The following is a 144,179-nucleotide window of genomic DNA, read 5'->3' on the forward strand; positions in this document are numbered from 1 at the left end:
GTGACATGATGGTAGCCTAATATGTTTTAAAGTCTTTTTAGGCATTTTAAAGGGTACAAATGTCTCTTTTGTGTATTTTCTTAGAGGCAATACACAGTAGAACAAATTTACTACATTTGTTTGTTTTCGGTGTAGATTGTTGTTGGTTGAGGTGTTTTAGATTATAGGTGTTAGGAAGGTATGAAAACAGCACCTTGGAAATTTTAAAGAAAAGTTCACCTTGCCTCATGCACACTGGATGTTATATTAACGTTATAAAAATGGCAGTAGCTGTGCAGGGATTTTTTCAATGTTTTTTAATGTTTTTGCAGTAACTTTTTAAGCGTTTTTCATCGTTAGCGTTTTTTATTTTTATTTTTTTGCAATGGATCAAAAAACATTAAAAAATGCTGGTGAACCACGTTTTTGAGCTTTTATTGGCTTTTATCCGCGTTTTTAGGTGTTTTTTGACGTTAGAGCAATTTTACAGCTGAAAAACGCCTCTCAAAACCCACTAGTTTTGGGTTTTTTTTCCAGCCAAATAACGCCGAGCCGAAAACTGTTGATAACAGCCTATGCGTGCATGGACACATAGGATAACATGCTGGAGAGTTTATTGACTGTAGAAAAAAACCTCTGAAGCCAAAAAAAAACATCCATAAACGTCCAGTCTGCATGAGGCCTTATAGAAAAAAATAAATAAATGCCCATATTTTTGCAGAAAACATGTGCACATATTTTTTCCTGCAGGAGCCTCAAAAGCATTGCACCTGTGATTAATAGATGCCATTAAAACTACAAGTCAGTCTGCTGGGGTGAAATTTAGTACTGTGTTTATTCCTTCACAGTAATCTGTGTACGACGTGACTGTGTGTGTGGAGCAATGCACATCCGTGCAGTTTTTTGTGCCCGATATCACAGGGAGGGGGAGATTGGAGGGAGAGGAGGCAGAAGCTAGCACATGTTACAGGTTCTACCCATATTTAGGGCGGACCATGTAACATGTTCCAAAGGTGAACTTAGCCTTTAACAGTACACACAAAGGTGTATTTGGTTTATATTACTATTATTTAATGTTTCTTAACATGCAACAGTAAAATACATTAACAATGAAGGAACAAGGTTTTAAATATATTGAAGTCTACTAAAGAGTTTGGAATCTTCACTAAATAAATTATGTGAATATTTGCTTCAGTTATCCAGTCATGTGAAGGGTAAATTCCTGTTCACTTTGAATACCCAATCCTGTGTGTAAACAGGAATTTGCTTATCACATGACTGAATAATTAAAGTGAATTTAATGTATTGAGGAAAGATTCTCAATTTATTTACGCCTTATTGCGTATTATCTCTTTACATTTTTCAAGTTACTATTTAGACTCATTTTCAGACTATTCAGACACATTTTTTTTCTCTAGCAAAATTTAAAAAAAAAAAAAAAAAAAAATGAAAGACTGATCATGATCACACATAATGTGATAAAATCCAAAAATGTCAAAAAAAAGATAAGTGTTTTTCCTACCTTTTTGAGGGAATTACTATTTGCATTTTTTGTGCATTTTGTTGTTATTTTAAGTTTTCAAAAATAAAATTAAAAAAAGAGCCTAAATATCAGCTTTTGCACTTGGTAAATGCTTGTGTCATCGTCTTTTTTTTGCTATCGTCTAAAAAAAAAAAAAAAAAAAAAGCACCAATATACACCAAATATATGAGAAAAAAAAGAAAAGACACAAAATATTATTATTTTTTTGTATATTAATATTTTAAAAAGATTAAGGTGAATATTTGTAAAGCTGTGAAAGTAACTTTCAGCCAACATGCACTGATAAACCGATCACTGTCTTTTTTAACACAGGAACCAGGAAGATTCACCTGCACTCAAAGTTCAACGATATATTATTACAAGGAACATTGCTAATTATTATATAATTGTTTTATTGCTCTAATCAATGTCCTAAAGCCGTGTCTTTAAAGTAAAGCTAAAGGTAAAACTTTTTTAAATGTTATGGATAGAGTGGAGAAGGATTAGAACTCTTGTTCATTTTTATTGCTGTCTGTGTCCCCGTTAAGGAGATTCTCCCTCTCTATTTGTCCTGTTTACCCTTATTATTGAAAGTGAAAGTAAAAGAAAATCCCGAATTTTAGGTTGTTGCCAGAAAAGTAATAGATAGGAAACCTTCCAATGGGGAAACCAGTTCTGGTGACCTTGGGATCCCTAAGAATTTCCTTAATTTGCAGGAATTTCTTCTCACTTCCTGTTTGGCTATGGGACATAAAGTGAAGGGAATTCTCTGCAATGTAACACAGATGGTGAAAAAAAAAAATCTGATAAGGATTATAACCCTCCCTTGCTCTATTCAAATAAAAAAAAAAAAAAAAGAAAAAGAAAAAAATGTTTGCCTTTAGTTCTACTTTAAATTGTAACTCCACTTTTGTTCTGAAAAGAAACATCACCTCTGGGTGATCTATGTACATTACAAGGATTTTAACAAACGTTGTTGCAGATTTCTACTTCTTTTTATTCTGAAGAAATCCCTGTGTGTTTGTCTGTATCCATGTGGGAAAGTGAGTCTAATGGGAGTGGTTTCATAAATATCAATAGGCTGTGCACCTGCAAAGCTCTAATGAGGAAAATAGCTGGGCCTGCATCCCTTTAGATGTGATTTCCTCATGAGAGTATCTCACCAAAAATGACATTATTGTTGCAGGTCATGCCTGAAATCGGACGTATCTTAGTGCAGACTTCTGTGAAAATTGGTGAACCAATCACACAAGCAGGATATTATGTTTCTGGGGGGCGTTCTGTACACATTCTGTGTACAGAACACCTCCAGGTACCCATATTGCATTGCATTTTCAGAAAATGACAGAGCTGCAGATTGAAAAGGAAAGGTAAATTTCAATAACATTCAATTACAATATGACTTGTGTTGTAATTTTATACACTATATTATGTTTTCTTTATTTGCTATTTTTTCCCCACGAAAGTGGAGTTACCCTTTAAGTTCTCAAAAAAACATCACTGATGATAATGTTAATGCCAAGGTGTACACAAACGCAGGACCTATATGACCAGTGTCATTAACCACACATTGGTTGGATAACTAACAACATAATATATAAAAATGGCACTACACTAAAACTGATAAATGGCCCTGGGGATCTACCTCAGTGGTTCTCAACCTTGTCCTCAACAGGCCATGTTTTGGGAATTTCTCTTAGATAAAATAGCTGTCCGAAATACCAAGCCATTGACTCTGATTTAAAGCACCCGTGCAAAATAAAGGAAAACCTGAAAACATGGGATGTTGGGGGTACTTGAGGACAGGGTTGAGAACCACTGATCTACCCCAATCAGAAAAAATACAATACCATGAATCCACTCACACGAGGAAGAAATAAACTGCCCAGAAACACACCAGATAACCCTGAGATGTTATGTTGGGCTACCGTATCCCCAAGTTAGAACTGTGTTAGCACCTAGATATTGATGCATCTCACTTTCTGTTGCATCTATAAACAGGAAGTGAAAATAAATCTCGCAATGGAACTTAAATGGCAAAAACATGAAACAAAACTTGAGTTTGAACTATTTCCTATTCAAAATGGAAAAAAAATGGCTTTAAATACATTTTATTGTTGGTGCATGATCAATGATCATGACCTAAAACAATGAAAAAAAAAATGTAAATGACAATTTTTTTTACAAGCATGGTCAATGGATCAGTCTTTCCTAGCTTGACCTGCTGATCACATTTCTATTGTATACAAGCATTAGGAATGTGATTGGAATGCCTTCACCTTAAAGTGATATTAAAGGTTTGGCTTTTTTTTAATAACAAACATGTCATACTTACCTGCTCTGTGCAAAGGTTTTGCACAGAGTAGCCCCGAACCTCTTCTTCTTGGGTCCGCTGCCAGCTCTCCTGGCTCCCCTCTCTTAACCAGTGCCCCCAATAGCAAGCCGCTTGCTATGGAGGTACTGGTGCATGCTCGCTCCTGAGCCCCAATCTATGCATCCATAAAGCCACATAGAGCCATGGCTTGCTCCCGCCTCCCACACTCTCCTCATTGTTTTGCTGGCTGTGATTGACAGCAGTGGGAGCCAATGGCTCCCACTGCTGTGTCTCAGCCAAATGAGGAGAAAGAGCCCCGGGACAGGCTCCCATGCACATCGCTAGATCAAGAGGGGGCTCAGGTGAGTTTTGGGGAGGGGGGCTGTGGGGGAGCAGCACACAGCATAGATTGCATGAAGGTAAAAAAATCTTCAGCCTTTACAACCATTTTAACTAACTGATCCCATGCATATTGTATACAAGCAATAAGCATTTTTGTACGTAAACACAATAGCATACCCATTGTTTACCAACTATTATTTCATAATTTCTTGTTAGGTACATCTTTGTCAGATGATTATAATAGAAAATGTATTTTCTACTTTGGCCGTTTTGTTCTATATAAGTTCTTTCATTTTGAATATAAAGCTGTTTCTGTTATGCCCCGTACACACGATAGGATTTTCCGACGGAAAATGTTCTATGGGAGCTTGTTGTCGGAAATTCTGTAGGCTCCATCGAACATTTTCCATCTGAATTTCCGTCACACAAAATTTGAGATCTGGATCTCAAATTTTCCGACAACAAAATCCGTTGTCCTAAATTCCGATCGTGTGTACACAATTCCGACGCACAAAGTTCCACGTATGCTCAGAATCAAGCAGAAGAGCCGCACTGGCTGTTGAACTTCATTTTTCTCGGCTCGTTGTACGTGTTGTACGTCACCGCGTTCTTGACGTTCGGAATTTCCAACAAGATTTGTGTGACCGTGTGTATGCAAGACAAGTTTGAGCCAACATCCTTCGGAAAAAAAACATGGATTTTGTTGTCAGAAAATACTATCGTGTGTACAGGACATAAGACATGGCAGCACAGGTTGAAGTGGTGATTGCTGTTATAAGTATTCTCATTTAAAGTATTTAGAAAAGTGAACTTCAGAAGTTTATCATGCATTACTTGTTTTGGAAGGACATTGATTTAGAAGGAACATAGGGGTTGATTTACTAAAGACAAATCCACTTTGCACTACAAGTGCACTTGGAAGTTCAGTCGCTGTAGATCTGAGGGGGAGATCGAAATGAGGGGAAGCTCTGCTCATTTTTATCATCACATCATGTGCAAGCAAATATGCTGTTTTTTAATTTTCCTTGCATGACCCCCTCAGATCTACAGTGACTGCACTTCCAAGTGCACTTGTAGTGCAAAGTGCATTTGCCTTTAGTAAACAACCCCCATTGTCTAAATAACCAGAAAAGTAGCAAAAGCAATTTATTACAGAGTGATAATAGTAAAAGAAAAAAATAATTTAAATTCTGATTACATTTGTGATAAAATCAAAAGTTCCCTTTAAATATTAAATATACACAATGCAAGTTCTGATTTCAGCATCATCCACTTGTAAATAATAAAACTTCAGGTATTTTACGAATCACTAACAATGTGCTGCTCACTGCCCCACTTTTCTGGCAGACTGTGAACCATTGCCAGAAAGTTCAAATGTCACTTTGAAATACATTCCAGAAAAGCTGCTGCTTACAATCCCAGCTTTTCTTTTGCAGCAGAAAGTAGGTAAGATATTCTGCAATCACTTCAGGTTCTGCAAAAACTACATTGTTATAGTTATGTTCACATATAAAAAGTGAAGAATATCATATCAAAACAGTGAAGGGAAAAAAACACTTTCTACCTTAAAACCATGGGCTTCTTTTTTTTCTGTACATTTAGCTCACTCAGAAAGCTCTAGGGAAAAAAGAAGACTTAATAAAAATAGTTGGTACTGGTAAATAAATTAGTTGGTCTACTGTATGTATGTTCATGAGTAGGTTGTGTTTTTTTTGTAGAGTGGGGAAGGCTTACATTTTTTTGTTAATTTTTTATCTCACCCTGGTTCCTTGTTGGGGAGATCTACACTATCACCCTGTTCTGGTGCTAAAAAGAAATGAGAAAAGCAGTTGTCTCCAGGACAGGAAAGCATACATATATTTTGGGACTGGCAAATAAATTAGTTGGTCTGCTTTATGTATGGTCATGTGCAGGCACGGACTGGCCATAGGGCACACCGGGCATTTGCCCGGTGGGCCAGGGGGGCATCGGGCCGCATGTCTGTGGCTGTGAGTGACATGCTGTGACAGGGCCGGCCACAGATTCTGACGTGCAGGGCCGTCCGCGGATGCTTCGCATATGCTGGGTGGTGGTGGGAGGAGCAGAAAGAGTCTCTTTGTTCCCCTCCAACCAAGCCGTTCTATGGCAACCTAGGCCGCCGCTGAAAGTCCCTGTTTCTGCATACGCAGCCACCGGGCACCTGGCAACCAGGATGCCAGGAGAGGAAGAGGAACAGAGAAGCCAAGGCTGAGGCTTTATGCACTACTACCTGCAGTATATGCAGCCGCAAAACCTGCTGGCTTTCATGTGCGGGAGGCGGGCCTTAGATCTTATATGGAAAGCATTGAGGCTGGTGTATGCCCACCTCCTTTCCTGTCAGTGAAGGGGTCGGATCTGATGCTCCTGATTAGATGCTCCAGGCCAGAAAGCGTTCCTTCAGCTAATGGTAATTAGAATTTGTTTTTCCCTTGGTAACTGCAGTCTGATTAAACAGTGTCTACCCACCTGCTGTCTCTGGGCACTCCTCTCCCTCAGCAGCCATGTGCCTGGCTAAGAGTGCTTTCACACTGCTAGTGCCTGGGCGTCAGTGGTAAAGCGGCGCTATTTTTAGCTACACTTTACCGTCGTTTTAGCAGCGCTATTCGGCCACTAGCGGGGCAATTATAACCCCCACTAGCGCCCGAAAAAGGGTTAAATCCGCCCACAAAATGCCGCTGCAGTGGCGCTTTGGCGGCGCTGCCCATTGATTTCAATGGGCGCCGTAAAGAAGCTGCTGGCAGGACTTTTTGTGACGCCCTGTCAGCGCAGCACCTCAGTCTGAAAGCACTCAGGCTTTCACACTGGGATTGCAGCTGAGGCTTTTTTCAAGTGCTTTACAGGCGCTATTTTTAGCTCTAAAGCGCCTGAAAAACACCCCCAGTGTAAAAGGGTACTAAAGCTGAAGGGGAGACCATTCCACCCAGAAAAATTGACTGTGGATGAAATATTTAACAGGCTTTAGAAGCACTACTAAAAGTATTACTCAAAAAGCCAGTTATAAAGGAATACTCCTTTATAACTGGCTTTGTAATGTTTTATAACCGGCTCTGTGAGAAATGCTTTACAACTGGCTTTGCAGTACTAAAAAAGCCAGTTATAAAGCATTACTTGCAGAGCCAGTTAAAATCATTACAGAGCCATTTATAAAGGAGTTTTGCTTAATAACTGGCTCTGTGAGTAAAGCTTAGTGCACACATGCCAAATGTCTGCCGACATTCGGCCCATGTGTACAGCATCCGGTAAGACAGAAGCCAGCCATTCAGCCCGGGTTCTGTCAAAGGCTCCTGACCAAAAACAGTCTGCCGACTGGCTTCTGACCAGCATTCTTAGTCAATGGCTGAGAGTGCTGACCGGAGTGCTCTGGTGGGGGGCTGTCCCCCTGTCAGAACACAATATCTCAGCAGGGAGATTGCTGTACTAACATCAGATTGTTAGTACAATGGCTCTGACCTGAGCTGTCAGTTTAGCAGTGTGTACAAGGCTTCATGCTTTATAACTGGCTTTTCAGTATTCACAAAGCCGGTTACTAAGCATTACTCGCAGAGCCAGTTACAAAGGAGTTCTGCTTAATAACTGGCTTTGGAAGTATTACATTATATATGGCTTTGTGAGTCATGCTTTATAACTGGCTATGTAACCACAAAGTTTCAAAAGGGAACTGCACTTTATAACAGGGTTTGGTAACTTGTTTTCTAAAGTAGTAGCTCTCAACCCCTGTTCTAAGTCTACGTTCACACATGTGCTTAGGCACAATGCAAATGGCCGATTCCTACTTCTGTTTTTGAAACCTGCGAGTGGTTGCCTTTTGTGTGTTCTGAAAGTGCAGGAATCAGGGCTGATCTGAGATGTGAAGGTGCAGGAATTTGGGCTGATCTGGGGTGTGAAGGTGCCAAGGTCAGTTGATTTCTTACTATTATTCAAGTGGTTTACAGCACTTATTCATAAAGATTTATTTTTGTGTGAAGTTGACTTTTTTAATTTTTTTTATTTATGTATTGGGCACTCTCAATTTCTTTAAAAAAAAATTTCGGCACACTATGCCCAAAAGGTTGCCCCTGGATTAGAGCAACCCTCATCTTGTGCTGCTTCATACTATTTTCAGGACTTTACCATCAAAACCTGAGTTAAAGTATGACAAAAAACAGCATTGTATGGCAGCTCTAATCTAAATTGGCCCCAATCTGTCAGATTAAGCTAAAACAGGTACTGTAATCGAATCCACACATCCTGGAACCCCAATATCCCATCATCAACCGCCCCCGCAAACACAAGCACACACACATACCCCTCCTCTTTGGCTGCTCAGTCTCAAGTGCCCGGGCCTATTTTTTGTCCCAGTCTGGGCCTGGTCATGTGTTGTTTGCTTAAAGCTTGGACAAAAACTTTTTAAAAGTTTTGCATTAAGTACATTTTGCCCAGCCTGCTGATCCAGTGCCTGCTGCCCAGCCTGCTGATCCAGTGCAACTAAGTATCTTTTATAGACTCCTTCAGCTATGGCTGGTTGGAGCATCCGGAGGTTGCTCCTTAGATCCTGGAGCCCTTGTTCCTAGACCCTGATCCCTTCCCTGCAACCTGATTCCTTCCCACCTGCTCTCTGCATCTCCTGTTACCATCTCCCTGTCCTGCCTTGCTCCCAGCTCCCTCTGCTTGATCTCCTGTGTTTGACTCTGGCTCGGTACGATTACGCTTTGCATTCTGCACTTGTATATATTTAATTTAGGCAGTTGTTTATTGTGTGTCGCTGTTTTTTTGATTTGCTGGTTTGTTTTACACAGTTTGCTATATTGGAGGTGTGTTTACTGTTGTGTTATTCACGTATATTTTAATAAATTGTATTATTTTACACTCTACTTGTGCCTGGTATTCTCTGTTCACCCATTTCTGGTCACACCGGTTACTGACACCCAGATATTTCCTCTTGAGGAATAAGTATGCGGTACATTAGAACCCCATCTAACTTATTTCTTAAAAAAAATGTGAAATGTAATCAAACACACATCATGACAAAGTCCTTTATTGCAAAAAATATAAACAATGTCTCAAATTGCAATTGCAGCTTCAATCACATCATCTAGTTATGTAGCTCCATGGTCAATCATGATGACCTGCTGCCCGACAATGTTTCCCCACTGCCATGGAAACCCGCTGCATGACAGCATTGCCCAACCACACTAGCACTGCTATAACAGATTCCAATCTTCTGTTTGTAAACAAACTGGCGGGGGGACCCTGAGTCAATGTCAATATGGTCATAATTATATTTTGTCAATATAAAACCCAGAATGGTTTGTTTACAAACACCAAGCGAACGGGAACCTGTTATTGGCAGTATTAACACTATTGCAACAGTTAGCAGTTTTTGGGCCAGCTGTTTTTAGGCCAGCAGTTTTTAGGCCAGATGGACATCTGTCATTTGACAGCAGTATTAGTACTGCCACACTGGTGCTAAAGCTAGCATTACAGACACGCTACAGCCGTGCTACCACTCCACTGATGCCACTTTTGTGCTTTTCCTTTATAACAATGAAAAAAAAACCTGTGTAGAACTTTATCCAGGTATGTAATCAATTAAATCATCCAGGATCCATGGCTAGTTTGTTTACAAACAGAAGCCTACAGGGGATCTGTTATTTAGTGGTGGTAGTGCTACCACCACTAAATGACAGATCCCCATCTGGGTTTTGTTTGTAAAAAAACAGCTGGGGATTGGCATGGGCAAACTGGCAAATCCACTGAATTGTGTATAGGCTGGGTTTGGTTTCCGAATGGCAATGATGGGAAGATTTCCTATAATGTGCAGAGATTGCACTTTAAACCTACACTAATTATGCTCAATTTCTTGTGTGTTCATATAACGTTGCCATACTTCATAATTAGGATGGTGTGGTGACACCACAATTCTTTATTTCAAATCTACAGCTTTTGCTGTCAGCTTCCTGCAATAATTTAATTTGTTATGATATCAGGGCAGAAATGGATATTCATGTCCAGCTGGTTATTTTGATACCACAAAAAAATTGAACTGTAAAAATAAAATAGCAGCTTGTATATGGCTACCCCAACTGTGTGTATGTGATATAGTGGTTTTCATAAGTATTCTATAAATATTGTTGTTGTTATATAAAGTTTGGCTTATTTAAGTAATCAGTCGTAAGAGATCATGTTGTCAAGCAGTATTAAGCAGATCAGTACAAACCACAAAGTACATTACAAGTTTTCATTATAAGTTTGCTCTGCATGCTGTATTGCTATTGTATTTCCAACTGCTTTTACTAATGGCTTATCTTGCTATCTGGCAGGGTTGGAAGAGAGCATTTGGGACACACTAGCTTAATTAAAAGAAAATAAAGCCTTACTAGACAATAAAAATGTATTTGGTTTCATAAATATACTAACCATGCCTGATGTAATGAGTTGACTGGATTCATTTGGAAAGGAATGATTAAATGCTGCTCTGAAAATTTACATTTTAAAAATATAGTTTTAATGGTATGCAGGTTCAAGCTTTGACATTTGTGAACTTTTAAAAATAAACAAATATTGAATGAATATACTGTAAATTTAAATGTTTTATAGATGTCATATGGCAATAGATTGCTGCCTACGGTTGGAGGAGATGCATGCTCCTGGCACAGGATTAAATAAAGCATGGACATAATCAGAGACCAGCATCATAATCTAGGAAAACAATGAGGTGGAAGTCAGCCAAAAGTTGGAATTTTTTAACCTAGTGAGAAATCCAAAACTAGACAACAATGGCACACAAAGAAAGGTAGCACAACTACAAACACGTAGCAATGGCTAATGGTTAGTAATCACTATGGGCTGTCCCTTGTCTGAGCACACACTGTTGTGCAATTGCCACTACTAGGTTGCATCTCTCGTTGATGACCCAACTACATAGTTGCCAACAGTCCCGATTTTCCCGGGACAATCCCGATTTTGGGACCCTCGTCCCGATCGGAGGCTGTCCCGAATCGGGATTTGCCCAGGGAAATTCGGGAATGTTTGCATTTTACTTATATTTTATTTTTTGGCAACAGGCTTCAGTAAAATGGTGGCCGGTCCCACCACCGCCGCTAGAATGCTCCCCCTTGTGTTCAGTAGTGAGAAGAAGGGGGCTTGATCTGTGCAGCCAATGAATCGGCTTCTCCTCTCGCACGGATCGGCCCCTCCCCTCTCCACTGAACACACAGCGCCGGCTGCCGCTGTAGTGGACATGTGCTGGGGCCTGGGGGGCATTATGGGAGGGGGGTCTGCACTGAGGGGGTCTGCTGAGGGCTTCTGCACTGATGGAGGGGGGTCTGCATTGACGGAGGGGGGTCTGCACTGAGGTGGTCTGCACTGATGGGGGGTCTGCACTGAGGGGGTCTGCATTGATGGAGTGGTGTCTGCACTGAGGTGATCTGCACTGATGGGGGGTCTGCACTGAGGTGGTCTGCATTAATGGAGGGGGGTCTGCACTGAGGGGGTCTGCACTGATGGAGGGGGGTCTGCACTGAGGGGGTCTGCACTGAGGGGGCACTGAGGGGGTCTGCACTGAGGGGGTCTGCACTACGGGGGTTTGCACTGATGGAGGGGGGTCTGCACTGAGGAGGTCTGCACTGATGGAGGGGGGTCTGCACTGAGGGGGTCTGCACTGATGGAGGGGGTCTGCACTGAGTGGGTCTGCACTGATTGAGGGGGTCTGCACTGAGGGGGTCTGCACTGAGGGGGTCTACACTGATGGAGGGGGGTCTGCACTGAGGGGGTCTATACTGACTCTGCTGGGGGCACCTGATGCAAGGACAGACTCTGCTAGGGCACCTGATGCAAGGACGGACTTTGCTAGGGGCACCTGATGCAAGGATGGACTCTGCTGGTGGCACCTGATGCAAGGATGGACTCTGCTTGTGGCAGGTGACACGCTCAGGGATCCCACTGATTCTGCATTATGGTGAGTTGAATGATTTAATTTTATATTACAATGTAATAATAAAAATAATGCGCTTCAATCATCCTGACACCATAACAATCATGGTGCCGGGATGATTGAAGCATTAACACCAGGTGTTTGGAGTATCTTTATCTGCTGATTGTTAAACTTTCTAGAATACTCATATTTCTATTGTTGTGTAGGATCTGGGGCTGCTGTCCCGTCATTCCTCTCTCCCCCTTTCCCTCTCCATCCCTCATTCATCTCAGACTCTAACCACACACTCTTTGAGCCACGCCCATTTAAGCCACGCCCACTATTTCACGTAAACCACACCCATTTTTCGCCACAGCGCGCTTACCGCAGTTTAATTATTAATTTATAAGCCACGCCTACAAACGAATGCCCCACCCCCTAATTATTGTATGGCTCCGCCTACAGCCAAAACAGTGTCACACATATTTTTTTTGCAATGTTGGCAACTATGCAACTAATTGTGGGAAAAAAATCAGTCACAGAATTGCCTATTCTTAGTATGATGTTTGCTATGAACACAGCTTTAAATAACATACAGGCAGTCCCCGGGTTACAAACAATGACAAAGAGACAAACAGATAGAGCAACGAGAGATATGGGACTCTTGTTGCTCTGTTTGTCTCTTTGTCATTTTTGTTTCTACTCTGCCCTCTATTTCCCACCTGTTTCCTCCGTTTTTCCCTTGGGGACTATGGAGAATTTTATGTTTTGAATTATGTACTATATATATTGATATGTATTGATAAATGTTTTTAATGATGGGGAGTGTGCGTGTGTGTATGTGTGATAAACGCGTGCATATGCCTGTCAAGGCATGGTGGATGATGGGATACACAGACTTGTTTTAATCAAATAGGGTGATTACAATGCTTTTATAATGTCTGTTCTTGAGTGTAACACTACTATATGTGATACATGCAAATATGTGTGTGGTTTTTCTATGGCTTGTTGTAGGTTTTCTTTTCTCTTGGTTTTTATGTGTATCATATACAACAGGAAGTATGCAAATCAATAATTAGTGTCACCTGCCACACAATTAGGTGGGGCTTTATAAGAATATCTATGCTGCTCTGTCTGTGTAATGATTAAGCGCACTTGGAGTGTGTGAAATGCATGTACCAGCTTTCTGTCTTTTGTCAACACTTGGGATGTTCTGAATAAATAAGAATTTTGATCCAGTACGGAGTGCGGCCATTTCTTCTATTACAGGCTCGTCTGAAGTTTGCTAATGGACATCTGAATGATTCAGAGGAGAAATGGGTGAAAGTGTTGTGGTCAGATGAGACCAAAATCCAGCTCTTGGCATCAACTTAACTCGCCGTGTTTGGAGGAGGAGGAATGCTGCCGATGACCTCAAGAACACCATCCCCACCGTCAAACATGGAAGTGGACACATTATGCTTTGGGGGGGTTTATGCTAAGGGGACAAGACAAATTCACCACATCAAAGGGATGATAGACGGGGCCATGTACCATCAAATATTGGGTGAGATCCTCCTTCCCTCAGCCAGGGCATTGAAAATGGGTAGTGGATGGGTATTCCAGCATGACAATGACCCAAAGCACGTAGCCAAGGCAACAAAGGAGTGGCTCAAGAAGAAGCATATTAAGGTACTGGAGTGGCCTAGCTCATCTCCAGACTTTAATCCCATAGAAAATATGTGGAGGGAGCTGAAGGTTCGAGTTACCAAACGTCAGCCTGGAAACCTTAATGACTTGGAGAGGATCTGCAAAGAGGAGTGGGACAAAATCCCTCCTGAGATGTATACAGGAAACGTCTGACCTCTGTGATTGCCAACAAGAGTTTTGCCACCAAGTACTAAGTCATGTTTTGCGAAGGAGTCAATTACTTATTTCACTCATTAAAATGCAAATCAATTTATAACTTTTTTGAAATGCGTTTTTCTAAATATTTTTGTTGTTATTCTGTTTCTCACTGTTAAAAAAACCTACCATTAAAATTATAGACTGATCATTTCTTTGTCAGTGGGCAAACAGTACAAAATCAGCAGGGGATCAAACACTTCTTTCCCTCACTGTACAACATAAGGATAGGGTATATGATATATGGATGCATGCACACGCATGGAAGATACAGAGGTGCATTTTTAGATTTCACATTAATGTTGGGTATTAGGATTGTCTGTATCCTTCATAAATCATGAAAGGAAAACCTAGCATTCTGAAAGAATTCATAGGGCTTTCAATTACTATATTATTTTGCATGTACTCATCCTTGGACTAGCAAAAAGAACAACAAGGTGCTCCAAACTAGGTGTAGCAGTATGACCATAAAGGGGTTTATTCAAAACAGCAAATGTCTGCTCACATAACGAAAAACATCAACAAGCATGTATGGAAAAGGTGTCCAGAGTCACTGTGGGTGCCCCGAAGTGAGCCACAGCGGGTTTGCCATTCTCCCAGCAGGATGGATGTCAGCCAGCATTGAACACACTCAGAGCCCAGGCTGGACTTGATGTCAGGACATGTCAAGTGATGCATTTCCAAGCTTCTGCCTTTTCCTCAGACCTGATTGGCTGGCATAACTGTCAGTCTTTTATAAGCTGACTAGGAGACGAGCCAAGGTGACAGTGCATAAAAATACAAGCCTGATATAAAGAAACTAACGTGTGTATAGAAATTGATTCTAATTGCAGTAACACTCCATTGCTTATTACCATGTAAATACAAAAAGCTAATTTTTTGCTATAGCATTAACTTTATAAAAATTAAAATTAAAAGACATTTAGAAATAAAAGTAAGATTCATTTAAAAAAAGTATATTTGAAAAACATTGGAAAACATCAAACAAAGTCTTGCGAGCCACCATGCAAAGATCCAAATGATAACTAGAGGTAATTAAAGGACAGCTGCTAACATATATCATGTCCCATATGCTCGTGCCAAGCAAAAATTTAAACCAATATAATGCTGCGCTATCCAGATATAATCAAGTGGTTATCTTACTTAATCCTAATATTACTACCTTCAGTTAAATAGTGATGGTGAGATATCTGCATTCCTATGTAATTAATCAAGCAAATATAATAATGCAATCTTAAGCGATTAAAAGTTGCTTAGAAATTAGAAATTGCAGCCTTGTGCGATACTCCTAATGATAACCTGTGTACCAAACACACCTCTATATACACATGTTACATTCATATGCAATAGAAAATTTGCAACCCTATGCGATAATTACGACAAAATGCAATAATTGCAGTGACACCTTGTAATTTGCATAAATCTATATAAAAGTGCATCAATATACAATAATCAATATAAAATAAAGTGAACCCTGTTTAACCTCTTGTTGTCCACTCTATAGCCGAATGACGGCCACAGTGCAGACCTGAATTTCTGGGAGGCCGTCACATGACGGCCTCCCCTGTGTACGCGCCCCTGTGATCATCGAGTCACCGAGATTCGGGTGATCACAGATCCGAGTAAGGGGTCGATCCCGGACCCTTACCACGTGATCAGCTGTCAGCCAATGATAGCTGATCCCATGATCTAAACAAAAGCTCTGTAATAGTTTTTTTTTTCTCCTCACGCTGACAGTGTAAGGAGAAAAAAAAGCCAATCACCGGCTTATCTGCGAGGGACATCGGTCCCAAAGAGGAAGAGGAAGGCCATTCTGCCTCATCTGTGCCACCAGTACCCCCTGCCAGTGCCACCTGCCATTGCCAGCTGCCAGTGCCCACCAGTGCCACCTATGAATGCCCATGAGTGCCACCTATCAATGCCCACAAGTGCCAACTATGAATGCCCACCAGTGGTGCCAATCAGTGCCACCTAGCAGTGCTTACCTATCAGTGTAACCAACCAGTGCCCATTATTGCCACCCATCAGTGCGCATCACTGCCACCCATCAGTGCCCATCACTGCCACCTATTGGTGCCCATCACTGCCGCCTCATCAGCGTACATCAATGAAGGAGAAAAATTACTTGTTTTGCAAAATTTTATAACAAAATATAAAAAAAACATTTTTTTTTAAATTCGGTCTTTTTAATTTTTTTTAACAAAAAATAAAAACCGCAGAGGTGATCAAATACCACCAAAAGAAAGCTCTATTTGTGGGAAAAAAATTAAATAAGTTTCATTTGGGTACAGTGTTGTATGACCGCACAATTGTCATTCAAAATGCATCAGCGCTGAAAGCTGAAAATTGGTCTGGACAGGAGGAGGGTTTAAGTGCCTAGTAAGCAAGTGGTTAAAGTGCTCTTGAGCCAGACATATATCGCATTAATGTGTGTACACAAAATCGCAACATAAAGTCCATTCATAACGCCTCCATCTTTCTGGTTCTTATTGTAGATGATAAAACAGAAGATAAAACAGTAGAGTGCTCGTGTCCACTCTTGTGCTCCCCCTTTGGTGTATGCGCTCACCTTAGAGCATGTGACCTTGCACCTAAGCTCGGTCAAAACAAGCTTTTAAACCACCTCTGGGTTTATGGTCAGCATTCAGATCCTTGGATGGTTGCTTGCAACAATATTCATATGGAAAACAGACTCATGGAAAACAGATGCAATTATCGCATGGGGTTGCAAATGTTCTATTGTATATGAGTGTAACATTTGTATATAGAGGTGTGTATGGTACACAGGTTATCATTAGGAGTATCGCAAAATACTGCAATTCCTAATCGTTTATGATTGCAACTTTTAATTGCATAAGATTGCATTATTATGCTTGCTTGATTAACTACATAGGAATGTAAATATCTCACCATCACTATTTAACTAAAGGTAGTAATATTAGGATTAAGTAAGATAACCACTTGATTATATCTGGGTAGCACAGCATTATATTGATTTAAAACATCAGAGATGCCAATAATTATATATGGGAAAAAATCATGAGAACTAAACAATAGAATTTTTAATTTTTTTTAAATGAAGGCGGTAGGAGTCTCATTATGATGTTACAATTGGGGCCCCATCATATATAGGAAAGAGCAGAATGACTGATATAAAAATTAAAGGGAAAGGGCAGTGACAATAGTAGCATAATCTGTGAAAGTTATAAGGTTGTAAAGCCTTTTCCCTGGGAATGTCTATGTTTGAGGCACCTTGTTGTTCCTTTTGCTTATCTTTCAGAAAGTTGCTTCACTCTAAAGGGAGCTGCCACGAGTGTTGTTATAGTAGTCCATGGACTATATGAACTTTTACAAGTGACACAGTAAGGACTGTTTCACATTGTTATTTGATGATCCTGGTGTGTATTTGGACCTTTTTTAACACTATTCCCCTTCTGTTTTTTCATCCTTGGACTACACTTTCTGCTAAAGAACCAACAGTTGTTTGTCCTGAAATAAATAATATTTAAGTATTTGTACAATCATGCATATGTTTGTGATAACAGTGTTGTGGTGTAAACAGGGCACATAGAGAACAATTGTTTTTTTTTTTTGTTTGTTTCCTTGCAAAACGCATGCAGGCTGACATCTCTGCACCATGGTGTGAACAAGGCCTAAATGCTGGCAAGAGTATCATCAACAGCTGTGCTGTGTGATCTTATAGAAGACATAATAAGAATTAGAACTCCAATACCAACCTGGATGTAGCCAGACTACAGTGCAGCCAAAAGTGTAGTGTTTTTGGACTAGGGTGCTCAGTTACATTGCAAATAGGCACACACAATTTTCCAGAAAGCCTCCTATATTTTAATGTTTAGCATAGTTTTACTCAAAATGACTCTGTCACCAAAAAGTAAAAAAAAAAAAGCAACCTGAGAGGCGCATGCATGGCGCTCTGTAAGATGGACTCCTAACCACAGAGCTCCGTCCTACTCTGTTCGTCTGGCGCTCCCAGCAGCGAGTGGCATCACCCTAGAGAAGCCAGTATGGGACCGGGACATCCAGGAAGCCCGCGGTGAACGTTAAATGCCGGTGGGGTCAGCTAAATGTGGTTTACAGGCACAATTTGAAGCTCGCACAGGAGTGGCCGTGGAATCCAAGATAGTAACGGACCATCTGCTACATGACGCAGCTCACACAGGGATCCCTGTTTCATTTCCTTGGTGGGACTCACTGCAAGAGGAGGTATGTGGAGGGACCCCCATTATCACATCAATCGGGGCCCGACATCACCAGCTACCACTGTGTCTCTCCTGAATCAGACGCTAGATGACATACTAATGTCCCCCTCAGCTGCGGCCTCACCTAGGCCCAATGTGACTTATCAGGATATGAGGCTTCACACCTCACAACCCCATGATATCTCCCTCATGTTCACTAGATTCGCAGAGATGCTGGACAGAGACCCAGCTCAGACTGCAGCCAGAATTATTTCTGACATTAGAGCTTTTGGGCTCTTGTATTGAGACCATTGAAAACAGAGCAGACGCCACAATAAACCGGGTTACCCCGTACACTGATTGTATACAAGATTTACATAGAAGAGGCCATGGCCAAAATTGATGACCTTGAAAACAGGTCGATTTTAGAATCAGAGGACTGCTTAAGACCATCACGGATATACTGGAAGCAGTGCACTCCCTCATTAAGAGCCTTATTCCAGACGTCTGAGCCCACAGAATGGAGCTTGACCGGGCCCACAGGGTCCTGGGCTCCCCCCCGACCTGAAGCACTGCCTCGTGGCATTGTGGTTACGCCCCACTACTATAAGGTTAAAGAGGAAGATATGAAGAGGGCACGCTCCACTCCACAAATCCAAATTATGGGTCATCCAATCCAAATCTTTGCTGTTATCTCCCAATACAGGATTCGGAGAAGGTGAGCACTTAAACCCCTTCTGACAGTGCTGACGCAAAAGAACATCAAATATTGGTGGCTTTTCCCCTTCAGCCTGAAGTTCGAGTGCAACGGCAAGCCCTTCAGATTTTCTACATTTCAGGAAGGAGAGAACCTTCTACAGAAACTGGGCATAATTTCCAGAGATCCACCTTCTCCAATGCAGTCCTCAACCTCAAACCTGACCAAATGACCACACCCGTCTAGACCACTCACCTCTCTATGGCAGAAGCCTAAAACCAAAAAAGCCAAAGAAGGAATACCCCCTGATCTGGAGGACTTCTTCACGTACCTATTTTCCTGCCCATTTTTGGGACTGGGTCAATTCGGCCCTCTTGGCATTAATGCCCTCCTGGACTTACAAACCCAAATCCTGTTTCACCACTTGAACAAGCCTGTCTCCCACAACTTATCACACTGCTTATATACTATCTGGTTACAACTAGCCCCTCTATCCGTATTCTTGTATATCGGACACAGAATCCCTCAAGGCCCTCCTGGATCTACTTAAGCCTCGGACCAATAACCATGGGGCAACGTCCCCTTTATATAATTTTGGCTTTCCAGGAAGCTGTGGACTATTTACATTTTTAGACCCGGTTTTCCCTTAGTCTTGTATGCTGTCAACACAAATTCCCAGGGGGCACTTACAGTCCTTGTTCCCCCTAACAGTAACCAGGCAGTAGTTTAGCTATTAGAACCCCATAACCATAGTACTCTGGCGCTCCCTCTGTTTCCACCCCACATCCTTCCCTGAAAGCCTGAGTTCCCTATCCCCCCTTAGAGGGATCAACCCCATCCCAGTAGCATCTTCTCTCCTGAACCCCCAGTAGTTGTCATGCCTGCCTACCTTAGCTTGACCTTCATTGAATGTTCATATGTTACAGTTGTTGAGGGTGATGCAGTTTTTTTGGGTGATGAAGTTTTTTGCAATACATAGGGGAGTGCTGTGGTACTATTGCACCTCCTCCTGTACTCAGAGCTACAGAGTTTTCTCTCTCCTAGTAAGGATATCCCCCACTGGTTGGGGGGTACCAATTTTGTATCTCAGGGTATGGTGGACATACTCCACCCCTACCCTGGGTGCTCTCTCTTATTCTTTCTCTCACTTGTCTTCTATCTGTTTCTATTGTTTTGTACTAACTTTACCTTTATCTTAGTGACGTGTGTGATCTCATGCCTCTGCAGGATCCTGGAAGACACTACAATGGACTTCCCCACACTCCCGGACTCTGGCTTCTCCACCAGGTGGAAGGTAGGTGATTGGGGATCATTGGCACTACCTCCTAGATTGTTCCATGGCTGACCTTACCACACCTAGACCCTCCCTGTGCATTGCATCACATAATGTTCAAGGGATTAACTCACCTGCTAAATGCCGGAAAATCCTCCAGTACTATCATGACCAAAAAATAGACATACTGCTTCTTCAAGAAATACACTTTCCGAAATCTTATTCCCCCTCCTTCAGTCACCCTAAATTTCCCCGGTTTTACGTGGCGAATTCTGACAACAAAACTAAAGGAGTAGCCTTATTTTTCTCCTGCAATACCCAGAATGTAAAGACCCAGAAGGTAGATTCCTACTTGTTAAAGGTCTCATTGACAACCAACTCTACTCTCTTGTATCATACTATGCACCAAATAGGGGGCAATCTAAATTTTTCAAGCCCTTTTTCATACTCTGAACCCACTTACTGAAATTCTGGTCATCTACGGAGGTGACTGTAATACTGCTTTTGACGCAGGGTTACATAAAACCCACCCTCCGGGCAGGGACCGCATCCCTCCCACCAGGCAGAGCCTTAATGTGGCTAGGCAAATTTACCACCAGAGGCTGGTTGATATTTGGAAGGAAATGAACCGAAATGGACGCGATTACACACACTTTTCTAGCCCCCACAATAACTTTGCTAGAATAGATCACTTCTTTCTTTTGTCAAACCATACCCTGCTAGTGACTAAAGCCCTCATTAAAGACTCCACCTAGTTGGACCACTCCTTTCTCCTCCTAAAAATAGGCAGACCAACAGAACAACGGAAGGGGTACAACTGGAGACTTAACGCCTCAATTCTTAGCAACCCTACCCATGTATGTGAAATTGAGAAAGACATACAGGAATATTTTCTATTGAATGATGTAAATAACATTTCCCCAATCACACTATAGGCCTCTATTAAGGGAAAACTTATCCAAATGACCTTGAGGCTACGTATATCTTGCAAAGTAGATATTGACCGGTTAGGGAAGGAATTCTCACTTTTAAGCAAACAACACAAACATAAGCCTTCACCAGGCTCTAGCGTAAAGACTAGAAACAGCGTGTACAGCCTTAAACCTAGCTTTCACTGCCATAGCCGAAAAAAGCTTGCGCCAGGAGGGTGGCCGGTTTCACCACCATAAAGATAAGATGGGCTCCTTGCTGGCCAATAGGCTGACCTCTAAAATAAGGTCTCATACCTTACCTAAAATTAAACTCCGCAATGGTTCTCTTTCAGAAAACTCCCAGAAAATCATGGAAGCTTTTCATGACTTCTACCGAACCCTGTATAGTAGGGAAGGGAAAGATTCCTCACCTAGCTCAATTGACTCCTTTCTTGGTTCACTAAATTTCCCTAAGATCAGGGACCATCACAGGAATGATTTAGAGTCACCAATCTCGGCAAAAGATGTTTCACAAGTCATTAAAGATGTCAAAAACAACTCAGCCCCCCAACCCTGATGGATTCTCAATCCCTTATTATAAACACTTCTCCTCCATACTAACTCCCTATTTGGCTCGATTTTTCAACCAACTTCACGCAGGAGCACAACTTGATAAGGCATTAAACTCTGCTTTTATCACAGTGATCCCCAAACCTGGCAAGGACCCTAGTTCTACTGCTAATTATCGCCCTATCTCATTAATAAGTAATAACCACAAAATTTTTATGAAAATTATGGCAGACAGAATATCCAATTTTATCAGTCTTTACATCCACAAGGGTCAGGTTGGCTTTATACCTGGGAGACAAGGCCCAGAACAGATCAGGAGGGCAATTGACATAGTATCGCTTCTGGGGTCTGGATGGGACAAGGGCCCACCTCAAACTGGGTTTTTGTTATCTTTAGACCTCATGAAGGCATTTGATTCCATCTCCTGGTCTTATCTGGTACCAATTTTGCAAAGATGAGGCTTTGGTCAAAACTTTATGAACGTAATAGGGGCCCTCTACTCCAATCCGGAAGCAAAAATAAAACTGCAGGGATATTACTTTGAATCCTTCCCAATCCACAATGGTACAAGGCAGGGGTGTCCCTTGTTCCCACTGATTTTTGCTATTGTCATTGAGACCTTGGCCATCGCCATTAGAGACAACCTTGATATACATGAGGTGAGATGCGGCCAACAAACCCATAAATGCACACTTTTTTGCTGATGATATCTTTAACTTTTTCTCTTTGTGGCAATAGAGTCACATTAAAAATGGATACTCAAAAAGGCATGCTCCTGATAAATTAAATTTAGCATTTAAACAGACTCTGAGACTCAGGTGTTGAATGGCTCCAGTTCTCCTCCTGACATTCATATTCTGCTCTTCCACCTAAATCTCTATAATTGCAGGGATTACCTTCTGGATGATGCTGATTTTTGAACCTGCATAATTACATTTTCTGTTTTGGAGCAATGGTTTCATCTCTCTAAAGGAAAGTTTAGCCCCAGCCACACTCATAGACAGATGAGAGGATGCAGTACAGCATCACATGTCAAAAAGTTGTAATTCCACCAAAAGACCAACCAAGACTGCGTTTTTTTATGATTCTGACAGCAAGTACTAAGGATTAAATTAACTCAAATTATGGTGAAATAAATTGATTCTCTAAATGCATTAGTAGTCCACTGTTAATTTTACTTGTCGACTCAAATTTTGTATCTGGTTGTCAGTTATTTCTGAAGATCTGGACCATCTGGAAGTAGTTACGTGCACTATTATGAACACAAATACACCTTCAATTTCCTGAAAATGCCCCATGGAGTCCAATTGTTTATGCACCTCACTTGCAAAAAGATGATTATTTATTGTGGCTTTATGGATTATTAGCATACACTGTTGAGTTCTTATGCTACAGTGCAGACTACATCTGATACCACTTGATACTTGATACTTGATTTTAGTAACTTTTTGCTTTTGGACTATTTAAAAATAGGATTTACAGCTGGTGTGGTCAAGAACATGCCACCATGCAATGATCCGGATAAGATTAAAACATATTACTAATGGTAATTCTGTCCCCAGCCCCCTTTCCAATCATTAAATGTTAAATTACTCATATATATATATATATATATATATATATATATATATATATATATATATATAATGTTCTGCATATACAACAGGGAATAAACACAGTGGATGCAGACTACTGATCAGCACATTTTTCATTGATGTTTCAAAGTTTAATGCAATATATAGTAATCAAGCTTTAATACTAATATTGGAATTCAATATTCAATCAGTTGCATTCGGAAATGTGTGAGCTTGGAATGATTATTTCGACAAAAATGAAAGCATTCCCCAGGAATTTAATAGGCGACAAAGGTCTAATCTCCAACCTTGCATTTTTAACTAGTTGGAAAACATTTTATAATCTGTTGAAAGATTCCTTGGAGCAAAAGAAAAATGTTCAAATCTGCCAAACATATTTTTAGTAAGAATCGGAGTTTTGCTAAATATCAAATCAATCCTGTCAATTTATGATTGCCTAGATGGGAAAGAAAATATCCAAAATACTCACCTGTCAACCTAAATATTAATCATCTGTCTTCACACACACAAACTCAGTGCTGAGCATAGCTTTAGGTTTGTTTATTGCTAATTTAATTTTTTATTCTGCAGACACTGTATTTATTATAAATCAATATGTTTCTGTACATTTCACTTTTATGTGTGCACATTGTTTGAAGCTCCAATGCAATAGTCCCAACGCACACGTACCTGAACAAACAGCTGTATCTTAAATTTAGTGCTGAAATGACCAAGGGCTGGAACCAACTGCAATCATGAGAAGGAACCAGCACACCAGGATCTCCAAAATTGGGTCCAAAATTTTAATCACATAGTATCAAAAAAATAAATAGAAGCAACGTTTCAGAGCCACTCAGGACCGCCTCATCAGGCATGTGGCCCCGAAACGTTGCTTCTATTTATTTTTTGATACTATGTGATTAAAATTTTGCACCCAATTTTGGTGATCCTGGTGTGCTGGTGACACTTCCTTCTCATTGTTTGAAGCTGAGACATTTATCTGTACTATTGCTTTGCTGCCTTAACAGGGTCTTAGTTTGTTAGTGTCATCTGGCCAATCAGGGAATTGCTGCATGGATAGAAACAAAGTCAGTTAGTTGGTACCTGCAGTACCACTTCTAAATATACTGTGGGGATGGAAAGTATTCAGACCCCCTTAAATTTTTCACTCTTTGTTATATTGCAGCCATTTGCTAAAATCATTTAAGTTCCTTTTTTTTTCCTCATTAATGTACACACAGCACCCCACATTGACAGAGAAGCACAGAATTATTGACATTTTTGCAGATTTATTAAAAAAGAAAAACTGAAATACCACATGGTCCTAAGTATTCAGACCCTTTGCTCAGTATTTAGTAGAAGCACCCTTTTGATCTAATACAGCCATGAGTCTTTTTGGGAAAGATGCAACAAGTTTTTCACACCTGGATTTGGGGATCCTCTGCCATTCCTCCTTGCAGATCCTCTCCAGTTCTGTCAGATTGGATGATAAACGTTGGTGGACAGCCATTTTTAGGTCTCTCCAGAGATGCTCAATTGGGTTTAAGTCAGGGCTCTGGCTGGACCATTCAAGAACAGTCACGGAGTTGTTGTGAAGCCACTCCTTTGTTATTTTAGCTGTGTGCTTAGGGTCATTGTCTTGTTGGAGGGTAAACCTTCGGCCCAGTCTGAGGTCCTGAGCACTCTGGAGAAGGTTTTCATCCAGGATATCCCTGTACTTGGCCGCATTCATCTTTCCCTCAATTGCAACCAGTTGTCCTGTCTCTGCATCTGAAAAACACCCCCACAGCATTATGCTGCCACCACCATGCTTCACTGTTGGGACTGTATTGGACAGGTGATGAGTAGTGCCTGGTTTTCTCCACACATACTGCTTAGAATTAAGGCCAAAAAGTTCTATCTTGGTCTCATCAGACCAGAGAATCTTATTTCTCACCATCTTGGAGTCCTTCAGGTGTTTTTAGCAAACTCCATGCAGGCTTTCATGTGTCTTGCACTGAGGAGAGGCTTCCGTCGGGCCACTCTGCCATACAGCCCCGACTGGTAGAGGGCTGCAGTGATGGTTGACTGTCTACAATTTTCTCCCATCTCCCGATGCATCTCTGGAGCTCAGCCACAGTGATTTTTGGGTTCTTCTTTACCTCTCTCACCAAGGCTCTTCTCCCCCAATAGCTCAGTTTGGCTGGACGGCTAGCTCTAGGAAGGGTTCTGGTCGTCCCAAACGTCTTCCATTTAAGGATTATGGAGGCCACTGTGCTCTTACGAACCTTGCAGCAGAATTTTTTTTGTAACCTTGGCCAGATCTGTGCCTTGCCACAGTTCTGTCTCTGAGGTCTTCAGGCAGTTCCTTTGACCTCATGATTCTCATTTGCTCTGACATGCACTGTGAGCTGTAAGGTCTTATATAGAAAGGTGTGTGGCTTTCCTAATCAAGTCCAATCAGTATAATCAAACACAGCTGGACTCAATGAAGGTGTAGAACCATTTCAATGATGATCAGAAGAAATGGACAGCTCCTAAGTTAAATATATGAGTGTCACAGCAAAGGGTCTGAATACTTAGGACCATGTGATATTTCAGTTTTTCTTTTTTAATAAATCTGCAAAAATGTCAACAATTCTGTGTTTTTCTGTCAATATGGGGTGCTGTGTGTACATTCATGAGGAAAAAAAATGAACTTAAATGATTTTAGCAAATGGCTGCAATATAACAAAGAGTGCAAAATTTAAGGGGGTCTGAATACTTTCCGTCCCCACTGTATGTGTAATGGTTTGCATCAAGAAAGGAAAGTCAGGTAAGTATACAATTTTTCATTTTCCTGACACAAAGTATGACAGCATACATGAATGGGATGTAGCATGCCCACAAAACCTATAAGGGAGGGCCATGCCGAAGCGTTTGAATCAACATATCATTAGATTAGTGTAGAACTGAAGTCAATTCCCCTGCTTCCACTGTTGCTTGATTGACTTTGCAATAGGCAAAAAATGGTTTGTATTATATGAACCTGGTTTGTTCATCTAGAAAGTACCTGCAGCAAAGCCTCAAGGCTTTATGACACCACTGAGGTACCAGTGCCTAACGCAAGCATTAGTTCACAACACAGATCAGTTCAGTCCAGCACATGGATGGCTCCACTATAAATGCAACACAAAAAGGTCCCTTATCTATACTGTGTATAGATCAGGACAGCTACTCTGAGGCTTATACAATATGGCAGTGCAAAGACCGACAATTTTATCCTGTAAAATTCTGGACGTCTCTGAATTTTGCCCATGAGCATACCACTCATCTGATAAAGTGAGCTCCGCACTAGATTGATGAATTTATCTTCCTTCTATAAGCCCCTTAGGCTACTCTGACCCGAGATAATGCTAGTGTCTTAGCGGACAGTGAAAGTCTTCTTCTTCTGATACAGCCAGGCCTGAAGAGGCCACTGTCTGACCTTCTAGAGAAGGACCACTTCCATGTATTTATTCCACATAGAGTCCATTACTCCAGCTTGTGGTGACGCTGACATTTTAATTTGGACATGCTGGAAGGGTGATGTCTTGACCCAGAAGCAAAGATGCAGACCCTTGTCTGGTGCTGGTGAAGAAGAAACCAGAGCCATTTTGTTTGATTATGATAGCAATAAGGTAGTTTACTGCTTGATGTTTGGATCTCTGAAAGAAGTATCAAATACATGATATCCTTAAGAAATACTACTTTAGTGTCACTGAACCTATTGAGGTAGTCTTGTTCGGAAGAATGACCCTAGTTGCAGTTGGGAGCAGAGGATTCATCCTGTAATTCTGCAAGATTTTCCACATTCTAGTATACCTAGAGTTTGCCGCAGGTTCCGCCGGCTTTCATAAGGTTTCAAATAATGAAGGTGAGATCCCGCAATGAACCTTTCTAACTTGGTCTCCCAGTTGCTAGATGTAACGTGACTGAATTTGGATACACTTGGCTTTGCTGTGTAAGGTCTGAGATCTCAGGAAGAATAAAATAGGAGGAACTTGGGCCAAAGACTGTACTTTGAGGACACCATGGCCTGTAAGGCCACCAGATCATTGCCATTATCCCAGCTGTATGACTACAGATCCTGGTTGAACTAGACAGACTTGTGTCCTTTTTCAACCTGCCCAACCATGCACTAAGATTCTGATGAGGAGCTTAGAGATCACGAGTCTGGTGGCTATACAGGCTAACCTGCTGACCGAGCTGGATGTTAGTAGATCCACTGCTTCTACTTCTGGGAAGCTCCTCTTGCAGGATTGACTTCCATTCCTGACCATTGAGTTTACTGCCAAGTTGAGATTCATTGAACCGCTTGTTGGTCTAGGGACTCACCCTTGACATCCAAGGCTTCGTATTTTACCGTATCTGACAGGAAGTTCAGGGATACCAGAACACAGAGCGATGAGATGAGACAGGTTTTACCATTGGCAAACCTGAATAGGAGATTACCTATAGCCGTCCGTTTGGAGCATACCTGAGACCTCCTAGGCTGTGTTGGCCAAACGACTTCCCCAGTTGGGAAATACTGTACCCCTGCTGTTAGACACTTCGTCCTCCACTGGCCTATGTCATTGACTTGAGCTAGGAGGTCACCGAGGTGAATAGACTTTAATGATTGTTACATCTGGAAGTTTATGAAAGTTGATAAGATTAACTATCCTTTGCCACCATCAACGGGACTAGTCTCATATGTGGGGTAATCTTCCCTGGAATAGGAAGCAAAATCTTTCATTACCTTAGAAGGCCAGTTTATGATGTTCTCAATCTTCTTGACCGTTTGAGACCATGGGATACAAACAGATGGGATAGAGCTAGGACTTGCCTCCACATAAGTCCTAATACTGTCACCCTCCTTGTGGGCAACTCTACAGTATTCTCCTGAATGTCTAAAATGTCATTATTATAATGAGATTAATTGGCCTTACCTCTGAATCAGGGTTTGCCAGGACCTGGAGGATGTTGAGCCACCCGCATCTGTTGTCCACATAAGGCACCTGAAGCCCTTGCTTCTGCAAGATGGCCACTACTGGAAACAATGTTCTGGAAAATGTGGAAAGGTCAATGGTTGCTGAATGAGCCCAAAGTAAAATTCTCAGAAGCCTGGGTGTACCAAAGTGCGCATGTACACATAAGCTACATCTAGAGAATCTGTAGCTGTTTTATCTGATAGTTTGAGTGATTGTTCTCAATGACTCCATATGACATTTTGGATCTTTATCCTATGTTAGATATCTTGCCTGAATCTGCTTACCGACTGACAACAATGGACCAATTGTTCCTGTTGGACCAAGATTTGGTAACATTTGTTTGAGCCTTGATTGCTCTAAAGAACCATAGTGGGAATTAGAGGAGTTGGAAGAGTGGGAAGAAATTCTATTGACTTCCTTACTGCACAAAGTACAACTCGCCAGCACCTGGAATCTTCTGTTGTTGTCCCAAGGTTTTGTTGCAGACAGATCACAACACAAAGACAAGTGCTGCACAGGCTCCACTGATCCTGAGTCTCCTGACCAAATTTGCATTAAATGTCTGCAATATAACACCTACTGTGCACATTTGAGTGAAAAGGAACTTTGCTGCTCCTCGAGAGGAACAGACTTGAGCTTAGGCGATTAAAGACGATTGTGGATCTCCCAATCTTTTCTCTAGCTCTTCTCGGGCCCATCACCAACTCTTTATTCTGGGCCTAGGTGACTAGCCTAAGGGATTAGTCCCTGATCTGGACATCGCTGATTCCATCTTAAATCAATTCCAATCGATTTAGAAGAGGTATACGCCATCGGTGGGTTAAGCCATAGGGCTTGACTAACCCCACAGAATAGTAGGAGGAACAGCCTGCTGGTTGTACTGCCTCACTGCCTCACTGGTCACTCTAATTTCACTCATGGACCAAACACCACAGAGGCATATTACTGGCTAAGTTTGCCCTCAACTTGTCTTCTGAGAACCAAATAGCCTTGGCTACTGAAGTGAACTCCAACACAGGCCATACCATACTCCTTAATGGTAGTATAAATCTTCATTTCCAAATCTATATTGCTGTTTCCATGTCTCTGCGAAGGCTATCGCATCATCCGCTGGCAGACTGGCACTTCTGGCAGGTCTGATGAAGATTACTTGGCTTGGCCAACTGCCTCTGCAGTAAGAGTTGGGCTTTACAGAGGGGATCTTGCATCCTCTGCTAGCATGAAGACACATCTGGCCAATCTGTTGACCGCTCTTTGGCCTGCTGTTTTTTGAGGCAGGAGGTACCCTTTAAACAGACTCAGCTGTTTTATTAGCTTAGTACCTGAGCCTTAGCGACTAGATATCCACCCAGTCAGTTTTCACTTGAGTGAACACATGTGCTGTTGTGTTTTACTTAGCCTGATATGCAACTTGGCATAGCATCTTGGCGTTCACGTCAGCTAACCACACTCCCCATTCTGCCCAGGATGGTCCTTATTATGATTTCTTTTAGCTACAGTGGGCCAGAAGTTACCCCAATATCATCTCGCTGCTCCCTGTCGACTGAAGGCCGCATCCAGCCACAGGAAGCAGACAAGGAGCCATCTTGGAAGGGGGCAGCCCTGACAACAAAAAAAACTTCCAGCATCTTTTCAAGGGAAACCAACATATCCAAAGCCAAACTAACAAAATGTGTGTGTGTGGGGCCACTCACCAGGGAGGAGAGACTGGATCAGTCCCAACTAACCACAAGACATAACTGTTTTACCTGCATCCAGAGACCAGTATCCCAGCCCCCCAGTATCTGGACCTGGGGGGGTCTCCCTCATATGGAAGTTTTACAACCGAACAGAGGGGCTTCGTCACAGGAAAGAGGCTGAACCTGTACGGCTGGCCACATAAATCTGGCAAGGTGAGGGCAAAAATAAAAATCTTCATTGATTCACAGTTATAACCAGTTGATCATTTGAGGAAAAAAAGAGAATGCCGCCTAAGGGGAGGTGGGGAGGTGACTTGTTTAACCACCTCAATACAGTGCACTTACACCCCCTTCCTGCCCAGACCAATTTTCAGCTTTCAGCGCTCTCACACTTTGAATGACAATTACTCAGTCGTGCAACACTGTACCCATATGAAATTTGCGTCCTTTTTTTCACAAAAATAGAGCTTTCTTTTGGTGGTATTTAATCACTAGTGGGTTTTTTATTTTTTGCGCTATAAATAAAAAAGACCGTACATTTTGTGAAAAAAATGCCTTTTTCTTTGTTTCTGTCATAAAATTTTGCAAATTAGTAATTTTTCTTCATAAATTTTGGCCAGAATTTATACTGCTACATAGCTTTGGTAAAAATAATCCAAATTAGTGTAAATTATTTGATCTTTGTGAAAGTTATAGAGTCTACAAACTATGGTGCCAATCACTGAAAATTGATCACATCTGATCACACAGATGTAGTGATGGTCTATCTCATTTCTTGGTACACTAACAAGTCAGAAAAGTACAAATACCCCCTAAATGACCCCTTTTTAGAAAGTAGACATTCCAAGGTATTAAGTAAGTAGCATGGTGATTTTTTTTTAAGTTGTAATTTTTTCCCACAATTCTTTGCAAAATGAAGATTTTTTTTTTTTTTTTTTACAAAATTGTCATATTAACAGGTTATTTCTCTCTCAGAGCATATGCATACAACAAATTACACCCCAAAATACATTCTGCTACTCTTCCTGAGTATGGCGATACCACATGTGTGAGACTTTTACACAGCCTGGCCACATACAAAGGCCGAACATTGAAGTAGCATCTTCATGCGTTCTACGAGCCTAAATGACACATCTCATTTCTCAACCACCATTTACACTTTTGAAGGCCCTGGAGCACCAGGACAATAGAATTGCCCCCAAACTGACCCCATTTTGGAAAGCAAACACCCCAACGTATAATCTATGAGGCATAATGAGTCTTTTGAACGGTTTGTTTTTTTCCAGAAGTTTTTGGAAAATGTGGAAAAAAATGAAAACACATTTTTTTTTACACAAAGTTGTCCATTTATCAGATATTTCCAACACATAGCATGTACGTAGCAAAGATGACACCCCAAAATACATTATGCTACTCCTCCTGAGTATGGCGATACCACATGTGTGAGACTTTTACACAGCCTGGCCACATACAAAGGCCCAACATTGAAGTAGCATCTCCATGCGTTCTACTAGCATAAATGTCACATCTCAGTTCTCAACCACCTATTACACTTTTGAAGGCCCTGGAGCACCAGGACAATGGAATTGCTCCCAAAATGACCCCATTTTGGAAAGCAAACACCCCAACGTATAATCTATGAGGCATAATGAGTCTTTTGAACGGTTCATTTTTTTCCAGAAGTTTTTGGAAAATGTGGAAAAAAATGAAAACGCATTTTTTTTTACACAAAGTTGTCCATTTATCAGATATTTCCAACACATAGCATGTACGTAGCAAAGATGACACCCCAAAATACATTCTGCTACTCCTCCTGAGTATGGCGATACCACATGTGTGAGACTTTTACACAGTCTGGCCACATACAAAGGCCCAACATTGAAGTAGCATCTCCATGCGTTCTACGAGCATAAATGACACATCTCAGTTCTCAACCACCTATTACACTTTTGAAGGCCCTGGAGCACCAGGACAATGGAATTGCCCCCAAAATGACCCCATTTTGGAAAGCAAACACCCCAACGTATAATCTATGAGGCATAATGAGTCTTTTGAACAGTTCATTTTTTTCCAGAAGTTTTTGGAAAATGTGGGAAAAAATGAAAACGCATTTTTTTTTACACAAAGTTGTCCATTTATCAGATATTTCCAACACATAGCATGTACGTAGCAAAGATGACACCCCAAAATACATTCTGCTACTCCTCCTGAGTATAGCGATACCACATGTGTGAGACTTTTACACAGCGTAGCCACATACAAAGGCCCAACATTGAAGTAGCACCATCAGGCGATCTACGAGCAAAAATGACACATCTCATTTCTCAACCACCTATTGCATTTTTGAAGGCCCTGGAGCACCAGGACAATGGAATTGCCCCCAAAATGACCCCATTTTGGAAAGCAAACACCCCAACGTATAATCTATGAGGCATAATGAGTCTTTTGAATGGTTCTTTTTTTTCCAGAAGTTTTTGGAAAATGTGGAAAAAAATGAAAACGCATTTTTTTTTTACACAAAGTTGTCCATTTATCAGATATTTCCAACACATAGCATGTACGTAGCAAAGATGACACCCCAAAATACATTCTGCTACTCCTCCTGAGTATAGCGATACCACATGTGTGAGACTTTTACACAGCGTGGCCACATACAAAGGCCCAACATTGAAGTAGCACCATCAGGCGATCTACGAGCATAAATGACACATCTCATTTCTCAACCACCTATTGCATTTTTGAAGGCCCTGGAGCACCAGGACAATGGAATTGCCCCCAAAATGACCCCATTTTGGAAAGCAAACACCCCAACGTATAATCTGTGAGGCATAATGAGTCTTTTGAACGGTTCATTTTTTTCCAGAAGTTTTTGGAAAATGTGGGAAAAAATGAAAACGCATTTTTTTTTTTTACACAAAGTTGTCCATTTATCAGATATTTCCAACACATAGCATGTACGTAGCAAAGATGACACCCCAAAATACATTCTGCTACTCCTCCTGAGTATAGTGATACCACATGTGTGAGACTTTTACACAGCGTGGCCACATACAAAGGCCCAACATTGAAGTAGAACCATTAGGCGATCTACGAGCATAAATGACACATCTCATTTCTCAACCACCTATTGCATTTTTGAAGGCCCTGGAGCACCAGGACAATGGAATTGCCCCCAAAATGACCCCATTTTGGAAAGCAAACACCCCAACGTATAATCTATGAGGCATAATGAGTCTTTTGAATGGTTCTTTTTTTTCCAGAAGTTTTTGGAAAATGTGGAAAAAAATGAAAACACATTTTTTTTTACACAAAGTTGTCTATTTATCAGATATTTCCAACACATAGCATGTACGTAGCAAAGATGACAACCCAAAATACATTCTGCTACTCCTCCTGAGTATAGCGATACCACATGTGTGAGACTTTTACACAGCATGGCCACATACAAAGGCCCAACATTGAAGTAGCACCATCAGGCGATCTACGAGCATAAATGACACATCTCATTTCTCAACCACCTATTGCATTTTTGAAGGCCCTGGAGCATCAGGACAATGGAATTGCACCCAAAATGACCCCAATTTTGGAAAGCAAACACCCCAACGTATAATCTATGAGGCATAATGAGTCTTTTGAACGGTTCATTTTTTTCCAAAAGTTTTTGGAAAATGTGAAAAAAAATGAAAACGCATTTTTTTTTTACACAAAGTTGTCCATTTATCAGATATTTCCAACACATAGCATGTACGTAGCAAAGATGACACCCCAAAATACATTCTGCTACTCCTCCTGAGTATGGCGATACCACATGTGTGAGACTTTTACACAGCCTGGCCACATACAGAGGCCCAACATCAAAGTAGCACCATCAGGCGTTCTAGGAGCATAAATGACATATATAATTTCCTGGCAACCTATCATTTTTGAAAACCCTTCATATTTCTAACACATAGCATGCACATACCAAGAATTACAATCCAAAATAAATTCTATTGCAGAAAGGGTAAAAAAAAAGCATTACCTGTGCTTTTAGTAGTATCCACAGAGGAGAGCACTGGTCCAGGCAGCAGGCAGGGAGGTGCTTAGCGACAGCAATATTAACTCTCCAGGCAGCAGGCAGGAATATTGTCTATAGTCGGCACAGCACAGTCCATAGAAATTGTCCAGGCAGAGACAGCCAGCACAGCCATAATATTAGTCCTGGTACACTGTTAACTGCAGACACTCATTATTGTACCGCGACAGGCATGGGCATGGTGGAAGTAAGTCAGCAGCAGGCTGAGGGCCACAATCAGGTAAGACCTGTGCACAGGGGCACAGGGGTAGAGGCTTCGACCCACCCAAATCTCTATGAAGCCTCCGGACTCCAGACCCTAATTCCGAAACCCGGAGAAAACAAAAATAATTGTTTTCTCCAACCGGAAATACAATTCTGGAGCCCCTCACATATGTGAGACCCCTGTGTACTACAGTAGCAGGGCAACAGATCAGTCCAAGCGGTAGGCAAAAGCATAGTCCATAAAACAGGCCAGGGTCGGTTCACATGTAAGCAGTCCAAGCGGTAGGCAGTAGAGTAGTTGATAAAACAGGCCAGGGTCAGTTCACGTGGAGGCAGTCCAAACGGTAGGCAGAGGCATAGTCACAAAACAGGCCAGGGTCAGTTCACATGAAAGCAGTCCAAACGGTAGGCAGAGGCATAGTCAAAAAACAGGCCAGGGTCAGTTCACATGGAAGGCAGTGGCATGGTTATTTGGGAAAGAATGGAAAATGGTCAGCACAGATGATGAAAATGGGGAAATGGTTAAAAATATGGGCTAATAGTTTATGGATGTGTGATAAATTTGGAAGCATTCACCAATGCAAAGGCCAGGTTGGGCGGGACACTGGGGACAATGGTAGCTGGTATCTCTTCTAAATCCTCTTTTGGTGCACACGTGACATTTTTTTTGCCGTCTTCGGCCTGCTTCAGATGGTGGAATGCTGAAGAGGAAGTGGCGCTCATGGAGTCGGCAAACAGCCTTAGAGCGAAGGTCTTCTTGGGGGGGTCTTTGGTGATAGATGAGGGACGTGGCAACTTCTTCTATGAATTTTAGGAAGGGGGCGGGGCTTTCAATGGATTTGGTGTAGACTACATAGGAATTGTAAATGGCCAAATGGATGAGATAAATTGCTACCTTCTTATACCAGAATCGGGACCTCCTGATTGACAAATAGGGCTGAATCATTTGATCGTTAAAATCTACCCCCCCCATGTAGAGATTATAATCTTGGACACATGTTGGCTTTTCAATGGGACCTTGTCTTCTTTGTACCACAATTGCAGTGTCTTCATGGATGGTGGACATCATGTGCACGTCCCTCTTATCCTTCCACCTCAAGGCCAGCACTTCGTTGCATCTCAATGATGCTCTTTCCCCCCTTCGCAGCTTTTTGTTCACTAAAGATTGTGGGAAGCCCTTTCTATTTTTTCTGGAGGTTCCACAGGCCAGGGTTTTTGCGATGTATAAGTGTTTGAAAAGGGGCAGGCTGGTGTAAAAGTTGTCAACGTAAATGTGATATCCTTTGTTTAGAAGTGGGTATGCCAGGTCCCATACAATCTTTCCAGTTGTGCCCATGTAGGCCGGGCACTCAGGGGGCTGGAGCTGGGAATCTTTTCCTTCATATATGCGGAATGCATACAAATATCCCGTGGCTCTCTCACATAGCTTGTATAACTTTACTCCGTATCTGGCCCTTTTGCTAGGAATATACTGCTTTATTCCTAGCCGGCCTGAAAAGGGTACCAGGGACTCATCGACGCAAATTTTCTGATCGGGGACATAGAGTTCTGCAAATTGTTGAGAAAAGAAATTTATCAGTGGGCAAATCTTGTATAACTTGTCGTAATTTGGATGATTGTGGGGAGGGCACTGGGTGTTGTCGCTGAAGTGAAGAAAGCGCATTATCATCTTGTATCGGGACCTGGACATTAGGGCAGAATAAATGGGCATATTGTGGATGGGGTGGGTGGACCAATAGGCATGTCCTTCATTTTTTTTTGTAATCCCCATGTTTAGGGTGAGGCCCATAAACATTTTGAACTCCTCCAAATTCAGATCTCTCCACTCAAAAGGACGGGGATAGGATGATTGGGGGTTGTTGGCAATATATTGCTGGGCATACAAATTTGTCTGGTCCACAATAAATTGCAGCATAGTGTCGGGCAAAAACATATGAAAGAAATCAATCTCTGAGAAATTTTGGGTGTTGGTCTGCACACCTGGCAGTGCTGTGAACGGGGGAATAATTGGCGATGCCGAGTTGGAAGGCAGCCATATTGGGTTGGCAAGACCATCTGGCATGTATGTAGAGGCCCTGGCTCTTGGGGGGTGTGACACTCCAGTAGTTGGATTGGAATTTCCTGTGCTGGTACTCAGGCGTGATGTGGCAGGACTGGTACTGGGTCTGGGCATTTGTTCCTGGGGCCTATCGCCAGCGGCAGCGCTGGTACTGGGCAATTGTTCCCAGGGCCTAACGCTGGTGGCAGCGCTGGTACTGGGCCTGGGAATTTGTTCCTGGGGCCTATTGGTGGTGGCAGCGCTGGTACTGGGCATTTGTTCCCGGGGCCTAACGCTGGCGGCAGCGCTGGTACTGGGCCTGGGAATTTGTTCCTGGGGTCTATTGGTGGTGGCAGCGCTGGTACTGCGCCTGGGAATATAATCCTGGTTTCCAGAGTGCCGTGCCCTTTTGGGAGGGACCCATTCTTCCTCCGAATCATTTGTCGATTCACTATTTGGTTCAAATGCTGAACTTGAATCAGAATCCAAATTGGAATCTGATGAGAACTCCCCGTTGCTCTCGTCGGTCATGGAGAGGATCTGGAACGCCTCCTCACTGCTGTATACTCTTTTGGACATGACGCGGTGTGACAGGTGGCAGGTGACGGTCACTGATGGGCTGTGCGATAGGTGGCAGCTGACGTTCACTGATCGGTGATGACGGTGTGACAGGCGATGGTCACTGATTAGTGACAGGCCACGGACACTTTCTGGTGATGGGTGACGGTCACTAAAAGGTGACAGGTGATCGGTGATGGCTGACGGTCACTGATGGGTGACAGGTGATGGGTAACGGGTGATGGCTGGCGGTCACTGATGGGTGACGGGTGATGGCTGGCGGTCACTGATGGGTGACGGCTGGCGGTCACTGATGGGTGACGGGTGACGGCTGGCGGTCACTGATGGGTGACGGGTGATGGCTGACGGGTGACAGGTGCACCGCTGATGGTCACTGATTTGTGACGGGTGACAGGAGCACCGCTGGCGGTCACTGATGGGTGATGGGTGACGGCTGGTGGTCACTGATGGGTGACGGCTGGCGGTCACTGATGGGTGACGGGTGATGGCTGGCGGTCACTGATGGGTGATGGGTGATGGCTGACGGGTGACAGGTGCACCGCTGATGGTCACGGATTTGTGACGGGTGACAGGAGCACCGCTGGCGGTCACTGATGGGTGACGGGTGATGGCTGGTGGTCACTGATGGGTGACGGCTGGCGGTCACTGATGGGTGACGGGTGACGGCTGGCGGTCACTGATGGGTGACGGGTGATGGCTGGCGGTCACTGATGGGTGACGGGTGATGGCTGACGGGTGACAGGTGCACCGCTGATGGTCACTGATTTGTGACGGGTGACAGGAGCACCGCTGACGGTCACTGATGGCAGTCCCTTATGTGACAGGTGCACTTTATTGGGTGACACTGGTGACTGTTGGGTGACAGATGACAATTGGGGGGGGCGATGGGACAGGTGTGGTGTTGGTGCAGACACTACAGAACACAGATCGGTAACTCACTGCTTCTGGCTCTTCTCTCCTCACACTGGAAACGGTGTGTGAGGAGAGAAGAGCTGGTAACAGCTAGTTACCGCTCTGTGTTTACATTTATGATCGGCTGTGAATGGATCACAGCCGATCACGTGGGTAAACAGCCAGCCAATGGCTGTTTACCGGCGTCGGTGACGAGTAGTGTTCCCTGGAACACTCCGTCACCGACGTGCACGCGCAGCGCGCTCGCGATCGCGCGCGTGCGCCGTGCACAATGGGGTGGACCTATCTGTGATCGGCCGTGACTTCATCACGGCCGATCACGTGGTAAACAGCCATGTCCAATGGCTGTTCACCCCCCACGGTGGCGAGCGGTGTCTCCGTGACACGCCGCCACCGAAGGAACAGGGATGCGCGCGCACGATCGCGCGCATTCCCTGTTTAAATGGGAGGACGTCATATGACGCCCTCCCGCAACGAGAGCCGCGCCGCCTGCCCGTCAATTGACGGCCGGCGGTCAGGAGGCGGTTAAATATAGTATAACCAGTCCTGATTGGGTGAGGGGCAGAGCCTATCCCATTCATATATGCTGTCATGCTTTGTGTCGGGAAAATATATTCACAATTCTTATGCAGGTGAAAAATCCAGTACCAAGTTCAACTCTTAGCTGATAGACAGATTGGTTTTTCAACATTTATTTTAGCAAAATAATAAAGAAAACCCTCAGGTCAGGAATTGCTTGTTTTAAAGCTCTGTTAAAGTGGCTCTAAAGCCAGAAGATTTTTTTGCCTTTGCCTTGCATTAAGGAAAAAAATCTTTCACTAGTCTCCACCCCTCCCCCAGCCTCCTCAACTACTTACCTGAATGCTGGATTGAACCAGCACTGTGTCCATCTACAACATTGCTGGTTCTCCTCCCCCCCACAGGCTCACTCCCTTCTCATAGGCTCTCAGAGTCAATCAAATTATTTGAGGAAGGAGAAGGGTGGGGCCTAGCCATGATGTGTGTCCAGAAGAGAAGAGGAGGAGCGGGGGTACACAGAAAAGGAGGTTTGGAGCTGCTCTGTGCAATATCTTTACACAGAGCAGATAAGTATATTATGTCTGTTATTTAAAAAAAAAAAAAAAAAAAAATATATATATATATATATATATATATATATATATATAGAAGAAAATCCGAAAGGTTGCTGCACTTAATAAATCTTTGTTGCTTTATTTCATCAAGTCTTGAAGGAAGTTTACAAAGCAGGCATAATCATTCCAGACAAAGTAATACAGATATGAATGGATTTTATTAAGAAATCACTTTGAAAAACATTCCCCTAGCATTTCTAGCTGTGGCTATCTTAAGTAAGGACATATGATTCATGTAGCATTTACTTTCTGGAATCCATCTGCCCTTAGCTTAGGCATGCCCTCAGCTAAGCTTAGGCAGGAGGGTGTGCTTAGCGGAGCAAGCCCTCTCTTCTCTTCTCCAGATGAAAGAAAAAAGTGCACTGAAGACTTTAAAGATGTATGACATACGTCTGACCCAGGCTAGAACCCGGGAAACAGTTGAAGAAATGTAAAAAACAAAACAAAAACAAAAAAGTAAATATAATATACAGTACTTTCCTATCTATGTACTAATGCAAGTAGCACAAGTATTAAAAATAATTAATATTGATTGAGAGAGTTTAGTTCCACTTTAAGAATATGTAAATAGTTTTATGTTCATAGCCTGGGCATAGATGCACTTTAGATGTATGAAAAACATATTGGAAAAATTACAAACAGACATTACACTGTGAATTACTTTTGACAGTTATTAGGTAAAGGTAATTATTATTTGGATAGCTACAACATGTAAAGGTAAACAATGTAGTAATCTATCAAATTTTAATTAGCAGTTTTTGTCATTAACTAATTTATGATGTTGTATGAAAAATGACATATCTCTGTGTCACTCTGATCCACTTGGGAAATCAGGATTTAGCCATCAAGTAGCTCTTTTAGCATGCTATAGATAATAATGTGTATAGCATGCTCACATAACAAGTGTGTACTGTAGATACAGGATTTTTGTTATCACAGAAAAATTCTCCGTTTTAGCTTAGTACAATTATCATTTAATCACTGGTTGGTCAAACCAATAATATAGGACTGAGCTATCTCATTTAAAGGACCATGTTGTGAAACATGATGTTCTTAAAGCTGTAGATAAATATGGAGAAATATATCAATAAAGAAATGTGAAAAAAAAAGACTTCATATAATAAATGCTGCTGTCACATGTATTAATCTCATACTGTTATCAGAATACAATATTTTTTTTTGCAAGCAATCCTTTAAAGGAAATATGTCATAAAAGAAATATTAGGGTTGCCGTTGCTGCCCTAAAAATACTAGATTTTCCAGATCAGTGACTCAGAAGTACAAAAGCCAGACACAGTCACACAAACAGCATTTTCAAAAGAAGGCCAACTGTGGTAGCCCCACATTTACCATAAATCTAGCAGCCAGACAAAAATCATAGCATGCATAACATTAATAAAATACCATTTTTAGCATGCATCTATCAAAGAGCATCTTTTCCTTGTTAGAAGAACTTAGGAATGGTGAAACATATAATCCTTATAATAAATGTCAGTAGCTGCCCCTACATTGAGTGTCATTGTTAATCCTTCTAGTTGTTATACCTCCAGTCATTCCAGCATCAACTTTATAGTGGAGAGCCATAGAGGGTGAAGGAAACATACATCCAGATAAAGAGCCAATAATGAGACTTAGAAACATTTTTATTTAAGTGTTCTTGCATAGCAAGACCACTTACTGTTATCTGACATATATATTATTAAGTGTTCTTGCATAGCAAGACCACTTACTGTTATCTCACATATATATTATTAAGTGTTCTTGCATAGCAAGACCACTTACTGTTATCTCACATATATATTATTCTTATTATTATAGCCAAATTTACCACCCTAACTCCTCCCACAGTTTTTACACTACATAGACAAGTAATATACCGAAACGTGCGGATTGTTCCCGAATGGTGTGCTATTACTTTGTGGAACGTTTCGCCGAATGGTTCACGAAATATCGTCGTTTTTGCGGCGAAATTGGTCCCATAGGAATGAATGGGGAAACTAGAGTGGGAGATGTCAAAAGCTGGAAAATCAGAACATGATTTCTAAACTGCCGCCACTCCCTCATTTTCAAGCCCACCTACACAAATCTTATATCAAAACGTTCAGCTATCCCTGCTGCCACTAAACATGTCCACGGCTAAGCCATAGTCCTGATAGTTTTCACAATATGACCATTTGTTTGCAACTCACGCCGTCCATTGACATTCATTGAAACTACACTCTAGCCCCCTCCAAATTTGAAGGGCAATTTCTAAACTGCGACTGTGCCTTCATTTTTAATATTTCAGAGACATACTATGTATCAAAATCTAGGTCTGGGTCTTGTGATTCTCACAATATAAAGATCTTCGCTGTAGGATGTATAGTTTTTAAAATACGGCCATTTGTTTAGAGGTCATTTCAGGAAATTTTAGCCATTAATCAGAGTGTACTGTTAGTGTTTGTTTTGTTGCCATGGTTACCAAAGCTTCTGTTATACACAGGGGGGAAGGTGGCTGGAGCATCTCAGCTGATTACAGAGCCCGAGGGAGGGGACAGACACACCATGTACTGATTTATAATAGAGGAATATGATGGGGCAGTTTTGATGGGGTAATTCTGATGGGGCAGTTTTGATGAAGTAGTATTTGGGAAGCATAAACAGGGCATGAGCGTTGCTAGGAAACAGTGGTTGTAAACACAAGATGCTGAGACACTCCAAATGCATGTGACTTCATCTGCTAGACTTGATAATGCTTGTAGACTCCTCCCACAGTTTTCACACTACAGAGACAAATAATATACCGAAACGAGCGGATTGTTCCCGATTGGTGTGTTATTACTTTGTGGAATGTTTTGCCGAATGGTCCACGAAATGACGTTTTTGCGGCGAAATTGGTCCCATAGGAATGAATGGCGAAATGTTCAAAACTAGAGTGGGAAGTGACAAAAGCTGACAACCCCATGATCAGCCAAAACATTATGACCACCCCATGATCAGCCAAAACATTATGACCGCACCATGTAAAAAAAAAATATTTTTGAAAAAAAAAAATAATTTTTGAAAAAAAAAAAAATCATTTTTGAAAAAAAAAAAAATATTTTTGAAAAAAAAAAATATTTTTGAAAAAAAAAAAATTATTTTTGAGAAAAAAAAATATTTTTGAAAAAAAAATTACTTTAAAAAAAAAATATTTTTGAAAAAAAAATATATTTGAAAAAAAAAATATTTTTGAAAAAAAAAAATTATTTTTGAAAAAAAAAAATTATTTTTGAAAAAAAAATTACTTTAAAAAAAATAATAATTTCGAAAAAAAAATTATTTTTGAAATAAAAAAAATCATTTTTGAAAAAAAAAATTACCTTTGAAAAAAAAAATTACTTTTGAAAAAAAAATCATTTTTGAAGAAAAAAAAATCATTTTTGATTAAAAAAAATTCATTTTTGAAAAAAAAAATTACTTTTGAAAAAAATGTTCAGCTCTTTCAGCGAATGATGGAACTTTTTTACTACTATTTATACTTTTTAAAATATTAAGCTTTTTAACACTTTTCACAGTTACTCAAGCCACTCCACCCCACCCAGTTACTCCGCCCACTCCAGTTGTAGAGGCAAGAACACTTTTCACAATTTCCCCAGAAATTGTACCTTTTCTAGTTCTTATTATTATAGCCAAATTTACCACCCTAACTCCTCCCACAGTTTTTACACTACAGAGACAAGTAATATACCGAAACGAGCGGATTGTTCCCGATTGGTGTGTTATTACTTTGTGCAACGTTTCACCGAATGGTTCACGAAATATCGTAGTTTTTTGCGGCAATATTGGTCCCATAGGAATGAATTGCGAAATGTTCAATGTCATTTAATTGGTGTCCTATTACCTTGTGGAACTTTGTGAAAAGCTGAAAAATACCAGTGTGAATCCGGCCTCAATGTCATTTAATTGGTGTGCTATTACTTTGTGGAACGTTTCGCCGAATGGTTCACGAAATATCGTCGTTTTTGCGGTGAAATTGGTCCCATAGGAATGAATGGTGAAATGTTCAAAACTAGAGCGGGAGGTGACAAAAGCTGACAACCCCATGATCAGCTGAAACATTATGACCGCCCCAGGAAAAAAAAAATATTTTTGAAAAAAAAAAAAATATTTTTGAAAAAAAAAAAAATATTTTTGAAAAAAAAATTACTTTAAAAAAAAAATTATTTCGAAAAAAAAATTATTTTTGAATAAAAAAAATTCATTTTTGAAAAAAAAAAAATTACTTTTTGAAAAAAAAAAATTACTTTTGAAAAAAATGTTCAGCTCTTTCAGCTAATGATGGAACTTTTTTACTACTATTTATACTTTTTAAAATATTAAGCTTTTTAACACTTTTCACAGTTACTCAAGCCACTCCACCCTACCCAGTTACTCCGCCCACTCCAGTTGTAGAGGCAAGAACACTTTCACAATTTCCCCAGAAATTGTAGCTTTTCTAGTTCTTATTATTATAGCCAAATTTACCACCCTAACTCCTCCCACAGTTTTTACACTACATAGACAAGTAATATACCGAAACGTGCGGATTGTTCCCGAATGGTGTGCTATTACTTTGTGGAACGTTTCGCCGAATGGTTCACGAAATATCGTCGTTTTTGCGGCGAAATTGGTCCCATAGGAATGAATGGGGAAACTAGAGTGGGAGATGACAAAAGCTGGAAAATCAGAACATGATTTCTAAACTGCCGCCACTCCCTCATTTTCAAGCCCACCTACACAAATCTTATATCAAAACGTTCAGCTATCCCTGCTGCCACTAAACATGTCCACGGCTAAGCCATAGTCCTGATAGTTTTCACAATATGACCATTTGTTTGCAACTCACGCCGTCCATTGACATTCATTGAAACTACACTCTAGCCCCCTCCAAATTTGAAGGGCAATTTCTAAACTGCGACTGTGCCTTCATTTTTAATATTTCAGAGACATACTATACATCAAAATCTAGGTCTGGGTCTTGTGATTCTCACAATATAAAGATCTTCGCTGTAGGATGTATAGTTTTTAAAATACGGCCATTTGTTTAGAGGTCATTTCAGGAAATTTTAGCCATTAATCAGAGTGTACTGTTAGTGTTTGTTTTATTGCCATGGTTACCAAAGCTTCTGTTATACACAGGGGGGGAGGTGGCTGGAGCATCTCAGCTGATTACAGAGCCCGGGGGAGGGGACAGACACACCATGTACTGATTTATAATAGAGGAATATGATGGGGCAGTTTTGATGGGGTAATTCTGATGGGGCAGTTTTGATGAAGCAGTATTTGGGAAGCATAAACAGGGCATGAGCGTTGCTAGGAAACAGTGGTTGTAAACACAAGATGCTGAGACACTCCAAATGCATGTGACTTCATCTGCTAGACTTGATAATGCTTGTAGACTCCTCCCACAGTTTTCACACTACAGAGACAAATAATATACCGAAACGAGCGGATTGTTCCCGATTGGTGTGTTATCACTTTGTGGAATGTTTTGCCGAATGGTCCACGAAATGACGTTTTTGCGGCGAAATTGGTCCCATAGGAATGAATGGCGAAATGTTCAAAACTAGAGTGGGAAGTGACAAAAGCTGACAACCCCATGATCAGCCAAAACATTATGACCACCCCATGATCAGCCAAAACATTATGACCGCCCCATGTAAAAAAAAAAATATTTTTGAAAAAAAAAAGTAATTTTTGAAAAAAGTAAAAAAATAATTTTTGAAAAAAAAAAAATCATTTTTGAAAAAAAAAAATATATATTTTTGAAAAAAAAAATATTTTTGAAAAAAAAATTACTGTTAAAAAAAAAATTATTTTTGAAAAAAAAATATATTTGAAAAAAAAAAATATTTTTGAAAAAAAAAAAATTATTTTTGAAAAAAAAATTACTTTAAAAAAAATAATAATTTCGAAAAAAAAAATATTTTTGAAATAAAAAAATTCATTTTTGAAAAAAAAAATTACCTTTGAAAAAAAAAATTACTTTTGAAAAAAAAAATCATTTTTGAAGAAAAAAAAATCATTTTTGATTAAAAAAAATTCATTTTTGAAAAAAAAAATTACTTTTGAAAAAAATGTTCAGCTCTTTCAGCGAATGATGGAACTTTTTTACTACTATTTATACTTTTTACAATATTAAGCTTTTTAACACTTTTCACAGTTACTCAAGCCACTCCACCCCACCCAGTTACTCCGCCCACTCCAGTTGTCGAGGCAAGAACACTTTCACAATTTCCCCAGAAATTGTACCTTTTCTAGTTTTTATTGTTCTGTTTTTTGGGTTTTTTTTTTTCATTAGCTTTGTTGACTGACTATAGATCTATGTTTGTCCCAAGCATGTTTGAAGCCATTTACTGTTGAATGTCTCATTACCTCTGCTGGTAGTTTATTCCAAGCATCAACTACCCATTCAGTAAAATAATACTTTTCCTGGAGAAGTCTTGTTTATCTGAGGTAAACATATCATATATTTTTCTGGTTGCAGCTGGCATCATGCTTCTGCCTCTGATCTTTGTAATCAGGGTCTTATTTGTCTAGATCAGTGCTCTCCAAAGTGCAGCCCGGGGCCCAGATGTGGCGCTTTTCCTGCTTTTATCTGGCGTTGGGGCACTATTTCATCCACTGATACCAACAATGGGGCACAATTCCTCCCAGTGACACCTACGATGGGGCACATTTCCTCCCAATGACACCTATGATGGGGCACGATATATCCCAATGACGCCAATGGTGGTGCACCATTACTCCCACTGAAAAAAAAATGGGACATTATTTTTTCCCACTGACATCGGGACCTTTTCTTCTCCCAATAGCCATAGTCTGGCCCCCCTAAAGTCTGAAGGACAGTAAACTGCCCCTTCCTTTAGAAAGTTTGGAGACCCCTGGTATAAATGAACATAGTTGACATTACCATGTTTCCCCTAGACAGAGTAAGAAGCAGAATGTGATTTTTCAGATCAATGAATGATGGGCAGGAGGGTGACAACAGGACCACCCAGAGTTTAAATTTCTGCCAGTTCTTCACTCTGTAACCTGCTGCTGCAACCAAAGGCTTCTATGTCAAGCAAGTATCGGTTATCCCCTCAAAGATACTCAACCATCCACCATTTCGCCCTTATCAGGACACTTCCATTTCTGACAAATACCAATAACTTAGGAAGGGAACAAGTGACTGCTTTAACCTTGCATTTCTGAATTTGTAGTGATCAAATTCAACATTTTCTTTGTCAAATTTGTTTATTGAAGTTTAACAAATTACACAAACAGGTTCAGATACAATAGCAGAATAATAGCATCTCGAGTGATATTTTAAGATGTTAGCTCCAAAATATAACTTACAATGGTGTATATAACATGACCTAGTTCCAGGTCTATTACCTCAAAAGATAATTCCCAATAATATTCGAGTGTGGCTAATACCTAGTGTGAATAAGAAAAAATATAACTAAACCTTGAATTGTCAATTAGCAGAGAATATTGGGAGTATAAACCTAAAAAAAGTATCAAGGTGTTACCTAAATTTGAAACATAAGGGAGCTTATGGTAATAGTGTTATAAAACAAAAGAATATACAGTAAATATAAATTCTGCTACCTTAACCAAGAGAGAAGAAAGATGGAAGAGAATACTGGGGAGGGATAAAAGAGAGAGAAATAGAAAGAAAGTTAAGTATAGAAAAAGAGAAAAAGGGGAAATGGAGAAGAAAAAGAAGAATCCCCGGGGTAATGTGAGACTCCAATAGCTAGATATGCACATAAAGAATGAGCGCATAAAGAGAGGTTACCAAGGCATTAACAAAGATTCATCAAAATTGGAAGGCAAGTAGTGTGTCACCCAAGGGCACTATATTTTCTCAAAGTTGTACATATGGCCCCACTTTCATTGGATGGGTAAAGCTACTTTATAGTGAACCAAGAGCAAAAATTAAAATCAACAATGAACATTCAGATGTGTTTCAGTTGGAGAGAGGGACGAGACAGGGTTGCCCCCTGTCTCCCCTATTGTTTGCCCTTGCAATGAAACCCCTTGCTATTATGAGTAGATCAAGGTCAGATATACAGGGGTTTCGGCACCAGTCAGTAGACGACAGGATAGCATTGTTTGCAGATGACGTCCTGTTTTTCCTAGGGGATGTTGAAACCTCACTAAACACAGTGATACAAATGGTGAGTGAGTTCGGGTCCATTTCATTTTAGTTATCAATTGGGACAAGTCGGCTTTATTACCAATTGACCCACTTGGCGACCAGATACTACCAGGAACCTCCCATTTGAAAGTAGTGGCCAAGCTGAAATATTTGGGCGTCTGGATTTCGACCGATATAAACCAGTATGTTATCAATAACTTAGCCACATTGCTATCGAAATTAAAACAAAAGGGAGATAACTGGTGCCAATTTCCCCTATCTGTTGCAGGTCGTTGTAACCTAATAAAGATTATATGGCTACACAATTTTCCAATCTGGATAGGTCAAAAGTGGTTTAAGAGAATAGAAACCCTTTTTAGGGAACTAATTTGGAAAAAGGGTCAGTCTAGGATTAGCTTGCAATTACCGATTAAAAAAGAAGGTATGGTGATCCCGCACCCTAGACTATACTTTTTGTCATCCCAGCTGCAACATCTTGCGGGTTGCGGAACCCTAGGGGATGGGAATTCCAGTAATAAAATGATGATAATGGGGGCCCCACACAATACACTAGTGGAGGAATTAGAAGCAGACTCCTTCATCCATAGACACCCAACTATAAAACTAATTAGTTAAGTATGGCAGGTAACAAAGGCATTAATGGGGTATAAAGAGGTAATAGAATATACCCCTTTATGGTATAACAAAAACTTGACCGAGATGAAGAGTATAGAGAGACCCAGAGAATGGGAAAGGCAAAATATCAGCCGTTTAATTCAGTTATATGCGGGTAACCACGTGAAGTCATTTCTAGACTTAAGACGGGAATTTAACATATCAAATCAAGCGTTCTATACATTCTTGCAGATTAGGCATGCTATTCAAGCACAGTTTAGGTCTCAGTTAATTATATGAACCCAGATCCCCGTACTCCTAAAGATAATTAATCCAGTTTCAACTAAGGGCCTAATTTCTAAGCTGTATGCTAGTCTGGGAGATAGAACTATAAGTGGAGTGAGACCTCTTAAGAGTAGAGAGGGGTGGGAGAGAGACATAGGGCCAATAACTATAGAACAGTGGGACAAGATATTAGAACAAGGCCCCTTGGTCTCGATCTCCCATTCGCAGATTGTCTCGCCTTTGTTCCTAATCCACAGAGTTTATTATACCCCACAAAAAATGTTTAAACTTGGATGGAAACAAAATGACGGGTGTCCCAGGTGTAAAGCGACAGGAGACCTTATTCCCATGATGTGGAGGTGTCCAAAGCTTTTTAGATATTGGGTGGAGATAACTGATAAGATAAATAAAATCTTTGGGAGCTCACTGGAACCTGAGGCCAAGACATGCTTATTAGGGAGCTTAGAGGAAGATAGTCTTGTCCGGTACCACTGAAGTAGTGTTAAGATGCCTGTTCCAAGCAAGAAAATTAAATGCACAGAAATGGCAGGCACAGACTCCCCCGAGAGTGGAGATCTGGATGGAAAGCATTAACTCATTGGTTTGGAGTGAGAGAGCGACATATGTTAGACAAAATAATCTTAAAAAGTTTGAGAGAATGTGAAGACCTTGGTTGGAGGGGATGAGGTGCCCCGTGAAGGGGGAAGGGGGGAGCTGAGGAGAATTCACCTCCGTTTACTACCATGTCCTCGCCTTCCCCTCTTTTCTCTTCCCTCTGAGGCTTCTCTTCTAGGCTCTCTATTTTCCTATAAAGTGGACCCTCTCAATCTCTTCATCTATATATGATGTGTGGTATGGGTGTGGGATTAGGTTGAGAGGGAGGGAGGGTGGGAGATTATATAAAATTAATAATGTTTTTTATTCTGTGAAATAATAAGTTAATTTAAGATGTTATATGCTCTGAACTTTTGTATGAAAAATAATAATAAAAAGCATTAAATTAAAAAAAAAAAAAGTTGTACATTTAATCATAGCTTGATTGATTCTATGTTTGGCTTCAGCTAACAGCAGCATTGGGGATTTCCAAGCTTTGGCAATAGTTTGTTTCCTGGCTGTAGGCTCAGGAAGGCTCAGTCCTTCCTTCTCTGAGCTGGCCGCTCAGCTGTCAGTTAATTGCCAGCTCCTATCTCTCCACAGTGACTCACCTGTTGATTTTCTGCTCTTCAGTCCTGCTTACTTAAGCCGTCCAGCCCAGATGATCTCTGCCTTCACCTGGTCAACATCACAGAGAATCCTTCTGACTCCAGATCCTGCTTGCTGTTCACTACGCTGATTCCTGGCTTCCTTACTTTCTGGCTTGCCTTACTATCCGTTCCGGTTACCGAACTTTGGATATGTTTTGACTACGTTTGTTCTATTTACTTTTATAATTAAACAAGTGTGATTTAACTGTACTTCTGTCTCGGTCTGATTCATGGTTTCTAACTGAATTCACATATCAGCATGCAGCTGCTCACAGCAGGAGTCCAGTGCCTCCTCGTTCACTGTTTCAAGTCCGTTTTCAGCCCAAATTTTTGGCTGAATTCAGACCTGAAAGGGACCAAAAGCCGCACAGGGCTCCTGTGCAAATCGTGTGTGAACAATCTCCTGCTGTGCAAACTGGATGCGGGGAAACCGCATCCAATTTGCACTAGTGTGAACCCAGCCTGAAGTGGTAACGGAAGAGATTAGCCAGTTTTTTAATTTAAAAGTGCAATCAAAGGATCACGAGAGATAGACACTTCAAAAACTTTTTGACTACTGGACATTCTCACCAAATATGAAAATGTAATGCAGGATCAGTACAGCCTTGAAAGCAGCAAGAGGAGTAATTGGGGGCAGGTTTCGCAATCCTGGCAGGGACCAAGTACCAGTGTGTGAGCCCTTTATAGTTTGTCTCCAAAGCTACTGTATTTTGCAAAGATGATTTGGTTGTATTCCAAATCTCATTCCAGTCAGCTGTTTCCAACTTGAGCCCAAAATCAAACTCCCATTTAACTACGTATGAGGGTGGGCCAGTGTTAGGTTAAGTAATGAGATGGGCATAGAAAATCAAAACAAGTCCTTTTGCATGAGGATCACGTTTGCATAAATCTTAAATCTTCAAAGTGTTACAATTTGTTAAGTTCAACTCCACCTTGGATAAAAGGCATAAAAAAGTATTTTATCTGGAGATATTGGAATAGTTCAGAATTAGGAAGTCCATGACTTTTACATAATTCGGACAAAGCTTTAAAGGATAAGTATTTGGTTTGCACCTGTTCTAATGATCCTGCTGCGTTATACCCTCTGCAATACGCAAGAATATATCAAGCCAACTAAGGAGAAAAAGATACCCTAAAAGGGATATACAGAAGAATATTAATGGCAGTAAATGCCACTTGGAGTATGTTCTGTTCAACTTGGTCTATACCAGCTTTGGTACTACACCCCTTCATTAGCAGATGCAAAAATGAGCACCAAATCTTCTGCTGGGTATGCCCAGTAGGAAAGGAATGTGTGATAAAATCCCTAGTGGATCAGAAGTGTGAATCAAAAGGCAGGTGATATGAACTTCCAATTTTGGTATTGATGTGCTCATGTGCTACAACCTCTGCATAAAATAAGTGTCTATCTTATACGCCCTATGTGCTTCTATAACCATTTTGGGTGAAAAATTTAAAACATGAAAAATGGAAAATATATGAATGCAATATAAACAAGTTATCGATTTTCCATGTGTTACACCCTCTGCCAGGTGTTGTGCAGAGAGTAAAAAATATATATATAAATGTAAAAGTTGATGATTGTTACAATAAATAAAAAGTAATGACCCAAATAAACCAGTGATATAAAAGTGGGATGTATTACACCCCCTTGAAGGTGATAAACAAAGCTAAATTTGTTTACCTAAATGCATTATTTTCACCAAAGAATGCATGCAGTGTGTTAAACCCGACGGGTTCAAACTTTATTCTGGTGATGATCATAAAACATTAGGGTATAAATGCAAATTTCATGTGACAATAACTCTATAAATACAATATAACACAAATAAAGTGACTTGTGCTCAAAAAAGTGTCCAGTGCTTTTTGTTGAATAATCTCTGAAATCTTCTTATTTGGGTAACAACCGGTGTTAGTGATCCTTATCCTTGCTCCTAATGTGAATACACTCACCGGATAGCCTCACCCCCCCAGGGGTACTGTGCGTTCACAGTGTCTGCCACTGTGTAGCAATTCCTGCAGCCCCTGGTCCGTGCTTGTAGTATTAATGATGTTTTTATTTGTTCCCTTTGATGTCGTCCATGTATGTTGTTGTATGCAGAGATCCAGCTTCTGTCTCAAACCATTAATGAGTCTGAGAAACATTAGGTCCAGGGTAGGGCTCAAGTCTTCAAGATGTTAGTGTTGTGCTGTGTTGTTCTTCTGTACTGTACAAATGCCCTTCACTGACAAGCTCTTGGTCTCTGCAGCCGCCTTGCTGGGCCTAAAAGACATGTAGACATGTAGACCCTTGATGGTGGAGGATTCTTGTGGAGAACTGGATGCAGTGCGTCAACGAGGACCACGTCCGGTCACCTGGGACCAGGTGACAGATGCACTCTGTAGGAGTCAGAAGTGCACTGCTAAGGTAGTGGACCCTAGGACTGACTGCTGCGGATTGAACCCTGGAAGGTTCAGGAAGCAGGTCTACAGGATAACTAACATGGATCCCAGTGGGAGCTAGAGCATAGATTCCCCAGGACGCTGAGTCTAAGAGCCAGCGGGTGTTCACCAGAGCCTCTAGTGGTGAGGATGGACTGCACTGCAGTCTGGCTCCTGGTCGCGGCCCCCAGGGTCTCACAGCTCACGCTCACTGTAGACTACAGGAGAAGAGGAAGGAGGCAGCAGGCTGGAATGACAGGGAAGTAAGGAGTAAGCCAAAGGTCAGGGCGACTAGCAGACAAGGATAAACATAACAAGCGGACAGGGAGATTCGAGAACAGGCCAAAGTCGGTAACAGGAATCAGACGTAGGAAACACAGCAAGTACACACGGAGGCTAACACACAATGGTTGATCAGCCCTGCTGGCTTGCAGTGCACAGGTTAATATAGGGTTCCCTGATAGGGCCTGGGGTGGGGCCATGCTTAGAGGAGAGGTTATAAAGCCAGTCAGATGAGAGGCAGCTGGTCTTTAGAGATGAACACATGGAGACAGGTAAGCTGACAGAGAAAACTCTATTGCATAACCATGACAGACCATTAGAAGCCGATGACCATTTCGTGTGATGTAAGTCCTGTAGAGGGCTTTGCAGATCTTCTGATGTTCGACAGGTGTATTTTTTAGTTTAATAGGTGAAGTGTATAGAAAAAGGGGAATCCCCATTGATAAGATATCTGATGTTGCTGAAGAACTTGAAGGAGGGGCTTTAGTGCACTTCGTTTAGCAAATGTAATTGGGGAGAGATTAGCAAAAAGTTGGTAGGAATGACCTTGAAAAATGAGAGAATCTTTTCCCTGTGCAGCAGCTAAGAGTTGCACTGCTCTTTAGTGCAAAAAAAATGGAATTTTGCGATTATACAAAATTCAACATTTTCAACAATCCTATTACACTTTAATATGTATGTATTACATTTCTGTAACTGCACAGAACACATCTGCCAGATCTGACACAGAACTGTCTGAAATGCTTCAAACTATAAAAAAGCATTCCTCAGCTTATCGATTGGATTCTGTGCATTACAAGATATAAATATACTTAGTAACATTATAAAAAAAAAAATCTGCTTCCTCCCTCTCAGGTTCCATACTCACCTTCACCTAAAAAAAATGCTACTACATATTTTTCATGTATGACTGAGTTTTTTCAAAGCCTTGTGAGGACAAATATAATAACATTGCTAAGCCATTATCTGACAATTGGATTTATTTGTCTTTTATTACAGCACACACTCTCTCCCTGTATGCATTTGCAAGAAGTGATTTTTCCTTAGTCTTGATATAAAATATTTAATGTGCACATGATGCCTCCACACTAAATATTTTATTGCTGACAGAGTATGTAAACCAAGGTTGAGCCACTTTTACTTTAAAAGCTCCTGTTTGCAGGGGAGTAAAATATGCACATTATGTAAATCTATTTACATAAAATATGCACATTATGTAAAAAACAATTTAAATATTGATAATAAAAAATATATTATGATTATGGAGATGATATCTATATGTATGCCATAATTAGGAAACCCTGTAGATTTTTAAGCTTGTCATATTGAGCTGTGATAAAAAGATTAAGTACCCATTGACAATTTTTGGCCAGATCGGGTAACAGTCTTATGTTTTTGAGGGGCTGTAGATAGGCTCAGCCAGTGACTGTCAGGGGAAAAGGGATAAGTGAATCTGTCCAGGTTTATATGAAAAATATTCAAATATAAAAAAATTGTATCATAAATATAAAAGATCTTCAGAAATGCAAATGTACAGTAATAGTCCAAAAAAGCTTCCATCCTGCTCCTCTAAAACATGATATCCAAATAATTTAGGGTTGTTGGCCAGCAAGTAAAATATAGAACAAAAATTACATAAAAGGTATCTTAAAATGAATAAACAAGACCCTCAAGAAAATAACCTAACCATAACCACAGCAGGCTGTATATCATATCAGTATACGGCCTACCTTATCATGACCTATGATGTTCAAGACATCATATCTAAAAACTGACAGCCGTATCTGACAAAATAGGAGGAATGTAAAAGAATGAAAAACTTATCCTTTAACTATTGTTAATGAAAGAGTTCACATCTCTCCATATTAAGCTTCACATCATACTCGCTGTTAAGCCCACGAGAGAAGAAAATTTGCAGGTTATGAATGCATCATATTTTTCTGTGAACCTAAGCTAAATTTAGGGTCTCCTCTCTGACATCTATGTCCCCCATTCAGTGTATTCCACTTAGGGTACAGGTCAGGCTAGAAGTCCATCCTGCCTCCTTGTAATCTGCAGAACAAGGAAGAAAAAATCTGTCAACATTTTATCATAACAATGATCCTACTGGTACTGTGGGCATCCCTGCCTATTAGATTATTGAAAAGATCAGATATAATTTAACTGATTTCTGACATAGACTGTATGTTGGGAATACAGTGCTTTAATACATGTTTTACCTAAGACCTACGTGGGAGAGGGTTGCATGTATGAAACTCCAGTTGACTCTATCAAGTCTTGAGATATCAATAAGAGTGGTGTATTAGAGGTGTGGGCATAATGTATCACACAGAGCACTTTAGTTTATCTTGCAAAATACTAGTTAATTATTGGACATTCCACTGTGTATGCCACATTGGCAGGCAATGTCGGCAGGCCTGAGGATTTTTGCTCTGCCCTTTCAGCCCTCACTGGAGCACTTGGCTGTGGAGGAGGTGGGAGCGGCTGGTTCATGTTCTTTGTGGCTCCCTGAGAGGCTGAGTCAGCTGCCGGTCCAGGCATCTGGATGGATCACGACATTAAGTTAGAGATCTCTCCAGAGCCTGGAACGGCTGAGTGATGACTTTAGCCCACTGTTGACTGAAAACAGGTCACTGGAGTGCAGAACAAAGTGCACTCCTGTTACCCACAGGAGAAGTAGGAACAAAAGAGCTTTGGCTCTACTTCTTCTTTAACCATATTTTTTAAATTGTATTAAGTTGACTCTTTACAATTTTAAGTTGGTGCACAGTATTTTGGACCTGGTTGTGCTTGGAGACATTTCAAGTTTTCTGATTTCCATCATAAGTAAATCTAGCTCTGAAATAAGGTATTTATTTTTCTGGATGTCTAGCTTTATGGCATATCTCCCAAAACAGTAAGTGTATTAAAGTCTGGAGTTGTGTTGGAGGAAAAAGGGTAGATCTTGCTTGATTTGTGATATTTGTATATTTGGTCCTAAATCAAGGATTCATTAACCACTTGCTACCCAGGCCAATTCTGACACTTCTACATATAAAAATCAATCATTTGTTTGCTAGAAAATTACTAAGAACCCCCAAACATTATATATATTTTTTTTTAGCAGAGACCCTAGGGCAGTGATTGCGAACCTTGGCACCCCAGATGTTTTGGAACTACATTTCCCATGATGCTCAACTACACTGCAGGGTGCATGAGCATCATGGGAAATGTAGTTTCAAAACATCTGGGGTGCCAAGGTTCGCCATCACTGCCCTAGGGAATAAAATGGTGGTCATTGCAACTTTTTATCTCTCAAGATATTTGTGCAGTAATTTTTCAAACGTGTTTTTTTTGTGTTTCATGCATTAAAAAAAAAACACTAAAGTTAGCCCAATTTTTTTGCATAATATGAAAGATGATGGTACCAAACATTGGTACTTAAAAATTCCTATAGGCGATGCTTTAAACATTTTTACAGGTTAGCTGTAGAGTTACAGAGGAGGTCTAGTGCTAGGATTATTTCTCTCACTCTAACGTTCATGGCAATACCTCACAAAATTGTGTATATGGGCTGTCACACTAAAAAAAAAAGTCAGTTAAAAAAAGTACGAAATTTGCTATGAGTAGATTAACAATCAAAGTCAGAGGGGGGGGGGGGTGTGGTGCTGCGCTAACCAGAGGGGTCTTATATTATAGGGATAGGTAGTATTTCCTAGTATCCATAGATCCCGAGGTATTCAATAGTAAAAAACGTCAGAAAATCGCATGAATTGGAATAGAGAGTATGTATAGATGTAGTGACTCAAAATTGATTATGTATAAATAGATCCAATCGGTGATAAAAATATAATAATAAACACTGGTGCATATATTAATTAAAAATTATATAAAAACCAATATTACATATGTTAAAAATGTTTAGAAATTCAATATAGCCAAAGTGCTCGTGCTCTTGTGCCTTAAATCTAAAGATCAAACTCATACATATGCTCAAGTGCAAAATGAGACAATAAAATAAAAAACAAAAACTAACAAGTCATATATCAAGTGAAAACAAACAAAAAACGAATGAAGCAAACAAGAAAAAAAAGGAAGAAATGGTCACCTGATCCTTATGTTGCGACCCGTGCGACAGTGCAAGTATAATGTGAATGATCACGTGAGTGAATAAACCCACTTTGATAATTAGTGTCCAGAGTAAATTAATAATAAAAGTGTCCAAAGAAATAAATAGTGTTCAAAAGCCAGTGCTTAAACGCAATACTCCAATGACAGTGGGGTGTTGCTATGCAGATCAGACACTCTATGTCTTCTTCATGCAGCATGCACTAGTGTAGATAATGGCCCCTTACCTAGCGGTGCTAGGTCAACCGCATTTAAGTTGTTAACTCTCGAGGTCCTGGGTCTCTCCTGTGTCTCTGTGTCCAGACTTGCTGACTCTACAGGATCCTATTGGGGGCTGGGATATGTCTAGTTGTGGTCCTAACTGGGGTCCTGGGACAGTGCGGCTCCTAGCTCCTCCTCCACATCATGTCTCCATTGTATGTAAGATATAGGATAAAGTACCCAGATAGTGAAGAATGTTTTTATAGGTCGCTTTATTCACATAAACCATGTACAGAGTACTCACATTAGCAGTTGTTCTCATAAAGCATGGTATCCTACGAGCAGCGAGCTCGCAATGCATTCAGCAAGGAAGGTAAAACGAAACAAGCCTATTCCGTCCCTACGCGTGACGTCACTTGATCACGTGACTTCTTCAGGGGATAAACGAAATAGGCTGATGTTAGTCTTAAATAGTCTCTCCCATAGGAATAGATTGGCGGCCATTTTCTTGTAGCCGCGCCGGCCATCATTAGGTTACCCATGTGCGCGGCCATTTTCTTGGTTGGTAACAGGTATGACAAATGTATTCAGTGGGAGGAGACCGAATTGTTGATATGTTTCCATGGTGATGGAGCGGGACGTCCTTATCTCGTTTGTGTATCTTTCAGAGGTGGTTGTTACACTACGCCAGACTCTGAGAAGATGAAAACCGTTGGCATGTAGTTTAAATGAAAGGCTAATCGTGGGTTCTGATTCTGTGTAGCGATGTAAATGAGACATATATAAAATCTTTATTATAAATATTAACTTTAAAAGAAAAAAGAAGAACACTCAGGTTCTTAGTATAAGAAACTTATGTAAGACTCCAGGGGTATATTAATTGGTAAAAGAGGACCAGTTCCTTCTATATAAAATCTGTATGCATAAAAAGGGGGTGTTAATTGGTTAGCTACTTCACAAGGAGGTGATGGAATAGGCTTATTTCCCCTATCCTGTAAACAACACACTAGGGTAAGTAGGGGGGGGGGGAGGGGGAAATAGGGGGAACCAAGGGAAAGGAAGGAGGGGAGGGGAGGGGGGGGGAATTATGGGGATCATCCAGGGGAATATACATCAAAATCCAGAGTATATGTATTAAATGGGAGGAGATTGTGATGCACACTACTCATTGGGAATCGCATAAAAAGTCACATTAAAAATCACTTAAAAAAAGTTGCATTAAAAAATCGCATTAAAAGTCACTGAAAAAAATCATATTAAAAATCACTTAAAAAGCAGTTTAAATCAAACTCTATGTTTAAACCTCTCGGGGCAAAGGTGTCTAAGGTATATATCCATTTGGATTCTAGTTGACTGAGGGTTCTTACTTTGTGACTTCCCCGCCAGTGTTTTATATACGGTTCAATTCCCCAAAATTTTAGTTGTGTGGGGTCTTTGTTATGGCACAGCAGGAAGTGTTTGGAAACACTGTGTTTATCATACCCCTTCAGGATGTTATTCACATGTTCCTTAATCCTGACTTTGAGAGGTCTTTTGGTGCGGCCTATGTATTGTAGGCCGCAACTGCATTCTAGAGCGTATACTGCTCCCTCTGTGTTGCAGCAAATGAACTCTTTAATCTCCTTTGTCTCTCCAGTGCTATTTGATGCAAAATGGAGTTTCTTTTCGTTAGGGCGCTTAGTTCTTAAGCACGCGAAACACCTTTTGCAGGGGAAGAAACCATTGCGTGTAAAGAAGGAGATCGTTTTCTTGGGAGGGTCAATAACGTTTTTTACGATTTTGTCTTTCAAGGTGGGTGCTTTTTTGTATATGAATCTGGGCTTGTGGGGAAGTTTATCTTGCAGGTCTTTATCGGCTAGAAGTATATGCCAGTGTTTCCTGATAATTTTCTCTATTCTTTTGTGTTGAACGTTAAAATCCAAAATTAATGGTACTGGCATGGATTCCGTTTCTTTCTTAGTTTTATCTCTGATAAGTTCATTCCGGTCCATATTTTTTACTTCCAATATCTTCTTCTTTATAAATTGCTGGTCGTATCCTTTGTTGGTGAATTTCTGTGCAATGTGCTCTGCCTGTTCCAAGTAGGTATTTAAGTGGGTACAGTTTCGTCTGACTCTCATAAGTTGGCCTTTGGGGACGTTGAACAGCCAATTCCTATGGTGGCAGCTATCTTTCGGGAGATAGCTGTTTCTGTCCACTGTTTTAAAATGCGTCTTCGATGATAATTTGCCGTGTTCCTGTGTAATGTCTAGGTCTAGAAATGTTACCTTTTTTTCGCTAATTTCCCAGGATAACCTGATATTTCGGTCATTGATGTTTAGATTTTCCAAGAATCTGGTGAGTTGGTCTGCTTGGCCTTTCCAAAGTATAACGATATCATCAATATACCTCTTATAAATGGTTAGTTCAGTGGGTCTGTTCTTCAAAACATTTTGCTCCTCCCACTGGGCCATGAAGAGGCCTGCCACACTTGGGGCGAACTTAGCCCCCATGGCTACTCCTGTTCGTTGGTGGTAATAATTTTTGTTGTACCAGAAGTAGTTATTCTTAAGACAAAAGTCTAGACATTTCACTAGAAACTTTCTTTGGACGCAGGGTAATTCGGTGTATAATCTAAGGCCCCATTTTGTGGCTTCACATGCTTGGTGGTGTGATATCACTGTATATAAGGAAGAGACATCTGCCGTGGCTAGGATCCATGGTCCTTCTTCTTTAGGAATTTCTTCTAATATTTGTAGCATCTGCTTCGTATCTCTAAGGTATGCCTCTGTTTTCTGGACCGCTGGTTGTAGGAATACATCGATATATTGTCCAATCCTTGATGTTAAAGAATCTATGCCGTTTACAATGGGCCTTGGTGGTGGATCCGTCTTATTTTTATGTATTTTCGGCAGCGAGTATATGATTGGAGTTCGGCAGGAGTCCGGTATCAGGTAGCGGGCTTCCTTTTTATTTAGTATGTTTTTCTTGATTCCCAGGCACACCACCTTTTCTAATGCCTTCCTGCACTTGAACATTGGATTACTTAGCAGTCTACTGTAGGTCGTCTCATCTTCCAGCATCTTAGTCATGCTCATGTGATATTGCTCTTTGGATAAAATCACGATTCCCCCTCCTTTGTCAGCTGGTCTTATGACTAGATCTTTCCTTCTTGTTAATTTCTTAATACCGCTTTTTATATGGTTTGGTTCTTCTTTCTTTTTGATTTTTAAAACTTTAATATCATCTAAAACAACTTGTTTAAAAACTTCAGTGTACTTGTTGTTTTTTACAGGTGGATTAAAAACAGATTTATTACGTAGTGTGCTGTGTACAATCTCTTCATCATAGGGTGCCGTATATCTGGGCCTTACTGGATTTCCTGCCATGTACTTGGCAATATTCAGTTTTCTCACGAACTTTTGGATTCCCAAATAAGTTTGGAATTTGTCCATATTTTTGTAGGGTGCATATTTTAATCCTTTGTCCAGAACCCCTATTTCTTCATGCGTCAGGGTCTGGCCACTCAAATTAAATATACCTTCTCCTTTTATACTCTTCTTCTTTTGCTCTCTCTTTCCAGATCGCTTTCCTCTCTTCTTTCGTCGCTTCTTCTCTGGCTTCTGTTTTCGTCTAAATGTCTCTGGGGAGGGTTCTCCCGGCCTCTGTCTAAAAAAGGCCTGCTATGGTCAGGATTTACATTTTGTGGGGGGTATTGTCTATATTGGTTGTTTCTCTCTTCCCCTTGATCGGTTAGAGGAGCATAATAATTGTAGGTGGATATCGGACTTCGTTCGCGGTCCTGATATTCTCTTTGTTGGGGTCCTCTTCTGTCTCTCTGTTGGTAATCTTGGCCCGGGCTTCTACCCCTTGGTCCATGGTAGTCGTATGGCACAAACCGCCATATGACCAAAGGGACCAAAGAGGATACATACAAGACTACAGAGAACACAGGAGGCCATACGAATACAGGGAAAACAGAGGATCAGGATACGACTACCATGGACCAAGGGGTAGAAGTGAAATGTCTAGACTTTTGTCTTAAGAATAACTACTTCTGGTACAACAAAAATTATTACCACCAACGAACAGGAGTAGCCATGGGGGCTAAGTTCGCCCCAAGTGTGGCAGGCCTCTTCATGGCCCAGTGGGAGGAGCAAAATGTTTTGAAGAACAGACCCACTGAACTAACCATTTATAAGAGGTATATTGATGATATCGTTATACTTTGGAAAGGCCAAGCAGACCAACTCACCAGATTCTTGGAAAATCTAAACATTAATGACCGAAATATCAGGTTATCCTGGGAAATTAGCGAAAAAAAGGTAACATTTCTAGACCTAGACATTACACAGGAACACGGCAAATTATCATCGAAGACGCATTTTAAAACAGTGGACAGAAACAGCTATCTCCCGAAAGATAGCTGCCACCATAGGAATTGGCTGTTCAACGTCCCCAAAGGCCAACTTATGAGAGTCAGACGAAACTGTACCCACTTAAATACCTACTTGGAACAGGCAGAGCACATTGCACAGAAATTCACCAACAAAGGATACGACCAGCAATTTATAAAGAAGAAGATATTGGAAGTAAAAAATATGGACCGGAATGAACTTATCAGAGATAAAACTAAGAAAGAAACGGAATCCATGCCAGTACCATTAATTTTGGATTTTAATGTTCAACACAAAAGAATAGAGAAAATTATCAGGAAACACTGGCATATACTTCTAGCCGATAAAGACCTGCAAGATAAACTTCCCCACAAGCCCAGATTCATATACAAAAAAGCACCCACCTTGAAAGACAAAATCTTAAAAAACGTTATTGACCCTCCCAAGAAAACGATCTCCTTCTTTACACGCAATGGTTTCTTCCCCTGCAAAAGGTGTTTCGCGTGCTTAAGAACTAAGCGCCCTAACGAAAAGAAACTCCATTTTGCATCAAATAGCACTGGAGAGACATACGAGATTAACCGCTTGGCATCCGCGCTATAGCCGAATGACGGCTACAGCGCGGACCTACATTCCCGGGAGGACGTCATATGACGTCCTCCCCTGTGCACGCTCCCTGCGCGCGCCCTGCAGGGCGCGCGCCGGGCGCGTTGTGATCACCGAGTCACTGAGACTCGGCTGATCACCGATCTGTGTAAGGGGCCGGTCCCGGCCCCTTACCATGTGATCAGCTGTCAGCCAATGACAGCTGATCACATGATGTAAACAAAAGATCGGTAATCGGTTTTTTTTTTTACTCACGCTGACAGCGCGAGTAGAAAAAAAAGCCGATCACCGGATCGGATGTGAGGGACATCGGTCCCCAAGTGGAAGAGGCACATCTGCCTCATCAGTGCCCAATAAAAGTGCCACCTAATAGTGCCCACAGTGCCACCTAATAGTGCCCACAGTGCCACCTAACAGTGCCCACAGTGCCACCTAACAGTGCCCACAAGTACCACCTATCAGTGCCCACAAGTACCACCTATCAGTGCCCACAAGTACCACCTATCAATGCCCACCTGTAGTGCCAATCAGTGCCACCTGCCAGTGCTGCCCATCACTGCCACCCATCAGTGCCCATCACTGCCACCCATCAGTGCCCATTACTGCCGCCTATCAGTGCCCATCACTGCCGCCTCATCAGCGTACATCAATGAAGGAGAAAAATTACCCGTTTAAAATTTTTTAAAACAAAATATAAAAAAATAAACTTTTTTTTTAAAAAAAATTCAGTTTTTTACATTTTTTTAATAAAAAGTAAAAACCGCAGAGGTGATCAAATACCACCAAAAGAAAGCTCTATTTGTGGTGAAAAAATGATAAAAATTTCATTTGGGTACAGTGTTGTATGACCGCGCAATTGTCATTCAAAGTGCGTCAGCGCCGAAAGCTGAAAATTGGTCTGGATAGGAGGGGGGTTTAAGTGCCCGGTAAGCAAGTGGTTAAAGAGTTCATTTGCTGCAACACAGAGGGAGCAGTATACGCTCTAGAATGCAGTTGCGGCCTACAATACATAGGCCGCACCAAAAGACCCCTCAAAGTCAGGATTAAGGAACATGTGAATAACATCCTGAAGGGGTATGATAAACACAGTGTTTCCAAACACTTCCTGCTGTGCCATAACAAAGACCCCACACAACTAAAATTTTGGGGAATTGAACCGTATATAAAACACTGGCGGGGAAGTCACAAAGTAAGAACCCTCAGTCAACTAGAATCCAAATGGATATATACCTTAGACACCTTTGCCCCGAGAGGTTTAAACATAGAGTTTGATTTAAACTGCTTTTTAAGTGATTTTTAATATAATTTTTTTCAGTGACTTTTAATGCGATTTTTTAATGCAACTTTTTTTAAGTGATTTTTAATGTGACTTTTTATGCGATTCCCAATGAGTAGTGTGCATCACAATCTCCTCCCATTTAATACATATACTCTGGATTTTGATGTATATTCCCCTGGATGATCCCCATAATTCCCCCCCCCTCCCCTCCCCTCCTTCCTTTCCCTTGGTTCCCCCTATTCCCCCCCCCCCCTACTTACCCTAGTGTGTTGTTTACAGGATAGGGGAAATAAGCCTATTCCATCACCTCCTTGTGAAGTAGCTAACCAATTAACACCCCCTTTTTATGCATACAGATTTTATATAGAAGGAACTGGTCCTCTTTTACCAATTAATATACCCCTGGAGTCTTACATAAGTTTTTTATACTAAGAACCTGAGTGTTCTTCTTTTTTCTTTTAAAGTTAATATTTATAATAAAGATTTTATATATGTCTCATTTACATCGCTACACAGAATCAGAACCCACGATTAGCCTTTCATTTAAACTACATGCCAACGGTTTTCATCTTCTCAGAGTCTGGCGTAGTGTAACAACCACCTCTGAAAGATACACAAACAAGATAAGGACGTCCCGCTCCATCACCATGGAAACATATCAACAATTCGGTCTCCTCCCACTGAATACATTTGTCATACCTGTTACCAACCAAGAAAATGGCCGCGCACATGGGTAACCTAATGATGGCCGGCGCGGCTACAAGAAAATGGCCGCCAATCTATTCCTATGGGAGAGACTATTTAAGACTAACATCAGCCTATTTCGTTTATCCCCTGAAGAAGTCACGTGATCAAGTGACGTCACGCGTAGGGACGGAATAGGCTTGTTTCGTTTTACCTTCCTTGCTGAATGCATTGCGAGCTCGCTGCTTGTAGGATACCATGCTTTATGAGAACAACTGCTAATGTGAGTACTCTGTACATGGTTTATGTGAATAAAGCGACCTATAAAAACATTCTTCACTATCTGGGTACTTTATCCTATATCTTACATACAATGGAGACATGATGTGGAGGAGGAGCTAGGAGCCGCACTGTCCCAGGACCCCAGTTAGGACCACAACTAGACATATCCCAGCCCCCAATAGGATCCTGTAGAGTCAGCAAGTCTGGACACAGAGACACAGGAGAGACCCAGGACCTCGAGAGTTAACAACTTAAATGCGGTTGACCTAGCACCGCTAGGTAAGGGGCCATTATCTACACTAGTGCATGCTGCATGAAGAAGACATAGAGTGTCTGATCTGCATAGCAACACCCCACTGTCATTGGAGTATTGCGTTTAAGCACTGGCTTTTGAACACTATTTATTTCTTTGGACACTTTTATTATTAATTTACTCTGGACACTAATTATCAAAGTGGGTTTATTCACTCACGTGATCATTCACATTATACTTGCACTGTCGCACGGGTCGCAACATAAGGATCAGGCGACCATTTCTTCCTTTTTTTTCTTGTTTGCTTCACTCGTTTTTTGTTTGTTTTCACTTGATATATGACTTGTTAGTTTTTGTTTTTTATTTTATTGTCTCATTTTGCACTTGAGCATATGTATGAGTTTGATCTTTAGATTTAAGGCACAAGAGCACGAGCACTTTGGCTATATTGAATTTCTAAACATTTTTAACATATGTAATATTGGTTTTTATATAATTTTTAATTAATATATGCACCAGTGTTTATTATTATATTTTTATCACCGATTGGATCTATTTATACATAATCAATTTTGAGTCACTACATCTATACATACTCTCTATTCCAATTCATGCGATTTTCTGACGTTTTTTACTATTGAATACCTCGGGATCTATGGATACTAGGAAATACTACCTATCCCTATAATATAAGACCCCTCTGGTTAGCGCAGCACCACACCCCCCCCTCTCTCTTTATACCATTTTTTTGGGCTGGTGTTTGAGCCCTTGTTTTCGGTGCATGCAGCTGTCCAGTAAGAGAAGTTGCATATAGGTTATAAAATCGATTAGACCCATTTCCCTAACTGGTAGCGCAGGAATAACCCCCGTTTTTACTTAACAATCAAAGTCAGGTTTGGTTTTACACTTAGTGGGAGCTCCAGAGGAAAGGTAAAATAAACAAATAAGTTATGGTAAACTCTGGGATTGGTTTACTGAAACAGGAGGTTGCAAAATCTGGTGCAGCTGGTAGCCAGTTAGCTTCAAACTTCAGCTTGTTTATTTAGGCTTTGATGAAAAAAAAAAAACTGGAGGCTGAATGGTTTCTATGCAGAGCTGAACCAAATTTTGAACTCTACTGTTTTAGTAAATCCACCCAATGCATGCATGCATAGGATAGTAGTTGAGGGTTATACATTCATCTTGATCAGGAAGAGGTTGTTGTTCCTCGGATGTTCTGTGATGGTAGAGAACTGGGTTATATATCCTGTGTATACAATTTGAATTACTGTATATTATCTTTCTTTCTTTCTTTCTTTCTTTCTTTCTTTCTTTCTTTCTTTCTTTCTTTCTTTCTTTCTTTCTTTCTTTCTTTCTTTCTTTCTTTCTTTTCTTCCTTTCCCATTACCCAGTCAGAGGTAACCAAATTAACAAAGCTACAGTATGGAACAACTGGTTTAATTTGTATGACGATAGTTCAATAGCTTTCAGGTACTGTATTTATATCACTAATCTGTGCAACAAACAACATTCATCAAACTTCTATAATGTTACAAGTTGATTAATGGTCTGCAAGAAGCAATCCATAATAAGTTTGGGAAAACCTTGGACGCAAATGCACGAATAACCAATAAAATATATTTTAAGGCTCTTGAAACATCATTCACCCTTCTGCCTCCTGTATTTGATTTTATGTAATCACAGCTTGCTGCTTTTACTAACTCATTTCTCAAAAAACAGATCAGAGAATGTGACTGAAAAATACTGCTTTGTTGCCCCTTTGGAACACTAATGAGGAACAACTGGTTTGAAATTAGAACTGCTGGGCAGGGCATGCTTGATTTCTTTGAAAAACATGGTGGCAAACTGTGGTCTTGAAGCCATGGATCCTTCTTTTAGTTTTTGTCAGGAACACTTTTGATAAAATTTGTTTTGCTTTCCCCATGAGCGTATGGTTTTCCTCTGAAAATCTAAGAAAAGATCTGTTGATAGTTGTACTCTGAAGGCATCAAAATGACTGCAGTAGAGATGACTGTAGATTGTAAACTATTCTGCATCAATGTAAAGGCTGAATTTGGAGAGATGTAGACTGTACTGGAGTTAGACAAATGGCAACTAGAAGTTTTCACTGGTTAAGAATACTTTAAAGTGTATGTAAACCCCACCAATAAACTTTGTATTTTCTCCCCCTTTTGGTTTCTGTCATATAATACCTGTTGATCCTGCCAGAAATCCGGTGAGCTTGTGTTTTTATGTGTCCTCTGACTCTGCTGCACTGAAATCTCAAGCGATGTTATCAGCCCAGTTCACCTCTGAGTACTACTGGACACTCCTCTATGTTATAGGGGGTAAAGAAAGGAAGATAAATATGAACCTGGGGTACAGTTCGTTTAAGCAAGGAAAGAGGAGAAAAAAGGATAAGTGCACTTTCTTTTAAAATGCACTTATCATTTTAAAAGAAATGATGACTGGGCATTCTATTTTTTTTTTCTTTGTAAGGAAAGGAAGCATCATTTGGTTATGTTCCCTTTTAATACAATATCTCTTTTTTACATTTGACTGAGTTTTTCTTGAAAAAAAATATTGAATTAAAGATTAAATAAACCTCACCAGATGAAGAACAATCAGGTCTATTCAATAATGCAAAGAGCAAATCTACAGTGCAGCAATGCATAGCAACCAATCATCTTTCATCGATCTCACAAAACTGTGCTTCTGGGTGGACTATTGTTCTTTGAACATCATCTTTGCAGTTTACAGATCCTTGTGGAATAAGTACATTTAGCAGAACTCAGAAGTGTAGCCTAATCAACAACTAAAGTAGAGACTTTCTTTTTGTTCTTTAGCAGATGAGCATATTTCAGGAAACTGAAATATTTCTCTGTCATAATTATACATTCATAACAAGGTTACATCTGTAATTATCCTGGATCAGGAACATTATTTGCAAGAAGCTTTCTCTCAATTATCTGAATGCAAATATTATGAGAAGTTAAAATCTGATCCAACTTAAAGTTTAATTAATACGTAAGGATGTTTAGTAGATTAGAAAATAGAATTTGGTTTATAGCACACTGAAGATCCAGCAATGGCAACCTTTTGTTCTTTCATTAAGCCCTGACTTCACAAAACTTCACAAAACCACCTGTGTTTTTTTGAGCCTCACAGCATGTTCTCCTTCAAATGATACTGGTGAGGGTTTTTATTCCTTTTCTCTTCTTAATCTTTACAATAAACAAAAATGTTTTCACAATCTGCAATAACCCTTCTTTAAGGACTTATGGTCATTAAAAAGGCAAAACTGGGCCCTGTCTAAAGTTTGACTTTTTTTTTGTTCTAGATTGAAAGTGGCATAGGGTTATAATTGTTGACTTTTTTTTGCTTGCTGAATTTTCCCTGGGACGATATCTCCTCATTGCCTGTCCTGGTAAATAAACTAGAGATCAGGATGTAAGGATGTTCCCTCAGCAGGAACACAGACAGCACTAAATGCCTGGCAAAGTTATTAACTCCCCTATAGCCTACGCATAAACTTCTGGCTAGATTTATTTTTAAACTGTATCATGTTTTAAGAATACACTCCCTTTATAAGTGCATACCTGTAAATCACTTCTGTAGAGTTTGGACAGTCTGACTGTCAGAGAAAGCCTCTCAACACAAAATTTACCTTTTTAACATTGATCTAATTTCAAAAGGTTTTCATCAATACAGTAACTATACCCAAAGCACCCCATGTAGCTGCTATGGGACCTGGAGGTGAAAGTGGCACCATAAGACCCCTTTCACACTGGGGTGCTTTGCAGGCGCTTTAGCGCTAAAAATAGCGGATGCAAAGCGCCCTGAAAGAGCCGCTGCTGTCTCTCCAATGTGAAAGCCCTGAGGGCTTTCACACTGGAGCGGTGCGCTGGCAGGATGCTAAAAAAAGTCCTGCTAGAAGCATCTTTGGAGCGGTGAAGGAGCGATGTATACACCGCTCCTAAACTGCTCCTGCCCATTGAAATCAATGGGGCAGCGCGGCTATACCGCTTTGCGGTTGTTTTAACCCTATCTTGGCCACTAGCGGGGGTAAAAGCGCCCCACTGGCGGCCGAATAGCGCCTCAAAATTGATGGTAAAGTGCCGCTAAAAATAACGGCGCTTTACTGCCGGCGCACCCACCGCCCCAGTGTGAAAAGGACCTTAGGAGAGCTCTTGAGTTGTTTAAACATAGAAAATCTGAGTACATGTAGCACAGATCCAGAACTATATCACTGTTACATTTCCATTAAAGATGAGTTCATGTTAGCGAAATGTACAGGGATTTAATAGAATAAGTTGTAGGCGGAATGATAAGAGAGGCAGTAACTTTAACTCACAGTTTACTAATCAGGTGCAAAGTTACAAATAATAAAAGCTGCACAAACATGGACTCTTCACAGCAATGTCTCTGTGGCTCAATAGGGTAACATGTGGCTGCATAGCATAGTCTCCATTCGACTATATATAGCAGTAGAAAGTCTAACTGAGAATCAATACTTCAGTAAAACAGTTAAGAATGCAGACAGCTACTTGAGATAATCCTCATAAACAACATCTCTTTCAGTTTAGCCCAGATCAGGTAACACAAAGGCGCTACTAAAGTGCTTTGTCAGCAATTAGGAGAGGGTGTCCACAGTAGCTGGTTCTTTCAGAGAATCTGCTTGCTGTAAGCTCCATTACTTGCTCAGCTATTTCTACTTCATTAGGCATGGCCTATCTGAGCTCCTAAGGAAGATAATATGAGGAACTTATCTGCCCCAGGTATATCCAGAATTACAGGGAAATGTGGAATATTGAGTTAGGGGGCTAAGCATCATAAGTAACTGAGAAATCGAGGACTCTTCAGGATCAGCATTGCTATAGTCATAGCTCTCCCTTTACAAGCTGTGCAGTAAGGAACATTTGTTTAGCTGTCTTAACAGTGTAGTTTTATTGTTCTCAGAGTTTCTGGTGATCCTGATCAGACCTAAAATTAACTCTGTATGCCTAACACAGTATTCTTCAGGCTGTAAAAATCCTAGAGTGTCTCCTCATCTAAAAATTGATAATACAGTTGAGACTAGTTGAAAAATGCCACTATGTTAAGAATTTTGTTATAGGTTTGTAGAGTAATTGTGTGCAGGAGTGCTAATAAGTATGTAATAATGTGAAATATTGAAATTTTGTGATGGTTATTATTGCTTCTACAACTCTTTTTTAACTTTTTACTGACTACAAGATTGCTTCTTTCAGTACTTGCTTGCTGTAGCAATGGAGGGGGGGTCCAAGGACTTAGAATTTACATTTAGGAAGGTAGTGGGTAAGCAGATTAAGATTAATGTATTCATTTGCCTATCTCCTTTATTATAACATGAGATATTATAGGTTCCCATACCACCATTCAAACTCTACTTAAGCCGTTCCAGTTTCGCTATAGGTAACGGTATTCCTCCCTCAACTTCACTAATTTGATTAGAGCTACTATTTAAGAAAATGCATTGTGCTAGATCTGATAGGTGGTAGATATTCCATCCAACCAAAGACACCCCGGGTTGGAACAATGCTACATCTAATAGAAACCGTGGTAATAATAGTAAAGAAATATGGGGGATGGGGGGGAATGTTCACTATTGTTTATTAAGTTACTATGTTCCTTGTACGTTGATTTATTCACTTACTGTACTGTCTTTTCGTGCAAGGGTATAAGCCCAATTTGATGTCATCTTAAATGTACTGTTGAGATTATATGGTTAACGCCTTTGTTTATTCTTGAAAACTTAATAAAGTTCTTTGAAAAACAAAAACAAAAATGATCTACATTTAGACTCAGAGATATGATTTAAAAAAAACTAGAAAGCTATAGAAGACAGAGAAGATAACAGGTCTTACCTTGTGTCCAGACATTGCTATCCCTCACCACATGCTAGATGTCAGGAGTATTGATAATTCTGAAAGCGCAACACTATGGAACACACTATCAGATATTAGATGGCTGTATACATTTTTATATGCCAAAAAAATATTACTCCGAGCTCAATCTTTTGGAACACATCAAGAGGGAATGTTTTCAGAAGTTGAAATCCAAGTCTTAGAAGAAGTCCCTAAACTTACAGCTCAAAGCCAAGGAGGTCAATCTGGAAAACTTGCTGATGTCTGATATGTGTTCTAAACAAGTGAAACTCCTTTAACATCAATTTGCTGGCTACTACATGCTTCACTTACTTGTCTAAGTTAAAGAAATAAGTGACTAAAAAGGAAAATGTAATAGACGGTGAAGCACAGCCACATTCTATAACATTTTAAAACTAGAAATGTAGCGTTAGCACTGAAAATAACTTGAAGATGCCTGATCCTGCAAACTCTAGCCTTTAAAAGAGAAGTATGGACTTTTAAAACATTTTTTAATCATACTTACCTGCGTGGATGCAGCATCGATCTGATGCTGCATCTGTCCCCCGTCGGCTCTAACACTGAGAACCGAGAGATCTAACACCACTGATCGCTCAGTTCTCAGGGCTCACTGAGCAGGGAGCTCTTCAGTCACTGGCTCTCTGCTCTGCCCCCTCCTTGCTTACTGGAGCATTGGGCTGTGGAGGGGGCATGAGTGGCCAGCTCAGGCTCTCATCAGCTCGCTGAGAGGCTGAGCCAGGTGCCGGTCCAGGCATGTCTGCGGATACCGACTTCAGTGTTGCGATCTTGACCAGCTCTGTGACGTCAGCCGACAGCAGGCTTCAGCCCGTTGTCAGATGAAAATGGGTCACAGGAGTGCAGAATGAACTGTACTGTACTTTTTCTTTAAAATTTACAGAACATGATTCAATTTCACATGCTATGAAATTAGCCTTTATAGTTACTTTTTCTTCTGTGACAAGCAAACATTGTTCCACATAAGGATCCTCATTTCAACATACAAATTTTATCTTCTCCTTCATATCACCTGCCCAAGCATAGCCACAACTATTAGTTCCTGCTCTCTCGAAAATATTTTTTTTAAAAGCTCTTTTAGATAGATATACTTTATTGTCATTGTATACATACAACAAAAAATTTCCTGGTAATCTTAACAGCAGCAATAAAACATTTCTCAACAAAACCACACATACATACTCTTAGCACATGCCCATATATCTATTTAACCAGTTGCTGACCGCCGCACGCTGATGTGCGTCGGCACAATGGCACGGGCAGGCATAAGGGCTTACCTGTACGTCCCTGCCTGCCCGCGGGCGGGGGGTCCGATGGCCCCCCGGTGCCAGCGGCGGTCGGATTAGCTCCAGGAGTGATCCGTGCTGAGGGGGAGGCCACTGATTCATGGTCACCCCCTCACGATCGCTCCTGGTAAATGAGGAGCTTCCTCGGCTTCTGAACTGTAAACAGAAGCGGAGGAAGTGATGTCATCGCTCCTCGTGAAGCCTTTTCTTTCCAGCTTCTGAGGAGAGAAGACATCAAGTAAGTCTGCACCTACACTACACTTACAGTAGAACATGCAGGCACACTTTTCACCCCCCAATCACCCCCTGATCACCCCCCTGCACCCCCTGTCACAGTGACACCAATAGCATTTTTTTTTTTTTTTTACTGATTATTGCATTGGTGTCATTTGTGACTGTTATAACTGGTAGGGCAGTTAGTGTTAGGCCCCTTTAGGTCTAGGGTACCCCCTAACCCCCCCAAATAAGGCTTAACCCCTTGATCACCCACCGTCACCAGTGTCACTAAGCGATCATTTTTCTGATCGCTGTATTAGTGTCACAGGTGACACTAGTTAGGCAAGTAAGTATTTAGGTTTGCCGTCATTTTTATAGCGTCAGGTACCCCCATATACTACCTAATAAAGGTTTTAAGCCCCCGTTTGCCCCCTAGTTAACTCTTTCACCAGTGATCACCGTATAACTGTTACGAGTGACGCTGGTTAGTTAGTTTGTTTTTTATAGTGTCAGGGCACTCGCCGTTTATTTCCTAATAAACAGCAGGTGATATAAGTTAGGTTTTAGTGTCAGATAGGGTCTGCGTCGCCCCAGGCAGTGTCAGGTTAGTGCCAGTACCGCTAGCACCCACGCACGCAGCATACACCTCCCTTAGTGGTATAGTATCTGAACGGATCAATATCTGATCTGATCAGATCTATACTAGCGTCCCCAGCAGTTTAGGGTTCCCAAAAATGCAGTGTTAGCGGGATCAGCCCAGATATCTGCTAGCACCTGCATTTTGCCCCTTCGCCCAGCCCAGCCCACCCAAGTGCAGTATCGATCGATCACTGTCACTTACAAAACACATAACTGCAGCATTCGCAGAGTCAGGCCTGATCCCTGTGATTGCTAGCAGTTTTTTTGGTAGCGTTTTTTTTTTTTGGTAGCGTTTTGATACAGTCAGGAGCTTTTTTTTGCTGTGAGTCTCACTACTGTACCACTAAATTTAGAGCCCAAAATGGCAAATCGAAGGTACAGTAGTTAGTTACATAGTTACATAGTTACATAGTTAGTAAGGTTGAATAAAGACACCAGTCCATCCAGTTCAACCTGAGTGAGTGTGGGTCTACAACCCTGACCCTTGTCCCTAACCCTGAACATCGCACACTCACATCAATCCCTACCCTCAATCCAAGGTCCCCATTCATATACTAGGGCCAATTTTGGACAGAAGCCAATTAACCTACCAGCATGTCTTTGGAGTGTGGGAGGAAACCGGAGTACCCGGAGGAAACCCACGCAGGCACAGGGAGAACATGCAAACTCCAGGCAGGTAGTGTCGTGGTTGAAGAGGTAGTGTCGTGTCGGTAGTGAAGAGGCCTACACGTTTCTGAGCATGACAGATAGTGAAGAGGAAGTCACTCATCTGTCAGATTCAGGCTCAGAATACGAACCTGTAGACAGCAGCGGCTCCATGACAGATAGCTCTGACGGTGGAGTTGTGTTCCCTGCCAAGGTCAGGCGTACCAGACCCCAATCTTCTTCTGCTGTTGAGGTGCAAGAACCGCAGGGCTCTCATATGGAGCACAGAAGTACTAGCACCGCTATTCCTTCTGGTGAACTGGCAAGCACCAGCGGCCTAGTACACCCTGGTCGTACATCCAGCACTGCAGTAACACTTGGTGACGTGGAGAGTCCCATAAGTACAGTTCAAGCTGACGAGGTGGCAAGTACAAGTAGTGTCCCGCTGCCACCAAGAAGACAAACACAGGCCCGTCGTGCCCATAGTGCCCTTCCTGCTGCATTCGCCAATCCTAATTGGGAATCCACCACTTCTGCAGCACCTGTACTTCCCCGATTCACTGGCCAACCCGGCATTCAGGTGGAAACAGCTGATTTTACGTCATTTTTATTCGTTGTTTTTTACTGAAGATCTCTATAGATCTATTGTGATCCAAAGCAATTTGTACGCTGGTCAACACATCGCCACTATTCCCCAGTCCTCCCCTGCCAGAGATTGGAAACCAATTACGGTTTCCGAATTTAAGATCTTTCTGGGCCTATCCCTCCTCATGGGCATAACCAAAAAGAGTGAGTTGCGGTCATATTGGTCCACTGACCCAATTCACCATATACCCGTGTTCTCTGCTTCCATGGTCAGGGCACGATACGTTTTATTGTTCTCTCTCTCTCTATTCTCTCTTTATTGTTCTGCTCTTTTTTACTGTATTCTATTCTGCAATGTTTTATCGATATTATGTTTTATCATGTTTGCTTTTCAGGTATGTAATTTTTTTATACTTTACTGTTTACTGTGTTTTATTGTTAACCATTTTTTTGTTTTCATATATGCCATTCAGCTGCAGCGTGGATTTATTTATCTTGACAGCAACAGCGTTTGCTCCCAAGATACATAAAGCCGTGACTCCAGCGCTGTAGGGGGTGATTTCACCACCACAGTTAAAAAAAAAGAGCATATGTGCCGAAGCATGGGGGCAGCAGCGGTGGAGGAGCAATTTGCTCCTGACTTTTGGGGCGGATGCCCCAATGCTTCGGCATACATAAATGGTGCATGTATGCCCATCATTAGAAGTGGGTGGATGAAGGGAGGTATTCTAATGGTGGGCATACCCACCGATCAATCTCTTTTTTCATGCAGCCCACAGGCTGCATGAAAAAAAGATTACAATATATGCCCAACAAGGACAAGCAACGTACTGGTATGTTGCTGGACTTTGAGTGGTTATACCAGAATGATTCCTGCAGGTTTAGGTATCATCTTGGTATCATTCTTTTCAGCCAGCAGTCAGCTTTCATGTAAAAAATTCTAGCAGCTAATTAGCCTCTAGACTGCTTTTACAAGCAGTGGGAGGGAATGTCCCCCCCTCCCATCATCTTCCAAGTTTTTCTCTGGCTCTCCTGTCCCAACAGGGAACCCGAGAATGCAGCCGGTGATTCGAACATCTGACAATAGAGCTGATCAGAGACCAGAATGGCTCCAATCATCTCTATGACCTAAGAAACCGGAAGCTACGAGCATTTAATGATTTAGATTTCGCCAGATGTAAACAGCACCATTGGGAAATTTGGAAAGCATTTTATCACACCGACCTTGGTGTGGTCAGATGCTTTGAGGGCAAAGGAGAGATCTAGAGTCTAATAGACCCCAATTTAAAAAAAAAAAAAAAAAAAAAAAGAGTACCTGTCACTACCTATTGCTATCATAGGGGATATTTACATTCCCTTAGATAACAATAAAAATGATTAAAAAAATGAAAGGAAAAGTTAACAAATAAGATAAAAAAGCAAAAAAAATAAATAAATAAAAAAAAAAGCACCCCTGTCCCCCCGGCTCTCGCGCAAAGGCACGTCAGTCTGGCATCAAATGTAAACAGCAATTGCACCATGCATGTGAGGTATCACTGCGAAGGTCAGATCAAGGGCAGTAATTTTAGCAGTAGACCTCCTGTGTAAATCTAAAGTGGTAACCTATAAAGGCTTTTAAAGGCTTTTAAAAATGTATGTAGTTTGTCGCCACTGCACGTTTGTGCACAATTTTAATGCATGTCATGTTTGGTATCCATGTACTCGGCCTAAGATCATATTTTTTTTTTCATCAAACATTTGGGCAATATAGTGTGTTTTAGTGCATTAAAATTTAAAAAGGTGTGTTTTTTCCCAAAAACATTTGTTTGAAAAATCGCTGCGCAAATACTGTGTGAAAAAAAATGAAACCCACCATTTACTCTGTAGGGCCTTTGCTTTAAAAAAAAATGTATAATGTTTGGGGGTTCAAAGTAATTTTCTTGCAAATTTTTTTTTTTTTATGTAGACAAAAAGCGTCAGAAAGGTCTTCAAATGGTTAGAAGAGTGGGTGATGTGTGACATAAGCTTCTAAATGTTGTGCATAAAATGCCAGGACAGTTCACCCCCCCCCAAATGACCCCATTTTGGAAAGTAGACACCCCAAGCTATTTGCTGAGAGTCATGTCAAGTCCATGGAATATTTTATATTGTGACACAAGTTGCGGGAAAAAGACAATTTTTTTTTTTGCACAAAGTTGTCACTAAATGATATATTGCTCAAACATGCCATGGGCATATGTGAAATTACACCCCAAAATACATTCTGTTGCTTCCCCTGAGTACAGGGATACCACATGTGTGAGACTTTTTGGGAGCATAGTCGCGTACGGGACCCCAAAAACTAAGCACCACCTTCAATGTTTCTAAGGGTGTAAATTTTTGATTTCACTCCTCACTGCCTTTCACAAATTTGGAGGCCCAGATGGCACAACCCCCCCAAAATGACCCCATTTTGAAAATTAGACACCCCAAGCTATTTGCTAAGAAGTATGGTGAGTATTTTGCAGACCTCGCTTTTTGTCACAAAGTTTTGAAAATTGAAAAAAGAAAAAAAAAAACACATTTTTCTTTTCTTTTTTCATTTTCAAAAACAAATAAGAGCTGCAAAATACTCACCATACCTCTCAGCAAATAGCTTGGGGTGTCTACTTTCCAAAATGGGGTCATTTGGATGGGGTTTTGTGCCATCTGGGCATTTTATGGCCTTCAAAACTGTGATAGGTAGTGAGGAGTGAAATCAAAAATTTAAGACCTTAGAAATCCTGAAGACGGTGCTTGGTTTTCGGGGCCCTGTACGCGGCTAGGCTCCCAAAAAGTCCCACACATGTGATATCCCCATACTCAAGAGAAGCAGCAGAATGTATTTTGGGGTGCAATTCCACATATGCCCATGGCCTGTGTGAGCAATATATCATTTAGTGACAACTTTGTGCAAAAAAAAAAAGTTTGTCATTTTCCCGCAACTTGTGGCAAAGTATAAAATATTCCATGGACTCAACATGCCTCTCAGCAAATAGCTTGGGGTGTCTACTTTCCAAAATGGGATCATTTGGGGGGGTTGTGCCATCTCAGCATCTTATGGCCTTCAAAACTGTGTTAGGTAGTGAGGAGTGAAATAAAAAATTTACGCCCTTAGAAATCCTGAAGGCGGTGGTTTTCGGGGGCCCCGTACGCGACTAGGCTCCCAAAAAAGTCCCACACACATGGCATTCCCGTACTCAGGAGAAGCAGCAAAATGTATTTTGGGGTGCAATTCTACATATAATCATGGCATGTGTGAGCAATATATCATTTAGTGACAACTTTTTGTAATATATATATATATATATATATATATATATATATATATATATATATATATATATATATATATTGTCATTATTCAATCACTTGGGACAAAAAAATTAAAAATTCAATGGGCTCAACATGCCTCTCAGCAATTTCCTTGGGGTGTCTACTTTCCAAAATGGGGTCATTTGGGGTGGGGGGGTTTGTACTGCCCAGCCATTTTAGCACCTCAAGAAATGAGATAGGCAGCCATAAACTAAAAGCTGTGTAAATTCCAGAAAATGTACGCTATAACTTTTGCGCAAACCAATAAATATACGCTTATTGACTTTTTTGTTACCAAAGACATGTGGCTGAATACATTTTGGCCTAAATGTATGACTAAAATTGAGTTTATTGTTATTTTTTATAACAAAAAGTAGACATTTTTTCCAAAATTTTCGGTCTTTTTCCGTTTATAGCGCAAAAAATAAAAACTGCAGAGGTTATCAAATACCATAAAAAGAAAGCTCTATTTGTGGGAAAAAAGGACACAAATTTTGTTTGGGTACAGCATTGCATGACCGCGCAATTAGCAGTTAAAGCGATGCAGTGCCAAATTGCAAAAAGTGCTCTGGTCAGGAATGGGGTAAAACCTTCCGGGGCTGAAGTGGTTAAATATATCAAAATATAAAATGTTATTAAAAAATAAATAAAAGAATATTAGAATTCTACATAATATTCCTAAAACACTGTACCTGATGGGATTATGGACAATACGGCCCTAGGGAAAAAAACTATGCTTTAAGTGATTAGTGTGCGTTTTAAATGTTCTATATCCTTTCCCTGATGGCAATGGGACAAACACACTGTAACCTGGGTGGATTGGATCAATAGTAATAGCTTTTGCCCGCTTTTTTAATTAGCTGGCATATGCTGTGTCCAAATTCGGTAGCTCTGTTCCTATGATCCGCTGTGCTGTTTTCACCACACGAGTATTCCACTACTCTTCGTAATTCAATAGATTATCCAGAAGCATTTAATCACCCAACTTTCTTCCAACCTATTTCCGATAATGATCTGGTACCTTATGTCCCTGCCACCAACAACCCTATGTCCTTTATGCACCCTTTAATTATTTGATTTTGATTTGATTCTGTTTAACTTGATTCTGTTTGATAGCCCTGGAGAAGGGAGGGCCTTTATTCCCTGAATGCATTGGCTGTATATTTATTACCAGTTACTAATACAATGTGGCCCCCAAACCTTTCATGTATATGACTTCTCATTGGAGATGAGCCTAGCATACCGGGGTTTCGTTTGAGGGGGTTTAGCTCTGAATGTTAATCCAAACCTCTATGAAATTAATGGAGGTTAAATCTTTAAAATTACTTCTGGATATAGTCAAGGCTAATAGGCATAAGATTATCAAACAAATGACATGGGCAGCTGTTCATGGCACTGGGGGGAGATGTATCAATGCAAAAAAACATACTAAATATACCAGTGCCCCAGTGCCCAATTATTTTTATAACACGTGTGCAGGATGCTTATACCTATCTGTGAAGTAGTGCATCTGCAGGATGTATGCAATGTACTACAGTAAATCTGTCTGTTACAAAAAAAAATAAAAAATTGCAATTACTGGTACATGAAATTTCCAGGCAGCTTTATAAACAAAAATGCTGACGATTCCCTACATCTACACCAGACCCTTTTTTATGATGAGCAGTGGTGTATTTGTAGGTTTTGTGCTGCCCTAGGCCTGACTAAACTCATGCACCTCCCTGGGGGGGGTGGCAAAACCCGAGAGCCAATCCGAAAATCAGCTGAGGTGTCGACATTGCGGGATCCCTGGACAGATGAGTTTCCTAATATTAAAAGTCAGCAGCTACAGTATCTGTAGCTGCTGAGTTTTAATGTTTTCACGGGGTGGGGGCGAGACTCCTCTTTAATGAGTTTGCATTGATTTCAGCATTCTTGGAGCACCAAAACGCAGCGACTGTGCCCACCAAATGCAGCCACTGTGCCCACCAAACGCAGCCACAGTGCCCATAAATTGCAGCCACTGTGCCATCAAATCCAGCCACTGTGCCCACCAAACGCAGTGACTGTGCCCAACAAACGCAGCCACTGTGCCCACCAAATGCAGACACTGTGCCCATCAATTGCAGCCACTGTGCCCATCAATTGCAGCCACTGTTCTATCAAACGCAGCCACTGTGCCCACCAAATGCAGCCACTGTGCCCACCAAACGCAGCCACAGTGCCCATAAATTGCAGCCACTGTGCCATCAAATGCAGCCACTGTGCCCACCAAACGCAGTGACTGTGCCCAACAAACGCAGCCACTGTGCCCACCAAATGCAGCCACTGTGCCCATCAATTGCAGCCACTGTGCCCATCAATTGCAGCCACTGTTCTATCAAACGCAGCCACTGTGCCCACCAAATGCAGCCACTGTGCCCACCAAACGCAGCCACTGTGCCCATCAATTGCAGCCACTGTGCCCATCAATTACAGCCACTGTGCCATCAAACGCAGCCACTGTGCCATCAAACGCAGCCACTGTGCCCATCAATTGCAGCCACTGTGCCCTCAAATGCAGCCACTGTGCCCTCAAACGCTGTCACTGTGCCCTCAAACGCTGTCACTGTGCCCATCAATTGTAGCCACTGTGCCATCAAATGCCAACACTGTTCCCATAACACTGATATAATTTATTAAATGACTTTACCTGCTGTCCTGGGGGGTTCCCTTGTGCTTTTCTCCCTCTCTCCTCCTGATGTCACTGCCAGACCCTGCCCCAGTGCCGAGTAGAAGCGTTAAGGAAAGCAGTGCGGAGGAGGGTAGGCAGAGCATAAGGCTCCACCTTCGCCAGTCACCGGCCGCTTATAGGGGCGTGAGTCACAAGCCGCCCCCCGCATGGGAGAAAGTCCCCCACCCGATTCCCGGCTCCCGCGCCCGCCCCTGCCCCCGCACACATGCAGCCTACGGCAGCTGCATTGCTGTAGGGCGTGCTTGGCATACACACGCCCCTCCACCCTCTGCCAAGCACACCCATACACAGCAGCGCCGCTACAGCAAGGTGGCCGCCGTGGGCTGCATTTGTGTGGAGGGGTGGCCACGGGAGCCGGGAATCGGGTGGGGGGATTTCTCTCATGCGGGGGGATGCTTTTTTTGCCACCCCCCGCAAAGTGCCGCCCTAGGCCTAGGTCTTGTCGGCCTAGGCCAAAACACAGCCCTGATGATGAGGGTTTAGTATATGGGGAGAAAAGAAAGGTTGGGATACTGGGAGAGCAGACCAAGGTGGCAACAGTCTTTATTATCGAAAATAAAGCTGAAACAAAAAGCAGAATGTTTTGTTATAATTTATGTTTTTTTTTTTTTTTTTTTTTTTTAGAAGAGACCAGCTCCTCCTCATGTTTATATTTCAGATTTTTCAGGAGAGTGGAGTCAACAAAAACACTTAAGGACCATTAAGGCTTGGTTCACACCTACAGGTGCAACTAAACACAGACATGTTTCCATGTGTTTTTCACATGTTCCCACGCATCATTTGAAGGGCAGCTCAATCATTTCAATGGGCTGCTCTACACACAAGAAGCTTGGAAAATAAGACCCTAACTCTTTTCCAAAAACATGCCACACCGAATAGCATTGTGCTGCGGCAGATGCTTGGCACCTTTATGCGTCTGCTAAAGGGCAATGTCTTTCTGTGCATGTTGGAAAGTGCGATTTTGCGCATGTTCCCGACACGCATAGATTTGAAACTAGCTGTCATGTACCTGATGGGTGAGCCTGATGTGCAACAGGAAAGCCTTGCATACAACCCCAGCTCAGGGACCACCAGTGTTATGAACAGTGGCCACAAGAGCCGAGTGGTGTAAGAGTGCCTGGATTTTCTCTTGTACAGCTGATGATCCCCCAGAGTAGACCAGCAGGTAACAGTAGGTGAAGTCAGCTCAGCAGACAGGAAGCAGGAAACAGGAAGCTGGTAGATGCAGAGCTGTGGGGACACTAGATGCGTGGTCAGACAAGCCAGTTTCAGTAATAGATGATCAAGCAGACACAAACAGCAGGCAGAGAATCATCAGGATACAGGCAAAGGTTTGGCAACAGGATATCAGTCAATATAGAGATACTGTAAGCATGGTTACAAGACAAGCTGGGGTCAGGATAACAGAGATCAATCGTAGTCACACGAGCCTGGTCAAACACAGGATCTCAGGAACAAGTAGACACAGGAACAGGTATGAGCTGCAGATCAGACAGCAAAGTTTCTGTGCAGCCGAGGTACTTAAATAAGGCAGTTTGGCACCAATCACTGAAATCAGCCTGCACTATTGTTAACCCTTAGGTGACCCCCTGCGCTGGGTGGCAGATCCATGACACTGCCCCTTCCGTCAGGAAAGACAGGCCTGCAGTACACTTAGAGGTTCTCGGCGTACACACATGCGCACTAGCGCACTGGCTCATCGGCGTACGCGCGTACACCAGGTGGGCTATTTAAACTGAGCTTCTGCATAGACTCATTGCTGTTTGGTCTGCAGCTTCTGTGTGTTCTGACCTGTTACTTGTGCTGACCTCTGATCTTGATCCGGCTTGTTCTCACTAACGCTGTCTGCTTGATACCCCGACCCCGGCTTGTTTTTGGATTCCTCTTCTGTCTGCTGCTCTGTCTATCTGCCTGAACATTACCGACCCGGCTTCCCTGACCCTGCACCTGCTCATCCAGCCTGTCATGGCTCTGCTCTGCAATCCACATCTGGATCCTGCTTTAGCTGCAATCCCAGCCTGTCATGGCTCTAGTATGCTTAACCACCACCTGCCTGCCTGCTGCACATCCATCCATGGACAACCAGCCATACAGACTACAGGACTGATTTCAGGCACTCCTACACCACTCTGCTTCTGTGGCTGCTGTCTCACCTTTAGTACCAGGTACATGACAGTACCAGCCATGACTGAGGACCCTCTCCTCAAGAAGGCTATGCTCGACTGGAGGGTGGCGTTCAGGCACTGGCCACACCTGCTGAGACTTCTGCTGCGACTTCCACCACATCTGCACCTGTTAGATTAACTGGGGCCCCTGTGGGTTCTCTAGTAGTGATGCTACCTCCCGAACCTTGAGTACCAGCCCTTGAGAGGTTTTCCAGTGATCAGAGCAAGTTTAGAGCATTCCACAATGTCTGCCAGCTCTATTTTGCCCTTCAGCCAAGGACATTTTCTCTAGAGGCCACAAAGGTGGGATTTACCATTTCCCTGCTCCAAGGAGAACCACAGTCCTGGGCTCACCATTTATTGGAGGAAAATAACACACAGCTTAACACCTTGCAATTATTCTTCACTGCTATGTCGCAACTATACAACGACCAGCAACGAACCACTACTGCTGAGACAGCCCTGCACGCCCTTCACAAAGGCCGTAGACCGGTCGAAGATTATGTCACGGATTTCCGACATTGGAGTGCAGATACCGACTGGAACGACGCAGCCCTGCATCGCCAGTTCTGTTTGGGCCTCTCCTAAGGTCTCAAAGATGAACTTGCCCGGGAAGGTGTACCAAACACACTAAAAACTCTGATCACATTATCCATAGAGATTGATCACCGTTTACGTGAACGCAGATCTGAGAGATCCTTGCAGCAGTTCAGACCAGTATGGATGTTGCCCAATACACCCAGGCCTGCTGACCGCATGTTTGGAAATTCTGCTCCACCTGTTGCAGAGGCACCCGAACCAATGCAGTTGGGCCTGATCCGCCCATCACTAACCCCGGAAGAACGCCAATGATGACAACTGAACAACCTCTGTCTTTACTGTGGAGAGCCCGGTCACAACGTACGCACCTGCCCTGCTAAGCTACGTAAGTGTCTTTCACTTTCTTCAGCTCGACAACCCAACATGTCTGCCAATTCAGCTCAAATAGTTCTGCCTATTTCATTCCAGTTTCCGGGAAGAACCGTGCCAGTGAGCGCAATCATTGATTCGGGAGCCTGCAGTTGCTTCATTGATCTATCCCCTGTGGCCCAGCAGCACATTCCTCTACAACCTAAGAACCAAGGACTCACTATGTTACTGGCTGATGGATCTTGCATCAAATCAGGACTTGTGACCAAAGAAACCTCTCCGCTTCTAACTATCACTGCTACCAACCACCAAGAACTATTACGCTTGGATGCAATTTCATCACTACTTTTCCCTGTCATCCTGGGCTTCCCTTGTTTACAGGCTCACAACCCACATATTAACTGGGAGTCTGGAAATATAGAGTTCCTATAACCTTACTGTCAGAAACAATGCTGTCCAGCACCGCCTCAGCCTCCTGCTTCTTTACTATGCCTGGAATCATATGCCAAACTGTGTCAGGTAGTTCCTGAATGCTACCATGAATACCTGGATGTGTTCAGTAAATGGGGCGCAGATACCCTTCCTCCGCACAGACCATATGACTGCCCTATTGAACTTCTTCCGGGGGCAAAAATTCTCTTCAGACGCATCTTTCCCCTGTCTGAGCGTGAGCTAGAGGTTCTGAAGGACTATATTGAAGAGAATCTACATAAAGGGTTCATTTGCCCCTCAACTTCACCAGCCAGTGCAGGTATATTCTTTGTGGAGAAAAAAGACCAATCACTAAGGCCATGTGTGGACTACCGTGACATAAATAAAATCACAGTAAAAAAACGCTACCGCCTGCCCTTGGTTCCTGAACTTTTTCAAAGGCTCAAATCTGCAAGTGTGTTTACCAAACTTGATTTAAGAGGCGCCTATAACTTAATCCCAATCAGAGAAGGCGATGAGTGGAAGACCTCTTTTTTGTACCCGCTTCGGTTGCTACGAATATCAGGTCATGCCATTTGGCCTATGCAAAGCACCTGCCACCTTCCAACACTTCATCAACGATAGCTTCAGAGGCTTCCTAGATATTTTTGTCATTGTCTACCTGGACGATAGCCTGATATTTTCCATTTCATTAGAGATACACCAGGGACACGTCAAGAGTGTAATTCTCTGACTCTGCCAGCACGGACTTTACGCCAAAGCTGAAAAATGTGACTTTGAACAGCAGAGCATCCAGTTTCTCGGACTAATTATTTCCACTGATGGAATCAAGATGGATTTACAAAAAGTATCTGCAATCCTGGACTGGCCAGCTCCCACCGATAAAAAGGGAATCCAAAATTTTGTAGGATTTGCCAACTTTCATCGTAAATTCATCAAGAACTTCTCAGCTATTAACTCCCCCATCACTCAACTTACCAAACAAGGCATCCACTTCTGTTGGTCTACTGAGGCATAAGCCGTATTTGAGACCTTAAAGAAATGATTTACCGCTGCCCCTATTCTAAGACATTCAGACTCCACTCTATCTTACATTTTAGAGGTGGATGCATCAGAAAGTGCAGTCAGAGCAGTCTTGTCGCAACAACAGGGCCTCAAAGATGCATCCGGTCGCATTCTTCTCCCAAAAGCTTACCCAACCAGAAAGGAATTATGACGTGGGAGATCAGGAGCTTCTGGCGATCAAAGCAGCATTAGAGGAATGGAGGTATTTGCTGGAAGGAGCCACTCATCCGATACTAATCTTTTTAGACCGAAAGAACCTTGAGTATTTATGGACTGCAAAATGTCTCAGACCATGCCAGACCCGCTGGGCACTCTTTTTCTCAAGGTTCTCTTTTCATATCACCTACAGACCTGGATCAAAAAACACCAAACCTGACGTGTTATCATGCATGTTTGAGGATCCAAAAGACATACCTTAACCAGATACCATCCTACCAGCCAGAAGCTTCCTTCTGTTACAGTCGGGCCTACTACAACAATTGCACAAAGACTCAGCAGGTATATCCTCCAGGGGTCACATTGCAGGCAAACAATGGCCTACTATGGAAAGAAGAGCAGATATTTGTGCTGGAAACTGCTAGAGTGGTTGTATTAGGGTTCTGCCATGATCACCCGTTGGCAGGCCATTTTGGAATCCACAAGACCATAGAGTTGGTCCAACATACATTCTGGTGGCCTGGGTTAGAAAAGGATTGCAAGGCTTATGTCAATGCATGTACTATCTGCATTCGGAGCAAGAATACCCAAAATCAGGCTTGGGGCTTACTCAGACCTTTACCTGTACCCGTTAGACCTTGGAAAATGAATGCCAAGGACTTTATTGTTGAGCTTCCACCATCTGAAAACTGTTCTGCTATTTTTGTGGTGGTGGTTCGCTTATCAAAAATGGCACACTTATTACCTCTGAAAAGTATCCTGTCGGCTGTTGAGACCGCTCGGGTCTTTATCAAAGAGATTGTCAGACTTCATGGCATTCCGATGAACATTGTGTCAGACTGTGGAGTTCAATTTACATTGAGGTTTTGGAAGGCATTATGTGGATCTTTAAAGATTGAACTTTCTCTATCATCAGCTTACCATCCCCAGACCAATGAACAGACAGAAGGGACCAATCAAACTCTGGAGCAATACATCCGATGTTTCACGCCCTTTGCCCAGGATGACTCTTTTGCCACTAACAGAGTTTGCATATAATAACGCCTGTCATTCCGCCACCAAGCAATCCCCATTTGTTGCAAATTATGGATTCCATCCAACCTTTCTACCTGATCTGATTTCAGAAACTGCTGTTCCTGTTGTCTGGAGTACTCTGGATTTCGTTTCTGCTAATATCTTGTTACAGGAGGCGGTCATGAAGGCTCAGTAGGACAACAAAAGAATGTTTGACAGAAGGAGAAGGGAGGAACTGTTGCTGCAACCAGGGACCCAGGTTTGGCTCGCCACAACGAATTTGAGGATGACTTGCCCTTCAAGGAAGTTGGCACCAAGATTCATAGGACCATTTTCGGTAAGGAGGAAAATGAATGACGTATCTTATGAATTGACTTCACCAGAGTCCCTCAGAGTACATCCAGTTTTCCATGTATCCCTGTTGAAGCCGGTGGTACCAGATCCAATTCCCAATCATAGTTCAAGACCCCCTGCACCTGTTATCATTAATGGGGATGAGGAGTTTGAAGTTGAGACTATCATAGACTGCAGGAAGAGAAGGGGGCAAATACAGTATTTTATTAGGTGGAAGGGGTATGGTCCAAAGGAAAATTCCTGGGAACTTGCTTATAATGTACATGCCAAAGATTTAATTTGTGCCTTCTTTCGCAGAAACCCATAAAAGAAAAACCAGTTGGGCACCCGGAGGTTTCCAGTAGGGAGGAGGCAATGTCAGGAAAAACAGGTCCTCAGTACACTTAGAGGTTCTTGGAGTACGCGCATGTGCACTAGCGCATTGGCACATCGGCGTACAAGCGTACGCCAGGCGGGCTATTTAATTGAGCTCCCACATTGCTGTTTGGTCTGCAGCTTCTGTGTGTTCTGACCTGTTACCTGCGCTGACCTCTGATCTTGATCCGGCTTGTTCTCACTAACGCTGTCTGCTTGATACCCCAGCTGGTTTTTGGACTCCTCCTCTGCCTGCTGCTCTGTCTATCTACCTGAACATTACCGACTCCGCTTGCTTGACCCTGCACCTGCTCATCCAGCCTGTCACGCTCTGCTCTGCAATCCTCATCTGAATCTTGCTTTAGCTGCAATCCCAGCCTGCCACGGCCCTGGTCTGCCTAATCACCACCTGCCTGCCTGCTGCACATCCATCCATGGACAACCAGCCATACACGCTACAGGACGGATCTCAGGCACTCCTACGCCACAGTGCTTCTGTGGCTGCTGTCTCACCTTCAGTCACCTACAACCCGGTGTGGTATGAGAGGCCCTCCTCTACTCATCAGGTTTACAAACCTCTGGGTGCCCAACAGGTTTCTCTTCTGTGGGTGACCGCAGAAAAAGGCATTAACCAAGTCTCTGGCGTGCACATCCTGCTCAACCTCCCAAGAGTTCTCCTCCGGGCCGTAACCCTTCCACTTAAACAGGTACTGTACCTGATTCCTTCCCTCCTACAGTCCACGATGGCCTCCACCTTGTACTCCTCTTTGCCATTGATAGTCACAGGTTATGGTGGTCTGGAGACTCTGTCTGGGAAGGAATCAGGCACTGCAGGTTTCAAAAGGGAGACGTGGAAAATAGGATGGATCTTGAAAGACTCAGGTAATGATAGTTCATAAGAGACATCATTCAGTTTCCTTTTTACTCTGAATGGTCCCACAAATCTAGGTGCCAGCTTTTTGGAGGGACATGCCAAATTAAGTTTTGTGGTTGTCAGCCATACCTGGTCTCCAGGGTGGAGGATCAGTTCTCCCCTTCTCTTCCTGTCATAGGCCTTCTTGTTCGCTGCCAGTTCTTTGGTGACTGTTTCCTGTAGCAGCTTATTGTTTGTGAAGAAGAAACTCCACTGTGTTTTGAGCAGCAGGAACTGTATCATCTGGAATAAAGTCAGGCAGAAAGGAAGGATGGAAACCATAAATAGAGAAGAAGGGAAATAACAAGGAAACGGAGGCGCCTCTGGGTGCAGAATTTAAAACAACTTTAAAAAAAAATGGCAACAACATAGTTTGCACTCACATTTAAGAAGAACTTTTTAGGCATGGAAGAGTTCCAAAGGCAACCAAGGCAGTCCGTGAGGTCAGTCTCTCCTGGCCATGGATGTGTGTCCTCTAACTGGTCTCAGATGCGCTGGATGTGAAGCGGCCGACAGCGATGAGGGAACACCAGAACACCAGGCTAGCCGTGAGTGACATGATGGCTGCACTCCTTTGTCAAGCCGTTATGTCACTCATAGCTAGCCGGCTCAGGAAACGTGTTGCATAGTGTGTGATGTCATCATTCCTCCCCTGGATCACTGTTTGCTTCCCAAGCCTCAACCTGGTGTTCCCTCATCGCTGTCGGCTGCTTCACATCCAGCGCATCTGAGACCAGTTAGAAGACACACATCCATGGCCAGGAGAGACTGACCTCACGGACCCCCTTGGTTGCCTTTGGGACACTTCCATGCCTTAATAGTTCTTCTTAAATGTGAGTGCAAACTATGTTGTTGCCTTTTTATTAAAGTTGTTTTAAAGTATGCACCCAGAGGCGCCTCCGTTTCCATGTTATTTCAGTGTCCTTTAGGAATATGGTTTCCACTCCCACCGGAAGGCTGCCATGAATGTTGACTCCTCACATCATCCTCATCATTCACTCCTCTGTGCTATATTACTTGGATTTACTATTTGGATTTTGCTTTTAATTCTTTGCACCAAACACTTGTTAAACTGTTATAGAGAAGAAGGGAGACTGACCTGTAGTGGAGTGGCTGGCATTGTTGTATGCGAATTCTGCCAGTGGCAGCACGATACCCAGTCATCCTGAATGAAGGAGGTGAAGCAGCAGATATACTGTTCCAATGTCTGGTTGGTCCTCTCTGTCTGCCCATTGTTCTGGTTGTGGTAGGCAGAGGACAAGGATCTTTCAATATAAGAGGGACGTGAACTGGACTCTGTCAGAAACGATGTTTATGGGGGCCCCGTGAAGCCTCACTATTTCCCTGATGAATACCTGGGCTGTCTCCATGGCCTAGGGGGTACCTTTCACTGGCAGAAAATGGTCCATCTTGGTTAAAAGGTCAACCACCACAAAGATGGTTGTGCACCCCTCTGATGGGGGCAGTTTCACAATAAAATCCATGTCGATCATACTCCATGGCCTGGTAATGATCGGAGGATCGGAGGAGACCCCAGGCTTGGCTTTTGGTATTCTTGCTTCGGGTGCATATTACACAGGAATTCACATACCTTTTTGCACATGTCCTCCAGGTCTGGCCACCAGAATGTGCGCCTCAGGAGCTCAAGTATCTGGTGTATCCCGAAATGACCTGCAAGGGGGTGATAATGGCAGAGACCCAGAATGGTTAAGCCTACATTTTCAGGCACAAATGCCTTGTCTTTGTTCCAGAGCAGTCCTTCCCGAAGCATCAACGTGACCCCTGGAGGGCTGGGAGCACCTGCCGAAGCCTGCTTTATCCAGGACAGAAGATCAGTCTGTAAAAGTAAGAAATTACCTTCTGAGAGGATGGTATGCGATACAGGTGGCTCCCTGGGTTATCAAGCATATGAGACAGCGCACCTGGTTTCACATTTTTCAAGCCTGGCCGACAGGTGATGTGAAACACAAATTGGGAGAAGAACAGAGCCCAGCACGCTTGGCGCGGCTTCAAACGCTTAGCGGTCCTGAGGTGCTTTAAGTTCCTGTGGTCTGTATAGACCAGTATGGGATACGCTGCTCCTTCGAGAAGGTATCTCCATTCCTCCAGTGCTGCTTTTATGGTTAGCAGTACCCGGTCTCCAGCATCGTAGTTCCTTTTCGCTGGGGAAAGCTTGTGGGAAAAGAAGGCCACTGGGTGCAACAGATCCCTGGGTCCTTGGCATTGGGAGATGACTGCTCCAATGGCCACCTCGGATGCGTCTACTTCCAATACATACGGCAGGGATGGATCAGGGTGAAGTAACGTAGTAAACACATTTTTTTTAAGGTGTCAAAGGCAGCCTGTGTCTCAGTTGTCCACAGGAAGCGAAGGATCTGTTTAGTCACACATGTGATGTGGGTAATGATAGCAGAAAAGCCTTGGATGAACCTCCTATAAAAATTAGCGAATCCCACAAAACATTGTACCCCCTTTTTGTCAGTCGGTGCAGGCCAGTCCAGAATGGCCAAAACTTTCTGGGAATCCATTTTGATGCCTTTGGGTGAGATCACCAACCCCAGGAACTGGATACTGCGCTGTTCAAATTCGCACTTCTCACCCTTGGCATACAGCCCATGTTGGCGAAGCCAACCCAGCACCTTCTTGACATGATCCCGATGGGCATCTAGGGAGAAAGAAAAAAAAAATCAAAATATCGTCCAGTCTACAATCATAAAGATTTCCAGGAAATCTCGGAAAATGACATTATCTAGGTGCTGGAAGGTCGCTGGGGCATTCCAGAGGCCAAAGGGCATTACTAGGTACTCTTAAGGGGATGCATTGCTGGGAAGCAAAAGTCAGGTCAATAAAGCAACTGAAAGCCCCAGAGTCAATAATGGCGGTGGCTCGCACTTTGCTTTCTGGCAACTGAAATGAAATAGAGAGCGTGAGATGGGTGACACTAATAGAAGAAGGAATGTGGTTGACAGATGATATTGTTCACCACTTATGTGTCCTGGCTGGACAGGTGAGTATGTAGTGGCCAGTTCCCCCGCAATAGAGACAGAAGCTGTTTTGCTGGCGGTATAGGAGTACTTCAAGAGACAGAGGGTGCGTATGAGACCAAGCTGCATGGGCTCCAGTGCTTCGGCTGCAGGACTGGCTGAAACAGGCTGGACGGGAGCCAGATAGGTGGGAGTTAGGTTTCGAGGCATTACCCAAATTGGACGCTGCTGCTGGGTGGACCTCTCTGCTCGCCTCTCAAGTCGACGTTCAAGTCGAGTCGACGTTCAATCTGGATGGCCAGTGTGATGAGGGCCATCAGGGTGTTAGGAACTCCTACACTTGTCAATTCGCCCTTCAGGTTCTCAGAAAGTCCTAAAGGGAACTGGCGTCGCAGTGCTGCATCGTTCCACTGCATATCTGCACTCCAGTGCCTGAAGTCAATTACATAGTCCACGGCTGTCCTGAGGCCTTGCTGGAGCACATGAAGGGCAATCTCTGCTGTGGAGATCCGCCGTGGATCATCATAGATCCTTGCCATGGTGTCAAGGAAGGTGGGCATAGACTACAGCAGTGTGTCATTCCTCTCCATCAGCTGGTGGGCCCAGGACTGGGGTTTGCCCTGGATCAGGGAAATGATTAATCCCACTTTAGTGGACTCCAAAGAAATGTTTGTGGCTGCAGGGCGAAGTACAATTGACATGCATTGGGGAAGGCCCAAACCTCTCCCCGGTCTCCAGAGAACATTTCTAGTGCTGGAACTTTAGGTTCAGGGGGTAGCATCACCACTGATAGTGCCGTACTAGCAGTCCCGGTGGTAGAGGATGCAGCAGTGGTTGCTGTGGTGCGTACTGGTGCCGACAGGGTCTGTACTTGCTGATCCAGCTGCTTGTAGCATCCTACAGGGATTGGACAGCTTGGGTGAGGGCTGCGAGGTGCTTGCAGATGTCATCTCTGGAGGTCGACTTCCCACTTACAGGCTCAAACATGGCTGTCTGATACTGTCACATACCTGACTGGTGAGACTGACGTGCAGCAGGAAGGCCTCGCATACAACTCCGGCTCAGGGACCACCAATGTTATGAACAGTGGCCACAAGAGCCAAGTGGTGTAAGAGTGCCTAGATCGTTTCTTGTGCAGGTGATGATCTCCCAGAGTAGACAAGCGGGTAACAGCAGGTGTAGTCAGCTCAGCAGACAGGAAGCAGAAAACAGGAAGCTGTTAGATGCAGAGCTGTGGGGACACTGGATGCGTGGACAGACAAGCCTGGTTCGATAATAGATGATCAAGCAGACACAAACAGCAGGCAGAGAATCATCAGAATACAGGAAAAGGTTTGGCAACAGGATATCAATTTAATATAGAAATAAGCATGGTTACAAGGCAAGCCGGGGTCAGGTTAACAGAGATCAATTATATTCAAACAAGCTGGATCAAACACAGGAAACAGATCGGATCTCAGGAACAGGTAGACACAGGAACAGGTATGAGCTGCAGATCAGACAGAATGTCTCTGTGCAGCTGAGGTGGTTAAATAAGGCAGTTTAGCACCAATCACTGAAATCAGTCTGCACTATTGTTAACCCTTAGGTGACCCTTGCTCTGGGTGGCAGATCCATTACACTAGCCAAATATCTCTGCATTGCAGAAAGCTACCGGTTAACACATGCATGGCAACATTCCAATACTATTTATTTTGAATGGAACACCAGTGTACTTAGAGCAGTGTTTCTCAAACTGTGTGGTATGAGAATTGGAGGTGCGCCATGGGCAGGGCTGGTGCTCCCGCACTGCTGCCTAGAAAGGGTCTCTTTGCACATGCTGTAACACACCCCCACCTCCATCTGCACCCGATGCCTGCTCTCCACAGATCATCTATTGGCTTCCTACCCATAGACATTCTAGCTACCTCGCTCAGTGAGGAAGTATGAGGGACCTGCCACGGGATTCGTCATGGGTGTGGCTCCCACTAGCCACCCCTCACCTCTCAGTGATTTCTTCTAGCCCTCGCTACCCTTCACAAGCCGCTCAGCCGAGCAGGAGAGAGTCGAGCGATCCACGTTACATCTTGTGTGAACTGAGGCTCACACTAAAGCGCTCGAGGCTCCCACACCTCCGCTACTTTCTGCCCAGCAACTCTCCGGAACACCGAGCCAAGAGGAAGACATGCCATAGGAAACACAGAGGGGAGAGGAGAGATCGTCTCTAGGTAGCTGCCTTCAGTCGGACAGGAGGTGAGTGCAGCATGTCACTAGTGAACATCCAGAGATCCTCACTGAGATAGCCCTGCATCTCGCGGTGACCCCCCACTCATGCAATCGTGAGTAGTACCTTACAACACTTCCCTAAATGGGATCCATCCCATCAAGTGATTCACGTGAATTGATCTCATGGAGATCCAGTGAGGGTGCAACGGGTCAGCATAGTGGTTATTACCGCCCCCCCCCACTCTGCTTGCAACGCATTGACACATCACACAAGACTGCTGCTTTTGTGTATATTATATTTACTGCTGACCACAAAAATTGTTAAATCTTTTCAGGTGTACCGCAAACATTTTTAGGTCTTTTGGTACACCACAAGTTTGAGAAACACTGACTTGCTTATGCAGCACATTACAGCTCAAGTGTGTTGCAATAAATTGCATTACAAATGTGACACAGCTCATTCATATGATGCATTGTGGTAGCGCATGTAGGAAGGTGCAGCATGGTGTGGCGACAGAAAACACACCAGGTGAGTCCAGGTGCAATAACAAGTATATATTATTAAAGAAGTCCAGCAACAACAAACAGGCCCAGCAGGAAGGCACCCTGACTGGGAGCACTCACAAGTTGTAACAGCAAAATGGCAATAGAGTGGTGGATCAAAGGTGCAGAGAGCGTCAGTCTCAAGGAGCGAAATGCAGCCTGGCAGGTCTGCACCCAAATGATAAGGCTTGTTGGGAAGGCTTCCAGACAGGATGGCATGTTCCTGCCCTTTCCCCACTCCTCCAAAACCTTTCCCTGACCCTAAGCAATGTCCCTGACAGATGGGTGAGCTGTCCCTACGCTAGCCACCCTCAAAATGAGCCACACCAAAGCCAGGTTCTTAAGTTGACTCTGACTGACCCAAGATTGCTGCCAGAGTCACATGGGGTGCCAGCATCCAATCAGATAGCTGCCTCCCTGTGACCAAGGAAACCATAGAGGAATTAGGTTCCTCTCAACCTCCTGCTCCACCTGCATTGCCCCTGTGGACGAGTGCCACTTGCAGTGGAGAAAGTAGACTGCACCTGCTTCCATGCACACTATTAGTAGTGTGGCCTCTGTAGTAAAATAATGAGATAAGCAAGGTTAGATGTACCATCATCCAGGAATGAATAATTAGGCAAAATTGGGAGCCTGATCCCCAGTCAGGCGACCAAGAAAATGGGGGCGTATTGGACTATTACGGTACAGTACACAAAATATAGAGGATATATCAATAATATAAAAGTATAATCGATTTTATTGATGCAAAAGACAAATCATAGGTGATACGTTAAAGCACAATAAAAAATAAATAACATAACAACAACAATAGGGTCATGAGTTTGCAGTAAGACAGTTGATCTCAGAAATATTCCTCGACTAGTTTCGCGGATGAAACCGCTTCGTCAGGAGGGAATCTGAAGATAGCAAGTTCTGACTAAACAGTCTAAGCCTAACAATACAGAAAAAATACAGTAAGATTACACTGAAAAAATATAAAATTGATAATAATATTGCAGCATCAAAGTTAAACAATGTAATAAATTGAGGGGGGGGAAAAGGGACAAGTCTGCTTACCCATGTCCCAAAGAACCCGAGCGCAGGGCTCCTCCACCCAAAGTAATCTCCCACGGCGACCCGGGGGAGCTGCACGGATGACGGGGATAATAAAAATAAAAATAAAAATAATAATGAGGTAGTTGGATATGTAAAATTGCCAAAGGGAGCTAGTGATATAATTGGTAGGAAGGACTGATACTTAGGTGAAAGTGTACAGGGTGATAGGGTGAATTACATAATGCACACCTTGGGTGAAAGTAGTGCATGGGAATGTGAAACAACAACAAAGAAAACTGGTAGGCAGGTGGGATAGTGTTGGATAAGGTGAGAGAGGGTGAATAAGGGCAGGAGAGTGATGAAGTTAAAGCCAAAAGTGGGAATGGGGCGTGGGAAAGAAAAGGAACCTGGGGAAAGGGTAGAAGAAGGGGGGAAGGGAAAGGGAAAGGAGGGGGGGGGAGAAGAGAGGGAAAGGGGAGGAGGGGGGGAGGGGAGGAAAGGAGAGGAAAAATAAGGGAGGAAAAAAAAAAAAAAAAGGGGGGGGGGGGGAAGGAAAAAGGAAGGAAGGAAGGGAGGGGGCAAGAAGGGAAACCAAGGATGATAGCGGTAAGGGGGGGGAGGCAGATAGTGGGGTGTGAAATAATAGGGGCAATCATACCTAGTACTGATGTAAACATATGAGGGTGCCAGAGAATGCACTCTGCACGGAGTCGGTATCGTGCCGGGCCAACAAGGAGGTAGTTTGCAAAACAGGTAACAGGCGGAGGCATATTGAAACGTATTCGCCCATGCCTGGAGTATCTAGAGGGGAAGGCAAGGTTAGGATATAACCACTGCTGGTGCCCAGGGGTACAGGACTAGAGTAGACAATAGGATAAGGATTACCCTCTAACTTACAAGGTTGTGGCCATGATGCACGATCCCCCGATCCAAGAGCCGACCGTCAACAAACAGGCAGAGCCTGCTATATGTAGCTCCCAACCCAATGACGCTGACCACACGCCGGACGGCGCCGGCGCATGACGTCACAAGGTCAGAGGTCCCACACAGCGCGCGCGCGAGGAGATCGCGCCCATGCACATGCGCACTTACCCTTAGGCAGACAGGGACAAGGTCCCAACCAGGATAAGTGCAAGAGGGGGGGGCGGCCCTGTATCAGAGACCGACCCCTCCACCAGGGATCTCACCAGGTCGCCGCAGAGAAGCAAAGGGGGAGGGCCAAGCACCGGCTTCTAGCTATGGAACATAAAGGGGAAGCAGAGGATCCCAGTAAAAAACACTTGGAAGCAATTGATAATAACAAACAGTAGTAGGGCATAATAAATTAATAAAATGATTTAGAAACAACATAATAGAACATAAGAAGGTAAATTAGGGATTAATAATACCCTAAGACACTGATGCTGGTCACCAACATGGCATAGACCCATTTTAACCCAACAGCATAATAAAATATGTGTATAAGTAACGGAGGGCCAGGGACAACAACCACAAGATTGGGTAAATCATGTGGAAACTAGGGCGGATAGCCAATAATTAGTGTCTAGCCAACCTAATGGGCGTCTGTCATGGAGGGTAGCATCAGGGATAATTGTAAAGACGATAATGATATAACGCAGGTAATAATGTATGCTAAAAGAGGCCGATAGGGATTAATTAAAAATGAAGGGTGGGGTGATTGGGGCCAGGGAAGTGGAGGGCAAGCCATTAGCCATGTCCACTCCGGTGGCTCCCCAATCGCTCCCACTCAACATAGGTGCCGGGTGTGTTATCCACCCAATGTATACAATTAGTAGTGTGGCCTCTGTAGTAAAATAATGAGATAAGCAAGGTTAGATGTACCATCATCCAGGAATGAATAATTAGGCAAAATTGGGAGCCTGATCCCCAGTCAGGCGACCAAGAAAATGGGGGCGTATTGGACTATTACGGTACAGTACACAAAATATAGAGGATATATCAATAATATAAAAGTATAATCGATTTTATTGATGCAAAAGACAAATCATAGGTGATACGTTAAAGCACAATAAAAAATAAATAACATAACAACAACAATAGGGTCATGAGTTTGCAGTAAGACAGTTGATCTCAGAAATATTCCTCGACTAGTTTCGCGGATGAAACCGCTTCGTCAGGAGGGAATCTGAAGATAGCAAGTTCTGACTAAACAGTCTAAGCCTAACAATACAGAAAAAATACAGTAAGATTACACTGAAAAAATATAAAATTGATAATAATATTGCAGCATCAAAGTTAAACAATGTAATAAATTGAGGGGGGGGGAAAGGGACAAGTCTGCTTACCCATGTCCCAAAGAACCCGAGCGCAGGGCTCCTCCACCCAAAGTAATCTCCCACGGCGACCCGGGGGAGCTGCACGGATGACGGGGATAATAAAAATAAAAATAAAAATAATAATGAGGTAGTTGGATATGTAAAATTGCCAAAGGGAGCTAGTGATATAATTGGTAGGAAGGACTGATACTTAGGTGAAAGTGTACAGGGTGATAGGGTGAATTACATAATGCACACCTTGGGTGAAAGTAGTGCATGGGAATGTGAAACAACAACAAAGAAAACTGGTAGGCAGGTGGGATAGTGTTGGATAAGGTGAGAGAGGGTGAATAAGGGCAGGAGAGTGATGAAGTTAAAGCCAAAAGTGGGAATGGGGCGTGGGAAAGAAAAGGAACCTGGGGAAAGGGTAGAAGAAGGGGGGAAGGGAAAGGGAAAGGAGGGGGGGGGAGAAGAGAGGGAAAGGGGAGGAGGGGGGGAGGGGAGGAAAGGAGAGGAAAAATAATTATTTATTTTTCAATATTATTATCAATTTTATATTTTTTCAGTGTAATCTTACTGTATTTTTTCTGTATTGTTAGGCTTAGACTGTTTAGTCAGAACTTGCTATCTTCAGATTCCCTCCTGACGAAGCGGTTTCATCCGCGAAACTAGTCGAGGAATATTTCTGAGATCAACTGTCTTACTGCAAACTCATGACCCTATTGTTGTTGTTATGTTATTTATTTTTTATTGTGCTTTAACGTATCACCTATGATTTGTCTTTTGCATCAATAAAATCGATTATACTTTTATATTATTGATATATCCTCTATATTTTGTGTACTGTACCGTAATAGTCCAATACGCCCCCATTTTCTTGGTCGCCTGACTGGGGATCAGGCTCCCAATTTTGCCTAATTATTCATTCCTGGATGATGGTACATCTAACCTTGCTTATCTCATTATTTTACTACAGAGGCCACACTACTAATTGTATACATTGGGTGGATAACACACCCGGCACCTATGTTGAGTGGGAGCGATTGGGGAGCCACCGGAGTGGACATGGCTAATGGCTTGCCCTCCACTTCCCTGGCCCCAATCACCCCACCCTTCATTTTTAATTAATCCCTATCGGCCTCTTTTAGCATACATTATTACCTGCGTTATATCATTATCGTCTTTACAATTATCCCTGATGCTACCCTCCATGACAGACGCCCATTAGGTTGGCTAGACACTAATTATTGGCTATCCGCCCTAGTTTCCACATGATTTACCCAATCTTGTGGTTGTTGTCCCTGGCCCTCCGTTACTTATACACATATTTTATTATGCTGTTGGGTTAAAATGGGTCTATGCCATGTTGGTGACCAGCATCAGTGTCTTAGGGTATTATTAATCCCTAATTTACCTTCTTATGTTCTATTATGTTGTTTCTAAATCATTTTATTAATTTATTATGCCCTACTACTGTTTGTTATTATCAATTGCTTCCAAGTGTTTTTTACTGGGATCCTCTGCTTCCCCTTTATGTTCCATAGCTAGAAGCCGGTGCTTGGCCCTCCCCCTTTGCTTCTCTGCGGCGACCTGGTGAGATCCCTGGTGGAGGGGTCGGTCTCTGATACAGGGCCGCCCCCCCTCTTGCACTTATCCTGGTTGGGACCTTGTCCCTGTCTGCCTAAGGGTAAGTGCGCATGTGCATGGGCGCGATCTCCTCGCGCGCGCGCTGTGTGGGACCTCTGACCTTGTGACGTCATGCGCCGGCGCCGTCCGGCGTGTGGTCAGCGTCATTGGGTTGGGAGCTACATATAGCAGGCTCTGCCTGTTTGTTGACGGTCGGCTCTTGGATCGGGGGATCGTGCATCATGGCCACAACCTTGTAAGTTAGAGGGTAATCCTTATCCTATTGTCTACTCTAGTCCTGTACCCCTGGGCACCAGCAGTGGTTATATCCTAACCTTGCCTTCCCCTCTAGATACTCCAGGCATGGGCGAATACGTTTCAATATGCCTCCGCCTGTTACCTGTTTTGCAAACTACCTCCTTGTTGGCCCGGCACGATACCGACTCCGTGCAGAGTGCATTCTCTGGCACCCTCATATGTTTACATCAGTACTAGGTATGATTGCCCCTATTATTTCACACCCCACTATCTGCCTCCCCCCCCTTACCGCCATCATCCTTGGTTTCCCTTCTTGCCCCCTCCCTTCCTTCCTTCCTTTTTCCTTCCCCCCCCCCCCCTTTTTTTTTTTTTTTTTTCCTCCCTTATTTTTCCTCTCCTTTCCTCCCCTCCCCCCCTCCTCCCCTTTCCCTCTCTTCTCCCCCCCCTCCTTTCCCTTTCCCTTCCCCCCTTCTTCTACCCTTTCCCCAGGTTCCTTTTCTTTCCCACGCCCCATTCCCACTTTTGGCTTTAACTTCATCACTCTCCTGCCCTTATTCACCCTCTCTCACCTTATCCAACACTATCCCACCTGCCTACCAGTTTTCTTTGTTGTTGTTTCACATTCCCATGCACTACTTTCACCCAAGGTGTGCATTATGTAATTCACCCTATCACCCTGTACACTTTCACCTAAGTATCAGTCCTTCCTACCAATTATATCACTAGCTCCCTTTGGCAATTTTACATATCCAACTACCTCATTATTATTTTTATTTTTATTTTTATTATCCCCGTCATCCGTGCAGCTCCCCCGGGTCGCCGTGGGAGATTACTTTGGGTGGAGGAGCCCTGCGCTCGGGTTCTTTGGGACATGGGTAAGCAGACTTGTCCCTTTTTCCCCCCCTCAATTTATTACATTGTTTAACTTTGATGCTGCAATATTATTATCAATTTTATATTTTTTCAGTGTAATCTTACTGTATTTTTTCTGTATTGTTAGGCTTAGACTGTTTAGTCAGAACTTGCTATCTTCAGATTCCCTCCTGACGAAGCGGTTTCATCCGCGAAACTAGTCGAGGAATATTTCTGAAATCAACTGTCTTACTGCAAACTCATGACCCTATTGTTGTTGTTATGTTATTTATTTTTTATTGTGCTTTAACGTATCACCTATGATTTGTCTTTTGCATCAATAAAATCGATTATACTTTTATATTATTGATATATCCTCTATATTTTGTGTACTGTACCGTAATAGTCCAATACGCCCCCATTTTCTTGGTCGCCTGACTGGGGATCAGGCTCCCAATTTTTCCATGCACACTAATTGAGTTGTTGCCATAAGGTGCCATTTATCCTTAATGGACCTGCATTGCAATGAGCAGCAATGCACTGGCACTGGTTGACAAAAAAGGCACATGCACCATTTTTTAGCAATGTACTGCACCACAATGCACTTGTAAATCTTTGTGTCGCTGTAGCACGTGTGTTGACACATGCATGACAACGCGCGTTTTATGCGTTGCAGTGCTATTCATTCTGAATGAAACCCCAATGTACTAAGGCATCACACATTCAGTGCAGTGCATTGCAACACATGTCAATGCAACATAGTACATTGCGACAAATTGCGTTACAAATGTTGTGTCAGGACTCATTCACACTCAGCATGTGAAGTGTATCATTGCTGTAAGGTGCTATTAATCCTTACTAGGGATGAGTCGAACACCCCCTTGTTCGGTTCGCACCAGAACATGCGAACAGGAAAAAAGTTTGTTTGAACACGCGAACACCGTTAAAGTCTATGGGACACGAACATGAATAATCAAAAGTGCTAATTTTAAAGGCTTATATGCAAGTTATTGTCATAAAAAGTGTTTGGGGACCTGGGTCCTGCCCCAGGGGACATGGATCAATGCAAAAAAAGTTTTAAAAATGGCCGTTTTTTCAGGAGCAGTGATTTTAATAATGCTTAAAGTCAAACAATAAAAGTGTAATATCCCTTTAAATTTCGTAGCTGGGGGGTGTCTATAGTATGCCTGTAAAGGGGCACATGTTTCCCATGTTTAGAACAGTCTGACAGCAAAATGATATTTCAAAGGAAAAAAGTCATTTAAAACTACTCACGGGTATTGCATTGCTGGTCTGACAATACACATAAAAGTTCATTGATAAAAACGGCATGGGAATTCCCCACAGGGGAACCCCGAACCAAAATTTTGAAAAAAAAATGGCGTGGGGTCCCCCCAAAAATCCATACCAGACCCTTATCCGAGCACGCAACCTGGCAGGCCGCAGGAAAAGAGGGGGGGACGAGAGAGCGCCCCCCCTCCTGAACCGTACCAGGCCACATGCCCTCAACATTGGGAGGGTGCTTTGGGGTAGCCCCCCAAAACACCTTGTCCCCATGTTGATGAGGACAAGGGCCTCATCCCCACAACCCTGGCCGGTGGTTGTGGGGGTCTGCGGGCGGGGGGCTTATCGGAATCTGGAAGCCCCCTTTAACAAGGGGAGCCCCAGATCCCGCCCCCCCGTGTGAAATGGTAAGAGGGTACTTGTACCCTACCATTTCACTAAAAAACTGTCAAAAATGTTAAAAATATCAAGAGACAGTTTTTGACAATTCCTTTATTCAAATGCTTCTTCTTTCTTCTATCTTCCTTCATCTTCTTCTTCTTCTGGTTCTTCTGGCTCTTCTGGTTCTTCCTCCAGTGTTCTCATCCAGCATCTCCTCCACGGCGTCTTCTATCTTCTTCTCCTTGGTCCGCTCCGCACCCATGGCATGGGAGGAGACTCCAGCTCTTCTCTTCATCTTCTTTTCTTCTTCTCTTCTTCTCTTCTTCATCTTCTTCTCCGGGCCGCTCTGCATCCATGCTGGCATGGGGGAGGCTCCTGCTGTGTGACGCGTCTCCTCTTCTGACGGTTTTTAAATAACGGGGGGCGGGGCCACCCGGTGACTCCCCCCCTCTGACGCATGGGACATGACGGGACTTCCCTGTGGCATTCCCCGTGATGTCACAGGGAAGTCACGTCAAGTCACCGTGCATCAGAGGGGGGCGGGGTCACCGGTGGCCCCGCCCCCCGTTATTTAAGAACCGCCAGAAGAGGAGACGCGTCACACAGTGGAAGCCTCCTTCCATGCCAGCATGGATGCAGAGCGGCCTGGAGAAGAAGATGAAGAAGATGAAGAAGAGAAGAAGAGAAGAAGAGAAGAAGATGAAGAGAAGAGCGGGAGCCTCCCCCCATGCCATGGGTGCGGAGCAGCCTGAGGAGAAGGAGATAGAAGACGCCGCAGAGGAGATGCTGGACGAGAACACCGGAGGAAGAACCAGAAGAGTCAGAAGAACCAGAAGAAGAAGAAGAAGATGAAGGAAGATAGAAGAAAGATGAAGCATTTAAATAAAGGAATTGTCAAAAACTGTCTCTTGTCATTTTTAACATTTCTGACAGTTTTTTAGTGAAATGGTAGGGGTACAAGTACCCCCTTACCATTTCACACATAGGGGCCAGGATCTGGGGGTCCCCTTGTTAAAGGGGGCTTCCAGATTCCGATAAGCCTCCCGCAGACCCCCACAACCACCGGCCAGGGTTGTGGGGATGAAGCCCTTGTCCTCATCAACATGGGCACAAGGTGTTTTGGTTGGCTACCCCAAAGCACTCTCCCAATGTTGAGGGCATGTGGCCTGGTACGGTTCAGGAGGGGGGGCACTCTCTCGTCCCCCCCTCTTTTCCTGTGGCCTGCCAGGTTGCGTGCTCGGATAAGGGTCTGGTATGGATTTTTGGGGGGACCCCACACCATTTTTTTTTTTTTAATTTTGGCGCGGGGTTCCCCTTAAAATCCATACCAGACCCTTCAGGTCTGGTATGGAATTTAGGGGGACCCCCATGTAATTTTTTTATAAATTTTGGCTGGGGTTCCCCTTAATATCCATACCAGACCTGAAGGGCCTGGTATGGAATTTAGGGGGACCCCAACGTCCTTTTTTTTTTATAAATTTTGGTTCGGGGTTCCCCTGTGGGGAATTCCCATGCCGTTTTTATCAATGAACTTTTATGTGTATTGTCGGACCGGCAATGCAATAGCCCGCGAGTAGTTTTAAATGACTTTTTTCCTTTGAAATGTCATTTTGCTGTCAGACTGTTCTAAACATGGGAAACATGCGTCCCTTTACAGGCATACTATAGACACCCCACAGCTACAAAATTTAAAGGGATATTACACTTTTATTGTTTGACTTTAAGCATTATTAAAATCACTGCTCCTGAAAAAACGGCCGTTTTTAAAACTTTTTTTTGCATTGACCCATGTCCCCTGGGGTAGGACCCAGGTCCCCAAACACTTTTTATGACAATATCTTGCATATAAGCCTTTAAAATTAGCACTTTTTATTTCTCCCATAGACTTTTAAAGGGTGTTCTGCGGCATTCGAATTTGCCGCAAACACCCCAAATTGTTCGCTGTTCGGCGAACTTGCGAACAGCCGATGTTCGAGTCGAACATGAGTTCGACACGAACTCGAAGCTCATCCCTAATCCTTACTAGAACTGATAATGAGTTTATGTGAAATCTCCATTAACAGGTGTAAATAACATTGTAATTATGAATATATTTTAGTTAGAGTTTGATCAATGTGAGTGTGTAATATGTCTTCTGATATATCTATTTTCTGAAGATGGAGGGTCATTTTTTGCCAAGAGGAATATTCTATCAATTACTAATGTAAATGAGAAGGCTTTTCACATAAAATTTGGCGCCTGAACAATGAGACCCAATGAGAGAGTGCCTTCCCTCCTGAACCATACCAAGCCACATGCCCTCAACATGGGGAGGGTGCTTTGGGGTCTCCCCAAAACACCTTGCCCCAATGTTGATAGGGACAAGGGCCTCTTCCCCACATCCCTTGCCCAGTGGTTGTGGGGGTCTTCGGGTGGAGGGCTTATCGGAATCTGGAAGCCACCTTTAATAAGGGGGCCCCCAGATCCCAGCCCCCCTATGTTAATGGGTATTGGGTACATTGTACCCCTACCCATTCACCAAAAAAAGTCCAAAAAGTAAAAATGACAGGAGACAGTTTTTGACAATTCCTTTATTAAATTTTTTTTTAAAAAGTGTCCCGCGATGTAAATCGATCTTCCATCACAGTGCCGATGACCGAAAAAAAAAAAAAAAACCCCAAAAAACTCTGTCTTGATGGGAGGCATCCCCGCAGCCTTTTCACGGTGACAGCTGTTATATAGCTGAAAGCGAAGGACACCCAGTGACGTACCCAGGTGACCCCACCCCCTTCTGACATCATGTGACGTCATGAAACATCAGAGAGAATTGGGGTCACCCACTTACATCACCAGGTGGCCACGCCCTCAGCTACATAACAGCTATCATCGCAAAAAGGCTGCAGTTGGTGGGACGCCTCCCATGGAGGCAGAGTTTTTCCTTTTTTTTCTCGGGTCTGTCGGTGCTGTGATTGGAGATGGATATACACCACGGGACACTTTTTTTTCATAAAGGAATTGTCCAAAACTGCCTCCTGTCATTTTGACTTTTTTGACACTTTTTTTTGGTGAATGAGTAGGGGTACAATGTACCCAATACCCATTCGCATAGGAGGGCAGAATCTGGGGGCCCCCTTGTTAAAGGGGGCTTCCGGATTCTGATAAGCTTCCCGCCTGCAGACCCCCACAACCACCGAGCAAGGGTTGTGGGGAAAAGGCCCTTGTCCCCATCAACAAAGTGTTTTGGGGGGACCCCAAAGCACCCTCACCATGTTGAGGGCATGTGGCCTGGTATGGTTCAGAGGGGGGCTCTCTTGTCCCCCCCTTTTCCTGCGGCCTGCCAGGTTGCGTGCTCGGATAAGGGTCTGGTATGGATTTTAGGGGGACCCCACGCCATTTTTTTAAGATTTGGTGCGGGATTCCCCTTAATTTTCATACCAGGTCCAAAGGGCCCAGTAATGGACTGGGGGGAACCCACGCCATTTTTTAATGATTTTTATGTATATTGCCGGGATCTGGCAATTACATTACAGCTGCAGCAGTTTTAAATGACAATTTTTTCTTTAGAAATGTAATTTTGCTGCTCTCATTCATTATGCTATGTACGGCCACTATATAAGCAGCCTTACATAGTGTGGGGTGTGCTTTTGGCCAATCATGGCTCTCACAGCACTGCGCTGTGATTGGTCAAAGCATGCAGGTCAGGTGCATGCTTTGACCAATCTGCAGCCGTCGATGCACTGCGATCTCGCAGTGCATTATGGGGCATTCCAAGGGCGCTTGAATTTCCAGCGAAATGCCCCATAATGTTCTATATTCGGTGAATGGGTGAATGGGGGCAAACACTTGATGTTCGAGTTGAACTTACGTCAAACATAGGGCTCATCCCTAGTGGCATTATGGACAGGGCACTCGAGACAGCAGCGGGGGGAAGAAGAGGACTTCCTTTCCTCCCAAGGCCCACTTTATGCAGACACCATTGTTCCTAAACCACATAACACACAAGAGGAAAGGGAGAAGGAGGAGGAGGATTCTGGCAGTTTTGGAGGCATTGAAGCAGAGGAAGACATACATCAAGCAGTAAGAGATGGTTTACCATCCCCAGAACCCGTGGCTGGGAGGAGGCAGTTCCAGATAGTTTAATCCTCAGTGACCCTGAGGAGTCTGCTTCAGATGCCTCCACAAATTTGCAGTGCATGGGCTCCCTCATGCTTCAAAGCCTGCAAAAGGACCCAAGAATATGTGGAGTAAAGGAGAAGGAGTACTATTTGTTGGCAACCCTCCTTGACCACCGTTACAAGGGGAAAGTCTCAGAACTCCTCCCATCCCCACAGAGAGTGCAAAAGATGAAATCTCTTGAGGACCCTTAAAGAGGATTTTATCTAACACTTTTCTCAACTCTGGTAGGTTACAGTGTCGTGAAAAACATAGTTTTGAGGCTTCTGTTGGTCAAGAGAGGAGATGCAGCCGCCTAATGCCGCATACACACGGTCAGACTTTTCAGCTACAAAAGTCTGACAGCCCGTCCGACAGACTTTCGATAGACTTTTGGCGGACTTTCAACGGACTTTCTAACGACCGGACTTGCCTACGCACGATCACACCAAAGTCCGACCGATTCGTACGTGATGACGTACACCGGACTAAAATAAGGAAGTTGATAGCCAGTAGCCAATAGCTGTCCTAGCATCATTTTTTGTCCGTCGGACTAGCATACAGATGAGCAGATTTCTGGGTCCGGTGGAGTTATGACTTAAAGATTGAAGCATGTTCCAAATCTAAAGTCCATCAGTTTTGCGACTGGAAAAGTCCGCTGAAGGTCCGGTGAAAACCACATACGATCGGATTGTTCACCGGATTTGGTCCATCGGCATCCGTCAGACAAGTCCGGTCGAAAAGTCCGACCGTGTGTACGCGGCATTAGTGATGCATTTCACCATTTTTTTAGTCCTCAACGCCCAGGGCTGTCAGCTTCCACATCCCATCGGCAGCGTCTGCATCTCATGTTGGCCGATTATCTAGGGGCGAAAACAGAGATGAAGAGCTTTCCAGTCGACGATCCACTGGCTTACTGGGTCATGAGTATAGACCACGGGCCAGAACTTGCCCAGTGTGCAACTGAGCTGCTGGGCTGCCCTGCATCCAGCGAGCTTTCCGAACGGGCATTCAACGCTGCTGGAGGTTTCGTTACTCATAATAGAATGAGTCTGTCCACAGACTCCGTGGACCATCTTACATTTATCAAAATGAATCAGTCCTGGATTACCAGCAGCTATGAAGCCCCTGATGCCGATGTCACTGTTAAGTGTTTGGGATGTGGAATCTCTGCAGGAATTCTTGGCTGCCTAGCATTGTGGGTGTTTCATCTGGAAGAATTTGTTTGGTGTAGGTTTCATGGGCACAATTAACACACAAAGACCGATTTTTCCACACCTGTTTGACAGGTGCATATCATTGCAATTTTTTGACAGCAAGGCCAATTCGTGCTTTCATCAAGAGTACCTCTATAGGGTTACGGTGTGAAAGTGCCACCGACACCCAAAGACCATTTTTTTGCATCTGTTTGATAGGTGCATATAATTTCAATTTTTGACAGCAAGGCCAATTCTTGCTTTCATCAAGAGTACCTCTATAGGGTTACAGTGTGAAGGGGCCACCAACACCCAAAGACCAATTTTTCTGCACCTGTTAGTTCTATCCAAAGTCTGTGGAAGAGACACCAGAATTTATCCAAAAAATCTCTAATCTTGTTCCCAGTGCACTACATTGTGGCATAATCATACAGAATGGATCCGCAAGCCGTTGCTTACAAAATAAAGAAAGCTTGCAGGGAAAATGTTCTTTTTTTGGCTTTATAAATGCAATTATTGCTGCAGCAGCTTCTGTAGACAGTACAGATGTGCCACTTTACATGTAGATCAAAGGGACCCCCCAGGCACTATATTGAAAGGTACTTTTAATTTTTGTGCTTTCACTTTAAGCATCAATAAATCATTTTTTTTACAAACTTTTTTCATTGATACATGTCCCCCAGGGCAGTACCCAGGCCCCCATAACCATTGTATGCCCAATTACTTGCACATAAGTCTTGAAAATGGGCACTTTTGATTTTTCAAGTTCCGGACCCCATAGACTTCAATGGGGTTCGTTATTTGGTTCCGAACTTTCGCGATGTTTGAAAGTTCTGGTGCGAACCAAACAGGGGGTCATTCGGCCCATCCCTATTGATCACTGATTCAGTACAGCCGATCAACACGTCCAGGTATAAAATCATTGGCATGGACCTGATGACTGATCAGTGCTTTAACAAATCACGGCACAGCCAGGCAAAAAAAAAAATGGTAAAAAGTAAAAAACCTTGAGCCTTTACAACCACTTTCATGCACCTATAGCTTTTTATGACATTTTTATGACATGTTTTCTTTGTGTTTGTGAAGCTTTGAATAAGCTTTAAGAATGCTTGATAAATGGGCATAAAAGTATTGTTTTTCTAGTGTGAAGTGCTTCAAGGAGAAGTGATGTCTAGGAAATTATTTGCTTTGAGGCATGGTAGGTTGTGGCTTGACAACAGACATTTTTGTGAATTCTCTGCAAGATGAATTCATATACTTTGATCTCTTTGACACTTTAGTCTAGCTCAGATTTGCTGAAACAAAAGGCTTTCCCATTGGCAATAGTGCTTAATGCCTTTGCTCCTACCTGACACTGTCAGTATTGAGCACACAGAAGCAATTATGTCACCACACAGCTGCTCTGTACTAACAGGAAGTGGCTGGATCTGTTGTGTCCTAGTTCTCTATTATTTACAAGTGCATTCTAGGGTACAGCAAGCTCCGCTGTCTCTCCACCCAGTGTCCAGTTAACCAATTGAGCTCTTTGGACGTATTATGTACATCCAAAGAGTGAACCCTTAATCACAAGCTTGTGTGGGTTTTGTTCAGCCAGTGACCAGCTTCAAAGTGAAAGTGAGGTGGCAACTCCATAGCTGCTGACCACTTTGACAGAGCCAGCTGCGCGGTGCCCCCCTCCCCTTTGTGGCTCACCCTCCTCCTGTGGTTCCTGGGCTATCTTGCATTCCCCGGAGCCTGGGACCACATCCGCCGGCTGGGGGAGAGAGATTGCAGCGAGAGCGGAAGTGATGTCACTTCCAGTTTCAGATGCATCCTTTCCTGGCCGGCACAGCCGAGGGATAGTTCTAACCATGCCGATCTGTGCTTGGTTAGGTGTGAAGGGCAAGGGAGACATTGTCTATTAGAACCCTAATGTCTCCATAATGAGTACCTGTCACCTGCCCAATCTATCACATAGGGGTTTATTAACCCCATAATGATAACAATTAAGTAAAAATAAATATAAAAAGAATCGAAAAAAAATAAAAATAAATATGTTATAATTACATGTAATAAAAGAAAAAAAAACATTGCTAAAAACCCACCGTAGCCCAGCACACTTGCGCAAGCACAAGCCCAGGGTGTGCGCGCATATGTAAACCGTAGTCACACCACACATGTGACATATCACCGAGAACATCAGAGTGAGAACAATAATTCTAGCACAAGAGCTACTAGCTAACTCTAAACTGATGAGCTGTAAAGGCTTTTAAAATGTTACCTATGGGGATTTTTGGGCACCATCATTTTTGGAGATATTGCTAGCACACGCAAGTTTAAGACATGGAATGTTTGGTATCTATACACTTGATGAAATCTTGTTCATTATATTTTAACCAAAAATGGGTAATATATGGTGTGGTTTTGCACTAAAATTCATTTTTTATATTTTTTCATGAATATTTGCATTTAATAAACATTTGCGCAAATATCTGTGAAATATATGTGAAACAAACATTTGAAACTATCACCTTTTTATTCTACAGGGCCTCTGATTTCAGAAAATATATTATGTTCTGGGGTTTTAATACATGTACATGTATGCAAAAAATTTAAAAAATTGCTTTGGAGCCGAACTGGTTAAACCTTTAGAAATGCTTCACTAATATATTTCAGCTATAGCCAGGGTCTCTCTTTGGGCTGCTGTGACAAACAACATTCACCCAAAAATATGGAAAAAAGGGGAAAAGAACAAAAACATATTTTTATTTTCAATATTTTTAATAAAGTTTATAAAATATAAGAATAGAATTTTTCACACAGTGTGCAAAGAATTATCAACAAAGCAAAAACCTATTTCTGCTATATTGATTTTTTTTTAAATAGCACACAAAATAACCCCCAAAATTATTTATTCTACTTTTTTGAAGTAGTATACTTTATCAGACAATAGGAAAAATAAGAGCAGTTTTTTATCAACACTAAACTCGTTTTTGTTTTTTTTTTTCTTGCTTTTTTCCTTTTTTAATTGTGCACATAAGGTAACAATAAAAACATTCCAATGTCATTTGGGTGACAACACCTTGCATAGCAGTCCAAATATTAGCATAGTATATACCTTATAAGATAGCTGGTACTCACTACAATTTATCTGAAATATTTATTATATGGAAAAATTGTAAAACCCACTAGAAAAAAAACACAAAACAAAACAAGAACTAGAGCAACATGAATTTTCTCATGCTAACAAAATTACACACCCTTAAAAAACATGTAGTTTCTTTTTTTTTTATATATAATAAATTATTAAAAGTGATTCTTCAGTGACACAGTTGCTGCAGATTAAAGAATAAATTTTGCATATTTGTATTATGTAAAACACATTCAAGTGAATAATAATGTTGACACATTTTTATTAAGTTTTACATTAATAAGTACAAAAACTGGCATATCTTATTATATTTAACACATTTGTATATATTTTATTAATCAGAACACTGATTTACATTTTAGCATACATATTTCTATTAAATATTGGTTGTAGGAAATAACACTAGAGCATAATATGCCATAAAAAATTATTTACTATAGCTTTTAATAAATGTAAATCATCCAATTAAACATTATATGTTGTCACTTTGTTGTTTTGACTAATGTTTGAGAAAGCATATGGGGCTGTCGTGTTTGATACCTAAATAGTAACACTGTCTATAAGCTTTTCTGTGTGACATATATAATTAAACTGTAGTATTATGCACAGGAGATATTTTACATATAAAACTGACACCATGAATCTAAGTTCTTTACATTCTTAGGAGTCGTGCAGTGTGCAGATGTCAAGGGCTCTTCCCATCTATCTCTGTAGATGTCACAATTTTGTTTCTCCTTAAGTAACCCTTAAGTGAATATAAATGGCAATGCATGACTGCTGAGACGCATAGGCTCGTTTATGACCAACTAATAACCACAAACCCAAAAATGGCCCCCCAAAAAGGACACAGCGGCTAATAAATCCCTCCACGCCTAAGAGCCCTTGCACACTGGGGCGGGGGGCGGCGTCGGCGGTAAAACACCGCTATTATTAGCGGCGTTTTACCGTCGGTATGTGGCCGCTAGCGGGGCGGTTTTACCCCCTGCTAGCGGCCGAGAAAGGGTTAAATACCACCGCAAAGCGCCTCTGCAGAGGCGCATTGCCGGCGGTATAGCCGCGCCGTCCCATTGATTTCAATGGGCAGGAGCGATAAAGGAGCGGTATACACACCGCTCCTTCACCGCTCCGAAGATGCTGCTGGCAGGACTTTTTTTACCGTCCTGCCAGCGCATCGCTCCAGTGTGCAAGCCCTCGGGGCTTTCACACTGGGATGACAGCAGCGGCACTTTCGGGGCGGTTTGCAGGCGCTATTATTAGCGCAATAGCGCCTGCAAACCGCCCCAGTGTGCAAGGGCTCTAAAGGTAAAACAAATTTTAATGCCTAAACCCATTTTTGCAACTTTGACTTTGTGTATCCAGGTATATTATATTATTTTTTTCAGAACAAATTGGGCTTTCATTTGGTGGTTAATGGTAATAAATATCTCCTCCATTTTTTTTTTTTTTTTAAAGGATAACTGGCCCAAAATAGTAAAAAAAAATCATTTTCATTAAATGTAACTGTATATTTCTTGCTACTACCATAACCTACCACCAAAGAACAACCCAAAATATATTATCCTGCTCCTGAGAATTGCAGTGATACCACATATTTGTATTTTAGTTGTTGTTTGTACCCATAATACAGCCCAAAACCAATCGTGCGCATTTTGCTTTTTTTAAATCCTACCTAAAACACACTGACACTAACTGATACTAATTTAAAACAAAAAATCCTGTTAAAAAAATACTGACCCTGACCTTTGACCTTGAAACACTAATGCCCCGTACACACGGTCGGATTTTCCGATGGAAAATGTCCGATCGGAGCGTGTTGTCGGATATTCCGACCGTGTGTGGGCTCCATCGGACATTTTCCATTGGATTTTCCGACACACAAAGTTGGAGAGCAGGAGATAAAATTTTCCGACAACAAAATCCGATCGCATCAATTCCGACCGTGTGTGGCCTGTTCCGACGCACAAAGTGCCACGCAATGGATACAGCACTTTCGTCTCGCTGTAATGTTAAAAATGGTTTAATACAGCGCACTCTCTTCTTCTTTATAATGTGACAAGAATTAAGTAGTTTTGCTGCTCATATTTACACACACTTCTCACAAACTTATTTTTGTGTTTTTTTCTTGGGATTCCCGGAATATATTGTTATTTGTCACATCTGACAGAATTTATTTTTTGTGATTTCAAGCCATTTTTGGTTTAGATTTTATGTTTGTATATTTTTTCCAAGGCTGATCTTTGTTTAATGTTATTTTTAGTTTTACTCCAGACTATTTTTGTGTGTGTTTTGTGTGTCAAGTTCCCACAACACCATTGATATCTTTTATTATTTAATCTCAAGGAGATTGTTTGGTGTTGGTGTCCCTTGTTAATTTCACATTGTAGTTTTGAAATGTACCTGAATCCTCACCAACAAACTGTTCTTTTTGAAGTCAAACACACATAGGCAAGTATAATTCAAACCAAAATTCCTTTATTAAGGGCTCAGAACCAAACAGAGAGGGAGGCAACACTGGATCAGCATGAGAAATTAGCGAAGCCTGGGACCCCCACAGCAGACATCAATTCTTGAACATCAAAATTGGTGGCCTGAGGAGTCCATATGTAAGGGAGGCCAGTCTGGTCCAGAAGTCCCAGAGATCCAGAAAGCAGCAGATGACATCTGTGTCCCCAGGCTGTGGTACCACAAGAGGCTGCATTTTTTGGCCGACCAGACTGTATCCAGGGTCCTCACTTTCTGGTCTTCCTTCCACGCTTCATTCCGGACTGTGGCTGTGCTGTTGGAGATGTGGCAGGAGGAGGAGTAGGACCTGGAGGAGGAGGAGGACTGGGAGGACCTGGAGGAGAAGGAGGAGGAGGAGGAGGACCTGCAGGAGGAGGAGGTGGACCATCTGTGAGTTCGCAAAGGTGTGTCTGAGATGTAATTTGGCCCCTCATACCTTTATTAAGAGCCTCCAATATGAGCGACTCACACATGAGTTGTTGTCCCTCCTCCATCCTCTGCATTTTAGAAGCAATGATGGCAGCAATGTCCTCCTCCACGGTGTGTGGTGCTCCCAGGACCTCTGTAGCCCTCCAAAAGAGGCCTATGGCAGCCTCTTCTAGGGCACTCCTCCTCCTGCCACTTTCTCTTTCCAGGGGGAGTGGAGGGACCGGCATATCAGGCAGGCAGCTCGGCCCGGCCACCTCCTGGCTGCGACTTCCCTGTGTATGAAAAAGGGACATGGTTTTAGTTTTTGCATCATCAATCACAATCATAAATTAGTGCTCCAAACTAACATCTAGTTAACATCATTGATTGGACAACCAGCAATATTTAGAAGAATGCTATACCTGGCTCAAGCTGGGCTCCTCCACATGTTGCTGTCTGGAAGGCCCAGGTTGGGCGTCAGAAGCCTCAGCTGGAGGGGAAGGAAGCGTGGAAGGAAGACTGGAGAGGGATGACCTGGGTTCAGTCTGGCCTGCCATAAAATGCAGCCTGTCATAGTATCACAGCCTGGGGACATAGATGTCATCTGCTGCTCCGGATCTCTGCGAATCCTGGACTTTCTGGTGCTCCCTTACATATGTGCTCCTCAGGCCACCAATTAGCATCTTCAAATATGTGATGTCTGCCGTGGGGATCACCTGCTTCACAATTTCCAACAAATGATCCAGCGCTGCCTTCCTCTTTGTTTGGATCTTGTAATGTGGGTTGTTGATCTCCCACAGACATGGCAGCTCCCTTAACATATCAATGAATATTGACATGAAGTCATTATCTTTTAATAAGATATCCATGTTCACTGCAAGACACAACACAAGACAAAGCCTAATGTCAGACAAAACTATCCTAATCTGGTTACAATATAGGCCTCAATATAGAAGCAGTATAGGCACAAGTTTGTCTCTTACCTTCGTTCTTACGATCGGCGCATCCAATGCTCCTTCGTCCGCTCACAGATCGTACGTACTACGCACGTGTGTTACGCTTTATACACACTGCGCATGCGTGTAACTCCGCCCGCCCCTGACGTTCTTTCTAGTCTATTCCCCGCCCCTTTTCGTTCGGCGCAGTGGGTGAAGAGCACATGGCGGAGTTAGAGCAGGTGCATGCTAATTCTAGCAGCGAGGAGGAGGAGGAGGAAAGGCCGGATCCGGAAACGTCCCGATCCAAAAGGAGACGATTTAAGGCGACAAATATGTCCTTTGAGGAGATGTTGGAGATGGTGGACATCATGAAGAAGGCCGACTATGACGGCAAGTATGGGCCTTACCCCCACCCCAACATCAGAAAGGCCAAAATCATTGCTAAAGTGATCAAAAGTCTGCACAGAAACTTTGGGGTACGACGATGGAAAGATCAGCTTAGGAAGCGGTGGTCGGACCTAAAATTAAGAGAGCCCGAGCAGTACCGAAAGATCTGGAGAGTGCTGCAAAAAAGTAAGTAGTTGTGCTGTGTTCCTATTATTTTTGTCTTTATTACGTTCGTGCTGCTCCATATGCTTATCTTAATTGTACAGTTTAAACTGTCAATTTTAATGTTCAATGGCCCATTATTCGTTCGTCTCCAAAAAATTTTTTTCACCCTCTAAAACAACATTGTTTCTGCCATATGCATTTGCCCACATTTTTTAGGGCCTACTTGGATGAAAAATATTTGGTTGTGTAGATGGGTTTGTTACTAGAATGAAATGCAAACTAGATGCTGTGTAAGGAGAGGACACTCAGCAGCTGTTTTCACATCTGGACACTGGAGCACTAGTGTGGGACACAAGAACACCATTTTTATTAGGGGGCCCACACAGGTGCTCCAGTGTATCCTATAGGGGGGTCTCCATCTGTGAAGCTTGTACTAAACAAGTAAAGTATTGCAGGTTGGCAAAGGACAATAAAAAAGCGATATCTTGGAACTCTGCTAAAATAGACAATTGTACCCCACTTCCAAGCAATGTTTCCTATTTATAGTTCTGCCATCAAATCACTGTGTGCTAATTATACCATTTTTGTTTTACATAGGGGAGAGAAGACTCGGAGGACACCCCTCATCCGAGGAGAACAGAGACCCCCCACCTCGGGAAGAAGGGGAAATACCCCCAACCCAAGTGGAGCAGGAGGAGGAAGAAGATGTGTTTGAAATTGCCACCACAACAGGTGAGTGTCTGCGACCACAGGCTCAGGTAAGAGATGGATGCTGGCAGATTTTTGATACCTGTTTTTGTTTGGTTTCTCTCTTTTTAGGTGATCGAGATCCTTTCACATCCAAAAGTGCCCAGATGCTGATCGGGGAGATCATGGGGTGTAATTTGGAATTGGAGAACCTAAAGACAAAAATCAATGATGTGATTAAAAGAAATAATAACATCATTGATGTTTTGGGGCGAATTTAATACCCCACAAAATCACTTTTGGTTTTGTGTGGTACAATGTTCTAAATTTTTTTGTAATGTTTAGAAAAGCCAAATTTGGAGGATGCACACAGTGTGCCAACATGTGCTATCTGCCATCACAGGAGATCAATGGACGCGTTTTGGGGGTGCAACCCCTTTCTCAATAATAAAGTAGTGGTGAGGAAGGGCTTGCTCCCCCAAAACACATCCCTTGATCCCCCGTGATGGCAGGTCGCACATGTTGACATTCGTAAATTGGTGTGCATCTTCCAAATTTGGCTTTTCAAGGGGTGATTTGACCCCATCTGAACGCAATATCAAACACAGTTCCTAAATACTCATGTTTGATATTGCCTTCAGGTTTTACCATATGTGAACTTTGTAAGTTCAAGTTTTTGGTCTCTATTGTTGGTTTTACACAGGCCTGTTTTATCGTAAATGGACATTTCTAGTTTTGATAATGCCACCCCAAAAATTGTTATACAACAAACATGTTGGATTGTTCTAAAAACCGTTTCTAAATGCACATGTGATTGTGCAGGTATTAAAAAGTTTGTTAATCAAGAATGTGTGGATTATTGTCTCAACGCGACAACATTTTGTGGTGATGTAATTGCTGTTTTCTGAGAAAATGGTGGTTATTTCCTAAGGGCAAATCGTCTTTGCATTACAAGAGCATTTTCATTGCAGTTTCAAGAGCACTTGTAGTATAAAAAGTGTATACGCCTTTAGTAAATAACAGCCAACAGTGCTTTGTATAAGGTTACACAATCACGCCATTTTCAGGACTCCACACATTGCTGTCAGGGTCAGCTAAAACAAACACAAGCAGTAAATGTCCACAAAGAATTTCTTTTTTTTTTTTATTGGAAAAAGGCTTCACAAATTTGAAGGCATATTGATGGCCCCCCTACCCGCAAAGAACTCCAGGTATCGTAACCGGACATCACAGGCACTCAGGTAGGGCAAGCCAGGACGGCCGCTTTCAAGCGCCGTCAGTGTTTCAGGTATCACTCCGGCCTCAGGCCCAACTGAGCCAGCATAGTTGGCTGAATGTTTCCTTAAAAAGTTACGGAGAATACAGCACGCCAGTATAATATGGTTCAGTTTATACTCCGCCATATGGATAGGTGTCAGAAATAGGCGGAAGCGGCTGGCCAGGATTCCAAATGTGTTCTCCACCACTCTTCGGGCTCTGGCCAGACGGTAATTAAAAACCCTCTGTTCCGGGGTGAGGGTCCTCATCGGGAATGGCCGCATCAGGTGGTCCCCCAGCGCAAATGCTTCATCAGCAACGAACACGAATGGGAGTCCTTCCACATTGTCCTCTGGAGCTGGCAAGTCCAAGCTGCCATTCTGGAGACGCCTGTAGAACTCAGTCTCGGCGATTACTCCACCATCGGACATCCGGACATTCTTCCTCACGTCCACATACAAGAAGTCGTAATTAGCCGACACCACCGCCAACATCACAATACTATTGAACCCCTTATAGTTGAAATAGTACGACTCCGAGTTGGGTAGTGGGATGATGTGGACATGTTTCCCATCAATTGCCCCTCCGCAGTTAGGAAAGTCCCACCGCTGGGCAAAGTGGGAGGCCACAGTCTGCCATTCCTGTGGCGTGGAAGGAAACTGTTGAGAAAAACAAAAATAAATTAATATTTTTGCACAGAAACATGGCAAGCAGATTAGGCACAAACATTCTGGGGCAACCTCCAGATAGCATTTATTAAGGGGAATTTAACAACACCAAAGTCTAAGGTACACCTATCATATTCCCCCCCCCCCTCAGGGGCCATTTTGAACATTATGGGGGGTGTGGAAATCCTGGACAGGTAACCCTCTTCACTTCATTGAGAGATGAATGCCTAAATACAGGGTATTACTTGGAACAGCCCCTCAGTTACACTATTGGCAGCCCACTGGACAGGTAAGAAGTGTCATAATACAAAGATATAAATACACACTGTACACATTTGAGCACATTTGAACATTCTGCTATTACCTGACTCAAGATAATAATAGTATCTTAAAAATTCAAACAGTACCATTGGAAAGTATACAGGCAGGCCCTTGCACTACATGCTTTGGGGAATTCAGCCATAAATCAGAGCACAAAAGAGATGGGTATAGTGTGTATGGGTTTGGCAAAGTCAGCAGATAGATGATTGAGGATAGATAGAGAATTGGGATCAGCTGACTTAGCAGTTGGGGGGACGGAGGGTTACTAAAAATGATTTGGGAACACCACAAAAAATAAGCCTCTGCCACTCTGCAAGAATTTTAAGCTAATTAACATTTATAAACATTTTAGGGTGTGTTTGGGGTAAAGCACTAATATGGAGCTGAAAAAATACATTGTTAAGTGACTAAATGAGGTGAATATAGGGCCAGGAGAGACCATGCTGGGGAAGTTATTGAAGGCCAATCTGTATGAAGGACCTAAAAAAATAATGACATAAAAATCCAGCATGCATGAGGACAAAGGGGACATTCACAGCAGATTCCAATCATGGTAATTAGGGAACGAGTAAAGAAATACAATATATTATCAAACATTAAATACAAAAAAATGTGATATTAAAGGATAAAAATCTTACCTTCATATACTCCTTCTGCAGGACCTGGATGATGGCAGAACAGGTCTCTGGGATAATGATCCCCAGAGCCTGGGGGGAGATGCCTGTCGAGAACTTCAAGTCCTGCAAGCTTCTCCCTGTCGCCAAATACCGCAGGGTAGCAACGAGCCTCTGCTCCGGAGTGATGGCTTGCCTCATGCAGGTATCCTGCCTGCTAATATAAGGGGTCAGCAAAGCCAACAGACGGTGAAACACGGGGTCCGTCATCCTGAGAAAGTTCCTGAAATCATCAGGATTATTCTCACGGATCTCACGGAGCAAAGACATATGAAAGAACTGGTCACGCTGAAGCAACCAATTCTTGGTCCATGAACTCCTCCCTACCCTGTTCATGGACTGGACTTGTGTCAAGGTCAGGACCCCAACACCAAGCCCCCGCACAGCACAAATTCTACAAGGAGTACGCATACGCAACATGGCTAGAAAACGGTCGGCTGCTCAGAATGAAGTAACAGAACGCACTGAAGAACAGCAAGGCCTGTGAAGAGCGACCTGAAAAACAGCAACGAGCGGACAAGATCGCACAGAGAACTCCAATACGAACTGACTGCACGCACTGAAGAGCAGATACAAACCCACAAGCACAAACTGAACGGCAGAAAACGATCTGAAAGCCACGAGTCTGAAAAAGCGCGAATCGTCTCTCACCAAACTTTTACTAACACGAGATTAGCAAAAGGAGCCCAAAGGGTGCCGCGCTTGGTTCTGAACTGGCCTTTTCTAGTCTTGTCGTACGTGCTTGACGTCACCGCATTGTTGGCAATCAGAAATTCCGACAACTTTGTGCGACCGTGTGTACGCAAAACAAGTTTGAGCCAACATCCGTCAGAAAAAATCCTAGGATTTTGTTGTTGGAATGTCCGAACAAAGTCCGACCATGTGTATGGGGCATAACCCTGCCACTGACCTAGATCAAACCTTGATCTACGTATTTTTTGTATTTTTTGGGGGGGTTTTTTGTATTTTTTTGTATTTTTTTAATTATTATAATTTTTTCACACACTTTTTGTTTTCTATCTCTGCAAGGACAGAAAATTATACAATGTATCCCTCTCTTGTCCATTCACAGAGACATAAAACACGGTGGCTGACTTCACAGTGACTGATCACTGTGATAGCTAATCAGAGGCTATCACAGTTATCAGGTGACCTAGAATCACCCCTTTTGGGTCCTGATCGTTAGAATGGGGTCCGGGGCTGTTGGTGAGACCCTGGTCTCTGTGCTGTGTGCTGTGTGGCATCCTCCCAGCTCAAAGGGAGAACGGCGGCCCTACGGAAAAAAAGCCCAGTCCAATGGGCCTGCAAATTTGCATACTGTCTGTGTAAAGGGGTTACATTGAAAATAGGGCAAGACCACAGCTTTATTGAACTTTCAAAACATTTCAAATGTAACAATTTTCCAAATATAACAAGTAACAATGCCAGTAAGGCTGGGTTCACACTGGTACGACATACGCTCCTTTTTTGGGAGCACATGTTGCATGCCGTATATAAATCAATAGTTCCCTATGAGAGCCGTCTTAGCTGATCCAAAACAATTCAGTCCGACTTTGAAAAAGGTTCCTGCACTACTTTGGTCCGACTTTGGTCCTACTTCAGCCCATTGAATATCATTGAAGTTGACTGTCATCTTAACTGATCCAACTTTGGCATGCGACTTGTGCTCTGAGAATCTTCAAGGGGAACCCTCACACCAAAAAAAAAAAAAAAACACGCAGCCCGGCTGGTCAGGCAAGGGGCAGGACGAGTGAGCCCCATCATGTCCCGGTCAGTGACGTCACAAGGGGGTGGGGTCTCCGCATGATGTCACCAGATGGCCACCCCCATTGCTATAAAAGAGCCTGCAGAGAGTGGAGCTATCACAATTGCAGGAGCTAGCATCAGGAGAAGCTCAGAGGAAGAAGCGGCAGAGGAAGAAGACAGCGGAAAGAAGAAGAACCGGAAGAATGGAGGAAGAACCAGCAGAGGAAGAAGACATCAGTGGAGAGAAGAAGAACCAGAGGAAGAACCAGGGGAAGAAAACATCAGCACAGCAAAAAGAACCAGAGGATGAAGACATCACTGGAGGGAGAAGAAATCGGAGGGAGAAAACACAAGTTCAAGGGGCCTGCATTGGGTATTGAATTATTTAGGATATACGTATCCATTTCAAAATTTAGCCAAACAGGCCATTCCATGAGTGGCAACTCGTGTGTTTTTTTTGGGGGGGCAGCAATCAACCAACACCCCCGGGTGGCCAGAGGCACAGCACCTTCCCAGGCCAGCGGCATGGGAGTAATCCAGCACACACTCCCCCCGGAGGTCAGTGGCACTTAATGGCACCCCCTGCTGTGCATCTCTTCTCTCCTCCTCCTAGCCATCCAATAGGATCACCTGTCCTTTCACCCAAGGGGTGATGGGTGTTAGACCCACTTCCCGATTGGCCAGGATGAGGATCAGTGCAGCGATAATGAATATTAATTCATTATCATCACACAATTGGGTGGGCTTCGAATGCAGTGCTCTGCTCCCCGAGCCCACCCATTTTTAAAGCTGATTAGAGTCTCTGGCATGTGATTAGAGCCTCTGGCTCTAATCACATGCTTCAAAAACATACTCCCCCATTGGAATCCATGCGTCCAGTGTCCCTGTATGTAGATCAGGGGGCTGGACGCATGGATGGGGGACAGCACCCGTGCGCCCCTAATAAATGGGCCACCACTGCATTCAATGGTTATCTTAAGTGTATCTTGTTCCACTGAAATCATTGAATTAAAACTGACCTTTAACAAAAATGTTGTTTTTGTCTTTTTGGGGAATGAGGGAATGAGGCAGAGTTGAATACCTTCCATGCTTCCCTCTCTGGGTATAATGATGTTCAACTGAAGTTTGCCTTTAGAAAAAAATAGGCAAATTTTAAGTGACTCTGAAATTCCTGTAAAGATAAGGAAACCTAAGTGAAATGTTTCCATTCTGAGGAAGGTGAAATAAAGGTGCCTTATGACGTTTTACATGATGCAATGGGCTTTAAATGGCTCTTGAGGGTTACAGAAACTATTCTGACAACTATTTGGGATCTGTTCTAGTTAAAAAAAAACAGACCCTGAAATAAAGAAATAAAAAAATAAAGTGGCAGTACACAATGACAATCAAATATACACAAACACAGAAAAACACAAATACAAAGAATACTAAATGTAATAAACTAAACTAATATAATGTAATAAACAGAGGTATGTCACCTCTACACTGCTTTGTTTAAACCCCAAAAGCTTGCACCTTTGTGCGCACAATTGCATGCATGGTACATAGTCTCGGGATGGTTGCAGTGTGGCCCTATACACTTGAATGGGTTGCATTCAGTGGTACCACCAAATGTAACAAGGGACTTGATTCTTGCCATGGCCGTGAAGTAAAGCATCATGGCCGTGGTTTGTATACTCCCCTGTCTGGTTCAATCACATCTTTTTTACCTCCTTCAACTGCAAGTATAAACAAACCCTCAAAGTGTACATGTGGCCAACCTATGGACATTCATATTCTTAAAAAGAAATGCTCGAGACATTCAGTTAGTGACCTAAAGCGCCCCTGTGGGAGAACTAATATTGGGTCTCCCACATGCACGTTCACTGGATATAGGGAGAAGCATTCTACATGTGTAAGTGCCAATCAGAGAGGAAGTGAAGGAGATGTTTGTACAGCAATACTAGGGAGACAAGAACCCAAGCCAGGGAGTCCATCTGAGAGCCCCTATATTTAGCAGTCCAAGGTATAAAAAAATCATTTGTAGACTCATCCATAAACTACTGTTCTACATAGTAAACATAGATATCAATATGCTTGATACCTAAATAAACACTGAACACAACAACCTATAGTTTTTCGCTGTCTCTGGTTTTATGGGTCTGCTTAGTGCTTAGTTCTCATTGGGCTCAATTTCTCAAACCATAGTTATAGTTATTCATCATACTTTCAGCAATAAAAGACAATAAGAGAATAACAGTCACACACCTGAAACAAATGTTATGGCATATAACAATTGTTATTGAGTATCATCAGTTCTGAAACTTGTACCTTCCTTAATAAAGAATGACTGTCTCTGTAAAAGACCCTTGAACACTCACATGACTGAAATAAAAGCCAGCACAAGTGCCGTTCCAAATTAGGTTTTCTTTTTAATGATAAAAAACACAACTCAGCTCTTCACAATCTACGTAATCTCTTAGTTTAAAGAACTGGAAGACAGTTTAATGCTCCAACTTAGGTAATGAAGGACAAATAAAACATTGAGCATCACAGCTGAAAGTTAATTTATCAAATCTCAAATGAGAAAGTGACAAGGCCGCTTTGTTTTTTAAGGCAGAGATGAGGTGTATTTAATTTAAAAATGCATTTAATCTAGCAGCAGAATGTCAGCCGACAAATAAAAGGCAGTATATTTACTATTTCAAGAAAATGGAAAAAGTGCAGTTGCATACTATTTGATGGTGGTGATACATTTTGTTTTTAATTAATTTTATTTTCAAAAAAAAGATTTATCTCAAGAAATAATAACCTTTTAGTACCATTTTTTTGTTGGTAGAATGGCAATGCTTGATTGCCCACCATGTTTTTAAACTCTCCATGACCCAGCAGGGAGATCTTGTTCCACTCCCTCCTGCTCTGCTTATATAGTACATGTTACACTCCTACATAGAGTATACTAATAAATAAGAACAATAGACATACTCTAATCTCAACTCCAGCTTTAGGAAAAAAAAGAAAAAACATTAACTGTGTTTTAAAACTCAAACTGTAAATATCCAGATTTGTCTTGGTTTCAGCTTCTCACATTCCCTTACACAGGTGTAATCAGGACTAGTAGTTGGTAGGGCAGCATAAGAATTCAATCAAACTATGATATACGCACATGTGCTGCCAGTGATCATGCAGGCAAAAGGAGAGAGCAGAATGAGCAAAATGAGCAGAACTCATCCACGTGCTGCGGTTTCTTCATTGTCTAATCAACAGACAAAAAATGTGCATCAAAGTATTGTAGACTAGAATTTACTCCAAAATGTGGATAGCATTATATTCTGACTGCATTCCATCTACTTGGATGTCCAGAGTTGAATTCCTAATTTTATCATTTTTGGAGGCTAGGTTTCCCTGTTAGGCCTGCTAGGCCAAAATACTTACTACTTCCTTCTTCGATACAGTTTTGGAATTAGTGGCTTATGCTACCTGTGCACCTATGCCTTCTGCTCTAGTTACTTTGCCAGTCCAAGCTTCCTGTCACCTGTCAAGCCCAAATGCTAGTAATAGTGAATAATATGCAGGATGCTTGGACATCTTTCCTATTGCTCTGGATACATTTGTCACCTCAATGCTTCTGCTTCTGCCAGGACAAAGCTCTGAATAAAATCTTACTACCTCTGGTACTATAATTGTACTATATTTGAATCAGTGCTTCACACTACTTTTTACATGTACCCTGCTTTTGACCATAATTCTACTTCTGCTTTTCTAATACACCAAAACTGCCAACCATACCCCCCAAAAGCCATTGAAATACATTTTTGTTCAAGAAAGTTTGTTTCCTCAGACTGTTTTGAAATTTTACCTCTCTTTGGCCCATCCCCTTGTCATCCTGTAAGGCTCCAATTTTCAGAATTCCAGATACTTCCAAGGGATTATATAGTATGGATGATGGAGTAAGGGGGATCTTATGCAGACATGTCACCCACCTTATCCTCTATAGACTAATGACGTTCCTAGACTTACGTCACACAAGTACTGTAATGAATTGACACCCATTAACCCCCTGTACTAGAATTTTGACATCCATCAACTCCCTACCCTTTTGCCCTATGTCCCCTTTAGCTATTCCTTACTTCTATTTCTCTCTTCATAAATATACACAATAAAAAAGGAACTAGAATGTGCAATGTCACTTGAAAGTAACTAACACTTATAGGATAAGCTGCACTGAAGTTGAAATTCATTCCTGTACAACATCTAAATCAGGGCGGACAGGATACACTTTGTAAAAACGCATTGTTTTGTCTTTAAACAAGTCTCAACTTTATCCTATTAAAACAGTAAGGTAGTAGCTAGAGAAACAGAATATAATGTCAGGTTATGACAAATTGGTCCAGGGGGGCAGTGAACCAAACCTCCGATGTTGATTCCAGATCTCGAACAAATTGATGGAATCAGCTCTGTTCCCTACTTTCTGTAGATGAGCTCAGCAGGTGTAATGGTGCATTTCAGGTAGCTCAACTAAATTACATAACAGTATCAATTTAGGAGAAGAAAAAACTAGTGGATTATACAAAATTGCACATATGTTTACATAGCGGTTCAAAGTCATTACAGCTATAAATTTCTTAAGCCAACTTTTATGGCTTTGGATGAAAAAAGGTACAGTATATATTTTTAGACATTTTTATTTTTCACATGAAGTATGTTTCATTGGGAAGATGCTTGCACTTTCATAAAATTTAGCAAAAGCTGTTAATGCCATTTGATCTTTTTTTGATGACTGTTTCTATAAATATAGTTTTGTAGAGCCACATTTTTGACAAAATGTGTAAGTAGGTGACTCTCACCTTTAGTGAAAGTCAAAATCATAAGTAGCTCCAGAGATGTAAGTAACTCTTATATGCCAATCCAAACACTTCCAGTAAAGAATACGCTTGTCACGCCCGCCCTCCATGTCCCATACCTCCCTATTTGCCAGTGAGGCTCTTTACCACATTAAAGGACCAAAGTTCAGGAGGTAGGATGTTGTGGGGCTAAGCTCTTTTACAGAAAGGGTCAAGAATCAAGAAGCATTCTCTGTGTATATGTTTTCTCATATGCTTGTTTTGCCTGTGAAGGTTTTAATTTATCCAGGTCATTGTATAGGTAGTAGAAGTTAGTCAAATTTAATTGAACATGTTCTGTAATTTTGAAATCATTTCACCACTCACCCAAGTGGCTTCCTCATCTTTGACGAGTGTCAGGAACATACCCCAATATTTAAAACAACATGGCTAACTCAGTCACCCTAATCTGATCACCATGATGTTAATTGGACAGGTGTTCATTTTTTGAGTTACATGACTGAAGGTGCAAGTTGTTTTTCAAATGCTAAGTTATTAAAAACAGCATTATATGTGAGTGACACCTCTGCTTGATGATGTTTTTTTTCCCAGTTTGATGAAGATGGCATCTTTCACACCTCTTGCAAACCAGTTTGGCAATATGTGATCGGGATGAGGTAATTGAATTATGTGTCTATAAATACTAGAATATGTTAATGACATTTATTACAACCAAGGACGCAATTTTGATGAGTGTTGAAATGTTTTAAACTTTCAAGAACTCCATAATTGAAACTTTCAAGCTTTTTGACAGGTCTAAGACAATCAAATTATTTAAGCCAATGCATGTGTGCTTATTTCCTAAATTTCAGAGATTTATTTTTATATTACCTGAGAGTGTTGATATGTGTTTTATAAATATTAGTTTAAGTAGATAATGCAATAGTCTTTTGTACTTATTATCATTCATATGTAATATTATTTACATACAAGTCTGGTAAACACTGCCGTACAGCTCAGGGTGGCCTTAATTGATACCAATATTTGCAAACCAGAATTTTCCAAAATGGATTTAAAGGTTTTTGTTTTCTAATCCTTGGTGAATGCAAAATGGTTGATCATGACACGCAACTACAATCTGCAACTATCAATAGCCAAGTTAACATTTATATCAAGAACATTTTTTCATAATGAAAAAAGAATTCAAAACTTTATAAATAGTATATACATTATACTGTAGATTGCTCTAAAATTGTTATTTAGAATTAGTGTTTTGCACATTATGCATTTTCTTTATTCTATAGGCCCTCATAATGTGATTTATGAATAATGCAATTGGCAGTATTGAATTGTTTTCAGGAAACAATTTACACACTTTCGCATATATGAATATGTGTCAATTAATTCAGACAACAAAATAAAAACACTGAAAAATAACCATGCTAAAAAAAAATATACACCACACTATTCAGTGAATTTCTGCTCCTTGTTTGTCTGCCTTTGTAATGAGGAGTGAATGTTTATACCTAACACATTCATATTACAGACAGAGGACAGATAAATTAACAATGTTATTTCTTCCATTGACTCTAAAAAGGCTATTAGCATAACCTCATAAAATGTGATTCTGGGATGGTCTTTATGGGGTTATCATCTGATTTGCAGTGTAATATCTGCAATATTTCTTTACACTTCTTTAAAGATATTGTTCTGTAAAGCTGCAGCTTTCGTATCTAGTTAGAGGTATTGAACAGACATCATGCTGTATTTTTTACTAATTAATATGCCCCACAGAGAAATATATCTATTAAATATCTCTTATAGATTCATTATAAAGTCCTCCTTTCCAGCTCGTCTTTTTACATAATTTTTAAGCTATATGATGTTGGAAACCTAACCTATAAAATAATTAGTTTTGCAGATCTTTATGACATGTGGTGCGTCTGTTGAGACATTGAGACATCCTAAATAATTAATAATGATCATAGGCTGGTTAAAGCAGAATTGAAGGCAACCTCCCCTCCCAAATTCATAGTAATGGTACTGATGGGTGACCAAAGGAAAAAACGTCTGACAATCTGCTTTCCTAGTCACTTTTTTTTCATATTCTTTATTTAATAGAAAGAATTGACATTTTTAAATGTGAATATACAAATAATATCAATATTCATTGTAACAGAAAAAAAAAAATACATACAAATCCCTAGTCACTTCTGCCCCAACCTGTTTATTAGCTAATGAAAAAGCAGCAATACACAGGTAAGGAGATCTTAGAAGCATGTTCCTAGGAGTGTCAGCATCATGGGGAGACATTAGGATAAAATTCCTTTCCAAAATTAATTGTTTGCCCTCTACATATTCTACATGCAGTTTTTGATATTGTTTCTTCTATGGTTAAGATGCCCATTAGTGATGAGCAAAGTTTTTAATCTCCCCAAATTTTCATTTTATTCCTTCAGAATTATACCATTATTCCCTCGGAATTACACCATTTTCAGACTTCACTGATGAAAATAAAAGGCCTTTAGCAAATAAACTCTGCCACCTTCAGGCTGCAGTGTTCACCATCTATAAAGCAGGACTCAATCCATCAATTTAACTGTTTCCAAAAACCAGGCCCTGTTCAAAATGGCATTAGAAACCGGCATTTTGGGGTACATTTCCACTCCTTAAATGCCTTGCAAAGCAGCCTTTAAAGGATAGTATGGAAAGCAGACAGAGCTTATCAAATTTGAAAAACATGCAGTGTTTGCATAATTTCACATCACTCTGTGACACAAACAGAGCTACATTTAGCATTTGGGAGGAGATGAAGCTGGTCAACTCCGTCCTTTCAAGTCTATAGTAATGCGCTGTAATTGTACCTGTAGCATTTAAAGCGTGTTTACGGCGCGTCTATAGTGTGTTTGACAATGGTTATCAAATATCAGAGGGGTGGAGAAAAAAACACTTCCCTCCTAATAAAACAATCACTTGGAGGGTATCTGGTTTGCGTTTGTTTTTTTAACACATCTTAATACGTCAAAAAATGTGCATGAACTTCATAGGCATGTTGGTTCACGTTAGTGTCAGCGTTAGAATTTTTTGTAAGTGTGAACTTAGCCTTACATTGTAGGTATGCTGTGAATAACTGTCACAGTTGCATGTGCTATCAACAGACATGTCAAGCCATCAAATGACTGGTGTCTTATGTCACATGTGCAGCACCATGGCAACTGTATATTACATTGTATGGACCTGACCCCCGGTACTGGTGCCCCCCCTCCACCATGTATTCCGGGCTCTGCTTGCCCATCTAGGGGCCCGGGACTGATATGGCAGGTGCCGGAAAGTGGAAGGGAGGGAGAAGAGCTGGTACATGTCTGCTCTCCTCCCCTTCTTGCTTTAACCCTGAAAGCAACATGTATGATGTCACTTCCAGGTCAACCTCTCAGTGTCCCCGGCTAGCATACTCGGAAAGAGATGTATTGCATCATATCATCATCACATAGGGGACTTTTTGTCCACTATGCGATAAAAAAAAAAAAAGGCAAGCAAACCTTTTTCTTTTTTTGCAAAAAAAATAAAAATAAAACCCAAGCACATAAACCCCCCCAATAAGAAATTTGAGGCTCCCATCCCCACATATACACACCTGTGGACATAAACGCAAGCATCGGGGGCGCCTACGCATGAAAACCTCAATTGCAATATACATGTTACCTATTGCCACACACTCTGGAGTGAGAGCAATATATCTAGCACAAGACCTCCTCTGTAACACTAAACTGATGACCTATAGGGGGCTTTTGAATCGTCGCCTATTTTAAATATAGGGTACTGAAATTTGTCGCCATTTCACAGGCGCACATAAATTTAAGGTTTGACATGTTGGGTATCTATTTACTCAGTGCAACCTTGTTTTTTATATTTTACCATTAAATTTAAGTAGTTTATTGCATTTGTTTGCCCTACATTTCACTTTAGTGTGTTTTTTACTGGATTTTTTGCGTTTCCTAGACCTTTGCGGTAATATGACATAAAAAATTGGAACTACCACTATTTTATTCTCTAGGGTGTCCGCTTTCAGAAAATATATACTGTTTGGGGATTTTATGTAATCTCCGGGACTAAAAATTTTTTTAACCATGTGTGGAACAAAAAATCCAAAAACAGCTCTGGCAGTGAAAGGGTTAAACAGAGGCTAAGATAGAAGCTTCCTCGGCTGTTAAGGACAGAAGGTTCCGTTTTGCTTTAATAGTGTAACTGTCAGAACCAGTTGGGCTATTAAAGATAATATTAATTTAATTACAAAAAAGTGAGTATTTTTAAGTTTGAACATTTTTCAGTCCATAATAATGCAGAGCAGGATCATTTTTAATTTAAATAGTGTACTAAACAAAAGTCTTATATGTACTTAAAAGTATTTTAGGTATGCAGATTGGAGTTACCACTGAGTTAAGCAACATGGGCTGTCATTGGAAAATTTGGCCTGGGCATCTAGGGATCATAGACCTCTGCTCACAAAAGGGTTAAAGTATAAATTGATAGTCTGCTTTGCTACATTTGTGCTGTTTTCTGAGACAAAGGGGTAATGATTTTTGTTTCTTCTTGTGCTCAAGGTGGCAAGGGCTTTGCAAGTAGGCCAAATAGCAAATATCAGAGAGGGTCTGCTTTCATATTGTTACAGTATACTGACAATAAGTAAAAAGGCTCAGGTTCACATCTATGCGAATTGGATATGGATTAAACCACATCCAGTTCGCAGAACATTTTAAAATCTTTGTTTGAATGAATCTAGTTCACATATGTGCATTGCATTTGCACTCAGCATTGTCCAAAAAAATTTGCATTTTCTAGGCATTGCTGTGCAAATTGCAGGCACATAATCTTCTGTGGAAACTCATCTGATTTGCAGATGCGTTCCGTTCTGAACACAAATTCTCTCCCCCTCCTCACTATACCTCCCCCTCTCCCAGGTTAGCTGATCTGCAGCTACAACAGAGAGGAACCGCTGAACACCTGCTTTGTCTCTTTGCAGAGAAACCGGAGCTGAAATTCGCACCGGACTAGTGTGAACCCAGCCTCAAGGTCTCCTTTAATAAAAATCACTAGGGCTATGTCAACTAAAGTTCATGATGGATGGTTCCTTCGTTTGTCTTACTGCATCATATAAATGCCACACAAAGAGCTCTAAGTTAAAGAATTTTGCAAAAGGGAAAATCACAATCAATTCCATTTAAATTTCATTTGCATCTTACTGCTTTTTACCATATAAGACTATTTGAAAGTCAAGTGAGAACGATTAATTCCTCCTTCTCCTCTAAGATAAAGTGCTAGAAAACTGTATCTACTACTCCCTGAATTGGTTAAGGAGCTTAAAGTATCATCTTTATGTAGAAGTTCTCTCTATTACTGTTCCATGAAGTGAAATGAATCTTTGCCAGGGGCTGAAATGCCTTAAATGAGAATGTAATTGGTATACATATAATCCACAGATTCACTTGTAGAGGATTTATATAAACCATTATAATTTTCAAAATTTGAAATGAGGAAAATAAGGAAAGAATGTTATAACCTCATAAGCTGGAGAAACAATCAAAAGGAGGATATAGAATTTTCAGATGTTGTTTACTTGAAAATGTACAGGACGGCTACTCTACCCAGATGCACATAGATCCACCTTCCCCAACACCCTGACCTGTTGGAGGCATTCACAATTTTTTATATTTTTATTGTTTATGAGTTTTGTTTGCCTTAATTATCCTTGCCTGTACTGTAGCGGTCTATCTTATTATAAAATAAAATACAAACAGGAGGGAGTAAAGGCCTAGTGCATTATCTGATAGAAATTTATCAAAACCAAGATGTGCCAGAAACATACTCACAAAAAGCCCAGAGGCCAATAATATTGTTTGAATCTCACCCATGTGTCAAGGAGGTCCAGAGGTAACACCAAGACATATGAAAACTCTCTGACGTACATGCTACCACTTTTCAAGGGACAGGGCCTCTTCCTCAAAGCAAAGTTCATGTTTATATCACATCACCTTTTAACCACTTGAGCCCCGGACCATTATGCTGCCTAAGGACCAGAGGTCTTTTTCCAATTTGGCACTGCGTCGCTTTAACTGCTAATTGCGCGGTCATGCAATGCTGTACCCAAATGAAATTTGCGTCCTTTTCTTCCCACAAATAGAGCTTTCTTTTGATGGTATTTGATCACCTCTGCAGTTTTTATTTTTTGCGCTATAAACGGAAAAAGACCAAAAATTTTGAAATAAATGATATTTTCTACTTTTTGTTATAAAAAAAATCCAATAAGCTAAATTTTAGTCATACATTTAGGCCAAAATGTATTCGGCCACATGTCTTTGGTAAAAAAAATGTCAATAAGCATATATTTATTGGTTTGCGCAAAAGTTATAGCGTCTACAAACTAGGGTACATTTTCTGTAATTTACACAGCTTTTAGTTTATGACTGCCTATGTCATTTCTTGAGGTGCTAAAATGGCAGGGCAGTACAAAACCCCCCCAAATGACCCCATTTTGGAAAGTAGACACCCCAAGGAAATTGCTGAGAGGCATGTTGAACTCATTGAATATTTATTTTTTTTGTCCCAAGTGATTGAATAATGACAAAAAAAAAAAAAAATATTTACAAAAAGTTGTCACTAAATGATATATTGCTCACACAGGCCATGGGCCTATGTGGAATTGCACCCCAAAATACATTCAGCTGCTTCTCCTGAGTATGGGGATACCACATGTGTGGGACTTTTTGGGAGCTTAGCCGCGTACGGGGCCCCGAAAACCAAGCACCGCCTTCAGGATTTCTAAGGGTGTAAATTTTTGATTTCACTCTTCACTGCCTATCACAGTTTCGGAGGCCATGGAATGCCCAGGTGGCACAAACCCCCCCCAAATGACCCCATTTTGGAAAGTAGACACCCCAAGCTATTTGCTGAGAGGCATATTGAGTCCATGGAATATTTTATATTTTGACACAAGTTGCGGGAAAGTGACACTTTTTTTTTTTTTTTTGCACAAAGTTGTCACTAAATGATATATTGCTCACACAGGCCATGGGCCTATGTGGAATTGCACCCCAAAATACATTTAGCTGCTTCTCCTGAGTATGGGGATACCACATGTGTGGGACTTTTTGGGAGCCTAGCCGCGTACGGGGCCCCGAAAACCAAGCACCGCCTTCAGGATTTCTAAGGGTGAAAATTTTTGATTTCACTCTTCACTGCCTATCACAGTTTCGGAGGCCATGGAATGCCCAGGTGGCACAAAACCCCCCCAAATGACCCCATTTTGGAAAGTAGACACCCCAAGCTATTTGCTGAGAGGCATGGTGAGTATTTTGCAGCTCTCATTTGTTTTTGAAAATGAAGAAAGACAAGAAAAAACTTTTTTTTTTTCTTTTTTCAATTTTCAAAACTTTGTGACAAAAAGTGAGGTCTGCAAAATACTCACTATACCTCTCAGCAAATAGCTTTGGGTGTCTACTTTCCAAAATGGGGTCATTTGGGGGGGGGTTTGTGCCACCTGGGCTTTCCATGGCCTCCGAAACTGTGATAGGCAGTGAAGAGTGAAATCAAAAATTCACGCCCTTAGAAAGCCTGAAGGCGGTGCTTGGTTTTCGGGGTCCCGTACGCGGCTAGGCTCCCAAAAAGTCTCACACATGTGGTATCCCCGTACTCAGGAGAAGCAGCAGAATGTATTTTGGGGTGTAATTTCACATATTCCCATGGCATGTTTGAGCAATATATCATTTAGTGACAACTTTGTGCAAAAAAAAAAAAAAAAAAAAATTTGTCTCTTTCCCGCAACTTGTGTCGCAATATAAAATATTCCATGGACTCGACATGCCTCTCAGCAAATAGCTTGGGGTGTCTACTTTCCAAAATGGGGTCATTTGGGGGGGTTTTGAACTGTCCTGGCATTTTATGCACAACATTTAGAAGCTTATGTCACACATCACCAACTCTTCTGACCACTTGAAGACAAAGCCCTTTCTGACACTCATTGTTTACATGAAAAAGTTATTTTTTTTTTTGCAAAAAAATTACTTTGAACCCCCAAACATTATATATTTTTTTAAAGCAAATGCCCTACAGATTAAAATGGTGGGTGTTTCATTTTTTTTTTCACACAGTATTTGCGCAGCAATTTTTCAAAAGCATTTTTTGGGGAAAAAACACACTTTTTTAAATTTTAATGCACTAAAACACACTATATTGCCCAAATGTTTGATGAAATTAAAAAGATGATCTTAGGCCGAGTACATGGATACCAAACATGACATGCTTTAAAATTGCGCACAAACGTGCAGTGGCAACAAAATGAATACATTTTTAAAAGCCTTTAAAAGCCTTTACAGGTTACCACTTTAGATTTACAGAGGAGGTCTACTGCAAAAATTACTGCCCTCGATCTGACCTTCGCGGTGATACCTCACATGCATGGTGCAATTGCTGTTTACGTTTGACGACAGACCGCCGCTTGCGTTCGCCTTAGCGCGAGAGCAGGGGGTGACAGGGGTGCTTTTTTTTTTTTTTTTTTTTCTTTATTATTTTTTTGCTTTTTTATCTTATTTTTAAACTGTTCCTTTCATTTTTTTTTTTTAATCATTTTTATTGTTATCTCGGGGAATGTAAATATCCCCTATGATAGCAATAGGTAGTGACAGGTACTCTTTTTTGAAAAAATTGGGGTCTATTAGACCCTAGATCTCTCCTCTGCCCTCAAAGCATCTGATGACACCAAGATCGGTGTGATAAAATGCTTCCCCAATTTCCCAATGGCGCTATTTACATCCGGCAAAATCTAAGTCATAAAATGCTCGTAGCTTCCGGTTTCTTAGGCCATAGAGATGTTTGGAGCCACTCTGGTCTCTGATCAGCTCTATGGTCAGCTGGCTGAATCACCGGCTGCATTCTCAGGTTCCCTGTTGAGACAGGAGAGCCAGAGAAAAACATGGAAGACGGTGGGGGAGGCATTCCCTCCCACGGCTTGTAAAAGCAGTCTAGAGGCTAATTAGCCACTAGGATTGCTTTTACATGAAAGCCGACCGCTGGCTGAAAAGAATGATACCAAGATGATACCTAAACCTGCAGGCATCATTCTGGTATAACCATTCAAAGTCATGAATGGCGTACCTGAAGACAAAAAAATGGTTAACAATAAAGCACAGTAAACGGTAAAGTATAAAAAATTGCATACCTGAAAAGCAAACATGATAAAACATAATAACAATAAAACATTGCAGAATAGAATACAGTAAAAAAGAGCAGAACAAGAGAGAGAGAATAGTGAGAGAGAGAGAACAATAAAACGACAACTATTTTTTTTTATTTTATATTTTTTTTTTTTTTTTTACACTTTTTTTGTAACTAACTTTTATAACGGTAACCGGTTCCAGGTTCGGGTCTCTCAAAATGCGATGGCATCTTGGGAGACCCTGTGAAAGTGTGCCTAGTCTGTGCAATGCTGTACCCTACGCTAATACTCAACTAATGAATGGTAGCGTTCAAAACATTCACCAATGCAAAGACCAGGATTGTCAGGACAGGAGGGACAATAATAGAGGGTGTCACGCCTATATTCACGCTTGCTGCAGACACGACATCTTTTTTGGGGGTTCATTGGGTAGGGGTACTCGGGAGGACATAAAGAAAATGCCTCTCATGCAGCCGACTGCATTTGGTTGGGGATGTGAATGGGGGAAGTACGGGCGCTGCAGAAGCGGTGGGTTCCCAATTAGGATTGACGAATGCAGCAGGAAGGGCACTATGGGCACGACGGGCCTGTGTTTGTCTTCTTGGTGGCAGCGGGACACTACTTGTGCTTGCCACCTCACCAGCTTGAACTGCACTTATGGGACTCGCCACGTCACCAAGTGTTACTGCAGTGCTGGTTTGACTACGACCGGGGTGTACTAGGCCGCTGGCGCTTGCCAGTTCAATAAAAAGCTACCAAAAAAACTGTTAGCGATCGCAGGGATCAGGCCTGACTCTGCGAATGCTGCAGTTATGCGTTAAGTGTTTTGTAAGTGACAGTGATCGATCGATACTGCACTTGGGTGGGCTGGGCCGGACGGAGGGGCAAAATGCAGGTGCTAGCAGGTATCTGGGCTGATCCCGCTAACACTGCATTTTTGGGAACCCTAAACTGTTGGGGACGCCAGTATAGATCTGATCGGATCAGATATTGATCCGTTCAGATACTATACCACTAAGGGAGGTGTACGGTGCGTGCGTGCGTGGGTGTTAGCGGTACTGGCGCTAATCTGACGCTGCTTGGGGCTGGTGCTTGCCAGTTCACCAAAATACTACCAAAAAAACTGTTAGCGATCGCAGGGATCAGGCCTGACTCTGCGAACTCTGCAGTTCTGCATTTAGTGTTTTGTAAGTGTCAGTGATCGATCGATACTGCACTTGGGTGGGCTGGGCTGGGCTGGGCCGGGCGGAGGGGCAAAACGCAGGTGCTAGCAGGTATCTGGGCTGATCCCGCTAACACTGCGTTTTTGGGAACCCTAAACTGCTGGGGACGCTAGTATAGATCTGATCGGATCAGATATTGATCCGATCAGATACTATACCACTAAGGGAGCTGTACGGTGCGTGCGTGGGTGTTAGCGCTACTGGCGCTAACCTGACGCTACCTGGGGCTGGTGCTTGCCAGTTCACCAAAATGCTACCAAAAAAACTGTTAGCGATCGCAGGGATCAGGCCTGACTCTGCGAACGCTGCAGTTATGCGTTTAGTGTTTTGTAAGTGACAGTGATCGATCGATACTGCACTTGGGCTGGGCCGGGCGGAGGGGCAAAACGCAGGTGCTAGCAGGTATCTGGGCTGATCCCGCTAACACTGTGTTTTTGGGAACCCTAAACTGCTGGGGACGCTAGTATAGATCTGATCGGATCAGATATTGATCCGATCAGATACTATACCACTAAGGGAGGCGTATGCTGCGTGCGTGGGTGTTAGCGGTACTGGCGCTAATCTGACGCTGCCTGGGGCGACGCATATCACCGCCGGGCGATCAGGGGGCTAAACCTTTATTCGGTAATAAACGGCGGGTGCCCTGACACTATAAAAAATAAACAAACTAACCAGCGTCACCCGTAACAGTTATACGGTGATCAGTGGTGAAAGGGTTAACTAGGGGGCCATCAAGGGGTTAAAACATTTATTCGGTAGTATATGGGGGTCCCTGTCGCTATAAAACGCTGACGGCGAACCTAAATATTTAGGTCCCTAACTAGCGTCACCAGCGACACTAATACAGCGATCAAAAAAATGATCGCTTAGCGACACTGGTGACAGGGGGTGATCAAGGGGTTAAAACTTTATTAGGGGGGGTTAGGGGGGTATCCTAGACCTACAGGGGGGTAATACTAACTGTCCCAACACTGTAAGTGTCACAAACTGACACCAATGCAGTAATCAGAAAAAAAAAAAAAAAAACTGCTGGTGTCAGTTTGTGACGGGGGGGATCGGGGGGCAATCGGGGGGGGGGATCGGGGTGTTTAGTGTGCCTGGCATGTTCTACTGTGTTGTGTAGTGTTGGTGCACTCACATACCTGTCTTCTCTCCTCGGGCCGGAACGGAAATTACCGAGCCGAGGAGAGATGACATAATTTCCTTTGCTGCTGTTTAGCATACAGCAGCAAAGGAATGATGTGATTGGCCGGCGGCGATCGCGAGGGGGGCCACGAACAGATGGCCTCCCCCTCATCTCCGATCGCCGTGGGACAAAAGACGACCGCCTCGGGCACCAGGGGGGGGTCCGATCGGACCCCCCACCCGTGGAAGGCAAATCACGTATATGTACGTGATTTTGCCTGTCCGTGCCACCTTGCCGACGTAAATTGGCGTGAGGCGGTCGTCAAGTGGTTAAATAGGCTGAAAATAACACCACATGACCAATACTGGGTGAGTCAGCCCACCCCAAGACAGACCAAAACCACAGAATGAGCAACATATGTCACTCTACACCAGAGTGATTCATAAGTCTCGATGTCAACCCCTGGATCTTTTTGACGTTTGGGTTCATTTTATACGATGCTATTGGCTTTTGGGCCTTTTGTGAGTATGCTTTTAGCACATTTTGGTTTTAATAAACATTATATCAGGTAAAACACTAGGCCTTTGTGCCCTCTTGTTTGTATTCTTTCATTTAGTAACCAGATTTCCCCAATTGGAAGAGGGCTGCATTGGTGCAGCATGTCTGTCATGCTAAGAACCTTGATGGTGCTCCCACACTGATCCACTACTAGGCCTCAACATTACCTTAGCACTATGACTTCAACATCTTGGTTTCACATCTCATTATCGATTATAAGCTAGTTTTGGAATGGGTCTGTCCTAACAAAGGGTTAAATATTTAGAATTTGTGTTTATTACATTGTATGTAAGCCTTAGCCTTAGGAAACATAGCCTGTCCTTAACCTTTCTGTCAGGAAAGACTCACTCAGATACAAGCAGTCAGCCATTACACTTTCTTATGAGAAACATCTAAAAGGTAAGATTGTTTTTGTTTTGTTAGGTATGCTGTGTGAATGGGTACACTTAACAAACATATGGACGTATGGGAACACTTAACGAACACAGAAGATCACATGGACTTGTATTGTGACTGAAGTGTCCAGTCACAGCAGTCACATATTACTCAATGGAAACTGAACGTAAACATTGTCCCTGATTAATGCCCCCAGTGTAAGTGTGCAGCCAACCCGTCACCTGTCCCAGTGTCACCAGTGCTTACCTCATACACCATACCAACATCCTGATCTCCACAATACCGGCGTCCTGATCACCACCATATGCCATAAATAGTAAGAACTTTTTTTTTAATTTGTTAGATATGCTGTGTGAAAGAGAAAACATAGTGGGGTTGTCTCAAAATGTACTACAAAAGTGTAAATTCACTTGTGAAGTCAGCAAGAGGCCATACTCTCTGCACAGACTAGGTGTAACCTAAGCCTACTTGTCACCCAATTAACTGAGCCTGTTCAAAGATCCAGATGCAGTCGTACCCTGGGGAGGAGGGTGTGGCTAGATTTATATCTATATATGCATGTAATCATGCATATAATCATGACTTGGGTAAGAATGAGTCAACTGCCATTGTGTTCATAATGGAAGGGCTGTTAAACATTAAAGTGTATGTTACCCCAACATTTCATATTTCTGTTATGTGTCTGTGTTACTATGCACTTGTATAAAAAAGTATCCTGTTCTCTTCGCATTACTTCCTTTCTGTAAAATACCTAGTGATCCTGCCAGTACTCCTGCTTTCCTATTTAAAACTGACCTTACTATTGAAAGTACATCCATTGTGGTAAATTTGCTTCTTTGCATTCTGTTTGGGAGTACAGCCTGCCCATTGCACAGCTCTTTTCTGGGAAGATCAGTGCACTCCTGTTTCTATGTCTGCTAACATGCCCTGCAGTCTCCATCCCCACCTCTCTAAGCCCCTTAATGCAGATTAACACAGTAAGGGTTCACATATATTTTAAGTAGAAAGCCAGTTTGAAGTTGCACTTTATATATTAATTTTAATTATTTATAATCTTGTTTTCATTACTGATTTATTAAATAAATAAGTGCATACTTTCACGCTGTATACTTACTAAAAAGAAATTAAAAAGACTTTTGCATGCTGTAGTTTATTGGCATGTGGATGGTATAAGAATTTATGATCTGTCATTTGGAAATATATTTTTCCTGATAGAGATAATTATTTAGCATAAATGCAGAAGCTTTACTGTAGGTGCATATTGAACCGACATAAAGTCACCCATTACTTTAATAATCTATGACTTTAATTTATTTACACTATTGAATGGTTTCTTACTCCAACTATGCATACACAGACTATTACCATACATGAGGCATACACTGAGAAATGAGTGGCAGTCACTTACTGATTGTGTCAAACTACATTAGGATCAAGTTATTCTGCTGAAAGCCCCAATGACATTATTTATATCTTTACGTTTTGAATTCTTATGAACAGTGATAATGATATACGTAATCGCACAATAGCAGAGATATTAACTTATTATCTAAGTAAGAAAAATGCTAAATAATTAAGGCATATGAAAGAAAAACTGAACTCAGAAGATGGGCTCTAAAAAGACAGGTAAAGAACAAAAGACTAGTAAGTATTACTGCCTGTAATCTCCCTGCAACTGATCTTTCCACCATTGCTGACTTTCTGTGCTTTGTTCTGCCTTGTGTCTCTGTTTAGAGGCAGCCATTTTGATAGAAACAGGGTTTTATTGCATATGTCAGAACCTCAAGAAAGGAGGACAATGCTCCGTTCACACCCGAGTGATGCTGCTGTGTCGTGGGTTTTTTTGCACATTTTTGTGGTGCGTTTTTAGAGTGGCACCATTCATTTTAAAGGGGCCAACCTCTGCTTAAAAAACAGAAGATCATGTACCTATTTTTGGCACTAAGCCAGGCACGTTAGGCTATGCGTTAGGCTATGCTTGTTTTATTGTGATTTAAGGCATTTTGTTGCAAATAATCACAAATAATCACAGCAAAATTGCAGCAAGTAAGAAATAATGGCACCGCAAGCAAGTAACATGTTTTGTTGCAATTCTCAAATTGCAGGCAGAATTGCATGATTCTGCCTGCCATTCCAATGCGTTCAGGTGTGAATGGGGCCTAAGTAGTGCAGCAGTAACACTGCCAAATCTAATTCAAAATCACCTGAGACAAACAGCTAGAGGCAGCAGTGCCTTAGATCTCACACTGCAGATATACAGTTTTGAGACCAGGAGTGTTCACATATCAGGAAATGCACTGCTATTTTTCTGGAGAAATTCTAGAAAAAAGGTTATGTTTTCAGGGTACTACTAAGGCGCCACTACGATTGATACATGTTCCCTAGGAGAAATCTTCACTTCACATTTAGGTCCAAATTATTTGCAAATAGTTTTCGTTTTTAATAACTTAAAACAAGGGTTCAATAGGCAACCAACGTGCTATATAGAAGTCCTTCATATAACTGCCTGGCCCACATGGGGCTTCTGTAGCATTTACATTTTTTGCTGCTCATGATTAGGTATGATAGGAGTAAAAGCTCTCACTTTCATGCATTGAGCCGCTTAGGGAAAAATAATAATTATCTTTATTTAGATTTCATTTAGGTTGTTTTTTTGGGGGGGCGCATTTGGGGTAGTTTAATCAATGTATTTAGTGTTCTTCAAATTTATCTTTTGTGTTCATATTTGATCAAAATGTGTATAGTGTTGCTTTCAATTTTCTATCTTACTTTTTTCCTGTTTGATTTTTTTTTTTTTTTACTTTCTTTGGGAAAAAAAATAACATTTTAAGGCTAATGAAGCCATGTTTGGCACAAGAACAATTTGAGTTAGCTGGAAAGGTGCTTCTGTATCCCCCAGTAGTCATTTAAAGACCATTGCACTCTCAAGAACACCCCAAATCTCCAGATTTTCACTGAAATTTCAGAGTAATGACAACTCTCAAGCCCCATACACACTATCAGATTTTCTGCTGATTTTTGTCTTCGGATTTACCATGTAGTGCAAGGGTCTGCCTGATTGCATACAAATTGAAACTCCTAAGGTTTGACCTCATATTATTTGGTTTTGGAAAATCCAAAAGAAAAAAATCATCAGAAATTCTGATAGTGTGTATGGGGCTTCAGTTTTACTCATCCCTACTTCTGATACTTATTTGAAGTAAAGGCAGAACATTCTGTGAGATAAATAAATTGGATCAATGTACGATTAGTCATTATTTAATTAAAGAGAATCTAACACAGAATCCATTCAACTGGATGGAATCTTGAAGTGTGTGTTTGGTACATGTGCAAGTATTAGGCTTGAAACAAGAAAAGTGTCAACCACATTTTTAAGCCCAAACTACTACTTTATAACTGGACCCATATAGGGATTTTTCCCAGAGCTTATTTAATGAAGTGAAACTTTGCTAACTGCCATAATTAAACCACTTGGAAGCAAAATGTTTTTTTCTCCTTGCATGGTATTGGGTGTTTTTTGCAAAGTGAAACTTTACCACATTTGCTAAACTCTATGGAAAATGTTAATACAAAGTGAATAGCCTATTTGCCTTTAGTAAATAAACCCCATAGTCTACACTTTTGCCTAAATACCTGTACAACAAAAGAATAACTACAAACTATATTGACAATTTTATACAAATTATTTATACTACATAATATTATTATACCTATACTTTGGACTATACTTTTTCATAAAAAGCTAGTTTATAAATATTAATTCCCTAAAAGTTCCACCATTTCCATATACTCAGCAAAATATGATCCAGGTTATGACTATGTTTATGCATTGAAAGTCTTCTTTATGATCTACAGGAACACTTAAGTGGAACCATTCTCACCTGCCTGTTGCTTACATGTCATATCATGTTTTACACACCTACAAAAAAAATCATATCCATTTACTTCAAAAGAAATCCATTAACATAGAATGGAGCCCATTAAATTTTCATTAAAGCTAATTGCTTTTTATTTGATTAAATATGTATGTCAATCTGTGAATATACTGTACATCCTTTCATTGTGTGTTTACACTAATGCAGCACTTCTGCTGGCTTGACATTTTCCATCTCCTGATTCATACAGCCCCAGGTTGGCAATACTCCTGTTTATGTCCGCAGAACTGGACTGTTTAACCAAAGCAAGAGCACATATTCAAGTCTCTTGGTTGCTTCATGGGATTTGGGGTACATGTTTAATTGGTGCACAAACAGCAATTCAAACCACTCTGGAAAATGGAAGTTTAGCTTCCAGTGCCTTTTGCAAAAATCAAACACGTAATATTTTTTCATATGTGTTGTTTATAACTTTAGATCATTTCCAGCCACGTGTTCATGATGAACCAATGAATCTAAGCTGACCTATTGTCTGAAATTTAAGAATGCAGCAAATTAATTTGGAAAAAAATGGCAGCATTTAGTCTCTTTTTTTTTTTTTCTTTTTATACATTAGTGATTAAGCATGAGTGAATCTCCTGTGGTTCTTTTCATGGGGGTTTTTTGAATATTGCTTGAACGTCCACCATACCCAAACTTAGCTACAAACTGACTGAAGTCCATAGGGGGGATCTTGAAACTAAATTCTGGCAATTTTCAAGGCTAATAGATAAGCTATTGTCAAAAAAATGGCATTTGGAACTGGGCCCTGCTATGAACGGCATTTAACAAAGAATAAATATAATGTGTGTCACAGGTGCAAATAATAAACAATACTTAATATTACGTTTATCAGCTGCAGCTAAAGTGTTTCACTACACAGTGAAAATATCAAATAGCAATGCTATAAGTAAATAGCTGCACTAATATAGGACATGCAATTCGCCTTTTAATGGGCAAATTAAAACCAACACGCAACCTATATGCAAATAATAGTCCAATTTGAATGCTTCACCATAAACACCACTCACTCACCAGAACTCCTCCAATACAAAGTGTGTCCATCCCCTCAAACCAGGGATGTTAGGATAAGTATGTTGCTCAATTACCCTTGATCTTTAAACCATCCAAGGAATCCTGTGTATCTGCCCTGTATCACTCATATTAGGGCTCAAAATTTCTAGTCCTGAGCTAGCCAGGCTTCAGAGGTTACTCCCCACCAGTTGCCCCACCCCTAATTCCACCTTTAAACACGCCCTCATAAATTATCTCATGAAATGACACTTAAATGTTTTATGCAGAATTAAGTAAAATAAATATTAACAACAACTTTATCCATGCCCACCAATTCAGCCTGCCTGTGCCCACCAATGCAGCCTGCCTGTGCCCACCATGCAGCCTGTGTCCACCAATGCAGCCTGTGCCCACCAATGCAGCCTGTGCCCACCAATGCAGCATGTGTCCACCAATGCAGCCTCTTCCCACCATGCAGCCTGTGTCCACCAATGGAGCCTGTGTCCTCCAATGCAGCCTGTGCCCACCATGCAGCCTCTGCCCACCATGCAGCCTGTGTCCACCATAAAGCCACTGCACACCATGCAGCCTGTGTCCACCATGCAGCCTCTGCCCACCATGCAGCCTGTGTCCACCATGCAGCCTCTGCCCCCCATGCAACCTGTGTCCAACATGCAGCCTGTGCCCACCATGCAGCTTTTACCCACCATGCAGCCTCTGCTCACCATGAAGCCTCTGCCCACCATGCTGCCTACTTGTGCAGGGGAGGAGAGGAACAGAAGAGCTGCCCAGATGATCAGAGCACAGGGAACACAGTGATAACAGCTTTCATTTCAATTGCTGTGTAACCGCCACTCAACATCACATACAGCCCTGCCCCCTGGTTGGGGAACTTTGATTGACAGATCGCCCGTCCTGGGATTGAATGGGTGATATGTCTATCAAAGTCCCGGGACCAGGAGGAGGGGCTATATGTGACAGCGAGCAGTGGGGAACACAGCAATGTGAAATGAAAGCTAATATTGCTGTGTTCCCTGCACTCTGATCATCCAGGTGGCTGTCCTTTCTCTTTCCCTCAGTGACCGCTAGGAGAAGGACTCCCATTCAACTCAGGCTGTCGGTGGTGCTTGCCCCCCCCAGCTCCCAAAATGCGAGCAGGCGAGTGGAATTTTTGACGGCTGCTCATATAATGAGAAAGGTACCAGTATAGAGCAACATGTTTATTCCATAAAAGTATAAAAATACATAAAATAAATGCCCACTAACATTAAAAAGTGCCCTCTGACCGACACTAAGTCTATCCAGCAAACAGATGTATGCTCCACACGCCGCTCCGTGTACTGCAGCCGGCGTGTATTCCAAACTCAGCTGTTCATCCTGATGATACATTAAAGTGACACTAAAGGTTTAATTTTTATTTTTTTAAAATAACAAACATGTCATACTTACCTCCACTGTGCAGCTTGTTTTGCACAGAGTGGCTCCGAATGGCATTTTCTGGGGTCCCCTTGTGGCTCTCCTAGCTCCTCCCTGTCTCAGATAACCCCCTGGGAGAAGCGCTCTCCCGGGGGGGTTACCTTGCTCGCGCTCCTGAGTCCTGCATTTGGCGTCCATAGCCGCCGAGTGCAGGACTCGGCCCCACCCCCCGGTGCCCGCATCATTGGATTTGATTGACAGCAGCGCAAGCCAATGGCTGCAATGCCATCAACCTATCCAATGAAGAACCGGGCAACTTTCGAGGGCTCAGGTAACTAAACCGGGGGGCCAGTAATCATCAGATGTTTTTTCACCTTAATGCATAGGATGCATTAAGGTGAAAAAAGATGAACCTTTACAACCTTTACAACCCCTTTAAGTATGCATTGAGGCATAGTGATGCAATTAGCATGTGAGTTCCTGCCTTTGGTGATCTGAACAGCTGAGATTGGAATACACACCGGCTGCGGTACATGGAGCAGCGTGTGGAGCATACAGCTGTTTGCTGGATAGACTTAGTGCCCGTCAAAGGGCACTTTCAAATGTTAGTGGGCATTAATTTTATGTATTTTTATACTTTTATGGAATAAACATGTTGCGCTATGATGGTACCTATCTCATTATATGAGTGATACAGAGTGGATGCACTGGATTCCTTGGATGGTTTAAAGATCACGGGTAATTGAGCAACATACTTATCCTAACATCCCTGGTTTTTAGTGGATGGACACACTGTTTTCGAGGAGTTATGGTAAGTGAGTGGTGTTTATGGTGAAGGATTCACTCACAGCGGTGTAAAATAGAATCTTTTTTCACTGAATCAGAATTTACTAAGGATTGGTCACGTACTAGATATGATTTTTTTTGACACAGCTTTTTCATTTTTTTGCACAAGTGGACTATTATTTGCACATAGGTTGCATATTGGTTTCAATTTGCCCATTAAAAGGGGATTTGCACATCATATATTAGCGCAGCTATTTACTTATAGCATTGTTATTTAAAAAAGAACAATTATTAGCGAAAGAAAAAAAAGATACTATACAGTCAGAAGAGGATCTTTTTAATGCAATTTCAAGGGTGACATGAATAAAACACCCATCCTTTAAATTACATGCTTGGGAGATGCCTTTAAGTTGTAGGTGGTGATATGGGGTATGATTTCCATGGACAGCGACACTGAATTCTGACATCACATATTTTGGCTGTGTAATTAATTTTTTTCCCTTTCTTTTAGTTTGGCTTACATATAGCAGCACGCCAACGTGACTCATTTTAATTTAATAAATGTTTTCAGGTTTTTGTGTTGTTTTTGAAAGCAGTAAGACGACTGCACTTAGGGATTTCTTTAGGTACTTACTCCTTAGATATGCCATTACGAAATTATTTGGATCTCTTCAAGTAAATTTGGTACTAAAATGTACCTAAATTACTCTTGTAGGTTCAGGGCCTTGAGAAGGTGGTTACTAATATATATATGATCTTCTACAATCTACTGCTGTATAGCCTTTTTCCATTGCATGCTCAAAATGGATGACTCGGATTGGGCTGAGATAGAAGAATCCTAGTTTGACACTCCCTTCAGTACTGCAGATAAATTGATACAGTTTAAGTTCACTCATAATTATGTGCCAGAGCAGCATGCCAAAATGAAGCAAAAGCCCCATGCCAGATGTTTGCATTGGTATTTGGCCCATGCACGCTTGTTTCACATGTTCTGGTTTCATCATCATATCTAATCCCAATGGTCTGGTATTGATTACTTTCTTAATCACATTTGGCCTTTTCCACACCATACTCCATTGAGTTATGACTTGCATCATCTGTTTCTATGCCTAAAAAGCTATATTTCTACATTAGAGAGACTCTCAACCTGCCTCCTATAATACATTGCTAAACTTGATCAATGAGTCACTGTTTAAGTATCAATTTATTTATCCTAGCTATGCTTGTCCTAAGAAAAAACGTTGTTGGAGGTAATAACCCCTGCTTACAATCATTTTGTTGATGGGGAACTTTTTAAGCTGGCAAATTATATCTTGTTGTGATAATTATAGTGTTATGGGATATGACGAGAAGTGGATTAGTATGTCTCTCAAATTTTACTCTTGCTTTACTCCCAGGGTCAAGTGGGTCACAGAATTTATATCCATAGCCTGCAGCGCAGATCGAACAGGGAAAATCCGACAGGGCAGTTATACAAAAGTCTGTCAGTAGATCAATTTCTGTACAATCTCCCTGCCCATACATGGATCCAAATTCAGCAGTTCTCTGCTGAACCGGCTGAATTTCAATACATGTATGGCCAGCTATAGCTTTAAAAATCAAAAAAGGCTATGCATGCTAAAGGAAAATTAAGCAGCAACAATAAATAATTTATCCAAAAGTAAAGAACTATGCACAATGTCCAATCCATTTTTTTGTATATAGAATGTATAATCTATAGAAATTGTTTATCAATGGACATTACCAACAAATGGAAATATGTATTTCAAAACCCAGATTAGCTTGGAAATCTAGTAATTTTAATTAAAAAATTTACTACAATTTACCTAACATAATTCTGAAGAATTTTAAGAGGAATAAAATAAAGGTGTAATGCCCTGTACACACGGTCGGA

The sequence above is a fragment of the Aquarana catesbeiana genome, linkage group LG02 (genome assembly GCF_042186555.1).
Source record: "Aquarana catesbeiana isolate 2022-GZ linkage group LG02, ASM4218655v1, whole genome shotgun sequence".
NCBI classification, from domain to species: domain Eukaryota; kingdom Metazoa; phylum Chordata; class Amphibia; order Anura; family Ranidae; genus Aquarana; species Aquarana catesbeiana.